We start from the raw sequence: 144,179 nt of genomic DNA, 5'->3' as shown, positions 1-144,179 counted from the left end.
CATAGAACGTGGTAGAAATTAGACATGTGAAGGACATGGACAATTAGGAAAGAGCTCCACGGGTGGGTTTCAGGCACTAAGGCAGTAAGAGGGATATTTTTCCTGGTTTCTTTTCAGTCTAAGTTTTCCAACAAAATGCAAAGCGAAGGGGGGAAATAAGGGATAGTGGTTATTAATTTGACACTTTAGTAGCAATCATGAAATAGATTGCAGCTACTTTAGTGTCCAGTAAATGAACAGGCAGAGTGAGAATAAAGATAGAGCAATGTGATCAAGATATTAGACAGTATGCTAAAAAAATTAACACCTAGAGGAATTTTTTTATAAGTTTCTCCTTTCCTGAGATTCAACATTGATGTGTTTTTCTCATTTAGGTTCACTAAGTAATGTTTATTATTAATTCAAATTCTCAATATTGAAGGGGAGATATTTCCCATATGGTTGACATGCTGCTCTGTAGGTTCATAAATTTGGAGGAGTTTTGATTAACACTGACAGGAAACCCTTTGAAAACATATGGCTGTATATACATCATGTCATTTTTAATAAGATGACACATCCTTCCTTGCTTTTCCCTAATAAGATGAGTTCAGTCGTATTTAAGAAACATAATAATACTCTGTTGATTTTTCTTTATGGGAGAGAAAAAAAATGAGTAAAAATAAACTATTTTGTTGTTGCAGCAGACGCTGAAAAGCATAGCAGATAGTTTGTGGGAATTAAAAAAAGAGTGCTATCTCCAAGCATTTTTTTATAGACCCAATTAACATGTTGTAAACTCGGAGTGTTTTTTGACACCCCACATTTTCTTCTGGCCCTGCGTTCCACCTGGATGACTGAGGAGCCATCTTTCTTGCTCCCTGAAGTCCTGACTTATCACCCCTTTCATACCATTTTGGCTCCAGAAATATTCTTGTCCTTGGTCGCTTACATTTTTAGATGAACAATTATCTTTGTTTCTTGGACTGATTCATTTCCATTTCCTCTGAAACCCATTGCAATAAATTCATTTTGAGAATTCTGACATGAGCTATTTGAAGTGTATTTCAAAATATAACAAATATGGAAAGCAAATTGGCAACTTCTAGCAAGAATCTTTTTAAAAAGTCTCTGCCTTTTGACCTAGTAATTCCTCTTTTAGAAATCCACCATAAGGAAGTAATTTAGTACGTGAAGAAAAAGTTATCGTCAAGGATGTTCATAATAGTATTATTTATTATTACAAAAAATCAAAAAATATAAATGGCCATAAAATGGAAGATGCTTAAATAAATGTTGAAGATCCATTACGACTCATGTATAGGCCACATGATAATAATAATAAAAAATCAAAGCTGAATTGCTGGAGCATCCAACCCTAGTACCCAGCAAAATGTGCACTGTTGGATTTTATAAAAGGCTAAAAATTCATCATCAGCAACTAAACAAGGAAAGGGGTATAAATTCATGTCATAAACTACCAAAGGTGAAGCTAAAGAAGGAAACAAATAAATCTGATGTGCCAGAACGAACCATGCTCCCATCCAGTCCTGAAGAAAGAGAACATGTTAATTAAATCCTGAGATGTCTCATTAATACCTTTCAATTTGAAGACAAGCTTGAGGGAACAAGGAGGTGACCTGGAGACAACTCATTTCAAATTGAATCCCTGACATTACCACATACGTGTCAGCAGGGGAGGGAAGGGGAGTTGGCAGTGCCTAACATTCCCACTGTGTCAGTTGGGGAAATAAGCTGAAGTATAGGATACTTAATAGGACCACAGAAGAAAGAACAGAGCTAAGTTTATCCTAGCAAGAGCTTCCTGCACCTCTTCATTTTACTCCTTGACACTGTCAGGCTGAGAAAAACAAAACAAAAAGAAAAAAGAAGAGTGCTCATAAACTCAGAGGAGAACACAAAGGGGGTCCAAATAGCTTGAAGGTTAGAAAGGGGGAAATTGCCCACATCATATCGTGCCAAAGACAAGGTCTGGGCAACCGTGCAAACATCCATTAGAAAAGAGAGGGTACAAATTTTCACCTATAACATGAATACATTCTGAGGATCTAATATAAAACATAGTGAGTATAGTTGATGGCACTGTATTATATAATCAAAATTTGCTGAGAGTAGAACTTAAATGTTCTCATCAAAAGGGAGGAGTAGGAAAAGGAGTAAGGAGGAGGAGGAGAAAAAGAAAAAAGAGAAAGAGAATGAAACAAGAGAACATCGATGAGAAATCCAGGCTAGAGGAAAACAATGTATTCCAAGTGATTATAGGTTTCATGCTATAGAACTTGGTAGAAAGTAAAGAGAATAAAACAGCAAAATGAGAATTTAAAAAGATAAATGAGGCTAGAAAGATTGGAGCAATAATTAAAACATTGAGAACTAAAACAGCAACATTAGAATAAATTAGAGTAGCAAGGAAAGAAATAAATGTAAATAAAAATTAAATTGCTGGAATGGAGAAAATCTGGAGATCATTCCTGTGAACTCAGAGGAAAAACCAAAGACAGTAAAGCAATTAGAAAGAAGATGGAAGATAATCCAACATAAGGATAATTGGTATCCCTGAAGTGATACTCCAAAAGAACAGAAAAAGATCTTTCAAGATGTGATAGTGAAAAACAAAAGTCTTTGAAAGAAAAAGCCAGATCGGCATTTTAAAAAGGCATACTAGGCTCTAGGGAAAAAAAGTTGGTGGGTGAGCCCACATGGAGATATGTGTGGTTAAAATAGAAAATTCAGGAATAAAGAAGTCTTCAAATGGTCAAGGAGGGAAAATAAGCCACCAGCCAAAGGGAACTATGAGGTTGGTCTCAGACCTGTTATAAATTATCAATGTCAGGAGATGATAAAGAATTTTTACAAGATTCTAAGGAAGAGAAAATAATTTTCTAAAATGTTAAACCAAAACAACTTATTATTTGACTATAAAGATCACAGACAAGTATTTTCAAACATGAAAAAAAAAATCAGTGAAATATAGCATCCATACCCCTTTCTGAGAAGAATTTCCAACAGAGTGAACTGGCCAACCAGGAGATTAATCAGTTATAGAATTTAGGTGCAGAGAAGCCAGGATTAAGAAGACTGGAGACAAATAATGACTCCAACAACATGGAGGCCACAATCCAGAGTGAGAATTGGATTGCAAGATACAATGTACCCATTACTAACCTGGAAAAAGTCTACAAAGCAATATAACCAATGATATTGAGAGGGTTGGAGAGAGAGATGAGAAGACATATAAAAGAACTAATATATAGTAGATGAATAATATGTTAATTAGAAGACCTAATAATGCCAAACACTTAATATTCTTTATAATACTCATTTTAATATTTAGAGCGTTCATTTAGGAAATAATAACTCTGGTAGTAAAGAAACATTAATCTGTGGTTTAACACTTATGTTTATTCAATTTCCTTTTTTCTGTTAAAAATAAGTTAAATTGATCTGTCATATGCTAAATCCAATATGATGTCCTAGGTCAGATGATAGAATGTAAAAAAACTGGTAAAACCCAAGTAAAATCTGGATGTTAGATAATAATAATGTCCCAATGTTGATTTTTTAGATGTGACAAACGTACCCATGGTAACATAAAATGTCAATATTAGAGGAGTTTGGGTGAGGGGTAGGTGGGAACTCCTTGATATTTTTGCTACTTAAATCTAAAATAATTCCACTTCCAATATAAAATGTTCCTTTAAAAATATGCATTATGTCCATATATCCTTTTATCTGTATCTTCATAAAGAATGAAGGTTAGGATAGTGTTATCAAAATTTAACACTGGCCATTTCTAAGTCCTTCAGGGTGATTTGCTGTTTTTTATTTGGTATACTTTCTCTATTGTTTGATTTTTTTAAAGGTTTTATTTATTTATTCATGAGAGACACACAAAGAGAGAGAGAGAGAGAGAGAGAGAGAGAGGCAGAGACACAGGCAGAGGGATAAGCAGGTTCCACGCAGGGAGCCTGACAGGGGACTCGATCCCAGGTCTCCAGGATCATGCCCTGGGTTGAAGGCAGCGCTAAACTGCTGAGCCACCCGGGCTGCCCTGTATTGTTTGATGTTAACAACATGAATATCACTTATATCACATCCAATATAATATTTCATGAAAAAAGGGATAAAAATAAACATAACAGTCACAGTTTTATTTTTAGAAGTATGTTTATGAAGAAATGACTAGAAGGAACTACCTTAAATTATTACTGAATTAGTAGCTTTTATTTTCCACTTTACATATTTTCGGTTTTTATAATGGTTTAAACAATGAATATATATTTATAATAACTGAAAAATAAACATTACAGTTTTACTGTTATTCAATGAAGTTGGAACTGGCAGTTGGCAAGTCAACTGGAAAAGTTAATTAAAGCAGTGAATCATAAAATGTGATACATACATACCTTAAAGATTTAATTTTAACTTAAAACATATGGATGTTCATTCACTTGCCACTCTTTTGATGTTGAGCCAAGGCTCTTTCTTTGTGTCGGGGTCTGCTGATCTGAGTTCCAAGCAGTCTTTCTTCAAAACCACCCATAATGCATCATCCAGAAGTTCCAGTTTTGGTTTCTGTAAGGTAGAAATGAGACATTTCAGGTACATGTAAAGCAATTCTTCTACATTTTTACTCTTCCCCATCTTCTATGTGTGTTTTAATATACCTTCTTTGATGGCAATTTATTGTAACAACTTGTCGTTGCCAAATCTTTCATCAGTTTACATAATAGTTATGCAAATAGTAAGCATGTAATATTTGCATAAACAGTTGCTAGCGTAACGAGCATAAACAGGCTTGGGAACACAAATGGCTGACTCTTGGTCATCACAACTGGTGGGAATAGCAGTGTGGGGGCTTAACAGAAAGTAGCTTTAGCCACAGGCACTCAATGTGCTGTGGGCATCAAGAGGGAGGCTTTACAGGGAAACCGAGACCCTTACCTCACCCACAGAGTTGATGAAATTGAGAAAGGCTATGAGAGCTTCTGTAGATAAAATGGCGAACTCTAATACAAGTCTTGCTACCTTAAGTGTAGCAGGAGGAGGCTGCCATCAGATTTCTTCTTGATCTTCTGTTCTCTCCATTTCTTACACTGGGGAGCAGTGATGCCCTCTTATGGTTCCTTCAACATAAGGTATAGATGAATGCCAAATAGGTCACTTGGGCCTTTACTAGTTGGCCCCACTCTGTAAGCTAGCAATGGTACTTCCATTGTACTGATGAGAAAGCAGTAAGAAGTGCCCAAGACCTCAGGCTGCTGATGGACAGATCCAGGACTCACACCTACATCGATGCTCTGACTGCAGGTGCACTGCTGTGACACTCTACCGCAGTGGCCGCCTTTAATGGTAGAGGGTTACTGGTTCAATAAAGATGGGAAAGTGCACAAAGTAGGTCCTTAAAAAAAATTGTCATTTTGCAGAGGCACCTGGGTGGCTCAGTGGGTTAAGCAGCCGACTCTTGATTTCAGCTCAGGTCATGATCTCAGGGTCCTAGGATTGAGCCCCATGGTGGCTCTGTGCTCAGCAGGAAGTCTTCTTGAGTCTCTCTCTCTCTTTCTCTCTCTTTGTGCCCCTCCCCCTTCCCCATTCATGCTCACACAATCTCTCTCTAAAATAAATAAATAAAATCTTTTTTTTTTAACAATTGTCATTTACATTGTCAATGTAGACCAGCATTGCTCCCATAATATCTGATGACATCTCCTTATCTGAAATACTGTGAGTGCTATGCCATATACCTCCAACCTATATATTTGGAATAACTCGTCTCCATCTTCCTATGTGGGACCTACCCCACAGGAATCCTGTTCTCCTTAAGACTATCCACATCCCTCCTATTCTTAATTTCACAAGCACTGTCTGTGGTTCCAATGTATATTATGATTCTGAAGATGTGTAGTGAGAATACCTGCCCCTCTGTTCAATATCATAGCAGCTACTCAAGGATTTTCCTAGAGTTGCAGCTCTGATCTCTTCTGCATCCCAAATCTTATCTCTTTACCCCCTTACCAGTTTTTATTGATTTTTCAAAGATGTCACTCTTAATATTCTCCTCCATAGTATTTCCTCTCTTTTAGGGCTATGCTCCTACAAGGGGTCGTCTAAATTTGATCTCCATTCCCTCACTTTGCCTTCTCTCATCGCCAGCATTGAAGATCACCAATGACCACCATTTTTCCAAGCCAGTGCTTTTCTAGTCTCTTCTTTTTTGATTTCTCAGGAGCAAACAGCTGACGCCTTTGACCACTCCTTCCGTCTTGAAATGCTTCCTTCTCCAAAACTCCACAGCATTGTATTTTCCAGGCTTTCCTCCCATCTCACCGAGCCCCCTTTGTCTCCTTCCCTGGCTTTTTTTCTGCTCAGTCTCTAGATGCCAAAGGACTCAAGGTTCTGTTCTATACTCTACATTGTTCTATGCTCTAAGTCCACTGGCTTTAAGTACTGTCTCTATACTAATGACTCTTACATTTATTTTCTCCTGCCCCCTCCTTTCCCCCGAGCTCCAGATGGAGACTGAATATCCCCACTTGAATGTGTAACAGGCATTCAAATGTAGCTAGACAAAATGAATTCTTGATTATTTCCAGTCGGAACTGACTCACTACCCCATGTCTTGCTCAGTAGGTAAATGACATCACAATTCACAAGCTGCTCAAGTGAAATATCTGGATGACATCCTTGATTTCTCTCTTTTCTTCACCCTCAATCATTAATTCACCAGCAAATTCCTTTAGCTCCACCTCTAAAACGTCAAATGAATCCCTGCCTCTTCCCAGAGCCAGAACTAACCATCATGCCCAGGTCAATGTCATTCTCTCCTGGTTTGGTTCATTTAAAGCCTAAAAGTAATGCACTGTATTATGGGCTGCCTTGACATTTGATGAAACCAGAAAGGCCGCAAATGGCATAGCCATGGTCCCCGTCCCAGCTCTGCTCCTGTGGATAAGATCTACCCAAACAACTTTCCTTATTGAGGGGATCAAGCAGTTCCTGCTTATTCCAAAGTAGCAGGTATCAGTACCCTCCAATTAGAATTATTCTAATTATTCCAATCACATCTTCCCACAGGAACTCCAGGGAACTATACCCTCTTGGTACTACAAACCTCCTGCCCCAGCCTTGTGAGGCTCCGCGCAGCATGTGGTGTCCTCTCGTCCCAGGCTGTGAGTACAGCGCCTCTGTTCAATATCATGGGTACATGAGATTACTAGACTTCTCTCCCATCTTTCCAGTGACTACTAGACTTCTCTCTCATCTGTCCAATGTTCAGTGTCATGCATCTGGCTATCTTGGTAACCCTACGGTAGGACTCCCTTCCTCACCAATGGTGCAAAAAAACACCTGGTTGTCACTGAAATCTCAGTTCAATATTTTCTTAGAGGTCTCCCTTGACTGCCCTGTGTCCCATTATCCTCTCCCATTTTCTGCAAGCCTCTCATCACAGTTGGGATTATCTTATTTAGCTAGTTAGTTCATGTTCAGTCTCTGGCACGTTCCACTAGAATGTGAGCTTCACACCCAACATCAGCAAATCCCTCAGATCCACTTTGAATGTATCCTGTGGGTAGACACTTCTTCCCAGCATCCCAGCCTTCATCTGAGCTCAAGTCACCCCACATCTCATCTGGATAATTGGCTCGCATCCTCTTTGCTCTCCCTGCCTCTACCCTTGCCCCTGTTCTACTCAGAGTATGCAGAGGGACCTTATAAAAGTATGAGTTATCTCATGCTGCTCCTCTATCCGACAGGCCCTCCCCCACTCCCTTGTGGCTCCCACCTTGCTCAGAGTTAATACCTGAGTCTTTATAACCATGTGCAAGTTCTGCTCTGGCCAGCCCTCATGCCTTCCCTGACCTCATCCCCTGCAATCTCCTCTTTATCACTGTGCTCCCTGCACCCTGGTCTGCTTGCTGCTTTACAGCTGTGTACTTTGCTTGTCCTGTTCCCCTACCTAGAAAACCCTTCCCCCAGATACCCACGTATGGGGCTTCCCACGTGATTCCACTCAAACGTTACCACATCAGAGAAGCCTATGGTTCCTACTCTCTTCACTCTCTGCCTTTATCTTTCTTGGCTTTATTACTCCTATTTTTGCCTCTTTGCTTATTCTCTGTCTACCTTGCTAGATTGTTGGGAGGAGTGGGGGTTCGCTCTGGCTCACTACTGTGCTTCCAGAGACTAGGGCCTTAATTAGGGGCTTGAAATATATTTGTTTAGTTAATAAGTGTGTATCTTGCTTACCATTGCACTCCTAGAGCCTCAAACTGCATGTGGCACACAGTAGTAATAATAATAACAATTTTAAAACAGCAAGGCTAACTAAAACTTACCTAGTACTTGCCACTTGATGCGCACTGTCCTCAGCCGTGGATATAGGCTATTATTTAAACCTCATGGCAACTCTATAGGGTAGGTACTCTTACTATCTCTATTCACGGATTAAGAAAGTAAAGTACAGACAGGCCAGGTAAGTTGCTCTGAATTATATATATAGTTAGGAGAACCATTAGAATTCACAACCAGATGGGCTAAATTCAGAGTGTGCACTATTAACCATAAATGAGCAACTTACAACATCAAAGTCAATAATCTCTCTCCTTGTGACATCATCCTTATGCCCATCAATGCACAAGGATAAGATTGTTGCCGTCTGCTCTATTTACTAGCAGGTAGCAGTAGATCACAGAAGGAGAAACCAATATTCACCAGTATTATACTGTATTAAAGTACTACCTCAAACATCAATAAAAACCATCCTATGACTTGAGGGAAAAATTAAACAAAGATTGTAGATTTTAGTTACTTACTTAACCCTCAGAAGGGTTAAAAGCCACTGATTTCCAAAAAGAAAACTTTGGTATCCTAATTTATGCGTATCTATCTATCAACTGTCAGTAGGAATGCAAAAGGTCACCTCAGACTGTACCAATAGGTGTTTCATAAGCTAAATGGTGATAAAGAATTAGATCAGCCAAAAAGCCAACCCAGAAATGGAAATGAATATACACTTTCAACGAGCCATTCCTCACAGGATATAAATTATAGCCACTCCAAGATATAGTAGGTGTTCACTCAAGTTTCTCCGTGGGCTTTCATAGCCCTGGACTATTATGTTTGAAGTAAAAGTTAATAAAAGTCCAGAAACAAATTTGAAAAGGTATTGGTACCAAGAGATTAATTCAAGGGTTTTTTTTTTATATGTTTTTGGGGGTTTTTGTGTTTTTTTGAAGAAAGTACCCTCTACCTTGAATGATTTTGGAATGAAAGAGGAGTGTCATTGCACATCTGGTCTTCAGGAATGCCCTGACACAGAGTAAGAGCCCAGCACTTTGCTCCACCACCTTCTCCCACGGGAGATGAAAAAAAAAAAAAAAAAAAAGCTGCACTCTGTTACTGGCTGTTGGCAGCAGGTAAAACACAGCTGAAGTGTCCCTTATACCACCAATGAGGCTCTGCAACCTGCAGTCCATCTGGAAAATCTATTTTTCAAACACAGTAGGGCACACCGAGGTAAGAGGCACAAAGCAACTCTTTTGACCTGAAAGGCCTGAAGAATATTAACAGATTTTGTCAACAGAGTCCAAATGCAGTGAGGAGTTGAGACAACTGCCCACATCATTTAGAGCCCACAGCAACAGCCCTCCTGGAATTCTGATAAGCACCCCCCCCCCACCGAAACCCAAAAAGCAAGGAGGAGAAAAAAATATCTTGACCAGCAGAATGGACACCATGTACGTCGGTCAACTTCACTAGAAACCCTAGGGAACAACAGCCTGGGCGATTCCTTGTCCAGGGACCTAAAGGTTACTAGAATCGCAGCTCTCAATGGCTGGGAGGAAGCCCAGTGGAGGTGGCTGAGGCTCCACAGGCATCTTCACCATGAGGTTGGTGACATTAAAATCGAACCAGGCCCAAAGAGTCACCTTATACCTTGGAGCCAGGCAGGTAACCCCAGCTAACAAATGAAGCTTCGGTGAGAGGCAAAGCTCAGCAATTTTCACTTCATTCTTTTCCAATATATAACAAATGTTCTGGGCTGACGTGACATTTAAACCTCACAATGTGCTCGAATGGGAACACGAATGCAGCACAGCAAGGATTTTCCAATGGGGGCTACGAAGGGGTTGGAGTTTTAGAGTCAAGTTGGCTTATAGTTACCTCATTACAGAAAGAAACCCCAATCACTATGCCTCCAGCCCAAAACCTGGCTAAGTTCAAGTCTGAGGAAATTCACGGGAGCCTTCAACGTGCAGAGTGGACGATCAAGAAAGGTCTAGGAAATGTTGTCCATGTTTAAAATGGATTAAAACAAATCCAGAGCTTGGTTTAGATGAGGGTGGGTGACTCTAAATTTAAAATCTGGTTGACATTTGGAAATTATTATCTGGCAGCGCAGAATTTAAATTCTACACTAATGAATAAGAGGGGACCTGGCTCAGCTGGCCTCCCCAGTGATCTGGAAATCTCCTCCTGTTCCCAGAGCATATGATTTGACAGGAGCCCCTGCCCTGTCATGTGGACCCTCAGACTGGAGCCAACTCCAGGAAAGCCCAGTTTGGCAGACGTGTATCATGCACTGTGCCACATCTCCCTCGCCCACCCGTTTCTAGTGCAGCTGTAGTGGAGAGTCACACACCTGTTGCATTGCAACGTCTCATGTCAAATGAGGCCACTGGAAGGCCACTCAGAGACAAGCAGGCACAATCCAGAAATATGGGAATCCTAATGTCCCCAGGATCAACGCTCAACCAATGGGAGATGGGAATCTGCCGATAAATGTCCCAGCTTCCCCCATCCACCAGTTTGGAAAAGTCTGTAGAAATTCTCAATTCTACATGGTTCTTTCAAGGGGCCCCAGCAGGACTTCCTAACTGCCCACAGCAGTATCAGCTCATTACTGCAACACATACTGACTTTCCTCCCTGTCTCATTTCCCTCTCCCCCACTTCTACCTTCTGGGGTCCCTCCCACCAAATAAACTACTTGTACTTCAGTCTGGTCTCAGGCTCTGCTTTTAAGGGAACCCGAAAAGAGTATCAGCCAAAAGAGGGCAAGTGGGAAAACACATGTGCGTGTACACATGCGTGCACACGGTCCCCCTAGACCTAGCAGTGTCTATCCCTGAAAGACACTTCTGTCATGTGAGCCAACAAATCCCCTTCCCTTTTACTGTTTTACTTAAGGCAGTTGGCATTAGTTTTTCACCACTTGCAGCTACAGAAGTCCCCCCAAAAAGACAAGCACTTGGACATCTCACACAAATAATTACAATGACACTTTTTCCACCAGCTCCTCAGTTGGCAAGACCTCCATATGCCTGGCACTTGGTTAGCATGATGCCTGGCACATAGTAGGCCTGAAGAGCATGCACCAAAGAAATGAAGCTCTATCGTGTTGTTTTACTTCGCTTCTTAGGAAAAGACAAGAGGAAGGCTTGGCATTTTTTACATATCAAATGGTGAGGGTTCCGGCCATGCTGTCTGTAGCCACCTCCCTAGGCCCCCAGCACCCTCCAGAAGTCCCCAGAGCTCTCCAGGATCCCACAAGTAAAAGATTAACACCTGGCACAGCAGGGCCTCCAGGACAGCATCTGTTCTCACTGGTCCTTTCTGGCCTTGCTGATTGTATAATATTTGGAATATTACCCTTGCATAAAGCCTAATATTTTCACTCCCCTGTGCTCTTTTAAAATTAATCCTTATAAAGCTCAAAAGAAATGCAGCACCAACTCCTCAACACAAAAGAAACGTTTTTCCCCCAGACCTACCACACTGCTAAAAATTCAGAGGAAACAGCTTTCTAGATCTTTTCTGCATGAATATTAATACTAGTACAATACGCCTGCAGATGTAGTCTTGGGCTTTTCATCTGGCCGCATGATTCACTAAGAAATCAACCAATCTGCAAAACTTTTCCCTCTTTCCTTAATACAGCTCCTCCTGTGAACTGCGATGTGCGATTCTTTCCAATTTTCTTTACCCCACAGCTGGTGCTGTTCAATGGATTTTTTTGGCACAGGAGAAACTCCCATCTGTGTCCCAAGTCCAAAATCATCAAGAAGTTTCAGAGTTTGTTTTTTTCATGCGTTTTCCTTCCTTAGTTGTTTTTAGTTTTCAGAGATGAGGTAGTTCTTCAACTTTAAGAGCCAAATCTAATCATTGGCTCTTTGGAGGCAACCCAGTATATTTCCTCCATTTGGTATAGAGAAATAGATGGCTTCCAAGTCGAGTGACTACAGCCGTACCCCGGGTGGAATTCTACAACAGGTGTGTCCCGGGATGGAAGAGAGCACATGGCATGTCCCAAGTGTGCCTACAGAAAGCCTGGAGAGAAATTGGGAAGAAGACTGCTCTTGCATATAATCATCCATAGTCAAGGTACAGGGAAAGGCAATATAAGACTAGCTGCATTTTAGAAATTTCAGTCGAGGAAAGAACTGGGTCCAGTCATCAGGGGCAGATGAACCAGCCGAGGAAAACATTCTGCAGGAGATTTTGCAGAAAGTGAGAAAAGAGGAGAGAAAGGAAATGGGAAGTCGGGGTGGTGTTGAAATGGGTCTCAATCTCAGAGGAGATTACTCCACATGCTCACTGGCTCTGTTTCTTCTCTACTATCATCCTTCCTCTTGGAAAGAACCTTTCTTCCCAGGACCCTCTAGTAGTTTCCTGCCCCTGCTGTAACAAACCCTGTCTCTGGTGGCTTAAAACAACCAAAATACCTTCTCTCCCAGTTCTGGAGACCAGGGGTCTGAAGTCAGCATCACTGGGCTAAAATCAAGGTGTCTGAGGGGCCACACCCTCCCCAGCAGCTCTCGGGAAGATCCCCTTCCCCTGACTTGCAGCTTCTGGTGGCTGCCAGCACCCCTTGGAGTCCACAGCCCTCCAGGCTCTGCCCCTGCTCCTCTGTAGTTGGAGCTCTCGCTCTGCCTCCCTTGCATTTGGGTCTCACTCAGGCAATCCAGGAGAATAGCCCCACTTCAACAGTCTTAATTTAATTTAATCACATCTGCAAAGTTTTTGCCATATAAAGTTACATTCACAGATTCTGGGGATTAGGATGGGAGCGTTTTGGGGGCAGGCATTCTTCAGCTTCCCGCAGACCAGATGGTGGCAGCCTGGGTGCCCCCATAACCTTGGGACTCCCTATTCTAGTACATGCCAGTGGTCTTCGCCTGCAGGTGTTAGAGACTCTACCTCTGGGTGCTCTCCCTCGCCCATCGTTGGGGGTTTAATGCCAGATAGAGGCTGGAGGATGAATTCCCCAACTTCCTCGCTCCTCAGATGGGAAAACTCGGAGTTCCTCTAAACTCTCATCTTTTTCAGTGAGATGGAGCACTAGTTGCCCCCGGAGTAATGCACCATATCTCACTTCCCCTCCCTGGGCCATGCTTCCTAGGATGGGCTCCCAAATAAACCTCTGCAGTCAAGTCAGGGTCAGCTTCTGGAAGAAACCAACTGAAGACACAGCTCATGTCCTGCATGGTGAGGCAACACCACTTCCAGGTGGCATGGGCTGCGCACCCCTCCTCGAAGGCCAGAGTCGGATTTCATTTACCTTCCTATCTCTGGCCCCCTGAGATGAATTGCTGGCAGGGCAAAAATCTGTCTTCACCAGTCATAACCCTGAGACCCTGCTCACCGCCTAGGCCTCTGTAGTCACAAGGCTGGGTCCCTTGGGCAGATGGGGCGGGGAGTGGATGCGGGAATCAAACCCCCTTCCAGCAATATCCGAAAAGGGTAACTGAGATATTAAGAATTCAGGGCGCTCTCCCCCAATTCCTTTCATGTTGGAGGATTTCGCTGTTCCTTCTGAATGCAGACCATGATAGTGTTAATCTCATATAAATAGGAAACAGCCCCAAAATGTATAATAATTGCATACATCACTCCTTTTGTCAACTTTTTGATTTAGCGCAACTTGCTGCAGAGCTGGGTTTTATTGTATTATGATACGACAGTAATCTTTTCCGAGGCTTTCACTTTATTTTGTTACATTTATCTAGCGCGCCAGATTCACACTCCCACAGTAACCATATGGGGAAAAGCCACAAAAGCTGTTAAGTACATTTAATTACTGTTTTGATGAGCTCATATTTTAATTATGTTTATTGATTCTGTGTATATTGAAATAGTTTTAGCATTTCCAGAAAAAAAAAGGAATCAATATGCAGCAATTACTGAGCATTTTATGATTGTGTGTGTAATTAAAACTTTCATAAACTATTTTTGAAGAACATTTCCCCCTTAATCCTACAGTGCTGATTAACTAGGTTTCTTACGGTGCTTAGGTAAGCTTTGGTTTTTCTTCCGTGTAGAAGGAAAATAGGGTTCAGTGCAAAATATGTTTACAGTCAAATATTTCTGACTTAAAATGTCTCCCTTCCAAAACAGCAGAATGCACATATTGTACCTCACACGATTTGCTACAACACCGCTAACAATGATAAAACACAAATTTAAACTTTCTAACAATTCCACGTTGCCAGCTCAAAGATTACTCCAACTGTCAGCCATACATATGTCGTTGCTAAGTGACAGATTAAAAAAAAGAAGAAAAAAAACCCCTCAACCCCTCAGAGTCTGCCTTTATCCTTGTCACATGCCATTCAACATTTTTGCGGGGTTTAGGGAGTTTTTACTTGAAAAAAATAAAACTGCCTAAGCCCCACATTTGCTTGGAGAACGAAATAAGTGCCATTTTCATCCTATACATTTTATTACTCTCAGTCTGGCCATGAGAAAAATGAAGCCAAAATGGGGAGTCGTCTCTGTACAAGGTGATGCCTGCCGTCTGTCCAGGAACAAATGGTTCCAGCTAGAACAATTCACCTGGGTCCCTGTTTCCAAAATCACTGTTGCCCAGCCACCGTCACAGGCATCGCCTGGGGCCTTTGGAAGGTCACAAGCTCTTGCACCCCATCCCAGGCCTCTGAACTGGGCTGTAGAGAGAGCCATCTGAATCTTAAATCCATTTCCAGGCTATTTTCAGGGGCATGAAGGTCTCTTAGCTCCTGGTGGCTGTTGGCAATCCTTGGCTCATCACTCCAGTCTCTGCCTCTGTTATCACACGACATTCTCCTCGTGTGTGTGCATCGTTGTGTCCAAACTTCGCTCATCTTCTGAGGACACCAGTGAAGGATCAGAGAACCCCCCTCCCATGACCTCTTCCTAACTCGATTGCACTTGCCAAGACCCTGTTTCCGAAGAGGGAAACTGTCACAATCAGAGATACCAGACGCAGGACTTGAACACATCTTTTGGGGGCTGCTATTCATCCCACAACAATGAGCAATGCGTACAGAGGGTTGTTTGATAAATGTGCCCCCTTCCATGCTTTTCAAGTCCCCAATATGCCATATTCTTTCTTTAGACTTAGCCAGTCCATCGAAAATCTGCAGCCCAGATCCTGTCGCTTTGGGTCCACGCAGAAATGCTTCCTGGGAGGCGGTTTGGTCACTTCCTATTGATCCTTGCTGAGGGGCGCTGGTGTCAAGGAGTGGCACACAGACAAGTGCCAGTCCTGGAACTGTGTGCTCACTGGTCCTCAAAGTGTGGATGCTGGGCTGGTCTCTCTGGATGCTGGTAGAGACAATTTACTCTACAGGACACTGTCAACATCACTCTGGCGCCCTTGAAGCTCTGTGGAAGAAATTTCTTCCACTGTGAAGTGCTAGTTAAGTCCTTCCCAGCTGGTATGTTTATTCCTCTTCAACAACTGACCGCGTCTTCCTTTTCTATCTGCCTATGGGGATCTTAATTAGCATAACAAGGTGGGCCCGGCAGGTAATTAAATGAAGATTATGAGTCTGTGGTAATGGAGGTAGAGGGGTAAGCTGTAGGGAGGGTGAGGGATGGAGGTGGTATTTGGCTGGAAAGCACACAACCTATCTCAAGGCAGTCATAGTTTAAATTTTTAAAAAATTATCATTATGAAATATATCAAGCATAGAAAAATAGAGGGGTGTAATGAACTCTCATATAGCCATCATTCAGGTTCATAACTTGTCAACCTTTTGCTGATCTTATTTACCTATCCTACTTTATTTATTTTTTTGTTTGCGTGATTTAAAGTAAATCTTGGCTATCTCAGGGTTTTACTGGTCCGTGAGCCATTGTCATGATCTACCAAGATTAACAATAATCCCTTCATGTCCTCTAATTCTTAATATACATTCAGACTTTCCAAACCCAAAGCCAAATTGGTTTTATAGTTGGACTGAACAAAGCCCATACATTGTATTTGTTAGTTATGCTCCTAAATCCTTTTGTGCTGTGACAGTCCTCTTGCCACTGATTTTGAACACTACATAGACATAACGCAACTTCAGTTGGCTTTGTCCCAAAGGCTGCCATTTTGCGATCTCCAATGTAATCTTGTAGAGCCCAGGTGTTTGCGTTCAATTTTTCTCCTGGGTATGATTTCCTGTTTTAATTTCTACTTATCCTGGTTCTGATTTTTAAATTTGACTTTTAGGTTACCAGGTTCATTTGTGTGAATGAATGTGTTTTTGCCATAAGCCCTCAAATCCTTGACGGGATGATTTGGGATATAAATGAGTTATATTAATAATTAAAATAAACTCAACCTTTTCTTTCTAAGTGTATTTGAGATAACCAAGTTCCCAGTAAGCCGAATCTCAGTGTTGGAAATTTAGAGATAGTAAGCAGATTCTGGAATTTGGCACTTGTGCCTGAATTCGGCAGTGTGTTTGATATAAAATTCGACTTGAAAGCAACAGAGTTGGGGTAAGGAGCCAAGATTTCACTGGGTTTTTACAGCATTTATCGAAGATCTTCATTTACTATGAAACAGGAAAAATAAAACAATGAAGTAAAAACAAAACGAAAAAGCAAAACAAGACTTTTCAGCAAAACTTCTCTGATATTTCTTATTTTGAGGACTGGGAAATCTCCAAGCTTACTTAGGACACATTTGCTAAAGGATTAACAACTGTCAGTGCACAGAAGGAAATTTTTCCTTATAAAAGATTTATCACCTTCCTTTTCTCAGGATTCATATGTAACATGTATATGGATGACAACCGCTCATGATGTGCTCGTAAGGGAAGAACAATTAACACATGCATTATTTTGACAACAAGTGTTCATTGGGCCCCTGCTGTGTACTCAGCATCATCCTAAATTTTATGGGGGATTTTAAAAAGTATGAGGCAGTTTCTGCCATCAAGGAATCAACAATCCTGATGAAGAGTGGAGGCTAGCACGTGGAGAGTTCTGGCTGCGGAGATGAGTGGTTAGCTAACAAGCAGCACTGAAGGACCTCTGGGAACACCCACCATGGTGTCTAGAGCCTCTTCTCCCTGTCTTTCCATCCCTGACGAGCTCAACAGCAGGGTCCTCCAGAAACCAGGACCTCCTCTCCTCACGAGGTCCAGTACTCCCTCCTATACAGGCATCTCGTGCAGAGTGAAGTTCAAACTCTTCCACTTGACAGTCAAAATCCTCCTCAGTTTTATGCTTATTTATCTTTCCAGCTTCATCTCCTAGTTCCTCCTTTCTGCCCTTAAAACGCAGAGGCATGTATGTGCACACACCTGCACACAGGGGCATGCACGCACACGAACACACAGAACACATACACACACACACACACACACACACACACACACATAAATTCCCTAAAATCCCTCCTCCAAGGATTCTCATGTTCCCCCCTTTCTGAGTAGAGGACCACTGTAGTATGAAAAACAAAACTGAGGAGGGCACTTGATGGGATGAGCACTGGGTGTTATACTGTATGTTGGCAAATTGAATTTAAATTATAAAAATGCAAAAAAAAAAAAAAAAAGAAAGAAAAAGAAAGAAAGAAAGAAAAAAAGAAAACAATCTTTGGAATCAAACAGTCCTGAATTTGAATTTCCACCACGCAGGGGCTGTGTGACTTCAAGTAATTCATTGAGATTCCCTCAACCTTAGTTTCCCTAAAGAATGAAGATAAAAACAATGTCCATCCATTCTCAAAGTTGATGAAATAGAACATTTGTACTGTATCTACCATGTGGCCACTTGCAGCCCTCAACTCGGTAGCCAATGTGATACTTCTGCACTAATTTTTATTGACCCCACCCACCCACCTCTCTAGGCGAAAGTCCAGGGGCATAGCTGGAAGAAGATTGAGGGAGGGTCCCAGGCCTGAGGAGACAGAACAGATGACCAAGTCAGCAACTCTGGAACAAGATGGAAGCTGAGGCATCAGACCGAGCACAGGGCCAGAAGCAGGATAACAAGGTGGGTGACTTACAGCATCAGCCCAGGTGCTGGTTTCCCCCTTTCCTGGCCTCCTGGCTCCTTCTTCTCCCTCTTCCTTCTCCTCCATCCCCGATGGGGCCGTTATAGTCTACCCAGAGCCACCTCCTCCTGCCCGTTAAACTGTGCTCACTTAGGTCTCCACTCAGGCTGTTGACAGCCACTGACTTTGCCACGTGACTCCAGCTCCTTCAAAGTCTGATTTCACAACAGAATGTTGTGATCCCAGTGGCATCTGTGAGGTACGACTGCCTGTGCGTAATCAGGCACAGACCAGTTCAGGGAGCATGTCAGGGATTCTGTTCCAAATTCTCTAAAAGTTTCCTGAATGCCATCAGCTTAAAGAGCAAAAGGCAACGACCCTGCAATGCTTAAGGTTTGAAATAGAGGGAGGGGATGACAGAGAACTCAACCAAAAAAATAGAATACTTGCTAAATAACTGCTCTGTGCTTAGAGATGAAATACTACCCCACTCCCCCCAGAATACACCCGTGGCTCCCATGTATCACTATGCATCCTAGACACAATAAATGGTATAGACGTATTGGGCAGCTCTCCTGTGACCTGGCTTCAAGAATCCTCTTCCTGGTGATGGCTAATACACTTAGGCTCCAATGCAAAGAGTCTTCTTTAGAGAAGATGAAAACCATGAGAAACAATACAGAAGAGTGCTGGCATATGAGCTTAGTGGGATGATGATGCCCAAATTTGGACCTGTAGCAGTAGAGTTAGTATTTGAAGTAGAAGAGAACCATGGAGAAGCACCTGGGTGGCTCAGTCAGCTGAACACCAGACTCTTGATTTCAGCTCGGGTCATGAGATCTAGCCTCGATTTGAGCCCTGTGTCAGGCTCTGCACTCAGTGGGGCATCTGCTTGAGTTTCTTTCTCTTCACCTCCCTCCACTACCCCCCACACCCTCTCTTTCCCTAATTTAAATAAATAAATCATTAAAAAGAAGAAGAAGAACCAGAGGAAGAATAAGAAGAACAAGAAAAAGGAGAAGAGAGCTGTGGATCTTCGTGTAGCTCTACTTTTTCTTGCTCCCTTTCTAAAGTCATTTTCATTCCACAGAGGGTCCAATCAGGGCCAAATTTGTCAAAGAGCCAACCAAATTTCTCCCCAACATACAAATGGCCAATGTCCTTCACATAAATCTGTTCTGATCATCAGAAATGGACCCAGGTTTCAGGGACTGTTTTCCTCTCATTAGAGAGTATTCTTCTGTAATAAACACATCCGCTGCCATTTACTGAGCACATAGTATATGCCAAGCCCAGTACTGAGAGCCTTACAACATTGGTAACGAAAAGATTGTGTTATAGTATTATATTATAATTATATTCAAGCAAGAACTGTTATTGTCAACATTTACAGAGGAGAAAGCCAAGCTCATGGAGGTTAAGTAAAGGACACACATAAGAAGAGGAGGAGTTGAGGATTCAAACTAAACTGTCAATTCCCTTGAAGCGGTTCACTCAAGAACATTCACTCTCTTACAGCTCACATGAGGCTTGCCTTCACCAGTTTGAACTTCCAGAAGCAATCCTGTGTATGTCCACCGATATGACATGTCAGGAAGACTTCAGGGCCATTAGGGACATAGAAGAACTCGGTCCCCTGGGAAGTTCTGGGAGTTCTGTGTGTCCTCAGAAGCAGGTCATTCTTGGTCACCTGTCTGGACTCCCGATCCAGCATCTTGCCACTCCTTCTGCCACTCATGACAATGTCATGGCTCACTGGGTGCCACTTGCCTCTGCCATTGACTTCCCTAACACCCAGCACTGCAGCTCCTGGGAATGTGTCCTGCACTCCCCTTGTGTTCTGATCCAAGTGTAAATCGGGCGGTATTAGTTTCTGAGTGCTGCTGAAACAAAGACTGGGGGGCTGAACCAACAGAAGTACTATCCGGAGTACATTTCCAGTTCTGGAGGCTGGCGGGCTGACGTCAAGGTATTGCCAGGATCGGTTTCTTCTGAGGCCTCTCTCCTTGACTTGTAGATGTCTTGTCTCCTTCTGGTGTCTTCATATGGTCTTCTCTGTATGTGTGTCTGTGTCCTAATCTCCTCTTCTTGTAAGGACACCAGTTATGGTGGAGTAGGGTTCATCCTAGTGACCTCATTTTAACTTCTTGCCTCTTTATTAAAGACCCCATTTCCAAATAAGGTCACATTCTGAGATACTGAGGGTTAGGATTTCAGCATATGAATTCTGGAGGAGCACAATTCAGTCCAGAACAAATGCTTTTCCCTTAATTTACACGATGGAGCTGCTACCATTTCACAACTTTTTAAAAAAAGACTTATTTATTTATTTGAGAGAGAGAGAGAGAAAGTGTAATTGGGGGGAGTGCAGAAAGAGAGAAGCAGACTCCCCACTGCGTATGAAGCCAGAGCCCATGGTGGGGCTCCATCTCATGACCCTGAGATCATGACCTAAGCTGAAATCAAGACTGAGTCACCCAGGTGCCCCATTTCACAACTTTTATTGTGACTTTACTAATGGCTTGGAGAAAACAGAAGAAAGCAACAGCTATAACCACTCCTGCATAAGAGCACCTCTCCTGTCTCACAAGTCTACATCAAATCCCCTGGCCACTTGAAAGACATTAGCTTGCTTAACTCCCAACCTGTCTACACTCAACAGCAACCACTCTCTTATACCATTAAGATAAAAATCACATCTGCACCTTAGTCCAGACCCAACTGGAAAAGCCCAGAGGGAGAAAGATATTTCTCTGTGTCTTTGGTCTGAGGCGATTCCTCTTCCAGGAGCAGCCTCTTGCAGAGTGACTGAAAGTATGAATATCCATTACCTGATGGGAAAAACACCCCTACCCCAGAAAATGGAGATCTTTTCTTGCAACTCCCAGCTGGACAGTTTTATTGGAACACAATAGTCCAGTATCAGTACATTTCCCAAGACTAGATGACTGACTCTTAAAAACACACATATGCTGGACATAGTGGCCGAAGTGGCTGGCTGTCCCCTAAAGATTTCTGTTCTCCCAACCTTAGTGCAGAGACATGTCCTAACCTGCCTCATACAAATGTAAGGCAAAATGACTGATTGTTACCAGTGGAATGAGAATGGAAGTAACATATCCCTTGGGGCCATGATGGTTAAGGTTTTGGAGCTTGGGTGTCTTCTCCATCTTTCCCCATTGAATGGTCAAACATGAAGTACTCCAAGGCCCTAGGTAAGGACAGAGTCACAAGATGGAAGGAGTCTAGGTCCCCGAATCATCATGCAGAATGTCACCTGCCAAACTGACAGTCGATTAAGTGACGGAATCATTACATAGGTAAAAAATCAACTTGAGTTGAGTTAAGGAGCTGAAATTCAGGGTTGTGTTAGTTGCAGCCACTACTGTGTGTGTGTGTGTGTTTTTTTTAAGATTTTATTTATTTATTCATGAGAAACACAGAGAGATTGAGAGAGAAGCAGGCTCCATGCAGGAAGCCCAACATGAGACTCAATCCTGGGCCCTGAGGATCCTGGGCCTTGAGGATCATGCCCTGGGCTAAAGGCAGCGCTAAACACTGAGCCACCCAGGCTGCCCCTATTGTGTATTTTAATGAACACAACCACCAACAGGACAATCTGGGTGGAACTTTGTCAGGTTGGATCGAGTTTCTTTCCTTGATCCTCCCCTCATCATGATGACCAGCCCTACATCCTTCATGTGGTTGTGCATATCCTCAGCCATGACAGACGGCAGGCTTCCCAGGATACCTGCATCTCCCCAAGAACAAGCATTCAGTTAAAGGAATACCCCCATCCTATGAAAAGCAACATGTCTCAGACAGATTTTACTAGACCAGTTGTAATCACCATTTAGTGCCTACCTCTGAGGGAAACTAGCCTGCCTATAGATTTCAATAATGGTTCCATTCTGTTTTGCTTTTCATCATTGCCTCCATTCTGTTTTGTTTTTCATCATTGCCATCAGTGTTTCAAAAATCTTGCTGCAGACTGGATGTTTGTGTCCCTACCCCCACCCCTCCAATCCCCGCCAACTCCCCTCTACCCTTTCCACCTCCCTACCCCTGCCCCACATTCATATGTTGAAGGCTTAAACCCCAATGTTATGTTTGGAGATGGGGCCTTTGGGATGTGATTAGGTTTAGATGAGGCCATGAGGGTGGGACCCCATGATGGGATGAGTGTCCTTATAAGAAGAGGAAGAGACCAGAGTTCTCTCTCTCTGCCATGTGAAAACAGCAAGACAGTGAGAGTTTGCAAGCCAGGAAGAGGGCTCTCACCAGGAACCTAATCTGTCAACACCTTGATCTTGGACTCCTCGGCCTCCAGACAGGCTGGTCTGTGAGAAATAAATGTCAGCTGTTGAAGCCACCCAGTCTACGGTATTTTGGTATATAGCCACCTGAGCTATCTAAGATGAATCTTAAGACACCATTTTGGCAGAACTCTGATTCATTCCGTTCTCAGGGATATGCTCATCTTGGTGGATTTCTGTCTCTACCAGTTGGTGAATGTACTAGTCTTCTGTGGCTGCTGTAAGCAATTGTCACAAATTTAGTGGCTTAAACAACACACCTTTATCATCTTACAGTACTGGAGTTCAGAGTCCTACAAGGATCTCATTGGGATAAAGCCAAGGTGTTAGCAGGGCTATGTTCCTTCTGGAGGCTCTGGGGAGAATCTATATCCTTGCCTTTTCCACCTTCTAGAGGCTGCCTGCATTCCTCGGTTTGTGGCCCCTTCTCCATCCTCAAAACCAGCAATGTTGGGCCAAGTCCTGCTCAGGCTTCATCTCTCTAGCTCTCTGTAACCAAGAAAGATTATCTGCTTTTAAGAACTCATATGGGTAGAGGGGGCCCAACTGGATAATCTGACATCATCTCCTCCTCTAAGGTCCTAAACTTTGATCACATCTGCAGAGTCCCTTCTGCCATGTGAGGTAAGATATCCACAGGTTATGAGGATTAGGACATGGACATCTCAAGGCTGTACCTGTCGTTTCTCCCGTGACTGTGAGGCTCTGCACACTCACATACTTTCCTAAGCCAGTGTGTAAAACTAAATGAAAACAAAACAAGAACTTCCTGCATCTGTCTCAAAAAATGTACTTCTTTCCATGAATCAGCATTTGTGCCTCTATGTTCCACAGAACTTCTAGTCTCATTTCAATGTTTGTGGTAGATGGAGGCCGAACCCATGGACCTTTAACAGCCTGCATCGTTTCTCCAGGAGGCATAGAGAGAACCAAGAAGTGTGCCCCGGAGAAAGGACAGCAGGTCCTAGGAAGTGAGCTTTGGGGCAACTTTCAGGATTGATGGCTGGGGCCCCAGGACCTCCCAGGCCTTCCCCAGTTTTCTCTTCCTCCAGAGTCTCTGATGTGTGCATTTCTGCTTCCATTCTCATCTTACTGCTCTGTTCTCTTTGTTACCCCCTCCTAGTTGCCTGCTGCTATGGAAACGCGTCCTTAGGGTCCTCTCTCCATCATCCTATTCTCATCCTTCACTTCTCAAGTCTTTCTTAAACTCACCTCATGCCATAGATTCCAATACTGTCCTCTGCATTCATCCCTTACATTTTTGTTTTCAGAATTACCCCTGGGATTTAGACATTCACTCATTTCAGGTGCCTGGCTCATCTGGGACATGATCCCTCTATAATTGTAATATGCCTGGGCTTGTGCTTTCGGTATGATTAATCAAGTTATGACCCCAGCAACACAGGCCTGTTCCAAACTTTTATAAGATGCCTGGGAGTTCCAGTGCTATTTGGGGGAAGATATAAATAGGAATTGTTCATTTAAAAGTCCTCCCAGGTGTTGAAAAGCAATCACCCAGTAACACCATGGTACAGTATTAATATTTTTTCCAGAAAGACTCTTTCTACTTGCAGATTTGCAGATTTTGTTCTTTGCAAAGCTGGATGGAAGCCTTCATATGCACATCAATCAACACTTATCTTTCAAACAGCCTTCTGGACCTGGGTCAGTGGAAAATTAATTTCATAATAGAACCACAGCTTTCTTCTTGGGAATTTGAGATGTTTGTTCATTGCCAAGAGCACAGGGCTATAAAAGATAGTCCCTCATGTAACAGATCCTACTTCATAAATGTGAGATCAGGGTAATCCTTGAGAGTTTGGGGAGACATTTCCAGAGCAGTGGGGCTAAGGGCCACCATGATATCTCTTTCTTAGGTGATTGCCCCAGGCAATGGCATAGCAACTTGGCAATGACTTAGCATCAATATTCATACTTGACCTCTGCCCATCCATTACTAGTTTCCCTTGTGAGAGTCCTTCTTTCAATATTTGTTGAGATCCTACTACATGCTCAAGATGGCCAATGTCTTGAGCATTTAGCCATCAGGTGCTGTGACCTTTCCCCTGGGATGTCCCCATGTCTCTACCTCTAGCCTTCCACCTTGTCTCCTTGGTTTGCTTTTCCAAGGGTTCTATCTGGCAAATTAAACCAGCAAGCTGCCACCTGTTACCCAAGTGACCACCCAGCAAACACTCACGGGATAAAAATTGGCCTAAAGTCTGATATTTCCCAATAGTCTGTCCAAGAAAATCAAAATTCCCGAAGGTAGTCCGTCCTGCCTACCCATCTAGTCTCACCTGCTCACAACACCTATCATAAGCACCCTGCTAAAACCGTAGGCTTAAGCAGTAAGAAAAACATACTGTTCCTTCATATACCACACACTTTTTCACCAACCTGGCCTTTGTGCATGTTATTTGCTTGACCTGCGATGCCCTTGCCCTCTTTTCTACCTTCTGTATTCTGGTCATCCTTCAAGACTAAGTTAAATATCACTTCTTCTGTCCATGTGGAAGAGGAAAAAGAGAAGTCAGTCATTAGTCAGAGTCCATCTCTGCCATTCCCTGGATGTATCTGGGCCCATTTCAATATGTTTCAGTCAGAAAGCTGGGCAGAGTGATCTGGCTCCTTTCTAGGATAGTGTCTTCATCTTTGATTATTTTCCAAGACCCCCTAATTCACCATCCCAACACTTCACTTCCACATTCCTTCTGCAAAACTATCCCTAAAAATCAAACCTCCTCCAGTACTCTTATTATGAGATCTTTGTATACACACACACACACACACACACATACACACACACACAGAAATAAAGTAAATGTTGATCAATGGCAAAATGATTGAATTCATAGTAGAACCATGGAATAATATACAATCATTAAAAAGAATGAGTTAGCTCTGTTACAAGTTGATTTAGAGAGACTTCTGGTTTGTATTGTTAAGTAAGAGCAAATAAAGCCACACAGTCACAAACAGAAAAATGCAAAAATACAAATATATCTTAGGGAAGAAACGAGCCTCCTAATCCTGGCTCCACAGGTTTGCATCGATCGTAAGAGCATCAAGAATGATGTAGAAGGTAGCACCTCAATGTTTACATTAACAGCTTGGGAGCAGGAGGCTGGGAAAAAAGAAACAAAGATTTAAGGATATTGGGGTTTATTTTAAAGCGCATAATATCCATTTACATAAAACAATATTTCTGGACATCTTTCTCTTCTATAAGAGATAAGTGAAAGTATGGCCACGAAAGCAGGAATGGTGGCTATCTCAGGGTGGCAACGTGCAAGCAGTTTACACTTTTCACCCTTTTCCTGTTCTGAACCGTTCACCTCGATTTCAATGAGCACACATTGGTTGTGTTCAGAGTAGCAGTGATACTAAAGCATAAGGGGCATCTCCTCTGTGTCCTAGTTGCTTTCCACCTAGTCACCTAGCATGGAGCCTCACAACTGATACAGTCTAACAGTGGAGCTATTACTACCCCCAGACTTCAAATGAGGGATGGAGGCACAGAATTACCCATTAACTTATCTGGACTTCACCGCCAGGCAAAATGCTAATGAGAAAGAGATACTGATGCCATCTTCTTGCTGGGAAAATGAAGGCCCCTCCTTCTTGATGCTTCCTCTGGCCTCACACCTTTCATGACCTACTTCTGTAGTCTATCTACTGGACTCTAAGTTGCCAGGGGGCAGGTTCATCCTTCCATCCAGGCCATGGGCACAGAGCCAGCGCCCAGGGAAACTTTACCTAAGTAGGTTTGCTAATCCCTATTCCCTCTTTCCAACAAAATGATGAAGCTGGGGAAAGTTTTTGAAAGAAAATATATCTTAGCGTATGAGAGCTCAAGTGCCTATGGATTGGGGAAAAAAAAAAAGACCCAACCGATTTCTAATATGTAGCCTATTAAAGTTATGACTGCATTTTAAATTGCATTGTGAAGACGGAATCCAAAGACCAGAGAAAACCATTAAGCCTTTATACAGAGTGAAAGTTGTTATTTTTTTTAAATGCATCTTCTGCATAATACATACCCCAAATTAGACCTGCCAGAGAAATGGACTTTTTTACAGTTACCATTCAAGCTGACTTCAAGGAAAGGCTGTCAGCCTGTGGTAGGCCTTGCTCAGAGGCTATGTTTCTCACTGCAGACTTCTAGCCCTGGGCTTGCGAGTCATAATTAACATGAAAACGAGCCTAAAATTATCACAGTTTATATGGCAGTAAATTAGTGGGAAAACTCCTGAGTGGCTTTACCACAAACATTAGATGGAACCATATTCTATTAGTCATTGAATAATGTGCCCATTAGAAAGACGCTTGGGATAAACTGGAATTTGTGGTGTTCGCATCATTTCATGAGTGGCAGCAAACTGAAACACAGAGGTCAACTTGCCAGTCCAGCCGCTTGGGAAGTCCCTCCAACATCGTGCTGGGACCTTCCACGGTGGGGGCTTCTGATGGCTCATCCTTAATCAATGACATCTACGAGAGCTTTCTTGTTCAGTAATGACTGGGAGATCACAGTTCAGGTTTTGAGTTCACCTTTGGTCAATTTTGTGTGTCCTCATTCTCTTCTTAAGAACTTGCATTCCTTACTATTTTTATATATTGGTTCAATTAAGAATTACTCCTAGTTCATGTCTTTTCTAGTTCCTTCTGTAGTACTCAGTGTTCTCCAGAGAAACAGAACCGATAGCATGTGTGTGAATGTATGTATTACAAATATAGGTATATATACATAAACATCTAATAAATATAAAAATAAATAAATGTATTACAAATAATGATTTATCATATATATTGTATTTTATATATACACACTCACACACAAAGAGAAATATATATATAAGTTTCTGTTTAAATTCCAGTTAGTTAACACAGAGTGTTGTATTAGTTTCACTTGTATGATATAGTGATTCAACACTTCCATGCATCACCCAGTGCTCATCACAAGTGCTCACCTTAGTCCTTGTCACCTATTTCATTCATCCCCACTCACCTCTGGTGACCATCAGTTTGTTTTCTATAATTAAGAGTCTGTTTCTGATTTATTGAGAAAGAGAGAAAGAGAGAGAGAGAGAGAGAGGAGAGAGAGAAATATTGATTTTAAAGAGTTAACACATAAAATTGCAGAGACTGGCAAATCCAAAACCCACAAGGTAAGCCAAAGGGCAGGAGACCTGGGAAAGAGTTGTACTTGGAGTCTGAAGGCTGTCTGCTGGCAGAAATCCCTTTTCCTCGGGAGACTTCAGTCTTTTTTTTCCTCTTCGACTGATTGGGTGAGGCCCACCCACACAGTGGAGCGTAATCTGCTGTATTCAAAGTCTGCTGATTTCAGTGTTAATCTCATCTACAAAATACCTCCATGGTAACATCTAGACCAGTGTCTGACCAAATACCTGGGCAGGTGGCTAAATTGACACAATTAACCAGCACATTCTCCATCCTTTTAGTCTCGGGTTTTGAAATCCTCACTATCGCTGAGATCTCCTCCCTCAGTCTCTACACCCAATCATCCACCCAGGATCACCCTGTCTGCATCATTTTCCTCTTCATTTTATTCTCATGGACACATCCAGAGCCAGGCTCCTCTTCACTTGTTCCTGGATTACAGCCACATCTACCCTCCCAGCTGTTCCCACTGTTGCCCTTCACCTTCCTGAAGCAGGCTCACCCCCCACCCCACCCCACCCCCATCCTCCTGCTCTGGCTTCCACACCGACTCTACTGACTGCATCATCCAGGCATCACCTCATCCTCTTTAAGTCCCCACAGCCCCTGGCCACACATGGCCCAATCCATCCTGCCAGCCCCTCTTACCAGTCTCCACTGTAGGAAGTGGCACTTCTGTGACATGAAGCCCTGTTACACTTAACATCAGGTCTGGGTTCACAAACACTCCGAAATACCTAAAGACAAAAGGGTGCTTACACGAGTGTGCTGTGGGCTGCAAGGGGCTGGGCATGGGTGCTCCTGTTGTTCACCCACCAGGGCTCTGCTTGAGTCTCTCCTGCCCTTTCATCTATGCCGTGAAGACCTTACTGATCTCTAGAGCTTTGCCCACTGATCCTTACCTTCTCTAACTTTCCCTGAGTTAGTTACCTTCATACCAGTAGTTCACCTTCATCTTTGTTGATTTGGCCTCCTCATATGTCTGTGTAGTGGGTCAAATAATGGGCCCCAAAGATCCTACAACCTAATCCCTGGAATCTGTAAGTGTTACCTTATTTGGGAAGGGGGTATTTGCAGATGTAATTTAAGGATCTTGAGGTGGGGAGACTACCTTCAATCATCCAGCTGGGCCCTAAATATGATCACAAATGCTCTTATAAGAGAGAGGCAGAGGGAGATCTGACACGTTGGAAAGGAGAAAGCCATGTGAAAACAGAACGGGGGGAGATCTGGGGATGCTGGCCTCAGACATTGGCATGACGTGGCCACAAGCCAAGGAACGCTGACAGCACTAGAAGGTAGAGGAGGAAGTGATTGTCCCCTCGATCCTCTGGAGGAGACATGGTCCTCCTGACACATTGATTTGGGCCCACGGATGCTGACTTTAGACTTCTGGCCTCCAGAACTGTGAGCGAATGAATTTCTATGGTTTCGTACCACCATGTTTGTGAAATTAGAGCAGCTGGAGGAAACTCATACTCCTATAAGGGCCTTGGGAGATTTCGTATAAGGCTGCGCAGTCATTAAAAATTTTCAACAAGATTTTGTAACCACATGAAAAATGTTCATGCCACAATGGCCTCTGAAAAGCAGAGTTAAAAATAAAAGTTGTTATTGTGAGCACACTACATAGAAAGAGAAAAGAGTCTGGAGAGAAAAGAGATAGTATTTGAGCTGAAGATGCTTCTCTCTACCTCCCCACCCCCTTCCCACGCCCCCAGAAAATCTATTACTTTCATCCTGGGAAACACTTTTTCTAAAAAGAAGGTGTTTCTGAAGCACTGCCCATTTCTTGGTTTTTGCGTTAGGCCAATCAAAGACTTTGGAGGCCTGGAGTTTAGCTGGGAGCCGTGCGTCAGATGCCAGAGGGAGCGTCCGTCTTGTTCACTGCTGTCCCCTCTGTGCCTGGGACAGTGAGCACCTGCACATCTGGACGCTCCGTCAGTGCCTGCTTGTCAACTGAGCAGGAGCAGCTGGCTGAGGGTTCAGGGCCGCGGGCACAGCACTCACTGGCTTTGAACAACAGGGCCGCTGAGGAGAAGGAGGCCTTGCATGGAGCTGGCCTGCAGATAGAAGGCATTCATGTTGGCAGGAGTAACCTAAATAGCAGGAAATGAACCTGAACAAGGAATGAGTGTGCGTGCAAACCTGTCACAAGAGGTAACGAGGATGACGGCCGCATCTTCCTACATTAGGCAAGTCAATGTGTTAGCCTGTCTGGCTGTTAGAACACCAGGCCATGGACTGAGGGCTTAGGAACAGCAGAAAGTTACTCCTCACAGTTGTGAAGGGCTGGGATGTCCAAGATCAAGGCCCTGGTAGGTTCGGTGTCCAGTGAGGGCCCACTTCCTAGTTCACAATGGCCATCTTCTCACTGTGTCCTCCCTCACATGGCGGGAGCAAGGGAGCTCCCTGGAACCCTTTCTAAGAGGGCACTAATCCCATTCATGTGGGTTCCACCCTCATGGCCTAATCACCTCCCACAGGCTTCACCTCCAAACACCATCACATGGGGGATTCGGTTTCAACATATACATTTTGGAGGAGCGTAAACATTTAGTCCATACCAGTGAGGGAAAATGAGTTTGGAGGGGGCAGAGGGATTCCTTCTCAGCTACTGAAAATTCATCCGAGTGCTGGAGGCAGTGTGTGTGGAAAGGTATCCACGTCCCTCCACGTCCTTCAGCTCTATCTCTGAAAACCAATGAATAAGTGCCCAAGGAGTGAGTGGAGGGTAAATCAAAGGACCAGGATTAATGAAAGGCTAGAGGGCCAACGTCCTGGGAGGTGTTTTATAGAACACAAGAGGGTAATGAACCTGTCTGTCTGTTCCCCAGCGCCTGTCTGTCTGTTCCCCAGCGCCCAGGACTGGGAAGTCACTCTGCAAATATTTATTAAATCTGCGAATGGGTAAAAGCCCAGGAAGCCAGGGCAGCAATGGGAGGGGGTATACATACTCCCCTGGCCTCCTCCCGAGCCTCCAGGGCACAAACAACAGCACAACTTGGAGAAGCCAGAGATAGAAGGGGAGGAAATGCCAGGAGACGGAGAACGCAGTGGCAGAGGGCTGGGCCCCACGTCCCCCTCCACCTCCTCCTCCTGGGGGAGGAAAACACTTGCCTCAAGGGTATTACAGAAGCAAGAGGGCAGAGCTCTATCGTGGATATGCCCAACCCCTAACTCTTCCATCTACTAAGAAATCAAAGACATTAAAGCAAACAAACCCCCCACCCACCCCAATGTCCATGTAGATAGATACCTGGGCACACAATGGCTACACATGGCCCAAAAAAAAAAAAAAAAAAATCTGTTTCCCCAACCTCAGTAGACTTTAGCTCAAAGCTTGATAGCATCCTCAGAAAACTCCTAGCAGAGTGGGAAAGGGCTGTGGGCTGGCAGGAACCTAGAGGTCACTTCCAGAGCGCCGAAATCTGTGACACCATGCTGTGATGCACTAGGCCACAGGCCTAACTGCCTCTGTTGTTATTGGCGTGTGTGTGTGTATCTGTGTGTGTGTGCACAGGTGTGCACATGTGCATTTCTTTGCCCCCAGTGAATACACTATCAGCAGAGCTGAATGACTATTCATGTCGCCCAGAGGTCATTTTTCCTCCCAAGAAACTTGGAGCAGGTCAGAGAAGGGAAGGGAAAGAGGAGCGTCTCTGGCGCTAGGGAGAAATCAGAGAGGATCGGTGGTTTCACTCAGTGTGGCCTGCGGAGGGGTCTCCTCTCCCAGGGCAACCTGATAGTGAAGCAGAACCTCTGTCTATCGATGTACTAAATTGATGGCAATGTAAAGAATCCTCCCGGACACAAAAGTACACTTGTTTTCAGATTAATGTATCCTGAATGTAAGCTTTTCAGCCCCTGCTCGGAAGGAGTTAACGCGCGCCTGCATCGGGCAGAGGCAGGGCCTTGGCAGTATTACTTTTTTAAAGTATTTGCTTGCCGAGGTGACCTGACCACTTGCTCATTAAGACACTGAAGGACTGTTCTTGCTTAACGTCTCATGATACAAATTCACAAGGATCCTTGGGAGTCTGTTCAAATTGGTGGCGACAGAGAGACAGGCGGGAATGCACGCTGGCCGGGCAGGACATGCTCCCCCTGGCAAAATCTAAAGGCATCATTACAGGGCCCCCATTTCCTCCTTCCACTTGCTACAGAGCATCTCAGTTACCTGCTGTTAAGCATCTTGGCCTTATCTTTGTGTAACCAATGCCTGTCGCTCTTTTCATAAACGACTAACAGGAATTCAGGGTATTGTGTTGAATTTTAATGGCTTATTTTGTTTCTCGTGTGTTGGTTTCCTCAAAGTCCCCAGCATAGATTCCCCTCTCCTGCTCTTGTAAAAATGAGACCGGGAATCCTCACCTCTGAGGATGTTGAGAATCAGCACCTTTCTAACAGATAGGAGGCTCAGTGGTATGAGATTCAGAAGGAAAAACTTGGACAGAAACTAATATTTTAGATGCTTTGGAATTAAGATACGGACTTTGCTTAAAGTCATAAAGCGAACATGACCAGAGAGTGTCTGGTCTATGTTCACACCACTGTACCCCATCTACTCAGATAGGGTGCAGTGGTGTGAGCCTCTCTCTTGGCAAATGGTGAGCACCACTTGATTGACTTCCCACAAATAACAAAATAAGTACATACTTTTTATTAAAGCCATCCAAGCACGTGAACATTGGTGGAGTACGGATGTAACTTACGGAAGTATGTGAGCTGAAGACTATCCCTCCTTCCTCTTTCCTCCTTCCTTCCTTCCTTCCTTGCTTCTTTATTTCTTAGAAACTAACTTCAGAATTTTGTCTTTGGATTTCTGTAATTTCCTAGATTTGGGGTCAAGAAAAAAGATTCCTCATCCAATGATGTTCCTCACCCAAGTCAAACATGAGGTGAGTCATGCTGCGGTTCCCATGGACAAGTTTCCCTTTTGCCAAGATCACCAGGACGGATTGTGCTGTTTATAACATACGTGGAGCACACTCCCCACGCCCCAACAGAATGTAGTCTCATCTCAAGTATAAATTCCTTCAATTTTTAGAGAAGCCTTATTGTTCTGACTTTGAAAGCAAGAAAGGGAAGTAGAATTAGCTCTTCCAAATGAAATTGTTGGAGGTCTTTCTATAGTTGGAGTACACTATACAATTAAGGGTCTTAGGTGATAAGCCTTTTTTTTTTTGCATTTATTGCACATCATTTTTTTCTTTTTCTTTCTTTTCTTTCTTTCTTTTTTTTTTTATTTTTGCTATGCAAGCTAGAATGTCATTTTAACACATGCATACATGTTTTTGTTGCTCCAAACCTTGTTTAGATAATTGATATTTTGGACAAACATAAATCTTTTTTTGAGAAACATCTGTTTCATTCATATAACAAATAATTATTAGGGGCATTTAATTTTCAGGCCCCATTAATAATTCTTTCTCTTTCCATGAAGTTGCAGTGAGTCGGTAACCATCACACGGAAGTATCAAAGAAAGGAAGGGTTGGTTACCTGGACTATGGTAGAATCAGTGCTCTCCCCCGGCCTCAGTCCAAGAACCACTTCACATGCCATACTAGCTAGTATTCCCTAATTAGACTTTGTGACCTAGCTTTGGACCAAGTTTGGTTAGAAATAATATCAAATGCATGATCCACAAAAGAAAAAAAATAGATAAATTGGACTTGACCAAAATTAAGAACTTTACCTCCACAGAATACCTTCTCAGGAAGAAAATGATAAGCCTCAGACTAGAATAAAGTATTTGCACATCATGACTCTGACAAAGGACCTGTATCCAGAATATATAAAGAACACTATGAATTCCACAGTAAGAAAACATACAACCCAGTTAGAAAATGGGCAAGACTTGAACAGACCCTCACCACAGAAGATGTGGATTGCAAACGAGCAAATGCAAAGATGTTCAACATCATTAGCCATTACGGTTATGCAAATGGAAGGTACCCTGCACACCTCTTAGAATCGCTAAAATAAAGAATACGAACAATAGCAAGTGCTGGTGAGCATGCGGAGCAACTAGATCTGTCACCCATTGCTGGTGGGAATGTAAATACTACAGCCAGGCAGTTTCCGACAGACATACACACTATACATGCACATATACAACCTAGCAGTGCACTCCTGGGTATTTATTCAAGAGAAATGAAAGTGTATGTCCAGACTTAAACCTGTACACGAATGTTAATAGAAGCTTTATTTATAATAGCCCCAAACTGGAAACAACCTAAACATCCTTCAACAGGTGAATGGAGGAGCAATTGTAGAACATCCATACCAAGGAATATTATTCAGTAAGAGAAGGGGTCAAATTATTGACACATGCAAACAACTTGGATGGATCTCTTGAAGGGCTCAATGCAAAAAGCCATTGTCAAAGGATTGCAGACTATATGATCTCATTTATAAAACACTCTCAGTGCTGTAAAACTGTAGTGATGGAGAACAGGGCAGTGGTTGCCAGGGGTTAGAGCTGGGCAAGGGTATAGCTATTAAAAGATAACATGAGGGTTTTTTTTTTTTTTTTAGGTGAGAAAATAATTGTCTCCTGACTGTGTCAGTAATTACTGAATCTACAATTTCATAAAACTACACACACACACACACACACACACAATGTTCATGTAAAGACTCTCGAAATCATAGTAAGATTTTCACCTGGATTCAGGATTTGTACCGACGTCAATTCCTGCTTTTGACAATTTACTGTGGTTACATCCAGTACTATCATGGAGGCTACCATTAGGGACACTGGGTGAAGAATATGCAGGAATTCTCAGCACTAATTTTCCATATGTGTATGAGTCTTCACTATTTCAGGATAAAAAGCTATATTAGCAGTAGCACACAAATACCTCTAAAATTACGATTTTGTGAAGTGCTGCAAAGGAGACATAATGTGATGTTATGAAAGTCGCAATGGGGGGATTGAGGGATTGTAAAGGTCAGGAAAGGCTTGAAAATGAGCCGAGATCTAAAGGAAGGGTAGAGGTTAATGAGGTGAAGAGGGCTGGGAGATTGAATCTGACTCCCTTGACTTAGGAAAAGTTCAATAAGGTAGGAAAATAGTTCTTTCTGTGAACCCCCAAAGCTGTAAAGCATAGGAAAATAGGCAAAAGCAGGGACTGCCAAGTGGGCTGGGAAAGAAATGCAGGGGGAGGGAGGACATACCCCAACAAGTCAGGTCAGGAGCCCTTGGAGCCAGAGCCAAAATCACTGCAGGGCTATGAGTTACATGCTAACTCCCGTGATCCCAACTACTGAGGAAGGGATTTCCCATCCACAAGTGTTTGTGGCAGGTAAAGGGGGAACCGGGTGAGTGTATGCGCCTGACAGCTCCTTTTGACTTTGTGGAGTATTTGGGAAGCAACAGAAATAAAAGTCAGACTCCTTCCCTTCTTCATATGTCTCCCCTCTCCCAGACCACCACCCCTCAGACTAAGCCATCCACCCAGGGGGTCTCAAGAGCTGAACCAGATCCAAGCCCTAACTTCCCCATCCAGGAAATCACTTCACCCCTTTGGACTCCAGCCTTCTCATCCATAAAGTGAACTTAGACCAAATGACCTCTCTGCCGACTCAGCTCTTGGCATTTGGTGATTCTGGTCTCTGACTTTTTGACTCTTATATTCCAATTTTGCTTTTATTTTTGCCTAACAGCTCACCGAAATGAGTGCCTAGCTACAAACTCAGGAAGCTGTCATGTCTATATTACAGAAGGATGTTTCCTTTTAAAGTCACTCTTTTGCTTGAGAGAGTTCAGTGGCGATCCAGAGCTCAGATACCAGACCCAGACTACGTCTCTGGGTCCCTGGAAATTATCTCGTTAGGTCAAATACAAAGAACCGTTTCACTCAGTAAGTTCCAATGAAAATGAGAAACTGGATATACTATTATATAGCCTTCCAACTAAGGGAGAATTTAAATTTTCTCTTAATAGTTATTGACTGAGCTAATATTTATACATTTAATAAAAGTTTCAACATTTTAGTTAAAACGCTATTTTTACAGTAGTTCTCTGATCAGAGAGATTTAAATTATGTTCATTAGTGATGTCATGTTCAATGACTGAAGCCATAACATTGGAGTGAACTCAATTGACGGGCAGAAATATATTTGCTTAACAAAAAAGGAAAGAGTAAGACAAAGGCAGACATGAATGGAAAGGGATTTTTTTTCTTTTGAAAGGCTGACATTTTTCTATTGATCTTCCTTCAAAGCAAATTATTACTTACCTTCCTACCCAGCCTAATAAAATAATCACAAATATTTTGAATGGCTGCATTGAGAGGTGGATTTAGAACATTCGGATCGCACAATGGCCAGATCTAGGGGTGCAGAATGGCTACGTATGGTCTCATTTTTAACCCTCGACCAACCAAAACATAGGTGTTTATCTTTAAGCGTGGGGAGCAGAAGCATCTAATTGATCCCACTTGGAAGACAGACGGTGAATAATGGGCCATTATATTTTGACGAGACACACAATTGCCTTGAACTTGTCAGGAGTTCAGGTGTGGGGATCCAGCTACCTGGGGCCGTGGCTGGAATGTGATGGTTTGCGAGCTCCTGATCACGCATCTGCCTGCCGCAGCCCTTGTAGGGCCCGGCTCCATTTCACGGGAATAACTCACCTATTCATGAACAATGAGGTTCAAATTGTACTTTTCTTTAACACAACATTAACTCTCAAAGAGCTGGAAATTCAGCACTCGGTTCTGTGAGCTTAGATTGCAAATCAGTCACTGAGAACATTATATGAGCAGTAATCCCATTAAATATATCATCTTGCAAATATCTAAATCCAGTTAATTAACTTGTATTGCAAAAGAGCTCGGAGATATAGTTTTCAGAGAGCAACCATACATTTTAGGGCCCTAATTATATTTAAAGCAAATTCCGGGCTGTACTTTTTATACAAAATAGGTGGAAAACTGCCTTGAAAAGGAAAACCAGATTGATGGAGGGCTACATTTAAGAGATTTGAGCAGAAAAGATATTCAAACATCTCAAAAATTAACTGCTTTCTTACATAAACTTTTGACTTGCATTGTAGGAAGCTTTTTTAATAAAAGGATTAAACAAAGTCTGCCATTTTAATTAAAATTCATAGCAATACAATGTCATCTTTACAATGGTTGTAGAAATTAACTAGCTCATAGATTTAGCTAGCCTTCAGAGCCCATAATAATTCGACTTTAGCATGATACCAAAACCCACAAAATGTATATACTTTAAAATATTCATGGCAGGGACTTAAAAACAAATAAATAAATGAAGAAGAAGAGGAGAGGGAGGAGAGAAAGGAGGAGAATTATTTCGCCTGATGAAAATCCCATTATTGGGACACCTGGGTGGCTCAGTGGTTGAGCATCTGCCTTCAGCTCAGGGTGTGATCCCGGGGTCCTGGGATCGAGGCCCGCATCGGGATAAATAAATAAAATCTTTTTAAAAATCCTATTATTGAGTTAGAAATATATGACAATTATTTTTAGATTTTTTTCCAGTGGTCAATAATTATCTGGCATATGTATGCAGTTACAACACTGTCTGAGATATATACACGTACAGTATTTTTTTGCATAAAATTTGCGTAGAGTGTGTGTATATGCGTCCTCTGATGACACTCGCCTCCCTTGATACATTGTACTAACCCCATACCACTCACCACAGTGAATCTTCAGTGATATTTGTCATTAAAATAAATTACCCCAATATATGCTTTTCATTACGCTTCATGAAACATCCACACCCTCTAAGTGTGAAATTTGAGAACGACTTATTTTGAAATAGTTTAAATTGCGGTCTCCCTAGGCCATTGTTCAATACAGACATGTATGTTTGCGATTCTCAAAAGAATAACAATGAAGTGTAAGAATACTTTCAATATAAATAGTGCCTTTCTTCCAAATAGTTCAAATTCTCATCCGATGTGTAAATCCATTTTTATGTATACATAATATATAGAACAAAATGTTTTTTGAAATCTCAGCCCCAGTTGAAGGCTGGGGGCAGGCAGAGGATTTAAGAGATGTCAACAGGGTCGGATTTATTCATCCAAAAATCCATGACCCCATTTGGGCCATCGCAATTTATCATCCTGAAGAATAAAGTCCAAAAATATTCAGAGAGTCTTCCAAATACTATCATTCTCACTATCCAAAAGGTCCCAGTTATTAGGAAAATGTATCTTTTCAGGTACTTTTTTTTTATTTTTATTTTTAATTTTTATTTATTTATGATAGTCACACAGAGAGAGAGAGAGAGAGGCAGAGATACAGGCAGAGGGAGAAGCAGGCTCCATGCACCAGGAGCCTGACGTGGGATTCAATCCCGGGTCTCCAGGATCGCGCCCTGGGCCAAAGGCAGGCGCCAAACCGCTGCGCCACCCAGGGATCCCTCTTTTCAGGTACTTATACCAAAACAGTCAGGAAGAGCTTGTTGTATTCAAAGCAGACTTAAAAAACAAAGCATTTCATTTCCTGATCAGCCTTCTTTAGGCATTTTGCAACTGGAATGTACAGGAAGGGCTTACTTAGCATTTAACCTCAGAAATAAGGAGTCAGTTGGTGAGTTCCTTCATCATAACACAGGCAGGAACTTGTGCTAGACTCGGCATTTCAGGGAAGAGACTCACTTTAGGAAAACTTTTTTACACGACCCACCTCGTAACTACACATTTGGCGATGTACCTGAATTATCTTTTATTTCCCCGAACAGTTCTGTGAGATAGGTACGATTACCAACCTCCACTTTACAGGTGGGGAACCTAGGCTTGGAGATTTGTCATCTTTGCAAGGTCAAAGGTCTAGCGAGTGGACAGCCTGAGATTCCAATCCAGGCCCATCCAGCTCCAAAGCCCATACCTGCCTCCCTCTGGGTTACACCCCTCCACGGACAGATACATCACCCCCTCCCCTTAAATGCTGGAGCCTCCAATTTTGCTTTTGTAAACAAACGCTAGAATTAGGAATCCATCCTGAAGTAACTTTGTTTGGTCCTGTAGTACCCACTGGTGGGTGGAAGGCGGGTGGTTAGATCGCTGTTACTTCCCACGATAAACGTGTCTATGGGCTGAGCTGGAGTGGAACTTTGAACACAGAAGCACGGGAATGCCGCCTGTGATACGAGGTGGGGGGTAGTTGGGGGTACCAAGAGTCTCTCACTGATGTGTTTCCCCACCATGATGTATGTAGTGCCTGGTTTGTTTGTTTTTAAGATTTTATTTATTTATTCATGAGAGACATAGAGAGAGAGGCAGAGCCATAGGCAGAGGGAGACGCAGGCTCCATGCAGGAAGCCCAATGTAGGGCTCCATCCCAGGACCCCGGGATCACGACCTGAGCCAAAGGCAGATGCTCAACCGCTGAGTCACCCAGGCACCCTGTAGTGCATGTTTTGACACCGTTCATGGGCAACGTGGGAAGAAAGGGCCAAGACAAATGGAAAACTCTTTGGGGTCAACGTTGAGGACTCCCTGTGTTGCATCTGGTGAAGGGGTTAAACATCTCCTGGGCCCCCCTGCTTTCACTGTCTCCTGGATCATGTTGTCTAAAGGCAAGGCTCCCCAAACCACAGCCAACCGAATACGTATCCTAATGACAGTATAATTAGAAGTATCATTGTGGTAATGATTCTTTTCATCTGGGGCACAGGCTGCACAGAAAAGGCCCCTCATTCAGCTCATCCCACCTGCCTCCATCCTTTCGCCTCTCCCGGCTCCCCGCCCTCCCCAGCACCTCCCAGGTCAGTAGCACAGGGTTAATGCCAGGTGTTTGACAAGTCCTCAGACTCAGAGCTCATCAAACTAATTAAAGAGAAACACATCCAAATTCTAGTGAATTATTTTACTTTAAAAAATGCGTCCCATTCATCTGGCTTGGTGGGTTTGATTAATGAAGATGACAAAGGAGCTCTTGTTCCTGCAATCCACAACCACTTGGTTCGGGTTCAGTGGGTCCAGGGAGAGGCATCCAGGCCTAAATCTGGTCTTTCTTTCCTACTTAAAAATCCAAAGGGGAGCGAAGTTTCTGATTTTATCAGGCCCGCCAAAGCAGGAAAGACAAAAACATCTTGATCCACTAACTTAACGTAGCCAGGATTTATTTGTTTAACTTAAATACCCCTTAGAAGCCTTTTTCGTTGTTTATTTGTCACACATAGAATAATCCAAGACATTAGGAAAACATTAGATTCATCAGTACATTTTAATACTCCTGAAACTAATAAACCCTAGAAGGATGCTCTTCAGAGAAAGCATCCCAGTGCCTACCTCAGACCCCCATCCCAGGATTCTCCTGTGGTGTCCCCTCCCCCTGAGTAAAGCCCCTCTGGTGGGAGACTTCATGAACAAAGACATGTTAGGATCTGAATTTGGGAGAGGAAAATGCAGTTTTTGATTCTTAATGGGAGTGATTTGTTTTAATCAAAGGATTTTTAATTCTTATGGATAATTAAGCATCCAAAGTACATCTTGGATAGAGTTGTTTGCTGCATTAGCAAGATATGTCTGCATAATTAACTAAGTAAAGCATTTGAAGATAAATTTGAGCATTTAGATTAAATTTAGATTAAAATGCATATGCTCCTGCCAGGTTAAAAATAAAATCCAACAGACAACTCTACTAATAAATTCAATATATTAAACAAAGCATAGATATTTAAGATGTAGCTTTTAATAACGTTAACCAAATTCATCATGAGATTATGGCTTTAAAACTCATAAGCCATAAATACCCTCTCCAAGTCTCCAAATCCTAAAATGCCAAATTATCCAATCCAGTATCTACCCATTTGGTATTGAGACATTAAGTGACATTTTAGGATTATCTTTAAAATAATTATTTAGGCATTTGAACATCATTTTTAATTCCATCATTTATTTGAACCTAAAATTTAACTGAGAGACATTTACCTTCAGCCAGTTCCTCTTAAAATTTTGAATATATTTCTAGCAACGTAAATGTATTGCTGATTACAACTGCTTAATGAAAAACATCTTTTCCCTTCTATTTTCAGGCTGAATGTAAATCCGGTCTCGTCAATACCATCTCGCCAGCTTTGAGTAACACCGAAAATTCCTTTTACCTGAGAAATAACTTCACACCTGTGACATTCAATAGTTTCCAAATTTAAAATTTTCTTATGTCATCAGGTGATTCTCTTATGTATCTGAAAAGGAAGGAAACTCAACAAATAGATTAAAGGGAGACATTTGGGACAGTGTTTCCTAAGAGTTTTAAGGAATATTAATGCTGTAGGATGTTAATAGGTATTGTGCAAAAAAAAAAAGCGTTGTTTTGCTTTAACCATTATTATACACATCTAAAATATTACAGAAAGCTAAAAGGAGTAAAAGAGCTTTAAAAAGCATTCTCCAGGTTAAAGAGGCTAAGCAGCTTCCTTCTCTACAGGACTTCTCAGGACCTTTGATATCAGGCACAGTTTTTAAGAGACTCGAAAATGCATCGTGTTCTAAATTTCTTTGCAGCATCTTGCATATTCGGTATCCCTCTAACTTAACTGAGAAATGATAGTTTATGGAAAGTTTAGAGGTTCTATGGTTTCCATTTAGAACTCTACCTGAAAAAGCAGGGAAGTTGGTGCCAAAGAAGTTTGTAAAAAGAAGGATACGCGGGAAAATCATAGTTTAAGGAATTCATCAACAAACACAACAAGATTCACACTACAAAGTTTACAAAAGAGTTTGGAAGCAGATTATCTTTCAGTTGATTTAAATAAGCCACCTTGTTCTAATTCACTAACCCCTCCTTTCTCGGATGGACTCAGAGTATCCTTCAAACCAGGAAAGGATTTGAAGCTGGCAAGCAAATAATCCAAGTGAAGAAAGGTCTTGTTTCTTTTTAATCCTACCATTACCTTATAAAGACCCTGAAAAAGTGAAATGTGGCAAGTGAGATTTTTTTTTCAATTTAATGTGTGCACTGAAAGTAGGATTGTTGACAGTAAGTCAGCTAGAGGGTTTAGCAAAAACTGTTCTGAAATTCTCCTTTGATTCTTGCTCCGCAGTATAGAATCCAATCAATGCAAATGTCAAGTCCTGTGTTGCGTCTCTCTGCTTCCTTTTAATGTTAAGAATTGGATTTTGGAAGTCATGGGTTTTCACATGTTAATGTTGAAATGGAATTCGTTTGTGAGCATGTTGTTAGACGCAATAAGAAAACTATTATCTAAAGGCAGTTGTAAACCTTTAAAATTTTTTTCCTTTTATCATGACTTTGTTTCACTCCTTGCTAGAATCCTAGCAAGCACAAACCCAACTGAACCCAGGCTCATAAAGAAATTACTAATATCAGAAAAACAAAACAAAACAAAACCTTATCGTTCATGCTTATTTCCATACCCAAATGGTTCATTATTATTTTTTTTTCCAGAGTCTTCGTTTACCACCTAGGGAACAAAATCCCAACTATAGATTTAAAATGACAGATTTTGTGGGTTTTACTTTTCAGAGATGATGTCATTTGTGGGGAATTGTTGGGTAAACCATACACTCTTTTCAGAAACCTGCAATTACCTCTCTGAATAAAGAGATCAATGTCATGTTTCTAGAAATAATGGCTAATGATATGTCTCCCGAAAGGAAGTGGCGTTATTAATTACCTCACTGTGAACACACAGTTTATAGACAGCTCTGAGGGCCACTCGCCCAATTAAGTATAATGACTAAAGCTTCGGTTAGTCCATCTGTAGGGCCTTCTAGATTAACAAGCCTGCAGCTTTACAAGACTTGCAAGGCTGATACTCTCCACAAGGAGAGCTCAGATGCAGTACCTGGGCTGCTAAGAGATTTGGTATTATTGCAACAGCAGGAAGGGGAAACCCAAACTCTTGTTTGCAGCCACCCTGCTTTGTTCCCGTGTGAGCTGAGATACAACCCCTCCTCTCAGTGCCCACGGCGACGTGCATAATTCATATTACGCATCTAAGTATATATTGAAGTATGCATAAATATATCTGAACTGTTAATATTATATTCATGAACTCAGGTATAAATTATGTGAGTGTGAATGTACACAATTTAAAATGTTCTATATATATACTTACATGTAGACTGTAAAACTGTATGTAATATACAGTAATATATACATAATTATATCATAAATTTATGTATATAATATAAAGGTAATTAGATAACCTGCATAGTTATATACTGACATAATAGAGTACATAAAAATGTATTAATACCCATTCAGATATACAGTGAGAAGGACACTTCATAACCCAAGGCAGCCAAGGTTGGAAGCTGGAATTTATCTCAGTCATTAATAAAGACCTTGAATATTTTAAATAATGTATGACAAAATATATATATATATATATATAATGCATACATATATACACACATCTACTTATTATTATTATTACTATTATTATTAAGTGTTCCTAGTCTTTTCAAGTAGCAACAAAGGCTGATTATGGAGCCCTTAATACAGATCCATGTTTTGAAATTAGTTTGTCTTTTCAAAAGACATACTGTCTCTTCCCCGACAGCATCAATATAATTTATCACAGGTTTGTTGGCTCCCTTGTTTTTTTCCTGAAGCGTCTGCAGGAAAGATCTGAGGAATGATGTGCAACCTTTGGGGATGGGTTTTCAAATCTAAGAGGATAGGACACCTGAACCCAGAAGCCAGGCCCCACTCCCTGGCCTCCAATGACCGCAGGCAAGGGCCAGAATCCCTCTCTGACAAGGGTTGCACCTGGACTCTGCATTTTGGCTGCATTTTGACCCTCAAGCACTGAGGCTTCCTCGGCTGCCCCCAGCTACCCAGCCCCTGATTTATGACTTCCCCAATGCATCAGGCCCTCCCCACCCCAACCTGGAGATAATACCACCTCCTCCCCAGGGCTTGGCTGGATTAGGAAGTCCTCTTTACAAGTCTCTTTGAAATCCTGCAGTGAAAAAATAGGGGGCTGGTCCAATGTCTGGAGGCTTCCTGAGTGAGCCCAGAATAGCCAGTGCCCTGTCCTCACCCACAGAGGGGAACATCTGCTCCTCCAGCTGTTGCTTCACAGGAGGTCATTCCGAAGGTCAGAAAACATGACAGCTCCCCCAAGACAGGTGGCCGTGCAGAGCTCTGGTCACTCCCCACAGTGAAGGACCAGGCACAGGGGAGGGCGGCCGCAGTCACAGCTCTCAGTGGATGAACACCGGACGCCGGAGCCTGCCAATGTTTGGGTTTGGTTAAGTTTGTAAGCATCACCCCTTCTGTATCTTTCTTTCTCCCTTCATTTGTTCACTAATATTGACAGAGCACCAGCCCTGGGCATTATCACCAGCTTGAAGAAATGATGAGACAAGACTGGAGCCCCACCTTCACCACCTGCTAACAGTGCCTTGAATGTGTTTCTCAACCTCCAGGAGCCTCAGTTTACCCACCAGAACTCTATTCTCTATGTCAAAGGGTAGTCCCAGAGATGAAGGGAGATAATAAAATACTATATATGAAGTGCCTGACAATTTGCTTAATCCAGTTGAGAAACTCAGTAAACGCACATTCGCTTACTCCTGCTCCCAAAGGCTGCTCAAAGCCCTGTGCCTATTTGTGTCTAAGCGACATCGTGCTATGCAGCTCAGATACCACTGAGCTCAGGAAATGCCCGACCCTTCACGGCTCTCACCTGGGCCAGAGCGATGCTTTCCTCATGGGTGGGTAGGCAGCTGGTGTGTGTCACGTGTGCTGTTCACTCCAACTCACGTGCCAGAGAAACCCTGAAACTTTCCCTAGGCTGCTTTACCAATGCCTGTGCTTTCATTGTAGAACACATGGATTTAAATGATGCTCCCTTAGGTCTGAACATGCAGAGCATGAACATGAAATTTCACTCCTATGGAAAACACTTGTCTATGTGCTCCAGGAAAAATGGACAAAACAGTCATGGCAATGTTGCTTATGGGGCAAAAATTAAAAACAACTGTAATCTCCAAAATGGTAGAATTGATATAAGCACTGATATAGTTATTTGAAGGAATACTATACAGCCACGAAGAGTAATGGCATGTACCCATATGTTTAAACCCTAGAACCGTAAAATCGAGTGAATAAAAGCATGTCACGGAATATAAAGGGTCTGGCTCCATTTAAATATAGGCCAAAACATGCAAAATAAAAGTACACACATATGTATATTTTTGGGAATGTATGCATGAATGGCTCAACAAAATTCAGGAGAGTGATTATCTCTGGAGGGAGAGACCAGGACAAGATCAGGATAGGGATAGTCAGGAATGGGTGCAGTTGGGACGAAGGGAGAGTTTCCCATGTGTTGGGTGGTGGATTCCCAGGTATTAATTTCATAGTTTTTTTCTAGTCCATACATGTGTCATATGTACTCATATGTATGCTATATTTCATAATAAAATATTTAAATGTTTCCTACTATAGTTGATTCTTGGGAACCAAGAATTTCCTAGGAGAAAAAAAAATTTATGAAGACATAAACACCAAGGATGCTCATTACAGTATAATGTATAAAAACAAAAAGGAACCAACTAGAACATTCCAATATGGAAAGAGCTAAATAAATTAGCAAAATCATTTTTTGGAGTCTTTGGCCTTGGATTATAAGACTGGAAGGCTAATAAAGCTGCCACCTTCCTAAATACTACGCCTAAGACAGGCTGAACTGGAAATTAAGAGGGGGGGATTCCTCCTACTGTTTGGGCTATTTATTGACCAAAGATAACAAAAATGTTATTCCTGCCTTGATCTTCTGGGCACAAGAGCACAATGATGAGTAACACTGACCTCACATTTTCTAAAAATATGAGAAATTACTAGCAGAGACTTTTTAAAAGTCTTTCTTGAAGAACTTACATAAGCAAGAAAACAGACTTTGAATCAAGAGTCTTAATAAAGAAATATGATGGCTGCACCTCCTACCAGGATGCAGGGCGAGCAGCAAGCCCTAAGCCAGAGACTAAGTCAGTAACTGGCATTGTGCTAGAATTTTCCTTCCCTTTCTTCCACACACATCACCCCCCTGGGCATTAGAGGGTCCAGCGGTGATTCTCCAGGACACTGCCCTCCATGGAGTCCTTGGTTTTTTTCATAGCTACATTGTCTTCCAGTGGCCGTCGAGGTCCCCCAGACTCTACAGGCCTTCATTTTAAGTCTCATTGGTTCAAGCATCTTTAGGTCACTCTGCAATGATCACCAAGGCTTTATTTCAACGGTCAAGTTCACCCTTGCATTTTATCCTACCCCTTCCCCCAACACCACCACTTGATGGTCTGGACTGTCTCGGACTCAGAGAATATCACTCTTGGGCCACAGAAGCCATGAGCAGCAGGAAGCAAGCTTTGTACTGGAGGTAAGCGAGGCCAGGCCCCCAGAGTTGGGCTCTGATGAAGAAAATGCCACATTGGCTCATCTCACATTTACTTACTCACTCACTCAGCAGATACTGACGGAGCCCCTACTATGTGCCAAGCACCTTGCTGGTTGCCAGTACATGGTGGTGAGCAAGACCAACACAGTCTCTGATTTCGGCAAGCTTACGGTCTAGGAAGGAAGGCCGAATAAAAGCAGAGAAGCAAGGCAGCAAATAAAAATTCTACTTTCTATGGCCCAGACCTTGCTGGATAGAAGCAATCACGAAGTTGAAAGAATAATCAAATCGAGGAGCAGCAGACTTTACACAGGGGAGAGAGAAAGCCACTCAATGGGCGTCCTTTGAGTAAGAAGGATGAAAAGACAACTGTGGAGAAAGGGGAAGCTTCCTCCCAGAATTGGAAAGAGAGAGTGCAAGCGCCTGCAGAAGGACAAGTGGTCGTCATGTGGGACACTCCAAGCAAAGCCCTGTGGGGTAGAGGGCAGGGAGTGAGGCCAGAATGGCAGGTGAACATGGGCCAGATCACACAGCCCCCCCTGCATATTGTGCAACATCTGCTTGCTCAGCACTTAGGTCCAAGCTCCACGTCGGCCTCCTCCTCCTGTTCTTGCCAGGTGACCCGGGCCACCACCAGAGGACAGCTTCTCTGTTCAGACTCAGAGGGGGCTCACCATCCTGTCCTTTCCAGGCTCTGGTGTAGGAGGCGTGTGTCCAGAGCCTGGCTGACTTCCCATCTGATGGGGACCGCCTCCTGAGGGGCTCTTTCTGCACACTCCCAGACCAAGGGCACCCCATTTCATCCCAGAAATACTAGTTGGGGATCTGATACCCCGGGAAGGTGGGTAGATGGGCTCATCCCCATGGTCAGCAGTCCCCCAAGCTCCTAACTGCTCACCATAAATTCCCCCTTATGGGAACTGAGTCATCAGAAAGCATGCAATAATCTTGCTCTTTATAAAACCCAAAGGAGGCCCCGTCCAACTGTTGATCCATCTGGCCAGCTGAGGATTAGCTAACTCTGAGAATGCAGAGAGCTGTGAACAGAGGGAAATGAAGGGGTCTGTCTGGCTCACAGGGCAGATGGAGAAAGCAATGCTTTTCCAATCATACACAGACCCTCCTGCTCTCCGGCCCTGTGGCTAAAATCCAACAGCTGACTAGGGCTGAAGGTGCATGGATAAGGGGCATCTAAAGCTAAAAGTCCTCCACAAGAAGCTAAGAAGTACCTAACAGCGGCTTCAACTTTCCTACTATGTTTTTTTCGTTATAAAAAATATATATCACGCTATGAAATAAAACGTAGAAGTTTTAAAACCACCTGTGATTTCATTATCCCAACATAAATATTTTCCTCTTTATATAGTAGTTACTTCTAGTCTTTGCCCTTAAACTCTTTTACATAGTTGCAGTCCTATGTGCACATACTTGTGTTTTTAAATTTTACACTCTATCATAAACACTTTTCCATATTCCTCCCAGCCTTTATAGTTCACATTTTAATAACTGCATTATTATATTACCAAGTAAATGCACTGTAGCTTTTTTAAGCAATACCTTTCATTTGGACATTTATGCGATTCTTAGTATTTTACTATTATGGATAACCCTGCAGTTGATATTTTCATACATATAACTTTTGTCTTTCAAATTTGGTCGGAAATTTGATATTATTAAATTTTTAAATACATGTGTTCATGCATATGTCACCATCTCTCTTTTTCAACTGCGTATTATTTTTCCCAGAGACACTTCTAAATGCAAGCAACGTAGTGTGAAGCAGCCTCTTGGTGAAAAATTGTCTCTCATCGTGACTTGTGAGGCTAAAGATACAGATGTTGCTTTGGCATACCTCCCGTTCAAACTCATCTGGGATGTCCTGTGCTTGTTCTTTGTGGAAACGAATTTGGGGCAGCAGGTCTTCTACACAGACTCAGTTCTTGAAATAAGCTTTCCCTTCTTAGATCCACCTTCTCTCCTTATGGGGATTCAGAGAATGAGGAATTCACCCCTCCCTTGGGAGAGTAGGAAGGGGCCAGTCCTTAGACAACAATGGCTGGTCACCTGGGAGGGAGCTCTGACCCCGGAAGAGCGACAGGTAGTGCAAGTCAGAGGTCCCTCCAGCAAGCCTGCAGCTTCTGCTTCCCAGGGAACACTTTCTCAATCTGCTGAGTTGGAAGCATTCACCCCTTCCTGGGCTTCAGACAATGATGAGCAAATTTCCTAACTTCTAAATCTGTGTTTCACCAACCCTTAGCATTTGAAAACAAGGGCACCAAAGACAGAAGCATTCTCTCCATGGGTTGCTCAGAAAAGAAATTTTCTCTGAAGATTCTTTTTTTCTTTTGAAGGAAAGTTTTAAAAAGGAGGTGGGGAGGGGGTTAAGAGGGAAAAAGTGCTATGCTCCAAATTTCCCCTTTGACAACTCTGTTGAGATTACCTAACACGATTTCTAGCTCTCCTGAACAAATTGGGGAAGAAGTTGCAGCTGTGGGAACTTTGATAAATCGCAAGAATGACATTTCTGAGAGTGACATTTGTCAATCTATCCATAACTATCAGTGGAGAATTCATGTTACTATAAAATTTTTTAAAATGCCAAAGAATTCACTTCTTTACTGTCAAATTGAGATTTGATGGAAGAAACAGTCAGGCAATTAATTATATTTAGGAACCATGCATCTTGGCTTTGAAGTTAAATGTATTTCCCTGTGGCTTTATATTGAGAACAGCTTTTATTAAATTCAATTACTTTTCCCTCTGGTCTGCTCCATAAAGGTGCACTCGTAGAGAAGGATGGCCCTTAACAGAATTATTTCCACTGGAAAAGATGATGATCAGGTGGTGTTGGTCACTAAATGGGGCCGGTCCTTTATAAGCAAAATAACAGATGATAGGGTGTGTTTCTGGTGGTCTTCAAGTTTTACCACTTTCTTCTCAGCCAGCAAAGCAAAGAACAGACAAAAAAATGGAAGGATCTCATTATTTTATCTTTCATGTTGCCTCCTTCTTGCCAATATGGCCACTAAAGCTTTTGCCTTTCCCAGAACTAACCAACTCCACTCATCTCTGAACCCTCAGACCATAAGACTCCTCTCAAGATGTTCCCAGAGTTATAGATCATTAGCATTAGGAAGAACCTGGAAGAAATGTTCTGGAAAACCGATTGGAATAAAAGTCCTCAATCCAGATCCACCTCTGTGGTCACATGAGACTGGATCATTTCGGTCCCATGAACCTTATTTTCTTCCTCCAACCAGCAGGCATAATGACATCCCATATGGCCGTTATGAGGATCAAACGGGATGGTGAGATAATAAACAAGTGATAATTGCAAAGCATTGGCACGATTGTTAATAATAATTTATGAACTAGCAAGTTTCTGTTTCAATCATTTAAAATAATCTGCAGCTTTGTTTAATAATTTTCTTGTTTAAGTGCACTCAGTTTCATCTTACTACATGTACAGGATGTTTTTCTCTCCCTGAACCACACAAGCAAAGATGTTTTTAAAATCTAATGTATTGGGCAGCCCGGGTGGCTCAGCAGTTTAGCGCCGCCTTCAGCCCAGGGTGTGATCCTGGAGACCCCGGATCCAGTCCTGTCAGGCTCCCAGCATGGAGCCTGCTTCTCCCTCCGCCTGTGTCTCTGCCAATCTCTGTGTGTCTCCCATGAATAAATAAATAAAATATTTTAAAATAATAATATTTTTAAAAATCTAATGTATTATTTGGTTAAAAAGTGACTGCAAAAGTTGAGTGTGTCGTTGGCCAATCAGGTGGCAGCTCTCAACAAGGGCATTTTCTAACCAAAAGCATAATGTATTTCTGTAATAAAATGACCAATTTTACAGGTCCCAGGCATTGCTTTAAAAATGGTTGCATTATGATCAAAAGCCTTAGTGCCACCTGGGACCAATAAGCGGGCTGTTTCCTATAGAAACATCACCTACGTGAGCCCCAGTTCTACAGTTCGGGCTTCGTGAAATTAAGAAGCATGAAAAACACAAGGCAAACCCTAAAAGCCTGCAGAAGAATTATTCTGGACAAAATTCAATATTTCAGGGAGGTAATTTTCCTCCTAAGTATGTTCCCCCCCTCCCCAGTATTACGGGTAGGTAATCTCCCCACAACTTTGTCAAGGTCACAGCTACAATCAGTGTGCCTTCTACCAGCAACACACTCCCAAAGCTGACTTTGAAAGTTCAGCAGCCAAATCTACCAGAAGTGGCTTGCCACTGTGGCCTGGCTAGTTGCCACTGGATTTGCTTGTTCAGAGTCGTGCTGTCCTCTCTGACTTTTCATCATCAGTTCTGTCGGGAACATGAGTCTAAGCAGTATCCTTTGCATCAGGCATATCACTACTGCCACTCAGGGAAAACCTTCTTAATGTTCTTAATGACAGAAGACCATTAAACTGCCACACCAAGACTTCAAGTGGATGGAATATCTCTTCTGGCCCTTTCTTTGGGCATGCTGGGCTGGGCTATTCAGTGGACATCAAAAGAAATGAAAAACTTAGACATCCAAGTGTGTTGACGTCACAGCACAGTGACTAAGTCACTGAAAAGTCCAATGAGTGGTATAGACTAGGCATACAAGTGGGGTGTAGAAGATGGTTCTGGGCTTAATGGGCTTGGAGTACAGTATGACCGACACAGAAGGATAAGCAGCAACACAAGGTGGCGGATCATTGTTAGCAAATGATCACGTTGATTGTCTGCAATCTGCAATGAGTTTATCTAGGATCCCTGGGAAAGACAAGAAATCTGCTGGCTCATAAGCCACGTTAGGCAAGGACCATATCCAGTCTTGTTAACTTATTTGTCCATAGGGAGAACCATAGAGCCTGGTATGTATTACATGCTCAATAAATGCTTTATAAATAAAAGTATAAACAAACTATGGATGTTTGTGATGTTAGGAGGAGGCCTCCAATAAGATGATGGGGTATGTACTCCCTCCCAACTCTAGCCATCAAAATCTACTCAGGAAGGAAACTTGCTTCTGGAAACTAAGAAGGGTGTCATTTCCTTACCAAATACTTCAAGGTCTCTTTCACATAGAGATTCCTAATCAGATGGGATTAACAGAGAATGAAAAGCCAAACTCCTAATTCCACTTCTTATGAGAAAGCACTGTGACCAGGAAGGAATTTCATGAGCCTTAAAATGTCCCCATTGACATTCCCCAGTTTGAAGTTCAAAGGCTTACCTTGGGGCAGAAATTAGGACCAGTAGGGTGCCTTCATGGGTTCAGCCTCAGTGAGAAGGCTGAAGCACTCCCTGAAGGCTGCTGGGCTGGAAGATAACCTGGGAAGAGGACTCTGGAGGAAAATTCTCTCCCTAATTCACATTTACTGCAAAAAAAAAAAAAAAAAACCTTGAGAATTTTCATATTAATGAAGATTCGAGATGACCCTGAATCTATAAAACTAAAACAGCAATCATTAGTAATCAGCTGAGATAAGGGAAGAATAGGGATTTTTTTTAAGATTTTATTTATATATTCATGAGAGACACAGAGGCAGAGAGAGAGAAGCAGGTTCCCTGCAAAGAGACTTGATCCTAGAACCCCAGAATCACTACCTGAGCCCAACGCAGATGCTCAACCACTGAGTCACCCAGGCGTCCCAAGTACGGGACATTTAAAACATAGTTGCCACATAACTTTGATAGAAGCAGTGAACAATAAACTCAGTAATATAAGAATTCAAATTAGCAACACAGAATAAAAACTTGAACAGTTCTACCAGAAGCCAGATGAAAATTTTAACCTAAGATAATTTGATTTAGTTTCTGCTATCTCAAACAATAGATTCATAACAAAGTCACCTACAATAAACCCCCCCCCAAAAAAACAAAAAAACAACTGCAGCTGTGAATTTGTCTATTTCTCCTTTTAGGTCTGTCAACATTTTCCTTATATATTTTAAAACTGTTATTAGGTGCGTACAAATTAAGGATCATTAAGCTTTCAATTGAATCGAATCTTTAGCGTTAAAAAATGTGCTTTTAAAATCTCTAATATAGGGATCCCTGGGTGGTGCTGCGGTTTAGCGCCTGCCTTTGGCCCAGGGCGCGATCCTGGAGACCCGGGATCGAATCCCACGTCGGGCTCCCAGTGCATGGAGCCTGCTTCTCCCTCTGCCTGTGTGTCTGCCTCTCTCTCTCTCTCTCTCTCTGTGACTATCATAAATAAATTTTAAAAAAAATCTCTAATATGCTTTACTTTTATTATGTACTGAGTGTTTTACTCCCCTCAAAATTCAAATATTGAAGCCCTAACCCCCAGTGTGATGATATTTGGAAATGGGGCCTTTGGGAGGTAATTATGGTTAGATGAAGTCCTGAGGGTGTGGTCTTCATGACTGAATTGGTGCCCTTATAAGAAGAGCTTGTTCTCTCCCTGCAGGTGCGCTCACCAAGGAAAGGCCATGTGAGGCCGGAGAGGGAAGGGGGCCATCCACAAGCCCGGATGAGAGTCCTCACCAGGAAATGACCATGATCTTCAGACTTCTGGTCCCACAACTATGAGAAAACAAAATTCTGTTGTTGGATCCACCCAGTCAGTAGTATTTTATTATGTATCTTGAGCTAAGACAACATACTTTGTCTGATACTAATATAGTCATGCTACCTCCACTTAGCTTTTTGTTTTCTGTTTTCATCCTTTTACTTCTAATCCATTTGTGTCCTTATATTTAAAATGTATCTCTAGTAAACAGCATAGGGTTGTTCTTATTTAAGTCCAAGTTTTGATTTTTTTATCTTTTAATTGGACTGTTTAGTTCATTTATATCAAATGTGGGTACAGATATGTGACCTTTTTATTCTTTGTTTCCTTCTTCCTCCTTTCCTGGTTTCCTTGAGATTAACAAGGTTTATGTTCTTATTCTTATTCTTATTATGATATCTTCCCTCTGTTAGCGGTGTATTTTCTTACATAAATTTTCAAGCATAAGGATAAATTAAAAGAATTCTAGCCCGAACATACAAATGCCCATGATGTAGATTCTACATTATTTTATTGTATTCATTTTCTCGTAACTATCCATCCTCTATTCATTCAGCAATTCATTTCATTTTTAAAAGGATTTAAGTAAGTTACAACCATTGATACACTTTACTCCAAATCACTTAAGAATATACAAAAATAATAGAATTCAATATTTGTTTAGGTTTTTGAGATAAGATGTATATATGGCTAAATGAACATATCTTAAATGTCCCATTCAATGAGTCTTGATGAATGCAGGCACCTGTATAACTCAAAACTCTATCAAGAAAGAAAATATTCTTATCCAGAATGTTCTCTTATGACTCTTACCCTTCTTGGTCAATCCCCACTCTCACCTCTGAGGAGACAAACACTATTCTAATTTGTTTCTACAATAGATTAGTTTTTGTCTGTCTTAGAATTTCATATAAATTGAAGTATAAAATATATACTTTTTTGTATCAGGATTCTTTCACTCAGTATACTGGTTTTGAGATTTAACTCTGTCCTTGCTTCTATCAAGAGTATGTTACTTTTTCATGACTTAGTAGTATTTCATTATATGAATATATCCTCTAATAGCTTTATAGTGATATACATATGACATTGAATACCTCTAATTGGGATCCCTGGGTGGCGCAGCAGTTTAGCGCCTGCCTTTGGCCCAAGGCGCGATCCTGGAGACCTGGGATCAAATCCCACGTCGGGCTCCCGGTGCATGGAGCCTGCTTCTCCCTCTGCCTATGTCTCTGCCTCTCTCTCTCTCTGTGTGACTATCATAAATAAAAAAAAATGAATACCTCTAATTAAATATTAACTACATCATTAAAATAATAGTACATATATACTGTGTACATGGTGCCATACATATAATGTAGCATTGTTATTTTAATGGTTACAGTGAACATTTTAAAAAGTCAATTCATTTATCTTGAGGTAAATATAGATTCACGTGTAGTTCTAAGAAATAATATGAAAAGACACATTTACCCTTTACCCAGTTTCCCCAATGGCAATATCTTGCAAACCTATATTATGCTGTAGCAAGTGCAATTACCAGGTTATTTACACTAATAGAGTCAAGATACGCATCATCTCCATCATAGCAAGGATCCCTCATATTATACTTTTTTAAAAGATTTTATTTATTTATTTGAGAAAGAGAGAGAGAGAGAGAGAATAAGCAGGAGGAGGGGCAAAGGGAGAGGGAGAAGGAAGCTCCCCGCTGAGCCGTCAGCTCAGGACCCTGAGATCATGACCTGAGCCACATGCAGATACTTAACCAATTGAGCCACTCAGATGCCCCTCATATTACACTTTTATAGTCATATCCACTTCTCCTTTGCTCCCCCCCTTAATCCCTGGCAGCCACTAATTTGTTGTCTAATTTCTATAATTAGGTCATTGAAGGATGTTCTATAAATGTAATCATGCAGCATGTCACCTTTTGAAGTTGGATGTTTTCACTAAGCATAATTATCTGAAGATTTATACAGGTTTTTGTATCAATGACTCATTTATTTTTATGGCCGACCAGTAGTCTACAGTGTAGGTGTATCACCATTTGTTTAACCTTTCACCTGTTAGACAACAGCAGGGTTGTTTCTAGTTCTTTTCCAGAAGTTACAAATAAAGCTACTATAAGCATTCGTGTATAGCTTTTTGTATTAACATAGTTGTTGTTGTTGTTGTTGTTGTTTTTATTTCTCTTATTTATCCTAGAACTCCCAAACCAAAGACTTGAGATGAACTCATTGAACCAACTTGGGTCACATGCCTTCCTTAGAACCTGTCGCTGGGGGAAGAGTACAAGAAGATCAACGTAGGTGCGATTTGGCTTAAACCAGGTCAGGAGCTTCACCTCAGGGTAAGGGGCTGGGACCACCTTCCCTGAAATCACAGGAAATCCAAATAGAAACATGGGTTGTCACGAGGGTTGAAACCTGGAGATTTTACCAAGGTAATATCCGTCAGTGAGAATTCTATGCAGGGAGAAATTCTCGTTTCTGGGGAGGGTCCACCCTCAACATACGTTTTCTCCAAACTTCTGAACATGATTTTTGAGATCATATGGCCACCATTCCCGCCTTGTTCCTCTTCTCCTGTGCCCCATGACTACACCCTTCAGCACACACTAACTGGTCCTGATCCTCAGTTCCTGTTCATGACTTGTGTTCAGTGGCCCATCGGGGTGAACCTGCTTCCCCTTCACACACTCTATTCTTTTCCACTCTGTGATTGCACACATTCCATCTTCTGCAGGGGCAGATTATTCCAGAGGGCCACCAGTCACTTCCTCTTGAATATCAAAGTAAACTCCCCTTTTTGTCATTGTAAAGGTTTAGAGAAAGAAGTGAGAAGGAATGGGGAAGACTGACTGCCACCATCAGCAGCTCTACCAAGTGCCTTGGCTCTGGGGAATAACAGGTCCAGTCGTCTCGGGGCAACAGCTCAAACTTACCTAACTGCAGTTTAGTGTCCATTCCTCCTGCCTCCCACCAACCGTGTCCCTTCCGTAGCACTAGCTCGTATTCACAAAGGCATCTTGCCCTCATGAACTCTTCTGAATGTTTCCCTTATATCACTCATTTAATTCTCACAACAACCTTATGAGTCCATTAAAAAGATCAAGAAACCGAGGCTCTGGGATATTCAGTGACTGCTCAAGGCCCCATAGCCAGTAAGCGTCAGAATCAGCATTCAAACCCAGGCAACATGACTCCAGGGTGCATGTTCTTAACCACCGTGCTGACTTCTCCATCATTCAGAATCATCATGGCTCATCGCTTGCACCCCATGTTTTTGGGCTAACCAATACATTCCCTCAGTTCCATAATATGTTATAAAAGAAGACAACAAGGACAACAGTCACAGGCCGCATACCGCGTTTGTTGGGCTGTGTGCTAAGTGTGTAAAATATAAAGTTGCTTGTGTTATGCAACAATCAATAACATGTTCAAGGTCACACAGCTATTTAGTAGGGAAAGCCTGGGCTTGAACCCAGGTCTCTTGATGCCAGATCCCATAACCTTAGCCACTGGCCTCTTGACGGGTTGTGGTTTAGTCTCTTGGTCAGGCTTAAGTCAAGGAGAACTGAGTTTCTCTCTCAGGAAGCCTTTCATTGCCTATGACCTCAGGAGTTCTTAGCACCAAGGCAGGGGTACTGGGGGCTCGACATTTTCCCAAAACTGACGCACCAGATGGCTGGTTTCTTTTTAGTCCAGCGTGTAGATGGCACCCCTGAACCACAAGACTAGCTCGATTCTGATCTGTGTAATAGGAGACCGTGATAACCTGGCTTTACAGAAGAAAGACAACATCCACATTATAGACAGTATGAGACAAGATGTGACACATCACACAGGGTACAAACCAATGGGGCCCAAGCAAGATGCCAAACGAGGAACATTTTCGGTTCAGATACAATATTGCCATCACAGAGCGGCAGGAATCAGAAATGCCAGAATTAAGGAAGTGCCGTGTCAAAGATGATTAGGTGGGCAACATTCATGAGCCATGAAGCTCCGTGGATGACTCAGTGGTGGGGGTCATTGGGTGTCTCATGGCTGGCGTAACCTAAGCCTCCTGATTGTGAACTCTTGACTCCTTTCCCTTCCATAGCACCTCCTCACTGTTCCTCCCAGTCCTTCCCATCTCAGGAGTGGCCCCACTGTCTACCTAGACCCTCCATTCAAAACAATGTATTCTCTAGATTTTCCTCTCCCCACCCCCAACTGCTTTCTGCATCCAATATATGAGCAAATATGGTCAATTATGTCCGCAAAATATATCTCAGATCTACTTATCTCATCTCCCCTCCATCCAAACAGCTCTTTCCCTGGATAACCGTAATATCTATCTCACTTTCTGCCTCACTTCGCCTCTGGTCCCCTCCAAGCTCTTCTTCATGCTGCAGCCAGGATTATAATTTTAACACTTAAATTTGATCTATCATCCCCATTTCATGCTTAACATGTTTCAAAGGCTTTGTAATGTATTTCAAATAAAATTTACCCTCCTTACCAGGACATAGAGAGCCTCATATGATCTGGCCTTTTTTTTTTTTTTTTAATCTGGCCTTTCAAATAAAATTTACCCTCCTTGCCAGGACATAGAAAGCCTCATATGATCTGGCCTCTATCCACACCTCCAACCCAATCAGGGACCCACTCCCCCACTCTGCCCCTGGATCATGCCCAGCTCTCACTCTTGGGATTTCAACTCCACTCTCTTTTATCCTTCAGTTCTCAGTTCAAGCCTGGGTGGCTCAGTGGTTGAGCATTTGCCTTTGGCCCAGGTGGTGATCCCTAGGTCCTGGGATAGAGTCCTGCATCGGGCTCCCTGCTCCATGGGGAGCTTGCTTCTCCCTCTGCCTCTCTCTGTGTGTCTTTCATAAATAAATAAATTTGAAAAACAAAACAAAAAATAATATCACCTCTTCAGAGGGCCCCTCCTCAACTAGCAGCTTGTTAGATAAAATACAGGACACCCAGTTAAATCTGAATATCAGATAAATAACAAATGTAACACATATTTCTTAGCATAAGTCAATCCCAAACATTGTGTAGGATATAATTCTGCCAAAAATGTATTCATCATTTATTTGAAATTTAGATTTAACTGGGAGTCCCATATTTTTATTTGCTAATCTGGCAACTCTATCAACAACCCACATAGTTCCCCCAAGTTATTCGCAACCATAGTTCCCTATTCATTTTCTCCATTTGCTCACCGTAATTTTAAATTATGTGCCGTACATTTGTCTCTTTGGTTTTTTTTTTTTTTTATGATAGTCACACACACAGAGAGAGAGAGAGAGAGAGAGAGAAGCAGAGACACAGGCAGAGGGAGAAGCAGGCTCCATGCACCGGGAGCCCGACGTGGGATTCGATCCGGGGTCTCCAGGATCGCGCCCTGGGCCAAAGGCAGGCGCCAAACCGCTGCGCCACCCAGGGATCCCCGTACATTTGTCTCTTAATGTCTGTGTCTCCCCTCAGACTTATGTTCCTCAAGGGCAGGGCCGATGTTCCTTTTATTCATCAGTTTATACTAAATAATTAGCACAGTGCCTAGCATATAATAGAAGCTCAATAAATATTCAATGAATGAACAAACGGGTATTATTTTAGCAGAAAGTTGGTAAATTCCTTTTCTTTAAATCTCTTCCCAGGCAAAGAGGCAAGTTTTCACCTTGTTGAAAATACACTTGACAGACCAAAGCAGTGGAGTATGTAATCATAATCCATTTAGTGCAGTAATTAGATTTTAATGTGACTCAATTCAGCTGATGGTGCATCCCAGAGACTACTAGGTGTTGAGTAAAGTTAATGCGACTTTGACACCTTTCCAAATGGTGAAACCACAGGGAAGAATAAAATGGGAGGGAAAGAGGATACAGAGCTGCCTAAGGGGAGGCCCACAAGAGCCAGAAGTTCAGGTCAGAAGTTCAGAAAGAAAGAAAAGTAAAGGGGCTCCTGGAGGGCTCAGTGGTTGACCATCTGCCTTCGGCTCAGGTGGTGATCCCGGGGTTCCTGGCATCAGGTCCCGCATCGGGCTCCCTGCTCTTCAGGGAGCCTGCTTCCCCCTCTGCCTATGCCTCTCTCGCCCTCTCTCTTTAATGTTAATGTCTGATGCCAGTAAGACAAAACAAAGTAATCCCAGGCCAAGCTTAAAACACTGGAACCAAAGCAAAAATTACAGAGAAACTTTGGAAAAGCACAAAGTCATGCAAAAAAAAAAAAAAAAAAAAAAAGGCAAAAGGCAAATAAATAAGAAAACCTGCACTAGAGTCCTAATAAATGAATAAATGTCACCTGTCACATCCAGAGAAGGGGCCAGTGAACAAGGATTGCTAAAATATGGAGAAGATAATCTAGGCAAAGAGTTTTTTCAGAATTTGATTTGCTTGCTTATTTTTAAAAGGAAGGTGAGCACAGATGTTCAGTTGCCAGGAGTGGCTGGCTGGGGCCTGTTTGCATATGCACAAATAAAAATAAAGAAAACTCGCTAAATCCCTGGCCTATTTTACTGTAGCTTTGAAGACTGGGCAAAAGCTATGCTGTCACAGAATGAGGACGGCATAGAATTTATGCGTCAGATGCTTGGAGATTTGTTGTTGAAATGTTCTTATAGTTCTCGGATGGTTGTAGGGTTGTTTCCCTGCTCCAGAGATGGAGTCCCTGTAACCCACACAGGGGTCTAGCTCGTAGGTGTTTACAACACACATTACAGGGGAGCATGGGTGGCTCAGTCCCTTAGGTGTCTGCCTTGAGCTCAGGTCATGATCTTAGCGTCCTGGGATCCAGCCCCGCATGTCACATCAGGCTCCCTGCTCAGCAGGGGGGGTCTGCTTCTCCCTTTCCCTCTGCCCCTTCCCTCCACTCCTGCTCTCTCACACTCTCTCTGTCTCAAATAAATGAAAAAAATCTTTCAAACACACACATTACAATGTGGTTCATCTTGCCCCACCCTCCTCACGCAGGTCGGATAGTCAGACTTCATGTTTTCACCACCTTTGATGAGGTCTTTGGGCGACTTGGCTTCATTGGAAAGCAACCAAAGTCATTGCTTTGTGGGCCATCTGGAAAAAGAGTCCCTATCCTTGTAGTGATTTTTCAAAATGGGGTATTCCCTAGGAAAGTATGGAGCAAAGCCGAACCCTACTGTCCCTTCAAGCCACACCCTTCTCCCCTCTCCTCCCTGGGAATACTCAGGTGAGACCCCCAACAGGAGATCAAGAATGACTTTGAGACACAAATGTAGTTACCATGGCAACCTAGGGATCCAAGGTGGGTGTGATCTCCTCTCTGAATGGCTGCCTTTTTGAATCTCCAGCAAACGTTAAGACTCTCCCCACCCAAAGCACTGAATGAAAAGACTTGTCAAACTCTCATCTGCCCTGGGGCCTTTGCACATGCTGTTCCAGCTGCCCCATCACTAGACAGAGTCTTCCTACCTTTAGGATTCCACATAGAGGTTCACCACCTCAGGGAAGCCCTCCCAGACTCCTCGTCTGAAGTAGATTCCCTGACTTTACTGACTCCCAGAGGTCCACTCTTCTTCTCAAACTTAACACTTGTAATCATGTACCACATTGACTGTGTGTTCAATGTCAACCCCCAAATCGCCTGACCTGGAAATCCCATGAGATCAAGGACCACATCCTTATCTTCAACAGCAGATTCTCAGAGTCCAGCAGTATGGCCTGGTACACGTTATCATATTTATTCCTTTTAATCTTAAGAAATCAAAATAGAATATTACGGATTGCTACAGTCCTATTGCCCCCGCACACCCCTCCTCAGCCCCACTCTCCTTTGTTCCTCTCAGAAGGCTGTGCCTTATAAAATATACTCATAAAAAATACACTGGGTTGTTTTGCATATTCTTTTCAATAATCATAAATATTCTTTTCAACGGTCATAAATGCTACCATACTATACATGCCATTCTGCAGCATGTTTTGGCACTGAGTGATGTATTTTTTAGATGTATTCAATTGGCTATTGCCCTGGGGAAAAAAAAAAAGCAAAATGATATAGCTTGGGAATTCTCCTAAACTTTCATTTTTTAATTCACATGTCCCATCTCAACAGAGATTATTTCTAATTTCCTGTTTCCTTAATTCCCCTTCCCCACTTCTGGACTTGGCTTAAAGTGATCACATTCAGTCCCACAACTTCATACACCATACTCCTGGTGATGATGCCCACCTGGTTGTCCTTCAACCTTGGCCTCTCCCTGGAAGTCCACACTCGCATCCCCCTGGTGCTTTAACCCCAACGCCTGGCTGTCCAGCAGTCACCTGAAACATCTCATGGTGCAAAAGGAGATTCTTGAATTTCCCCCCAAGTCTGATGCTGTCCCAGTGTCCCTCATTTCAGCGAAAGGCCCAAACCTGCTCTATCACTTTAACCAACATTTTAGGAATCATCCCTGTTCCTCCCTTTCCTTCACTTGGTCTGGGGCAACAACCCCGGAGAGGGTGTGGTAGGAGAGTGAGGGAGGGCAGCTGGTGTCAGCACCGCGTCACAACCCAGGCGGGAGGTAGAACAGAAGTGGTCTGGTTTAGCACATAACCTGAGGCAGGTGACCTCACCCTCAGCCGACAATGCAGGGGGGTGAGGGCTGGGGTGATGGGGACATGGCATGCTTGTTCCGATGGGGCATCTTCCAGGCACATCTGGGGATTGCTACCATCAGCCCAAGCTTGCTGGATCTTCTAAGAGTAGCTGAAGACCTGCACTTCAAATGTTGGCAACTAATCAAAACCATTTATATATACTGCAAGAGCCAAAGAAGACATGACATCTCTATGTACTGCTTTGGCCCATGTGTCACCACCTTGCAATCCTGTGTGTATGTGTGAGTGTGTATTATATTTGGGAGAGGGACAGTACTTGAAATGCAGAGATATGGGTTCATCATACCCAGTTCGTAATACACCATTATTCCATGCACTATCATTCTATGCATAGCCCCCTTTTCTGTATTTTAATTATTTATTTATTCTTCATGCCCTACACCCATCACCCACCTCCACCACATGCAACCACTCCAATTCACTAGTGTCTTTTGTTTGTAAAATGCAAACTGTTATCTGTACGCAAGTATTGTCAACCGACAGAAAAGGTGCTGTCACATAGCTCTCACTCTGTATCTGGCATTTTTTGGTCAGGACCAAATTTTTTCAAGTCAATCCATCTTGCTGTGTAGATATCAACTCTGTTATTTAGAATTACTGCACAGCATCCAGGATAGACTCCACCCTGTTTTACCTGCCCAACACTCCCCAGTTGCTTCCAGGATCCCCTATGAAAAATAAGACTGCAATGAAACCATCCTCTACTGGTCCTGTAGGCACCTGCATGAGCATGTGCTTGGGATGTACCTTGAAAGGCAGACCTGGTGAATGATGAGGTATGCGGGCTTACCTACCCAGCCCGGCCAGCAGGGTGGGATTATGCTTGTGTTGCTGTGTCCCCACCAACTTCCTTCTTCTCAGCCTAATGGAAAGTGGTATCTCATGGCTCTATTGGTCCAAAGAGTATTTCTAGAATTAACACAGTCCTTTTGGGGATTGGGGGGTGGAGCTGGAAAGACTTTTATATCTCTTTGTGTTCATCCTCAGACCTGGGTGATTCTCCCCACTTGACGTCGATTCTATTATGCACCAAAAAGCTTATAACTCATAAATTCTAACCTCCACCTACTGGCAAGGAGGGAAGGATGAGGACTGTTCTTCTTATCATCGTATCCCTCCATTTAGTCAGCTCATTATGCTAATCAGTAGCATATACTTCTTGGATGGGAACAATAACCCCTACTTGTGACTAGGATGTTTCATCAATTGAAAAAAAAAAAAAAAGAATGTTACTTAAATAGAAATCCAAAGCATAGACTAGAAAGTGACCTTTTCCTTTCTTTTTTTTTTTAGATTTTATTTATTTATTCATGAGAGACACACACAGAGAGAGAGGCAGAGACACAGAGAGGGAGAAGCAGGCTCCAATGTGGGACTCGATCCCAGGACCCCAGGGATCACGACCCGAGTCAAAAGCAGATACTCAGCCCCTGACCCACCCAGGTGCCCAAAAGTAAACTTCTTCAAACGACTTCTAGAAGAAGTCCCAGGATGAGATGCAATATACTCCGGACACAGAGAAGTTAGTCTTTAATAACAGAATAATATGATTATCTGGTCCAGAGTCTTGACTGATGTTGCCTTGTCATTACAGAAATTATTTTCTGCCTTTTCTTATGGCATAATGTAATCCCCCAGTACTTAGGTGCTTGAAAAATTTTTCCCCTGAAGCGGCGGGAGTGATTATCATGAATGATAAGTAAATTTGTCAGCATTAGCGCACCGAAGTAGCTCCCATCAGCCTACTCCGAGACTTGCCCGGAGGCTGGCAGGGCGCTGTGGGCGCCGGCTGCGGCTCCGGAGATGGGCTGTTGGGTGGGTGCTGTGTTTTGTTTTCCGTTCTGACATCGCAAGAATATTAGAAGTAATTTAATGTTTGCTAAAATATTGAAAATCCTTTTAATTGAATAAATTTACTGAAAAGCTTCATAGATTTAAATGGTCTTACGAGTCATTTACTAGAAAAGATTGATTTCTTTAAGAGGATCCAGCTGTAACTTGCCTTGAGCATTGTACAAATTCTTTAGGGGGAGCGGATGGCTTTTTTTTTCTTGTCAGTCTAGTTGAAAATGATACTCGATAGTTCTATTTATCAGTGGGGAAAACTTGTTTAAACACATTCAGAATGCTGCTCCTGTTTTTCTTGAATCTAATCCTTCTGTTTCCCTCGTTAAGAAGGTTTAAATATAAACACAATCAAATTTGTTCTGTATGAGCTGTTAAAACCCAACAGTAATACAAAGAGGACCAAAATAGCTCTGCCATAATTCATATTAGAAACATAATGCTATTTATTTATAGGACAGAATGATAACACCCGAAGAGATCAGAAGAAGAGTGAGGAAGAATGCTGTTCACAATTAAAATTAATAAAATTGAATTTCATAATCCTAGACTGCAGCTTGCTCAGGACAGGGACCAAGGCTTAGCCTTCTTTAAAGACTCAGTCCCTGGGAATGAGGCAGGCTCCTTGTAGGTAAGGGTTGATTGACTTATTGGAGTTGTAGGGGCCACAATAAATAACACCCCTTTCTTCCTAACCTTAGACAGAGGAGGAATCGGTCAATGGGAGACAAAAATACCAGCTGTGTTAAAGATAAAACTAAAAGCATCATGCACCCAGAATGGGCTTCTTGATCCTTCATTCTGAAGTGGATCGAGCTGGCCACTCAGTCACAGTCAGCTCCGGCCAACTAGAGGTTCCCCCTACAGATGGGGGGCTCACCCAGGAGCTCACTATTTGACTGAGATGCCCCAGAATGCACACCTGGGGACAGCCTGCCGCAGAGTCAAAGATGCTCACCTCCCTTCCAACCCTCACCTGTCAGGTAAGCCACGCCCCCTCCTGGCCCCCAGAAGCTGGAAGGTTCCAAATGCTTTTCCTTTCTGGAAGCAGAGCAGGAATCGCTGCCTCTCTATGGAGCCATACAGCCGTGGAAGTGACTGTTTAGTAGAATGGGGGGTGGTAGTGATGGGGGGGTGTCAAATGATAGGTTTGATGATTCTATATGGGCTTCACGGTGGCTAGATTTCTCAACTTGACTCACTGTGGCGACCAGGGGATAACCTTTTCCAAAGTTCACGTTTTGCCCCTTTGCTTTTCTGGAAGACCTACATGAGTTCCTGTCTTCACTTACCAAAACGAGATTTTCACTTTTGCAAAAAGAAAGGGTAGCGGGTGGGGGAAGTGAAAACAGCATTGCGGGGTCTGCGGGAGGGGAGCTGGGTGGGGTAGCAGCACCCCCCAGCTCCTCACCCCCGAGCCACACTCAGCATCTCAGCATCAGGCCCCTGGAGCTCTCAGTGTCACCGAGCACCTGTGCTTTATCTGGATCTGTCTCGTGCGTCCGTTAGCAAGATGTGTCCCAAGGTATCCGGAAAGCCCAGGCTTTTTATTTGGGGGTCTGGAAATGCTCACATTATTTTTCGTGCAAATTAATGCTAATTATTTCTTCCCTTTCAGCTTATGAAAGGTTTCAGCGGAGCACTCAGCTTTTGAATAGCGGAGGGAAACCTGTGTTCCTCCAAGTAACTCGAAAGTTCAGGTCCTTGCTTAGATGCACCTGTGGGATCTGCCTTCTATTTAGATTAAATTACGTAGGTGTCAAAGGAATTGCTTGATCATACTTTTATTTCTACGTTTCTATTTTCCCTCTGTTCTCCGACATGATTTGGTGGACTCTTTTTGTAACTTGTTGCTGGGGAAACTCACTAATTCTAAGCTTAGGCAACTATTTGAATCGGGACACTGTTCTTTAATGACCTTAATTGGCTGGAAAGGAAAATCCTTGTTATAGTGCTTTCTGTTCTGTTTTGGGTCTTAGAATTTCCGGATGTGTGACAAATATTAAACAAACGATCACTTTGATTTGGGGTTTCGGGCTCAGATCAAAGTTACCATCATCAAACACTCAGGGAGAGGTGATGAAACCAGGCAGGCCGGGTGGTGGAGAATGCAGCCGCGCAGGCGCGGGCATCCAGTGGCGTTTGCGGAGAGGCTCCTCTGGGACTCAGATCAATGAGGAAGACCCCTCGGTGTTGATTCACTGCCCTGCTGGCCCATGCTCAGGCCTTAGCGTGTCATGCGGTCCGTTTTCTGTCATCCTCACCCTGGGTTCTGATCAGGTTTGGCTTCTCCGAACAGAGCTATCAGAATTATGAAAAACACAAAGGCCCCTCAGTGTTTAAAAGGCATTTTCTAGAAGAATGCAAAAAACTTCAGCCCAACCTATTTCACAGTCACGGAGCTTTGGGGCTGGAGGAGGCCCTGCAGGTCATCAAATCCACCAGGCTTCACCCCACTCCCTCGGTTTACAACCAGAGAAAGAGACACAAACGAGTTTGGCAACTTGAACAAAATTACAAAGCTCTTCGCTGACTAGGTCAGGACCAGTACTCCCTTTTTCAGATCCTCCAACTATCTTTGTTCATCTCTGTTTCTCAAATGTTGGAAACTCGAAGGAAGAATATCCAAGAGACGAGAGAAGAAGGCAGTGTCAATGCCACCTAGCTACCTGTATTTTGTGTGTAGTGTGGATTTGATGAAGTATTTAAGGCTGAATCTATGTCACAGATAGCATGTTCTAGCCCGACTGCCCCTTGGTTCCCACAATTTTCCAGTTTTCATTTCTCTTCTTGGTATATTTTATACTACAGTCCCTATACTCATAGTCCAACCCATTGGCCAGATCACAGCTCCGATCTGGGAAATCTAGGTGAGACTTATCCATGCCTTGCTTCCTTCCTTTGGTGGACCCAGTATGAAAATTCTCAAATTGGCCTCAACTGTTTGAGATTTATTTGCATCTGGTGTTATTTGGGAGGTCTCGGGGATTCCAGGAGAATGATAGGAAAGGTTTTGGCATTAAATTTCAAAGTGTGAAAGTTAAAAGGTTAAACAAGGGCGAGAAAGGGCAGGAGGGCCCCCAGGAAGGAAGAAGCGATGGCACCTTTCTTGCCACACAGGCTCCTGACAAGTGGTAACACAAACCCAGACATGCCCTAGCTAGGGAAAACAGCTGCTGATGATTGAAAACACCTACCAGGGCACCCATGTTTGGAAGCTGCGTCTTCCAAAAAGGCATGGAGCACTCTCAACTGGGCCTTCCTGGTTTTGGAAAAGGCCAAGAGCAATTTATATCACAACTGTGAGCCGGACACCTGGCCCCAGCTAAGGGGAAGGGAGGGCAGGAAAGGCCAATGATGCCGATGAGAAATTCATGACAGCCCCAGAGGGGAAAAAGGAAAAGAAAAAAAAAAACAACACAAAAACCCACCCAAAGAGGCCCAGGAAGGAAGACTGCCAGGTGGCACCACTTCAGTTTAATTAGACAAAGGCTGCAGGGGTGGGGTGAGGTCTGAAAGCAGAGACACCTGGGGAGCGACAGAGAAGGGGGGTCAGGGCAAAGGTTGAGAAAAACAAGCCACCTGGGACCCTGATGGAAACACTCCCCGCCAGGAGAAGGTGTAAGGAGGCAGGTCAAGGAGGCTGGCAGGAATGGAGGCTACACAAGGGGGGCAGGCACTGCCCATGAGCTGTCAGAAGAGGTCAAATGGACCAGGCTGATAGGGACCTAAGAGACTGTCCTCCCCTTGGAGGAATAGGGTAACTGACAAAGTCGGAGGGTCAACAGAAAGCAAGGGAATCTAACCTGAAAAGAAAGAATTCTTCTTCTTGTTTATTATTTTATTTTTTATTACAATTTACTACTACTGCAATTAAATACTATTATTCCTACTTAATATCACTTAATAGGGCTAAAATTTTAATTTTATTACTATTTAACTACCATAATATTATTTTTGCTCTGTTTACTAACAGTAGGATTATATGAGTCACATCAGATTTTTTCCCCTATTTTTTCATTTGAAAATTTCAAACTTTCTTAAAAGAGTTGAAAGGAATATACGGTCTACGCCCATCTACCTTTCACCTTGATTTACAAATTGTTGCCGTGTTGCTACATTTGCTTTAGCTCTCTGGCCCTGTGTACTTTAGCCATTTTAAAACAAGTTGCAAGCACCAAAACCTAAACACTTTAATAGGCCCCTCACCAAAACCTAAACACTTTAATAGGCCCCTTACCTAATAAAAAAGCCATTTTAGTACATAACCATCAAAACACCTGAGAAAATTAACTTTACTAATAGTTCATATTCAATTTTCTCAATTGCCTTCCAAATACCTTTTTTTTTTTTTTTTTTGCTTTCCCCCCCTCCCCCAATCCAGATCCAATATCCGAGTGATACATTTGGTCGTGTCTCTTAAACTATTTTAATTTGGAGCAATCCTTTTTCATTCACTGTTTTTCATGACTTTGAAGATTTCACAGACAACTGATTAGAATGTACTATTTCTGGACTTATCTGGTTAGTTTCTCATTATTAGATCAAAATTAAGTATCTTTGGCCAGTATACTGCCAAGGAGGTAGCTATTTTTCCTAGAAGGAAAACATGCCTTCCCTACATCTCACCTACATGTGAAAGAAAAGATTCACATCAGAGTGACATTAAGCCTGATCATTTCTTTAGTTTATTTTGATGTCATGGTTTCTCTCATAAATGTCTTGGTCACAAACCAGATCCTTAAATAGTCATTAAACACCCAGTTCTGAACTGAACTCTGAATTTGGTGCTAAGATTGAAGGAAAAAAAAAAGTGCAGCAATCTGGTAAAGAAACAATTTGAGAACTTCACTGTCCAATTCATACAGAAAATTTAAAAAGAAATTCCTGGGTTGATTTCTGCCGGAAATTTACCCTAAGAAACATGATGGGCAGCACCTTTCCTGTGGTTCTCCAGCAGAGGCAGCATCAATCCTCATGAAGAGACTGGGTCACAGGGACTCTGCTCTCGGGAGAAGGGCCCCATGTGTTCTGGATGCCAGATGTGAGAGTGGGAAAGCTGACAGTTTTGAAAATGGAGGAGCCTGACTCCTATTCTTGGCCAGATGGTGAACCACTCACCTCAGCAGAGCAGTGGTTTGCTTGAGGCTCTCCCGGTATTATTTTTCAAATACAGACCCCCGAATTACATAAAAAAGTGGCTCAAGTCTATAATCAGATAATAGTCAAATATTCCTGAAGTTGATCAAAAGATATATCCTATTTAATTCTGAAAATGACATACAGATATGATGAAAAATTAAAACAGGCCAAAAGGGGTTTATGAAAAGTGAATCTGTCTCCTTTGCAAATCCTCAGTCCTATTCTTCCTAAGTAACCACCATCTCATACGTTCTTCCAGGAATGTTCCTGCAAACACACATCCCCATACATATTTTAATAAGATGATTGGAGCTCTGTATATTTTTCTGTTGCCTTTCCCTTCTCCCTCAGCAGTGTACCTTGAATATTTTGTGTATCAACTTATACACAGATCTCTTGCTTTTTAATTGCTGCATAGTATTCCATTAGATACCAAAAATGTTTGATTTACATTTCCGGTGACCCATTTCCGGTTTTTTGTTAACATCAGCAATGCTGCAGTTAGCATCCTGTCAAGCACATATTTGTATATGTTCCAGAATATTTGTGAGATAAATTTCTAGAAAAAAAAATTATTGGATCAGTAAAAGGATGCATTGAAGAAATTAAGATACCTGTGAAATTACCCTCCGAAGGGCTTGTCTCCAGTTACATTGCAAATGACCTGAGTACCCACGTTCCCTTCTCCTGGCAAGCCAGTGTGTTTGTTAATCCTGCCGAGTAGTCTGCTAGGTGAAACAAGGCATCTTCTTTGTTTTGTTCTAATTTGTATGTGTTTATAAGGACATTTGGGTTTTTTCTTCTGCCCGTTTTCCTAATGGTTTACCTTTCTCTTACAGGTGTGGTGTGGCACCGCTTTGTGTGATAGAGGAGGTAGACCTTATTTGTCATGTGTGGGGCAGTCTTTTGCCATTTTGCCATTTGCCTTTGACTTTGTTTATGGTACTTTGTTGTTCAAATGCTTTAAAAGGTTTTATGTCATCAAATATGTTTTCCTTTATAGAATTTAGGTTTTGTGACTTGAACAGAAAGGCCTTTCCTGCTCTGATACTAAGAAATAAAAGAAAAATGGGGCAAAGACTCCCACGCTTTTTTTGGTGCCTCTAATATTGTATGTTTAAAATTTTAAACCATATAGAATTTATTTTGGTATAAAGAGTGAGGTTTGGATTTGAATTTGTATTTTTTCCAGATGGCATTCAGTTGTTCTATTTATTGATTGGCCCAGCTTTTTCCCATTGCTTTGATGTTTGGTTTTCATCTTTTGGAGGTAATTATTCTCAATAAAAAGGCCAAATCAGACATCATTAGATTCTGGGTATGAAAATTTTTCAGTTAGTTTATTCAGTTTAGAAGCTACTGAAAACAATTCCTTTATATACAACTCTTAATCCATTTGGCAGTTTGGTACTCACTTTTCACCAAATGAAAGAAATCATGCATCATAAATGTTGATGAAGTTTTCTTTTTCTTATTTTCTTCTCTCTTTTTAAAAGAGTTTTAGAGAGAGAGCATTGGGGTGGGGTGATAAAGGGAGAGGGAGAGAGAGAGAATCTTAAGCAGGCTCCATGCCCAGTGCAGAGCCTGACTCAGGGCTTGATCTCACGACCCTGAGTTCATGACCTGAGCCAAAATCAAAAGTTGTACACTTAACTCACTGAGTCACCCAGGCACCCATTAATGAAGTTTTCTTAAATAAAATATATTTTCTTCATCTTTCATTTCTAAATGATATGGTTGCAATTCCAAATGGAGAATTATAGTAAGTTTTTGGCAATGCAGAAAAGAATAATAATTGGGGCTTCTGGGTGGCTCAGCTGGTTAAGCATCCAAAACTTGATTTCAGCTCAGGTCATGATCTTAGGGTCATGACCTCAGGGTGACAGGATCGAGCCCCACATTGGGCTCCTTGCTCAGTGGGGATGCTACATATGGATTCTCTTTCCCTTTGCACCCCAGCCTGTGCTCTCTCTCCCTCTCAAATACATAAATAAATCTTTTTAGAAAAAGAAAGAAAAGGATAACAATAATCCATTTATATCATTACCTCTAATCATTCAAGAATTGTCTCTATACTGGAGATAATTCAGTGTTTCTTCTTCTTCTTCTTCTTTTTTTTTTTTCTTAACTTTGCTTGGAAACATCTTCCAGGTTTCAACTATATTTGGTCAAAATTAAACTCATGAATTACCTAAGAGAGTCATGGAAGGATTGCATGTGAGCTCATCATTACTTCTTTGTAATACTGGATACATTTCTCATTAACTATTGTGTAGTCTCAGTATCACCAGATGACATAAATATCTACTTCACAAGAAGATAACAAGTAATTGGTTATTCCAACTTGAGTAGACCTTAAAAGACTCAAAATGCCCCTTAAAAATGGGGTGGGGAAGAGGAAAACATAGACTTCCTGAACCCTTGGTAGACATCACTGATTGATTATGGCACTGTTTGTACATTTTGCTCAACTCTGTATCATTTGTGTTTTGAACAGCACTTTATATATAGCAGGTATTTAATTTGTTGAGTGGAAGGAAAGAAGATGGATGGATGTGGGTTAGAGGAGGCTTTGCTGACATCTACAACTAGCAGTAAATGTTTATTGATCAATTAACACTGGAGATGAAATCTATATACCCTGTTTCACTGAGGCTTTATTCTGTACTCATTTTTCCAGACTATCCAATGAAAGATAGGTACGTTACATAAAACACTTTAGTTAAAAAAGCCTACCTTGCTTATTGTCCTCATGAAGATGATATATTTTTGCATCATGATGCAATTAAGTAAACTGTTTTTACATCTAGAATTTCCATAAGACTGCTAAGCAAAAGTGGATTGATGTACACCCTGTTTCAATTAGGAACCACTCAAGGCTTCTTTCTTTCTCATTAATTACAAATATAAGCCATATTAGAATGGGAGCTCCTCCCTTCATCAAGACAATGAAAAGTGTTTTTATAATAACCATGGTTGCAATATTTTAAAGTGCAGATAATTAAAATCTCAGCATGCTGCCATCCAAACCACATACAACAATAAAAGTAAAACCTTGCATCGAATTTCAAAGAGCCAGCTATGAAACTCCTCCCTGCCCCTTTCTCTAACGAGCATCTAGTGAGGACCTGGAATGCAACGTGTGACCTATCAGCGGTGGCGAAGCAAAGGTGAGCAGCTATTTTGTTCTGTTCAGTTTGCATACAGATGAGCAGGGCGCGCAAGTAAACAAATACCTACAGTAGGACATGGCAAGCCTTCACTAAAATACTGAAGAAGTTGATTAAGCATGCTTATTAAATTTTGATAGGCTGCCTGTAATTTGAGATGAATTTATTTCTGCCTACTCTGAGTTTCCCCTGGGCAATGTTTTGATAGCAATCATTTCTCCTCCAGACCCAACTCCTACCACCTACCAAAAACCCCTACTTTCATTCATTTCAGAGCAGGCTCCCTTATAAGATAAAATCACTACTTATAATTTCATAACAGATATTTGTAATAACTATATGGATCTTGGTAAAAATAATTTGATCACTTAGGGGCGCCTGGGTAGCTCAGGGGTTGAGCGTCTGGATGACTCCGGCTCAGGTCATGATTCCAGGGTCCTGGGATTGAGCCCTACATGGGGCTCCCTGCTAAGCAGGGAGTCTGCTTCTCCCTTTCCCTCTGTGATCTCTCTTGCTCTCACTCATTCAAATAAATAAATAAAAATCCTTAAAAGATAATAATTTGACCACTCATTCAACAAATATTTATTGAGTACCAACTATATATCAGGCACTGCGTTAGCTGTCAATGCCGGGGCTCTGATGACTAGAGGCTTCAACTCCTTGCCGGGAATTCTTTGTATATTTTTATAATATTTTTAAAAACATAACTATTAGACTCCAAAACAAGGACAAATAAATGTGTGGGTTGAGGGTTCGCTGGAGATCAGCAGAGATCAGATGCGGCAATTTGTGTGGAGCAGAACAAGCCAGGATTGGAAGAAATGTACTCATCTGATATAAATGTATTCATGATAACTCATTCCACGAAAGATCTGAGGGGATTTACAAAGATACATATAATTCAAAATGATGAAGCAAATGAGTCAGGACAAAGAAATAAGGATATAAATATAATAAAGATAAGAGTAGGTTTACCATTGAAAAATGCAAACTGAAATTCATGCAGCCACTAGGGAATGCCAAACACTAGTGATTGCCAAACTGAAGAGTAACTTTGGGGAAATGTGTTCAATTCAATGATTCACTATGCAAATCGGAGGACCTCAGTGCAGAGACAACAGAGAGACATTTACAAAGTGATTGGCCAGTTTGTGAGGATCAACAGACGAGAGAGACTCAAACTATCTTAGGTGGATAATAATAATAAATACCTAGGGAGTCTGTAATAACATTGAAAGAGTAAGGATCAGACAAAAGGTTGAAGTAACATGCTTAATATTATAAAATAGTGAGATTTTTGCAATAGTGAATTGGAAATTCCATTGCTGTGATCTTAATCGGACTTTTGACAGGAGATGCGCTTTGGGAGTTTTGAGGGATGCCCACGAGTGAGGTCACTCCTGTCGCTGGAGACCAGTAAATAACAGGCACTAAAAAACTGGTTTAATTCCAAGGGAGTGTGGTTTAGGCAACAAAGCTCAAGAGTTGAAAACAGTTAGAGATGGCACTGCTGGAGGGAAAGTCCCAGGATGAAGGTTTACAATCAGCTAGATACTCCCTAGGTCTGGTGGGAGCCAAACTTCATCTCATGTGTATACCATTCTTGCACATTCTTAGAGGAGGCATCATAAAGGCGTCTAGGCCATAATGGCTCCTCAAGTGGTGTTACCCCGAAGTCACAACAAGCCTCCCAGGAATGGTCAAGTCTTAGAATCACTCCTGGCTAAAATAAAAGGTGGCTGGTGTAGGAATCCAGCTGTCTCCATGCAGCTGAGTGACTTAGGACACCTCTGTTTCCAACCTTTCACACAAGGTCTGCTGCTCTGGAGGACTTGCCCATGGTGCCAATCTGCTGCCATCTTCCACCAATTTGGAGAAAAGAAATAAACACATAGCCTCAACCTGCAATGGTATTAAGAGAGCCTGGCAGACCTAGGATTCCACCCTGCCAGCTCAGTGTTTCCAAGACCATCCAATTAAACCTGATGCTCCCCGCAAACCCTTTGTCCAGGCATGACCCTAAGCTCCCCCCGCTGTCCCAGTCCCGGTCTCCCTCTTGGCCTGCTGCACAAAGCATTATGCTTACCATGGACCCCATGCAGTCCCTCTGCAAGCCCTCCTCACACCTAATGAAGAGCTCATATAAGCACAGCTCCAAGTAGTATGAATTCCAATGTTTTCATTTAAAATCTATTCACTTAAAGTCAAAATGACATCTTAATGCCACTCAGCAGAGCAATTTGCCCAGAATAAGAAGTGGGCTGCATTTTTGGAAAGACTTACTGCTAGATTTCAGTCCACATTTTTTTTTTAATTAAAATACATGGATTGTCCTCACAAACTCTTCCTGAATATTTCATGTGTTTTGTGCTTTACTTGCTGTACATATCTTCATAGCATGTGTATTATTCAAATATTCCCAACAGATGGTCTCAAGTGCTACATATTATATAGCATTAAGTGAATAGCTTGGTAAACAAATGAGTCAAGGATTAAAATATTTTACAGCTTATAAATCATGGAAGATGTTCGATAACAGTACATTAATAAAAAAATCTTTAAATGTAAACATAAAAACATTAAATGCCACTATTGGATCAGTCCACTGTTTACGGCAAATGAATTTTTTTTCTTAAAACAGGTGGTCATCTTGTCCAGTCTCAGATTAGACTCTAAATTAATCTGAGGCCGGCAACTAGTTTACCTGTGGCCTGGCCTCCCCACCCACCTTCCATGGCTCTCTTGCCATTTCCCCCTCATTAAAGCCCCTTTCATAACTAGGAAAGGAAAGGAAATGTGTAGGCCAGTTCTGGTACTCTTCGGATTAACTTCAGCAGAATTTTGCTGAAAGAGGTTCAAACTACAGGTTCAAGTTGAGGATTCTGAACTGGCTGAGACTTGAATGCCCTGAACTCTCGGTTCCCCTTCCACAATCGGCTAAGCAGGTGTTTGGCACTGATATCTCTATGGAGAAAAGGAATAGAAATATAAAAACCCCAACCCAACAACTTTTGCCAGTGTTCAGATGTCTCTGGATCCATTTTACGCAGTTAATGTTCTAGTTGTTATTCCACCGAGGAATAAAAACCAATAAAACGCTCTCCTGCTAGTTGCTCTCCCTCCTACCCCCTTACTTTAGATAATGTTACTTGAACCCAATCACTTGGCGTCTCTAGTAACTGATGCAGGATCTTGCAAGACTTTTCAATTTCATTCTAGATTTTCCTGGAAATGAGAACTCAACCCCGTTCTGATGGTGAAAATAATATAAGCTTTCATAACTCTTTGACAAAATGGTTATAACCAGCAAAGTTACCAAGGTGCCTATTAAATAGCACCTCTCACCTACAGTCATAAGCTGGCTGTGCTTGTGCTATTAAGGTTCACTACCCAATTTCACACACAGAGTCAGACTTTATTTTACCAGTCAGTATGCAACTGTGTTCTCGGATTCTTCTCTACACTAGTATCTTTGACTTCAGGTGAAGGCAGAGAAGGATGCTGCCCTCCTTGACCAAATGTGGAACAGCCAAGTCACAACAAAAGGAAGATGCTCTGGCATTTTTGCACGGAGGCCCATATTCTCAGTCACGATCTCAAATCTTAACAGCACAAACCAAAACGTCAGATCAATGAATCCATATTTTTACAATGTATCTACTTTGCATGATGCATTGTGCTTATCTTCCGAACATTCTACTATATGAAGTGTCATCGAGTACGATACTTGTGGGATCCCTGGGTGGCTCAGTGGTTTAGTGCCGCCTTTGGTCCAGGATGTGATCCTGGAGTCCCAGGATTGAGTCCCACATAGGGCTCCCTGCATGGAGCCTGCTTCTCTCTCTGCCTATGTTTCTGCCTCTCTCTCTCTCTCTCTGTCTCTCATGAGTAAATAAATAAAATCTTAAAAAAAAAAAAAAAGTATGACCCTTGAAGACTAAATTTCTTTAAAATACAAAATGTTCATCTCACCAGAAAACTAAAAAAAATAAAAATAAAAATAAGAATAAAAACCAACAAACAAAACCCCCCAAGATTCACAAATTCAGGATTGGCAAGGAAAGTCACAATAAGTTTTTTAAAAAAATTCTCTACAATAAACCACCAAAAAAAAAAAAAAAAAGTTAGGGGCTCTATCTTAATGGTTCTCAAATTTGAAAGTGAATTTGGAATACATGGAGGGCTTATTAAAAGAGCATTCTGGGTCCTACCCCCAGAGCTTCCAATTTAGTCATTCTGGAAAGGGCTTGAGAATGTGCATTCTGACAAATTCTCAGATGACAGGGGCATTGATGCTTTAGGAACAACACTGTAAGAACCAGTGATCTATACTATTCACCTTTCCTGATCTGGCTGGAGTCAAAAAGTTTAGTAGGATTTATTTATTATTTTTTAGTACGGTAAAATTTTAAATGGCTAATGTACAAAATCAAGCAAACCATGGAACTGACAGCCGTCATATTTTCATTGAAATGTGAATTTTCTATCCTAAAAAAAGCCCATGAAAACACATCAAGTCAATATAAAATAAGTATTACCAGAAATGGTCACATACCATATGACCTTAACACAGCACAGTATTAGGTGCATAACTGATCTCTGGGACACTAAGGTTTTTGGCTTTTTGCTTTGTTTTGTTTTTTTGTTTTCTGGGGGGTTTTGGTTGTCTTCTGTTTGTTTTGGTTGTTTCTTAAATAATTTTTAATGCCATATAGTTTTGTAGGTGTTTTAAAGATATTTATTTGACAGAGTGAGTGAGCTAGTGAGCACATGCAAGGGGAGGGGCAGAGACAGGCAGAGGCAGAGGGAGAAGCAGGCTCTCCAATGAGCAGGGAGCCCGACACAGGGCTCCATCCCAGGACCCTGGAGTTTACGACCTAAGCCGAAGTCAGATTCTTAACTGACTGAGCCACCCAGGTGCCCCAGGTTTTTTTGGGGGGGCGGGCGGGCGGGGAGGATGGGACACTAAGAGTTTCAACACAATTTCTGCCAAAAGGCAAGACCATCATAAATACGATATTGAAAATACATAATTACCACAAAAAGGGTACATAGCAGATCTGAGCTGACATTCTATAAAACGCTCTAGACACTAAAGCAGTGGCCCTCTGACTAACTTGGGCTTATCTGTACTGTTTCCTTCTTAAGCAACTGTACATTGGGCCCAGGGGCAGTCTTGGTTCTTTATTGTAGTAAGAAGATTTAATGAGACCCACCCATTTAGTAACTTTTTAAAAGTACAAAACAATGTTGTTAGCAAGAGACACAAGGTTCCACAGCAGAGCTCTAGAATTTATTCATCTAGCATCACTGAAACTTTATGCCCATTGAATACTTAACCCTGCAAGAGTCCTGAGCTGGGGTTCTTAACATCTCATGCATACCCCACACGCCCCTTGGCCAACCCAGTTTTTGATTAAACACAAAATCATTTGTGCGGCGGGTAAGAACACCAGTCTGAATCGCTCTGATGACTTGATGGCACATGAGAAACAGTGACTAGGGATGAGGTCATACACTGGTGGCCCTCAGCTTTTTTGTTAAAAAAGTGAATTAGTTGCTAACATTTGGAAATCGTATTTCACACAGAAATCTGTTTTCCTTTTCTCTAGGGAGATCAGGGTTAGCAACCCTGGCCTCACATTCATTTCCATGTGGGCACATAAGCTGGAGCTGAACAGCTGCCGTCCCCTTTTAGAGGGAGAAGTGGGCTCTCCAGATCTGTAATCCCTACTCTGCTACACCTGGCCTGCCTGGTTACGCACCATACTTACCTGGCTCTGTTGACTCTGGAGTCTGCTATCCCTGCAGTAAGGCTGTTGCACAAGTAGGAAGTTTCCTGGAAACTGCAAATGACCTGTAGACTTGGTCTCCTATACTCTCCTGTCACTTGCCCCATCGTAACAGAACGCAAGTAATGTTATAATGGTGAGATCTTTACTTTTTTTTTTTTTTGAAGATTTTATTTATTCATGAGAGACATAGAGGCAGAGATACAGGCAGAGGGAGAAGCAGGCTCCCTGAGGGGAGCCCAATGCGGCACTGGGTCCCAGGACCCTGGGATCGTGACCTGAGCCAAAGGCAGATGCTCAACCGCTGAGCCTCTAGGCGCCCCTACTCTGTTCTAATCCATTAGAAAAAAATCGTTTGCAAACTTTGGTACTAATGTTAGTAACAAACTGGACCACATCTCACATTTGACTGCAATACACTTATCACGGAAAACCTTTGATAGAGAAATTTGATTCTGTGCTTCCGAGTGTAAATTCTGCTTCCGGGTATGTCTAACAAATGAAAATTTCACAAATTTTAGGGTATAAGGAGTAAAACAAGAGAATCAAGCATTTCTAGTTCACATAATTATAGGTTCTTCAAAATGTTGCTGGTATCCCTGTACGAGCATAAAAATGTAAAAGCATGACATTCATGTTAGCATGTAAGATTATGTGGGGGGAAAATGTAGAATGCTAGGCGTCCAGGTCACAAGAGATTACCCTGACAAACTAAACAAACATTCCTGAGTCGGGCCTTGCATCACAACAGATCTTATGGGGGAAATGGCCACTTTAATAATAACACGTCCCTATTCCCAAATTACCCCACATATCTGTGTCTCAGTAGACTAAGGAAACATAAATGTGGGGGAGAGGCAGAAAGGGGAAAAATCTAGAGAACAGGAAGACGTTCTGGCCTGCAGAGAAAGCTCTTGCTCCAAGTGTATATGATTTATGTCCCCAACTGCTACATATGGATCACATCTCCCGATGTGGATCATACAACTGCCTGAGACTCTGCCATCCAGATCCACTCCCGAGCCTCTCCACACTGGCCTCCTGCAGCCAGCACCTTGATGGACAGGTGTACCCGGGGACGGCTGGGCTGAGAGGGCGGAGGGGGTGAGGGCTGAGCGACTCCTGCATGAGTGGGACAAGAAACGGTGAGAAGTGCTACAGGTTTGCCAATTCTAGAGTTTCACAAGCAGATTTTTTCATTAGTTGTCTTAAATGTCCTCTGAATGCCTAAGTGGTCCTCACAGGGTGGTTGTGAGATGTAAATGAAATAATGCATAAATAGAAAACATTCTGGCTTGACTTTAGCCTCTACCCAAATACTCAAATGTCATTTTCTACCCCAACCAAAGCTCCAGCCCTCGGAAGGGGTGTCTTACACATGGAGGGCGTTCACATCTCTGTCGAAGCATGTCCACTCCCAAAGGCCTGGAAACCACTCTCTGAACGACTTTTCGAAACTACTTTCACAGGGAAGTGAGTCTGCAGGTCTTACGATACACCGGCTGCAATACATCAAAGAAGAGGCATCCTACATATTTTTCAAAGACAAGCAGGACTCATGTACAAATGCGTGCATCGTGCAGTCTTATCTGCAACAAGAAATCACCGACAACTGAATTAAGATTAAACACTTTAATCAACTATAATAAATTGATAGTTATATATTATATAAAAATTCTGATTCATGCATCAGATTACATAAATTATACAACCGTCACATTATGCAATGCTTACAGACTTTTGGGTTCGTACCTGCAAAAATGTATACAAGTTACCAGAGCATTTTACTTAATAGGATGTAATACTCTTCAGTTATAAATAATGCTTATTATCTTTCAAGTACCTGCTAAATATATATACACTTCTAGATCTGCAGCATTTTTTTTTTGTACCTCAAAATACAAACCACCTGGAAGCTTCAAAGATTAACAGGTCCAATGTATCATTTTTTACAGACTTCCATTCCATTGTAAGAGTGGAAATTTTCGACACAGAAAATAAATGAAATAAAATGTCAACTCTAGTTTAATGCTTGAAAGCTTCTACACTTCTTATTAAATACATCAGAAAACCCTTCATATGCAGATTAATTAGTTAAGGTGCTACCTATTGCATATTAAATACTTCCAATGATTGCATCTGGATTATTAAAGTTATAAATCTGTGAAAACGGGGGCTTTCGATGTGTGCTGACAGACCCTTACATCTCCATGAACCAGCGGCACTGTGGTCCTTTACCTCTTACTTCAAAAGGATCGAGTGAATGAGCATGCTTTATACTTCACTTACACACACACATACATACACGCGCGCACGCGCGCGCGCACACACAACACCTACCATATCTATAAGACGTATGAGTACATGGACATCAAAAAGTTTCTGCTTGAATTACAAATCCAAAGTAGTTTGCTTCTCCTAAAAGGCTACAGAGGAAAATAAAAGCTCTAGTGTAACAATTACTAGATACATTAAAGACAGCAGGTTTTTTTTGTTTTTAAGATTCTCTTTGCTCAAGAATAAGCACCCTTGTGGGGGTGGTAGGTGGTGGTGGAGGGGTTGTGAGGGTGGAGGAGTAGGTGAAGGGAAGATGTGAGGAAAGCAAGTCTGTCACTAATGAGCTGAGTTTTACTTAGGTTTCCATTCATGAAATCCTTTTAAATACAAGGCAACATTTTCACAGCTGGAAAATTACAACAAAATCTTCATTTACTGCCAAAAGCAATAGATGTAGTTATGCCTAATCTAAGGATAATACTACATTCATGGGAGAATGGCAAAACTAGGTTCAATGCACAATATAGCAGCAAAAAGCAATACTCAAACATTTTTCATGAATGGGTGACAAGTCACTTTATATACAATTCTAAGATATAACCCTGGTATTTGGTAAATGAAACTCGAAGCCTAAGTGGTAGGACAGTATATTCAATACTCTCAAAGCCAAATTTTAGAACTGGAAGGGGAAATGGTTGTAAAACAATACTGTTTTGAAAATAATAGCAGAAATACTTTAATCAGTAACAGAGATAGGTTAGCTTAAGATAGGTTCAGGATAAATATTGATTCTGTGATTTAAAAAAATTCTCTTAGAATGGGAATATTCTTCAGCATGCATTTTTTTAAGCCTAAAAGCAAAATGTTTTAAGTCTACTGTGCTGTGTGCATTATTTAATGAGTGCATGTCTTTTATTTCTATTTCTAAACTACTAACAAAATATGCCATTAGAATATCTGAAAGTTACATTTTGGAGAAATTAACTGAAGGTGATTTTTTTGGCTTTTTTTCCCCCTATAATGCTAGAAACTAAAATTACTCTGTTTGCACTTCTGTCCAAATACAGGAAACACAGACATGTGTACTTGAGAATTCATTTTTACTTTTTGGTTTGAGTGTTTTATGTGGACCAATTATGAAAACATGTAATACGTTTGACTCTAGGTCACGAGCGGAAGTTCATAAACATTGCAGAACATTTTCAGGCAGTGACAAGTGCAGATTCAGATTTCAGTACAATTCTTGTCTCAGATTGAAAGATAAAAATATTGATTCAGTTATAACCAAATCATTCACGTCTGATAAATCTAATCCTTAACAGTTTCATCCTGGTGTGGAGCCTCTCCTTAGAAATGAATTTCCTCATAAAAAGAATAGTAGTATTTGAACAATACTTTATAACGAATTCTATTTACATAAAACATATCCCCAATACAAAACTGACATCTTGGTTCATTTTATAAAGAACAAATTTGGCCGAAGCATATTAAAATATCTCCAGATAATCTGTCATAATACTGAAAACGCATGGATATTAGTATTTTAAAAAGTATAAGAAGAGTTTCAGTTATACCAACAGAAAAAAAGTGCTAAGAATTTTGTAATATTTAATAACATACTAACTAAAAATGGCACCCTGTTAGAAAATAATAATTACTAAGACCTCAAATGAGAAAATAGCATTCTAAACCAGATTTTGAGGTTTACTACAGAAATTTATAAATGGAAAAAAAAAAGTTGGTAAAAGATATTTTTCCTTCTCCACTTCATTTAAAAAAATTATTCAATTTTTTGTATTTAGGAAAAGTTCTCAGAATTTCAAAATGTATGCTCTCATAGGAAAACTAAAGAAACTCAGAAAATACAAACGAGCAATTTTAGCTCATGAATATACACTTGGCCAAGTATTATCTGATTCAAAATATTAAAATGAGCAAAACTATTCTATCTGCTTTGTACTGAATTTTCAATAAAGTCTTTGTGGAGAAAAATATTAGACAAAAATGCAGTTCATTAAAAGCCTGGAGGATACATGTCTCCATATACAGGTGAATTTTTCCATTTAAAACCAGAGACACGGATTCAGGGTTTCATAGTAAGTATTTTAGATTTTTAAGGGAAAAAATAGATGATGAGTAATATTTTCGTACCATTTTTTTCACTTTACATTCCAGGCTAATTCAGTACAAATATATCAAGATAATTCACGCAAGTGCCTGATATTTTGGGGGTGTGGATTTTATAAAAAGAGCGTACATATAATTTTGCAATAAACCAATTCTTAAGGGTGGCCAAAGAATAGTAGATAGTGCCATGCGAGTGAAGTTCTGTTCCAAGAACTCACTCCTCCTTCAGTGACTCTTATTTTGGTTCAAGACCCAAATGCAACCATCTGTTCTATTATTTACGTAACTTGAAACCAAGCCGAATTCTTCATTCCTAAAATTTGCCCATTGCTTTGGGTTATCAGGCATCAGACGATCACCTACTTTTTTCCCCTTAGAATTACTTTCAGATCTAACTTCCTAATATTTTCTTTGCTAGGGATTTAAGGGCATTCAGAATCTCAACAAAACAGACTACATGAGCTTCTCTCCTACTTACACAGAATTCAAGTATTAAGATAAAAAATCACTCAAGAAATTCGTACTCTTGTGACACTAGTCAAGTTTCCTATAATATGTCATGCTTTGAAAAAAAAAAAAAAAACAAAACCCAAAACCCTTTGGATCATTCCTTTGAGAAAAAGAGCAAACATCTGATGCTGGAATAATATATAGGAGCAGCTCATTTTGAAACGAAGATTTGCCAAGTCAAGAGTGATCTGAAGCAGCTTCCCTATAACAAACTGTGCTAGTAGCAATGATGATTTGTTCTGCATCGATAGAGCACACATAGATTTTCAAATTAAGAAACTGGTATCCTAATTTTAGAGGCAATCAGTTGTTTTTAAATGTTCTAAAAACACATGTATCTATGAGGTATATGCATGTATTTTATATACAAAGATACATGAACATATATATTCATGTACATATATATGCATATAAAATATGAACTTTTTTTTTTAGTGTTATACTGAACGGTATTCCTGCAGCTAATTATGTCTACAAACGGACTTCTGAGAAACCAGCCACAGCATCAATTCTGCTTTATGAGCTCTATTCCTGAGGAATAATAAGTCACATCCTTCTGAAGCTGTCCCTAGGCCTACGGCAGGTTAGTAGCCCAGTGCCAGCACCTAAGTGAATCCTAAAGAACTGCTTATTCATTGGGAATCTTGCCTGTTTTCACTTTAAATGTTTAAATTGTTTAGCTCACTTCAGAGGTCACTCTTGATGGTCCCTGCTAATATTTACAGGTAAAATAACTTTTTGCAATGGAGTGGAGTATGTAATGAAGCCTGATAATGTAGTTTCTTGCAGTGCCAAGATTTTCTGCTTTCTTTTGCTCTTTCTTCTTTCCTTTTTGCCCCTCATCACACATGTCGTACAACTGGCTTATTAACTGTTGGCGAACTTGCCAGCCTTCCTGGATGGTTCGTATGGCACTCTGAGGATACTGGGTGTTTCCTCCATGACCCTGACGAGGAGATTGTCGATGTAGTCCTCGAGTTCCCGGATGTGCGTGTCTTTCCTCCTGAGGAGCTCCTTGTGCTTCACGAGCTCCTGTAGGACCTCCTCATAGGTCAGACCACGGTACCCTGCAGTGGCATCAAAAGGGTTGCTGTCCTGGAGCAGGAGAAAGATGGGTCATTTTAGGAGACAGAACATGGCAGTGGGGGGCAAGTTAAGAATGATTTTGAACTTCAACTTTTGATTTTTCAAATTATGATCAAGTTTCTTCTGTCCCCTTGCCTAGAACCAAGACGACAGTTCACACCATGGCTGGCCAGTCCTGAGGCAAGAACTAGGGCAGGTGCACCATAGCCTTGACTGTAATTCTAAATCCTTCTAGAACCATGTTTTACATTGTGGACAATGTCCTCATATATGAAATTGACTATATCATTTAGGACTAAGTGAAGAGATAAACTGTTATGTAACACATATAATTAAAAGAGGTAAAAGACTAAAGATCTCTAAGAGTCTACAATTGGAAAAACTCTAGGAAGCTACTGAGAACTATACATTTGGACAATGGCTTAGCCCTCATGGAACTGCTGCTGACGGACTATGGTTTAATGTTATGACTCTGGCTTTTGACTGAAGATGATTTCAAGAAGCAGTGGTGTCAAGTGTGCTTCTCCACTTTACCATGATATGTTCAAAGCATTCAAGATTAAATCAATGAGCAGCCTTGTAAGAAGCCCCATGGGTGTAGCTTCTGTTATAATTTAGAGGCAAACAAAGCTTTTTCTCCCGAGTAACCAGTCTAATTCCTCCTCCTAAGTGCTAATACCTATATAACTTATTTCCCTTTTTGCCCTGGTCATTAGGAAACTCAGAATTCACCTACAATCATGTTAAGTAAACTCAGGATTAGTATATCTGCATTCTCTCCTTTCAGTTATCTACTTATTTTGCTAAGCTTATTCTATCGAATATCCTTTCTTACACAAAAATAATAAACTAAATGGAAAAAGACATTAAAGCAATTCATTTTTATTACAAATCAGTCTAATATTAAAAGAAAAAATATCTGCCAGAAATTTAATCAAAACAGCACTGGAACATCATCTACGGTGTATAGGATTTAGAGTTTTCATTATATGAGACAGAACACACAAATATTAAGGAGCAACCTTTATGCCTTTTTATATATAGTTCTATCTTTAAAACTCAACAACTTAGAAATGGTTTTTATCACTTTCTTTCAAAACTTTTGCATCTGGCTTTAAAGAAAATAAACCCTAACACTGAGGAAATTGGTCTTGCTCTTAAGGAATAATTGTAGGTAATCTATTTCATGGAGGATGGTGAACAGGGACTAGGAGGTGAATGCAGAAAGGCCTTTCTCTCTCTCTCTTTTTTTTTTTCATTGGATTAAATTTGTCTTTATGCATTTTCAGGATCTACTTATTTGACATGCATCTAGTGCTCAGCGGGGAAAGCCAAAGTGTCACCTTTTACAGGTGCCTTGACTTTGCCATCCAGAGAAACACCTGAAGTACAGATATCAGTTTGATGTTTACGTTCCCAAAGTCATTCCCTTCCCTAGGAAAAGGGAAAAATTCAGGAATGATAATTGCCCCAATCCCATGGAATCTCTCATGTTCTATAAAGAAGATAGAGCTCACTCTAGGTCTTCAGGGACTCTGCCGAGAAGAAGTGGCTGACGGGCATCCCAAGCAGTGGGCTCTGCTTGTTTAAAGGAGGAAAGAGGGTTGAAGGCACAGAGGAGTCAGAAGCAGGTGATCAGGGCAGAATGGTGGCTGGAGAGCAAGGTTCAGGGCATCGTCTGGGGAGGCTGAGATGGGAGGTTTCAACAGACCCTCAAGGATACTGGAGGCTATTGTTAAAGGACTTTCAGACTTACTGCAACAGGAAATAGGAAGCCACTGATGGTTTCTAAACAGGGGCAGGTTGGGACTGGGGTGAAGTTCTAGGAAAATTAAAAGGGCAGCAGTAGGTAGGATCATTTGGAGGGGCTGAGAGTCGTTGTCAAGCTACTGAAACATTAAAGACAAGTTAGTAAAAGCCTCCACCAGATTAACAGGATGAAGAGAGGGGATGCCAACGGAAAGTGAGCTTACATTCTATATGATTTAAAACAACTCATTTTAGTATTAGAAACTGGGAACAGATGCAACTTTAGCAGCTGTATTATCTTTGTCCCTCAAAAGCATTTAAGAATATTGCTTTATCACAACTCTGGACACAAGTGTTGGTTTACATTTTCTTCTCTTTCAATCTTTCATAATAGTAAGAGTATATACACACACATACACACGCACACACAATTCACGTATTTACTAATTTATTTAATTGGTCATGAGCAGTTTAGAGATATAAAACTTACAATTTCCTAGCCACATTCTTATTAAACATTTATTATATTAAGCAGATTTCTGTAGAAAAGATAAGACACAGTATTGAGGTAAGTACATTTTTAAAATTTATTAAAAATCAGCTAAACTTTCTTACTGTAACCTAAGTAATTCTGCATAGATTTGAGACAGATACCGGTCCAGGCCTCACTTCCCTTATCTGATAAATGAGATGTTCTCCACGGTTCCTTTCAACTCTAAAATTTCCTGGTCTACAAAGTAATTTTTTTTTCTGAACTGCATTTTAGAAAAGTAGTAACATCCAACTAATACGATTTCATTTATCTAATAAAATGTGTACGAAAAAATAGGTGTTCTTGTGTGAATTGCTGGGGTTAATGAAATCGAACTAAATGGGCTTCATTACTGACTAGTTGACTGTTTTATGTGTTTTCTTCGTTTAACATAGTAACACTAACTCTCTCTAATCTTAATCAAATTACACATATATGAACTGATTTCTCCAAACTAATTAAATGATGATACAGTTAGCAAATAATTTATATTGTTATATTTAACACCACACCAGTACTACCAGATAATGTGATTGAAGCCTTTTTAAAAAAAAACATTCATTGCTGTAAAGACAATGAGGATGAAAGACGTGTGGAAAAATTCTTATTCTGACATATGCAGTTTACATTATTGCTATGATACGAATCAATCTAACAATTTAATCTCTCAAAATAATTAATTATCATCCCAGGATACTGTTCAATGCTTTAAAGCCATAATCTAGAGTAGAGAAGCCATTATTTGGCTTATATTTCCCTTCACAACCATGTAATACTTATATACAGAGAGATTTCCTGGAAATACATTTCTGACCTTTCCAGTACATTTTCCATTTGTCCTTTTATGTGAAAAATTTCCCCCAAATTTCTGCATCAAGTTTCTAGGCAGGAAAACATCTTAGAAACACATGTACTATAAACTATATTCTGGAAAAGAATATAAAATAATTAAAAACAGTTTTGTGCTTAGTTCCAGGTTTTATCTCATATTTGAAAAGCAATTATTTAATCCTTCTAATTTTAGGCGTAAGATTCTCCAACTGACTGACATACTCAATACATATATACATATGTACCACCCCTTCTACTGTTGATATAGTTCCAAATAAACTAATAAAGATTAATATTAATCCACAGAATAGGAAATTAAACCATTTTCTGGTCACAAAAATTATTTTGCTTGAAGAGGAAAACTCTCAGGCAAATACAAAAATCACTTCTTTTTCCAAAAGATACTTCTAATACTGTTCTTGGAAGAACTTCTGAAATTGAGAAACCTCCAAACTGGTAGAGACTCAAATGACCTACAGTGGGACTCCGGAGGACTCGGTATTTACTCCCCTGGCACTCTGCACAGATAGCACATGTGTTTTTAAGATGTCTTGAATTTCAATGTAAATTTGTTTTCTCTCTTCTCCTTTCACAACCAATCCTTTGTCATTCCGGACCGAACCTCGGCTAAAAATTGCCATACACAGATATCAGAAAATAGGGAGTAGGTGAGAGATCGGTTAGAATTATTACATGAAGTTTCCTAATTTTCAAGAACAGAGTTGTACAGAAGACTTCAGAGAATCACTACTGATCTATTTTTACTTCACACATAGCCTAGCCTTTTAAACCAGGAAATGTATATTTTTTGCGATATTTAAATTTCAACAAAAGCAAATTATCAGGATTCAAAATAACTGGAGATTTAAAGACAGGTTGTCCTGGTAACCAAATCTTGGTGGGGTACTAACTGACATCCAAGGCAGCTAGAGGAGAGAGAGAGAGATAAGATGAAGGCTTGGCATTCTCTGATCATCTCATTATTGTTCTAATGAGGAACTTTGCTCTGGGAATATCATCTCAGCTACTTTCACATCTTTTGTCCTACTGCCTTCATCTCCCTTTCAGTTCTTAATTAGGCCTTAAAGAGCTCGCACTGCCCTTTCAACTGGCTACTGCTCCTGTTTAAACACTGTGCTTTCACAGACAGGTGTTGGCATTAGCATGTAAGACATACAAACTTAATTACAAAATACTACGTCCAGAAGGGGAAAAAAATAACTTGGTGGATGGCTATTATTGGAGAACTTAATGTAAATTACTTCAAACATCTTATAATCTTCAACATAAAAATTGCTCAAATACTTTTCCTCAGTAACGCTCTGTAGAAGGGATGAGCTTTCTCCTCTTAATTGTATCCTGCAGTAAATTAACAACACCTAGTAATCCTTTCACTGTCATTTAGAATAGTTAGTATTCCAGAGAAAAATAATCACACATCAAGGATTCTTTTATCACCTTTAAATCCCTTAACTAAAACAATTTTCACATTTTATTTCTTTTAAGAATTCTAAGGATGCTTTTACAGCAATAAATTACAAGATTGGGAAAAGTACATTTACAAGCACAGAGAAATTGTAATTAAGGTGACTTCATAAACAATGGCTGCACATTAGATCGATTTTTTGATGTTGCATTTTGTTTGAGATTAAGTAACCGCCTGATAGAATTCATTTTACTATCTGATCAAAGGCTGACTTCATATATTCTGACATTTCTCGCCAGACTGCCATATTCTAAAGACTTGAGTATTTATGAAACATCAAAACTTATAAATCATTTACATAAAACAGCAAAAACGCAGTACAAAGTCCTCTGCTTCTATAATGTTTTCTACAATTTTAAGTACAAATAACTACATTTAGAAAGGTTTATACACCATTCCACAGTGACTTCTAGGCATATCACATCATAGAAAAATTGATATGTTATTGCTTTAAAAGATTCTTATTCTACATCTGGATCACACACACTTTAGGGACAGATGGTTCAAACAGCAACCACCAGCCTCTTGGAATAAAGGCTCTATTTCTGTTATTCAGTGAGAAGTCAGTTTTCTACCAAGAACATGTGCCCATATTTTTGTAAAGTAACTTACTCTCTAGGTTTTATGCATTTAGAATTGACTGTGGACGCAGTGGAACTCTGAACAATCAAACCTGGACTTCAAATAATAATAAAATGAAGTTGAGATATCTGAATAGTCCTTGCAAAATCTGTGAGTTAATGTAGTTGGTCGCTTCCAAGTCTGTTAATATATTTGGTTTTGTTCTAAGAAGGTAAGTGTCCTAAAGGCTCTTTCAAAGCCTCTCCTGGTTAACTAGATCTCTTGCCAGGATGCTTTTCCCATTGTTGGATGTTAACAAGGCAGTTTTATTCTTTGATTTTTGCCACAACAACAACAAAAAAGGTTCATTTTCTCCACATGCTCTTATTTCATAATTATAATGTTGACCTTGACACACAACTTTCACATTAATTTTAAAAGTCTGTAAACAAAATATGTGGATTCTAAATTGGCTTCAATTAGAACTATAATATTTGCTTGAATTTCTATAGATTATAGAGTTGCACACCCTATCGTATATAGAGACAAAGTTGGAATTTTGCTTTTCTTTCTCACCCACACTACCACATTAAACTACAATCCAAAGGTAACTCGGGGATTCAGGATGAAGGTCTTTTTAAAAATGTATGCCAGAAGGAAGGCCAGCTTGTGGCTTCTTTTCTGAAATGCACTAGCCCCTCGGCAACTTACCGGGATTTTCCTGAGGTCCTCATTGCTTGTCGGATTCATATGAAAACTAAGGAACAAAGGACAGACACAAATGTTAAAAGTGTATCGCACAGTCCACGTGGTTGAGGAAACATAAAAACAGAACTTTTCTAACCAACACAACTTTTAAAGTCCTAAATCACATGGATGAATGAAACTTAATCCAGGATGCAGGAGAAAAACAATACTCACTCAACCTTCTAAAGCATCTACAATTTTAAACTCTAAAGGAAAGCCCTCTGGTTATTATCAGAACTGAAGAACTGTACCTCTAAATAAAGGGTTTCTGAAGATCTTTAAATGTAAGTGATTTTACCCTGCAAGATAGTTTACAAAACTGAATTTTATCACGTTATATACATGCACTCACTCACCTTAGACCCTTCGGATATATAGACTGTGGAGAATCCAATAAATTTAAGTCGGAAAGACTGCAGAATACCAGTTAAAGCAATCTTTTTTTTAAAAAAAGTATACAGGTATTAGAAAAATTAACTTTTAAACACAATCCTATCAATGAGAATGAATTCAGAATTGTATGAACTATTGCTGCCATTAATGTGATTTCTAAGAAAGTGGTCTCCAAAGATTTAAATATCCAAATGGTCTAAAATACAATGGATTTCTTCCATGCAGAGAGTCAGAGAACATCACAGCCGAATGCTATAATCGTTTCCTTCTTTGAAACATGCCCATTAGGAAGGGACTGCAACCAAAAAGAGGCTAAACTTCAAAGTCATCTGATGAGTAAATATTTCATCATTGCCATTCAAGTTTAACTTTTACCCGGCACTTAAGAGTACTGGTCATTAGAGCCTCGACAAAGCATTACTGTCCTAGGAACCTTTTTGTCCCCCTCCCCTCCAAAAAAGACTTAACTGTAAAATGGACAGTTTTTTCATTATCTGTGCTTTTTCAGCCTAATAATTGAATCTTTTGAAAAAAATTCACTTTTATGATGTTTGACGGTGTGCCTACAAAGTCCAAACACCAACTATAACAGCTCAACAATCTCTACTCCTGTCCCAAGCTGTAAAACCACACACGTTCATGTACCTGCACAAGAGAATGCCCCACGTGTCCAACGTTTCATTTGTTATGACTAAGATTTGTAGTATGAGCGTCCTGAACTGACTGCTGACTTTTGCTAGCTAGAACTCTGTGGATAAATTATTTCAGGAGAGCTGGGTGACACAGAAGAGGAGATGAAAACATGTTTTAAACACCCACAGATGAACACCGCATCAGCAGGCTGATGCAGCTGACCCATTTCCTCATTCACGGTCTTTATGGTGTTCTATATGGTTCCAGGCTAGAGTCAGTGTACCAGCCCTTAGGAGCCCGACAAAAGAGCGGCTTAAAAGAAATTAACAAAAATAAAATCCAGAAAGCCATGATCACATGGCACACCTCGGCCTGGAGTGCCATTGAAGCAGCTGCTAACATTTGTGGTCCCTGTCCTCCTTGATTTCCAGTCCAAGGCAGTCATCATCAGGTTAGTCCGCAGGGCCTAACCTCTCCTGGCTATCATCTCCTGGCCCATTGTTTTCTAACAGTCAAGAAGGACATCCTGCTGCATGTCTCTCCATCCAAATGACAACATGATTTATACTCAGGTCTGCAGTACACCAACCACAGTGGTTCAAGGAGAAAAGTGACTCACAGGCCCCCAGGGCCAACGGGCGTGAATTCAAATCCAGACTCTGCCCTAATCTTGCTGTGTGACCCTGAGCAAGTCACTTAACTTTGTGTCATCTGTCAAATGGGGATGGCAACACTCCCTGCCTATGAGACTACTGTAAGATGAAATGAGTCAACAACATGTAAAACATTTAGCACAGTGACTAACAGAACATGTTCAGTAAATTATTTTATTTAAGAAACATTTACATAGCACTTAGACTGTGCCAGATACTATTCTGAGCACTTTACCAAAATTAACCCATTTAATCTTGATCACCCATAAGGTAGGTAGGATTTTTCATTTTCAGAGTAAGGAAACGAGTCACAGAGAGGTTTGGTAGCTTGAGTGTGGCCATACAGTCAGGAAGAGGTGGGGGAAGGTGTCTGGCTCTAGAATCTGCCCTCCTACCTGTGACACACAGCCCCTTGGCCTGCTCTCTGCACACAGATCTTAGTGAGCCCTGGCTGTACTGCTGAAGCCCTGAACAGACAGGACACATGGATTACTCAGAAAATAAAATGCCATCTCATTCTGAGGTGCACATGCAGAGCTGCACCCCTGGAAGGAGGAGAGCATACTCAAGAGTCTAATTTTTAGATCACATGGAAGAAGGCAATGTCCCATCATAGCAGTTAGCTAAGGATGGCCAAAGTCAAGGAAAAAGTAGGATTTAAAATTATATGAAGGGTAGGTTTGGCAGAGAAGGAGGGCTCTGCAAATAGACACGTGGCCTGGGGCTTCGAGACAGCAGGGCCATTGTAGGACACCGAAGAGACTAGAACATGAGGTCATGGGTGGGAAGCAGCCCTTAAAGGCTCTTGATGCAAAACTTGATGTAAAAGATGGGACTCTTGGACCCGATCCCTCAGAGCAGTGGGCAAGTTTCTGACCAACTTAATCTTCTTTTACAAATGCTATTTAGACAATCCATGTCTGGTAGTATAACCCATACCCATTAACAATTGACAGTAATGATCACTGGATGAGTATCATCAACAATATGATGACTGTGTAAATATCATTCTACGTCTCAGGAAGAAATTAGTGACCTGACAAACAGAAATGCCAGCGTTATATTTATCATAATGAAGATTTTTAGAAAACAGACGCCAAGGACACAGAGTTTATCAAAATCACAAAACTACCAATATGTAACATACAGTAGCTTTAGCCTCTGGAAATAAAGAGCAGCTCAGTGACAGCCTGAAAAATGTCTGCAAAGTCTCAAGAATGCTGAAACCACAAAGGTTGCACACTGGAAGGGGAAAGGGTGTCGTGCGCGGCAAGCCCCAGCTCCCCCCATTATCACTGCCAGCAGAGCACAGAGCAGAGCAGAGAGAGGGCTCTTGCTCAGGGCATTGTCTGCAATCTAAAGGCACAGCCCCTCCCTTGTGGTCGGCTTTATTTTCACACACTGACGTGTCAAACACAGGACACAGTCAGTCATTCATGGCTGCCTTTTTTGATCTGTCCTGAAGGGGGGAAAAAGAGTTAACTGAACTGGATTGAATTAGCTTGGTGAAAAAATAAAATGTCTCTATTTATCGAAGTGTGGCACCAATTTGTGTTATCTTTCTCTTTGGACTGCTGTCCTCCTGTCAGACAAGATATCGAATAATACAGTCTGACTGCTCAACTAAGTTGTTGACAGGTTAAGGGAAATGGTGTTTTTAATCAGGTGTAAGATAAACTTGGACATGCTCCTACTGAAAAAGTCTATATACAAACTTTAACTTTATGATTAAAAAAAAATTAGTTTGAGAAATCAAAACTGAAAGAGTTTGGGGGTGACAGAGAACTTTAAAGCAAACTTTAAACGGATGAAAATATTTTAAATTCCTACTTTCAAAAATATCTTAAGCTAAGAAGGTATTTTACCTTAACGTTCTAAAGTTTGTAAGAAGAAGCTGATTTTTTACAACATATTTCCCAAATTTTCAAGAATTTTTTTCCAAGTAAACTCTAATTTATAAGTTTGAAGTGAATACCACTCAAATATATTTCAAGGAATCATTAGTATCTCTTACATAACATCATTTATTAATTTTGAAATTAAAATAAATACCGAGTAAAGAAATAACTGGGGAGGACTTGAAACTGTCCTAACATATCTGCTTTGGACCAGCCTTCCACAGATAGGCCAGAAAGGCCAAACAATCTTTACAACCTCCAAATCATTCAAACACTTGGCAGCAATCATTTTCTTCTTCACCCTTCCTTTTCTCTAACAAATACATTCTTTTGGAACAAGAATATCTAAGAGTAGAGACTGTTGAGAATTAAAAATGTATAAAGTGCTTGTCAAGAAAAAAAAAAACCCACAGAAGAACAAAGATCTATTAAATCTGATTAACTGAGTGTAAAACAATGCAAACTGTAAATTCCTGACTCTAGGACCTTAAATCTTTCAGTAAGAAGTCATGTAACAACGCTTGAAGCTCTTCTGGAGGCATTTAAAAACAAGTATTATTTCATCTTCCATAATATCCCTTTCCAAGCCCCATCATTGCTGAAATTATGAAGCTAAATACATTTCTGGCCTACACCTTGATCCATTTTTGTATTCAAGAAGTGAATTCAAGTTATTTGCAATATCCAGGAGGTGGATTTCCAGCCCCACCTGGCTGGAAGGGGACAAAGAAGGGGGTGGGTAGTAGAGGAGTAACTTTCTCAAACAACATTCAATTTCTTATTGTGTATGGGAAGTAAGTATAACTTCAGACTATCACAGAAGAACTTCTAAGATCATTTTCAAAGCATACCATCCTATTGATTTCCCTGTTTAACTGTGAGAGTAGGCACTAGAGACCCAGGCCTTCACTTTGGTGACGAATGTAGTTGGGAGAAGACAACATAACATAAAACTTTGCAATGAATCTGAAAAAAGGAAAAGAAAAAAATACCCCACTTACTGTGAAGAAAGTGTATAATTCTTTATCATTACAAATAATAATGATAGTATGCCTTATTGCAAATGATATTTTATTGACTTTAGCTGTGGTACCAGGCACCTTTCAGAGCACTTTACATGTTAACTTACTTAATTCTTGTAACGTGCTGTTTTTACTTCCATTTACAGAAGGGGAAAGATGCACAGAGAGGTTAAGCAGCTTACTCAAGGTAACACAGTTATTAAGTGGCAGGGTCAAGATTCAAGGAAAGACAGCCAAACTCCACAGTCCAAGCTCTTTAGCCAGGAACTGTGCTTCTTCCCCGCACCCTCCAACGTGTTCTGAACTCTTCAGCTGTGCCGTGAGCTCAGAGAGGGTTTGCTTCAGCAGTCCAGGAAAATTTCCTGAGGTTTCTCCCAATCAGAAGTGATTAAGAGAAGTCCAAGGCAATCGTAAAGAGGCAGAACACAGGCTGAAAAGCAAGAGGTTTGGAAATAACCAAGCCCACTGTTCTGTTCCACAGGCCCCTCCCTGCGCCCTCGGAGGCTGATGTCTGCAGAGTGCTTCATCTGGGCTGCTTTGCCCAGTGGCTTCCGGTTACTCTCTGGCCCTGGGAGGCACCTGCAAGAGACAGGGGATAGAAGGAAGGGGAGGTAGGGTATTTATCGCCCCCACTCCCGGTTCATGTCACTGCTGCCGCAGGCCCTCCCTGCTGTGCTACAGGTTTAAGCAGTAGCTTCTCTATAAACAGCCACAGATGAGCTACAGCTGTCCCTTCACACCTAATACAGCAGTCCCTTCCAGACACTGCTGGCTCCTGGTGCAATACCTTCCCTCTGCGCCATCCTTAACCCCAGGCACCCCTCTGGAAATGGTCTCTCACTAAACGTTCTTCAATTATCCGTTTTGAGCGTGTCATTTGTTTCCTGCTGGGATGCTATAACCGATACAAGAATATACAATAAATGCCATAAACTATTAACTTCATAATATAAAGTGGTTAACGACAAAGGTTTATCCTATTTATCTGTTAAAAAGAAAGAAGAAAGAGAGAGCCAAAGAAAAACAATATCCCACAATTATTCATATGAATTATCTACACTTCCCTTTGCCCTTCATTTTCTGGCTTTTGCTCTATCACTACTTATTTTAACACTCCTTTCTTTCTTCCAAGAATATACACCGTCTTCTACTTTGTAAATGATAATTCACATTTACATGCTGGCCACAAAAAAAGTTCCTGGCCTTCATTTAACAACACTTTTCACATTCATAGAGCTAGAGTACTTTATGTTCAAATGATTTTCAATTCAGAATTACATTATTAAAGACTGATTGCTCTTGCAGTTTGGAAATGGCGTAATGGCTTAAAGTGACTTGAATTTGAATAATACCACCTCATATTTATATACTACCTTACATCCCAAACAGAATTTCTCTAGATATAGTTCCAAAGAGTGGGATATGGCTACTCTCGGTCAGATCCATTCAATCAAAAATCCCATCTGATCAATTTCATCTTCTGATTCCCCCACTTTTCACCTGCTTTTTGGACCCACTACCAGCCCAACTGTTCCCTCATTTATTGTGTTTACTCACCTCTCCCACCAGAGCATGTTCACTGCCTCTTACCCCTCCTACAATTGCCCCATTTTTATCTTGCCAATTTCTAGTCCTTCCTGAGGAACCCCTGCTGACTCTGTTACTCACTCACCTCCTGTAATCTGAAACACATCCCCCATCACCAGTACTCACTGCTGCTTTTATAAAGGTCACCAACAAACTATTTTTACCAAAGGCAACAGCCTCATTCTCTTTAACCCTTCAGCTCCATCTGATACCAGTGACTTGTTCTTTCTTTTTAAGACTCTCTTTTGAGATACCTAGTAGCCGAGATTTTCTATGTTTCCAATTACTCCTTTTCCTTGTCATCTTCCTCTTCTCACTCCTATGAGAGAGACACTGGATATTTCTTAAGGTTCTGCTTTCAGACCTCTTTGTACTCTACCCTGGTGATTTCACATTCTCCCTCCAGTGCCCCTGCCACCACAATACAGTGTGACTGCTGGTGTGACTGCTCAGTCTTTTATCTTCCACTACAGCTGTATTATCCTTTGAATACCACCTTTACAAATGTCTGTTTAAAGTCCTGGATTGGATATCTTACCTGTACCTCAAGGTAAACATGTCCCAAACCAATCATCATCTTGACTTTTGTATCAGTTCTGTCTGATTTTCCAATTTCTGGCATAACCAAGTCTCCTGGTCACCCAAGGTGAAGCCTCAGGAATGCCCTGGACTCCAGCCTTCGGCTTGAAAGCTACTGCCTCATAAGTAAGCTGCCAGATTCTCCCCATTCAGCTTCTGAACATGAATCTTTTTTCCTTGCTACTCAAGGTCACTGCTACCTTTCTGATCACAAGACCATATCCCTCCAGCTCAGGCTATTGCGAACAGCCTCTTACCAGTCTCGGCCAGTCCTTCTTTGTCCAATACAGCCTAAGCAACATGGCTGGGTAGGACACACTAAAGCTCAAATCTAACCTTGTTACTCACCTGTCAAAACACTTGTGGCCTTCAACTTCCTCCTGAACAACAAATTTCTTAGCGTGGCTTTCAAAACCTATTGGATTGGGCTCAAATGATCTTTCCAAACTTACTGCCCATCACCTAGTACCCAGGTACAACCAACTTGCTCTAAATTTCATATTTTTAATAAAGAAATAAGAGATGCCACCTACTTCAAAAAATTAGGATTGAAAGAAGGTTAAAAGAAATGAATTTGAAATGTTTATGACAAAGTGCTATTCAAATATAAGGTAAGTAAACCTACACACAGGACCTTATATCTTTTATAAAAGTTAACTCAAGATTGGTCACAGGCCTAAATGTAAGACATAAAACTGTGAAACTCCTAGAAGATAACATAGGAGGAAATCCAGAGGACCTTGGGTATGGTAAATACCTTTTTAGGTACAAAACCAAGGGCATGATCCATGAAAGAACAAACTGATAAGCTGAACTTAATTAAAAGTTTCTGCTCTGTGAAAGGCATTAAGAGAATGAAAAGATAAGCCACAGGCCGGGAGACAATATTTGCAAAGACATCTGATAAAGGATTATTATCCAAAATATACAAAGAACTCTTAAAACTCAACAATAAGAAAACAAGCGACCCCATGGAAAAATAGGCCCCAAATCTCAAGAGGCAACTTCACAAAAGAAGTGACAGATGACAATAAATATATGACCATAACATCATACATTGGGGAAGTGTAAATTAAAATAACAACGAGATATTGGAATGGCCAAAATCCAGATCACTGACAACACAAATGCCAATGAAGATTTGAAGCACCAAGAACTCTCATTTATTGCTGGTGGAAGTGGAAAATGGTATAGTCACTTTGGAAGTTTGTGGTTTCTTACAAAACTAAATATATTCGGGTTTTTCTTTTTTAAGATTTGAGAGTGTGAGAGAGAGAGAGACAGAGACAGAGAGAGCTCAAAGGGGGAAGGACAGAGGGAGAGAATCTTATGCAGACTCCATGCTGTAATCTCATGACCCTGAGATCATGACCTGAGCCAAAACCAAAGGCCAGGTGCTTAACCAACTGCACTACCCAGCCAACCCACTAAACATACTCTTACAATTCAATCCATGCACAATTACAATTACACTCCGTGGTATTTACCCAAAAGTGTTGAAAATTATGTCCAGACAAAAACCTGCACACAGAAGCTTTATTCATAATTGCCAAAGCCTGGAAGTAACCAAAATGCTCTTCAGTAGGCGAATGGATAAATAACCTATAGTACATACAAACAATGGAATACTACTCAGTGCTAAAGAAGAAATGAGTTATCAAGCCATGAAAAAACATGGAGGAACTTTAGGTACACATTACTAAGTGAAAGAAGCCAATCTGAAAAGGAGGGCTACTAACTGTAAGTTTCTAATTATTGGACATTCTGGAAAAGGCAGAAACTATGGAAATAGTAAAAAGATAAGTGGTTTCCAGGGTTCGGGGGAAGGTAGCGGTCAACAGAGCACAAGGGACTTTTAGGGAACTGAAATATTTTATACGATTGTGTAAAGGTAGATACATGTCACTAAACATCTGTCCACCAAACCCACAGAATATACAACACCAAGAGTCAACCCTAATATAAACTAGGGACTTTGCATAATTATGCTGTGTCATCCTAAGTCCATCAATTGTAATAAATGTACCATTCTAGTGGCAGAGGCTATCCATGTGTGGGGGTAGGACACATACTGGAACTTTTTTCTTTTGCTCAATTTTGCTGTAACCTAAACTGCTGTAAAACAAAAACAAAAACAACAAAAAAACAAAAAAAAAACATTTTTTTTTTTAAATTTGCCTTTTGTGCATTTATCTTAATTCCTGGATTCCCTGCCCCTTCTGCTATAAATTACTTGAATAAAAGAATGATATTTCATTAATCTTTTCAATCCTGGCATCTGACCCAGTATCTACAGCATGGCAGATGCTTAACAAATCTATATCGAATAGATCAATAGTCAGTGCTTAATGAAAATTTCTAAGAACTGAGCTAGTAGTTGGCTGAATAAAACGATGGTAGGTCAACATAAGTTTTAACAAGAAGATATCAAGTCCTCAAAGAGCAGAAGAAATCATTTTTCTGAGTAACAAAGATTAATTATATCTAGACCTGATGGTATATTAATGGAATATTTTTCAGTTCTTTTTAAGACAGAAAGAATTATTCTGATACTTAAAACTGTTACTATGAATTGAAATTGGTGACACGCAATAAAATCAATTCAACTAGCCAGTTTATCCAGTTTACCAACCAGGTCCATCAGTTTAGGTGTTTGACCACAATACAGATTAATTTGAGATTTTTCTGGTAAATCCTGAAAACATGTATTCCACAAAAGCTCTATGTTAAAGGAGTTTAAAGAAATGTTCTTTAATGATATTCTTTATAAAAGCTCTAAACAATAAAGTGTCCAAAAAGAGATTCCACTAACACAACCTGTAGCATATTTCAGTTGTATTACATGTGCAAAAGGGCTTAAGAGACAAGGTATAACTCAATATTGCTTTTTCCTTCTTTTTAGGAAAAGAAAAAAAAAATCAGCACCAAATCAAATTAATGATATTATAGATTAAAATACTACATTATCTCTCCTGGGACTGGGCACACTCACTGAATACCTGAATGGCAAAACAAAACCTAATGCATAAATGTCTATGGGGATTAACTGTAATTTACTCATTAATATTCTCACAGGATGTCTTTCATGAGATCTCATAGGCAAGACAATTAAAAACTGTGGTCAATGACACCAGAGATCATGGACAGCAAATTCAGAGCAAGCTGCTTTTCAATCATGAATAGTAATGAATATGTCATCGAAGAAGTCCTAAAACTTGAGGATTTAAAGAGATCTATGAAATTAAGGAGTATTTCAAGAATCTCATATTCACTACAGTTTAACTTACCATTTTCTCCTGGTGAAGAAATGAAAATTATTTTAAGTACATTTCCAAATTTCCAAACATATGGCTTGTGTGATTAGCCTTTTCCTGGGAGAGGCTGAGGGCTGAGGATTATCTGGGCACAGGGAACTTCTCCATGAGGGGCAAGCCAGGCAGGTTGGGCCTCGGTCCCTCTGGCCTAGCAAAGGAGGTCAGGGAGCCCATAACACCCTAGGCCAAGAGCACCCCAAGCTGGCTCTGTACCTGCGACAAAGTCAAGTTCTAGAAAGGAAGCCACTAGTGCCCTTTGGTCACCGGGAAGGCCATGGATGTTCAAGAGCAGCTTGCAAGGAGGCCCCAGGCCAGAAAGCATCTACTTCCCCTGCTGAGCCTTCAAGGAGAGACTTCATAGGCAGTCAGATTTATGGAGGCCCTCCATTAGGTGACACAAACCCCAGACTCCTGTGCATACGTGCATACTCTTTGGAAGCAGAGCTACTAGGATGACTGGGAGATTTCTAACCACTCTACACCGTCAGCTGAGATGCCTAGCCTTCAAATCTATTCTTGGTGATCAAGAGCTGGTTTCACAGAGCTATGAAATTATAAAATTTTGCTGGAAAATAATATATTGTTTTACATAAAAATACACTCCCTAGCCCCTCCAAAAGTAGATGAATATAGTGATTTTATTGGAAATTGCACATTATACTGCATCCCTCAGCCAGCTTTTTCTCAATGGTTCTTTGTTTAAAAAAAAAAAAATAACATTGTAAACACAGGCATCCACTGATTTTTTTTTACAGTGTACCTTGTAATATTTGCAAATTTCTGCTGCCACAGTAACCTCCCCATTGTCCTGTTCCTACGAGCTATATAAATAAAATTACTTTTCACTGCACACAGTTTTTATTCTGAATCTAACACTCACACTTAGAAAGAAGCTCTCACTGGCATCTTTCTCACTCATTCTGTGAGTGTTTCTTCCTATTCAGGCCCATATTATATATGCATTAGCCAAGTCACTGTTCTCTGGGTGTCCCCAAAATTGGTTTTCCGTCGCATCACTCATAGGCCCAAATATCTTTATACTTATTATAGAATTAGGTGCAAATGCTTCATTCTGGCATGCTAAGTTCCCATTAACAAGGTACCATCTCCACTACTACCTCCGACCCTAACAATTTCAGGTAGGCTGGGTCCCTGATAGCCACTTAAAACACTCATTTTTAATGCACTGCCTGGTCTCATTTTAATCTCCATTCATAAAAGCCCTTTCCTCTCTCCATAGATCCATCCTTTGAGATTGGGCCAATTGTACCTTTTCCATGACACCTAGACTGTCTGACCTTACCTATTTAATCACCTGGCATTTTTAGTTCTCTGAGCAGTTAGTCACCCATTAGGGCAATCAGTTACATATTTTGTATCTACCTGCCTTTGATCGAAAGAGATGTTGCCTGATGCATCTTTGTTTCACAATATTAACAGAATTCTTTTTTTTTTTTTTTATTAACAGAATTCTTACACAAGACAGGAGAGTAATGTTCATCCCCTATTATCAAGTTCTAAAACGAACATTTTTTTTTTTAGCATGTCGCCCTAATACATACTGTCTCCTCACAGTCGAAAGACAAAAGGCACAAAAAAAGTGACATTATAAGACCCTACCTGTCCTTATTATTCCATAAAATAAACTGATGGCAGTACAAAAATACCTTACATTTAAATTTTGGTTATATCTTCTCTTAAGTGAGGAATATTTTTTAAAACTGGAACGACAGAACATTAAAGATGCAATTAATATTATTTCAGGAATATTAGAGAACCTTGAGTTCAGAGACTCCTCTAGCAGAATCTTACATTCTTGGTGAAAATCAGAGAGAAAAGAAGACACTCTCCCTTAACAAAGAAATGAAAGAGCCCACCTTCACATCTTGCTTAGAAGGGATACACTAGGGTCTGTGTGAATTTCCTAAGGCAGGGACAGACCCTTTTTCCAAAGAGGACTCTGGAATGTTCTCAAGGGTTTTCCATAAGCAGCATTTATCCTTCTTATAATAACAGTTTGAACAATTTAATCTAAGCTCAGCTACATGAGTTTAGAAAATATTCACCATGATTTAAGGTAAAGCCAAAGCTTAGCTGTCTACCCTGCGCTGTCCTTACCAGTGCTACGCAAGAATTTCTGAACACAGGATTTTATAGCAATATTGATTATAATACCTTTCCCTTGTAAAGCAATAAAACATATTTTCTACTTAATACAGGGAATATTTTACTTAAACTCAATGTGGTTTAGTTTATTTTATCAAAGATTATTACTGAACATACATCTTGAAAGAAAATAGGAAAGCTATCAAGTTTATTGCTTTCTGCCAAATGTACACATCCTCTACTGGTCAGCAAGAAACATGAGCTCCTAAATTCTATTTTAAGATTTAAGTTGAGAATACATTATTACTTGGAAATAATTTCATTTAACTTATTTAAAGCAATTATTGCAGGTTCTTTAGGTGCTGTCCAATAAGATCATAATGAGAGCTACCATTTCCAGGTTCACCCTGTGGCAAACCACCCTCAGCACTCTATGCACAACACTATTTAATCTCTTCTGTAACACCAAGGTTGCCAAGGTTGTTATCCCATTCTCAGTTTAAAAAAATGAGGCTTAGAAAGGTTAAATAAGGTCATACATCTAGCTATTCAAGACTCAAATCCAGACCTGAATCCTAAATTTGAATTTTTCATACCTATCCTGTATTTCCTTTAGAATATTCTACTATTACTATATCTACATTCTCAATGTTATATTGTAACATCTCTGAGTGGAAGAAGGTAATCAAATATATATTCTGAAACAAATATTAAATTATGTTCAGTATGATTTCCATTTTTAACTTATTTGGGGCATTTAATTTCTTTGAAAATGAAAAAAACTGCATGAAACAAAATATATTGTATATCTCTAGTCAACAAAATATGTGATTAACCTGAACACCCCCATTCCCATTCCAGGATCCATAACAAAGAGGTCATTATACTTAAGGCAGAGCCGCTGCAGGGCACTCACTAATTGGCTCCCTGGTAGCCTAAAGGAGCAAACATACTTCCTCAGGAACCTATCAGGCATAGAGTATACCTAGCTCCAAGACTCCAACTAAAAAAGAGATGACAGAATTACGAAGTAGTGAGTAAAGAGCTTACCAAATAGTGAGTGAAGATACAAGAGTACATAGTCGTTATTTATAAAATATTCCTTCAAAATGCATCTTGCAATTTTTTAAAATAAGCTTTCTTGCTATTTACTGAAATAACTGTACATTCACTCCCCAACTTATAATTTCTTATAATTTCTAAAATTACCAAATTTCTAAGGTTAAAATACATACATTTTTACCTATGTGTGATACATTGTATTTAATATACGCTTATATATTACATTTTAATATTTATATTACAATTATGTTATATATCAATACTATATTTAATACCTCAAATCAAAGAGCACTAATTTATCCTTAAAAATATAAGTTGAAGGAGACAAATGTCAAATGTCTGGATCCCAATATTCTTAGAAACTAGCTAAATGTGTAAAAGGAAAATCATTTCATAATCAAATTAGCTGCTTTACTTTCTATTGCCAGCAGCTATTTAGAACATCTCTGCCACAGGTACCACTACTACCACCTATTAAAATATAGAAACAGTACCTGTATTTCGAAAGTTAAAGCTTTATTGCTATGGCAAAAAGTAACCACAGGTGATGGAGTCATAGCGGCCCAAAAGGAAGTGTTCTAAACAGAAAAGTAGTGTTCACAGAAGTAGGGCTAAATATAAAAGAAACAGAAGTTATTCTCCTGTGAGAAACTAACAAAAGGGGTCCAACAGGGACAAGATTTGGTAAAGCCAAAACCGCTGGAGAGAAATACATGTAGTAATTATAATTCTAAGGTGAACACACTTTAAATGCATTAAACCCATAAGCAATTACAGAAATTTGCACTGTTGTGTTCAAAGAAGCCAAGTGTGGTTCAGTATTCAGAAATAAACTCTCAAGAACTGTAGTTAGTGTGCTGATATTAACTTGCTTGTCTTCAACAACTCAAAACACATAATTTCTATCTCTAAAAAAAGCTCTAAAATGAACAGATAGCACCTCATTAAAACAAACAAACTCAGAAGTCTCCATCAAGACTGAAATGCCAACTTTGATTCAAAGACAACACACCTGACATTGCTGTAATATGGATCTTCCTTGACTCACAATGGGGTTACATCTCAATAAACCCACTGAAAATGGAAAATACTCTAAATGAAAATGCATTTAATACCCCTAACCTACCAGACATCATTGCTTAGCCCAACCTATCTTAAATGTGCTCAGAACAGTTACTATTAGCCTACAGTTGGGCAAAATCACCTAACACAAAGCCTATTTTATGGTGTTTCTCCTGTAATTTATTGCATACTGTACTGAAAGTGAAAAACAAGATGGCTGAATGGGTGCAGAATGGTTGTAAGTTGTGTGCCCTAGTGATCGCCTGGCTGACTGTAAGCTGCAGGTGCTGGTGCCCAGCCTCACAAGGGAGAATCCAACGGCATATTCCAGGCCTGGGAAAAGGTCAAAATTCAAAATTCTGAAGTATGGTTTCTACCAAATGCATATCAACTTACCATCATAAAGTTGAAAATTCCTAAGTTGAAACATCCTAAGTTGGGGACCGTCTGTACAGCCTTTACAATTCTCTGTTTCATCAAATTTAAGACTCCAATTAAAGACCATCATTGGAAAAATCCTCCTCGTTTCTTCTCCTTTACCAATCCCCCACCATCCCGACCTCCACATATAAAAGGAACACATCTCCAAGATGTTCCCTTCTTTCCCATCCTCACTCCCAGGTGACTTCCATCAACTCTCACCTTCACAATCATACTAACTTTCTGACTCATTTTCCTGCCCCAAGTCCTCCCCCTTCCCATTCCAAACTCCACCAGACTCCCTCATGCTACAGGGTTAGTTAATCTGATCAAATCACAATGTAACTTAAAAAATCTTCATGGTTCCCCAATGTCTCTACAAAGCCCAGTCCTTAGCGTGGAATGGAGACCTAATATCTACATACCTGTTTCTATGAACTCTAAAAGGAGGAGTAAATATTCCAAAAATAATGCAAATCAAAGTGTCATTTGATTATCGGATCTAAAATTCAGAAAAAATCATCTGGAAGGAGGAGGCAACGGAATGGATGAGGAGGCATGCAAGGGCTTTCTTTTTATTCTTAATCTTCCAAGTATAACATGTTTATAATAAAGGTCTGCTGATTGCGGGAGTTTTTCTGAACCAAAATTCAATTCATACCCCCAACAATTTCAAGTTTATGTAGGAAATAACTATACCAAATGTCTGAAATCAAGAATCAGGTCTTCAGCTAGAAAGTATCGTAAGAGCATGAGTGAAGCGGTACATATCATGTAAAAACTACACTGGTGATGAACAGCCTCCTCTCTGGCCTAGATTCTGACAGCTTTAAAGGGGATAAAGAAAGTAAGGTCAACTTGGAACAGGCAATTTTAGCCAAAAGGCCACCGGTGAAAACAGAACAAATGTCTACAATAATTCTGAAACATGTAATTTATGTCTTTCCAATGTACTGTTCTCAAAATACACATGTTCATTAATGGCAATTAACACAAATTATTAACCTACATGTAACAAGCTTGTTGGTTTGACAATGAAATAATCCTCTCAAATTCTACCTTAAAAGTTAAAATTTACATATTGATTTGCACTGGAGTCACTGGAATATTATCTTAATGCTTCCCTATCAGAAACCTCAGGACTTACATACTCTATCTTGTATTTGATCATATCATAACAACCTGTTCTCTTTAACTATTGGACTCGCCGCGTTATCCAATGTCCAGTGCCTAAGAGCTCGTTAATTACCTAAACTATATCTCCATAGGTCTTGTTAATTACCCGTCTCCTGTCTCAGAGGACCTTGTTAATAACTTGTACAGTCTCTCTAAAGAGGTCCTAACAACACATTAAAATTAAAGATGCTTTTCTTTTAGCACCTGTCAAGTGCTGTAAATTGAGAAATTTTCACATCAGTTTATTAGCCTACAGTAGTTTTTGTGGATTTTTTTGGCTGGTTTTCTTCTCTCACAAAATCTCTCTATATCTCAATCTCTCAGCTCAAAATAATAACAACAACTTAGCAAAGTTTTGTCTTTTTTTGTTACAGAGCCTTTTTTGTTTTCAATTTTGAAGTCTATAAATATCAATTTGCATTAGTGAGTTAGCAAAAGGATGGCATGGATGGTATCTGCAAATTAACCCATTGGGAGATGTACCAATTAATGAGAGCTATTATAATGAGTATTAGGATGACAAAGGGTAAAAAAGTTTCAAGTAGTATCTGGGGAGTTTAGCATAAAAGTTCTAGTTAGTGTTAAGGGAACTAATCATATTGCATATTTCATGTTCCTAGTCACTGTTTCATTGGATACATTCTGCAAATCCCGGGATACTAATGGATTAATGGGTCTAAAAATCATCTCAAAAGTTTTTGTTTTCTGTCTTTAAATGAGGCCACAAATTTTCAGCTGTGTAAAGATTTATAGCCTGCCATGGATGAGAGGCAAAATTATCTTTACTATTAGACAAAAATAAGAACAAAAATAAATACTGCTATTAAAGTAAACCTTATACATGTTAAGGTTTATTATGCCAAAAACTGAGCTATAAACTCACATGGGGGGGCGGGGGGGTGAAAAGGTCCATACTGAGCGTTACAAAAATGAAGGTTTTAAAACTATGAATAGGATCATTTCTTTTGGAACATTTGTTTAACTTTTAAAAATCAAAATATAGGCCTATAGTAAATAGTCTGTCTTTTTTTCGTGGACATGTTATATAACTTCATAATAACAACTACATGCTTATAAGCCTATGGTGCTTTGTGATTTGTGAAAATTAGGCACACGTTTAAACATACATTCTAGGTAACCAATTTTTTTGTAGCTTCTGAGAAAGGTATGATACAACCATAGACAGGAATTGATGAGTTAAGGAAAGAAAAGAAAGGAGAAAGGGAGAAAGGGAAGTAGGTTAACCTGATCCCAAAAGTAAAAGGCACACGGTCATGCAAAATTTTAAGATATTAGTGACAGACAGGAGTTCTTGATCTTAGGCACTACTTCTGTACTGTCCTAAAAACTGTTTCACCAGCTAAGCAACAAACAGGTTTTTCCTCAGTAAGTACAGTAAATGGAAATATATGCATATATGCTCTAATAAAAGCAATATAGCAGGAATGATATCATAAGATAAACCATTAAGTTAACACAGAACAACTAAGAATTTGCTGTATGGTATTCACAACGACAAGAAGGCAGAAAATAACGAAGGGAAAGCATGTTCTCTGTATGAGTCACAAATAGATGAATATTCCCAAATCAAAATTTTCTGGTAAAAATATCTCCCATAAGTTCTTACTCTCCAATGAGCTTCCTTTTTAAAATCAAACAGCAGCTCTCCATACGGAGTATGCTTATATTTTTTACTCTATTTTTTTTTACATTTCAGAATAAGACACACAACCAACTTTCTCCTGTGTTAATGAATTCCCTTGACTGGGTGGACTTCCTCAATAATAAACTTTCTCAGGGAGCCTCAGAAGAACATACATCACAAAGTTTCTCTTCAAGTTATGATAGGTAGCAAATAAACACAAGCATATTTTGTAAGTGTTGTTCATCACTACTGATGTCTGGGTTTTACCTGAACTCTGAGAAACAATTCATCCACAGATGCCATAAATATTAAATAGTCAGACATTTCTGCTGGTACTTCAATACCTACTATAATTTAGATGTTTCTTAGCCATTCAGCCAAATCTCATACTCCTCTCCATATTCCTGTTTTAGTATGGCTGACCTCCCAACTAAGCCCTCCACCTGAGTTAGGGCCCTGGAAGCAAAGCTAGTGTGACCAAGTCATCTATTCAACTAGGAATTTACCAACAGAACTCCTGATTCCTATTCATCAATTAGTACTTTACTGAACTCTTATGAAATACATGCTATAATTTAATTTAGATCAGTAATTTTTAGACCTGACTGAGAACAGTGGGAAGTTCTAAAAATGCTGATTTTCATTTCAAGGCCCATTCACACTAAAGATTCTAATTCAGTCTGCAATATGACCGAACAAATTGTAGTTGAAAAAAAATCCTCAGGAGCCTCGGATGATCAACACTGAGGATATGCACTGATCTAGGTGCTGTGGAGCACCCACAAAAGAAGATTCAGCATAGCTATTAAGAAGCTTAGATAGCTTAGTAAAGAAGACTAAGACCCAGACACAATAGATATCCTAGAGCAGTTATGTTCTATATCAGCAGAAATCCAAAGGGAAACACCATGTTATTAATCAAGAAAGAATTAAAGAGTATTTAGCCTCAAGGATAGGCTAAGCATGCTCAGAGGAGTTTAGAGAGCATTCCAGGACTGAGCCAAAGGATGGTCACAGCAAGGCTTAAAGGGCCTGAAAAGAGAGAGGTAAGGAAATTAAATTACCTAGAACTGAGAGATAAGGAATAGTAAAAGAAAAGTTGGAGAAGTAAGAAAAGCCCAAAATACAGTAAGTACATTGAAAGTTAGAAGAGTTTGGATTTGGTGTTACAAATCAGGGGTTCTTAACGCTTTCAAACTAGGCTTTTTAAACAGACTAAAGTTACCATGGCCCCAGGGCCCTAAATACCAAGTAATAATAACGCTAAATGTTACGATAAATAAATGCAAAAACCACAGTTCACTTAATACTCTCAGAGAGTCTCGTTCAGGTAAGGTTTAATTGGTTATGCTTGGTTAGGTGGTCTTCCACATGCATTCAGGGACCCGGGCTGCCCATCTTCTGGCTCGGCCCTTCTCAAGAATCTCTATTCAGCCAGCCCGAGACTCAGCAAAATATTTCAGTCAACCCTGCAGGCCATGCAGTCTCTACTGCTGTAGCACTAAAGTAGACACAAACCAGTGTCTAGTCTGGTTAGACTAGGCTGTAATGGCTGTTTGCATCAGCAGTTACATAATTTTCCAAAAACAAAAAAAACCTGAGTGCATGTTATACCATTTTTTAAAAAAACATTTTTATTCATTTATTTGAGAGAGAGAGAGAGAGCACGAGCAGGGGTGTGCTCCGCTGACACATTATTTACAAAAACAGGCAGCAAGCCAGTCCCGGGACCCTAGTCTTGTTTGTCAACCCCTGGCCTAAGGTACTGAGGAAGAGAGGCAATATAGATGACTGTATAGGATGTCTTCATGGGCCAGACCTGGACGTGTAGATATCTCTTTCACTAACTCTTCAATAAACCACAACTTCATCACCTGTCCCCATCTGGCTAAGGGTCTGGCTGTGTTTCTGTTTTTAAAAAAGGGCACCTTGTTTGCTGAACACATTTCCACTTTCCACTTTTCACTAGAAGACTAGCCTAGTGTTAAAGAAGAAATGACTGTGAACAAATGATTAAAAATGGTATAACAGGGGGCAAGCCCCAGTGGCTCAGAAGTTTAGCGCAGGCTTCAGCCCAGGGCATGATCCTGGAGACCCGGGATCGAGTCCCACGTCGGGCTCCCTGCATGGAGCCTGCTTCTCCCTCTGCCTGTGTCTCTGCCTCCCCCCTTCTCTCTTTGTGTCTCTCATGAATAAATAAATAAATAAAATCTTAAAAAAAAAAAAAGGTATAACAGGGGCACCTGAGGGGCTCAGTCATTTAAGTATCTGCCTTCGGCTCAGGTCATGATCCCAGAGTTCTGGGATCCAGCCCCACATCAGGCCCCCTGCTCAGTGGGGAGTCTGCTTCTCTCTCTCTCCCTCTGCCCTTAACCCCTGCTCGTGCTCTCTCTCTCTCTCAAATAAATGAATAAAAATGTTTTTTAAAAAAATGGTATAACATGCACTCAGGTTTTTTTTTTTTTGTTTTTGGAAAATTATGTAACTGCTGATGCAAACAAGCATTACTTTACAAAATCTGGGGTTAACCACACAACACATTGGTAGATACGGATGACACCAAACTACCTGTGATTTATAATTAAAAAGCAAGGTTAGCCGCAATTTTAAAACGCAAACAACTCGATACTGATCATAAATTGATGAAACATTTTCTGAAAATGGCAAGAATTCCAACAACACTTGCCGGCGCATGTGCAGTAGGAGTTCTGCAGCATGCCAAGCGTGAGACAGTATCCAGACTTCTTAGCACTGGCGGAGACCACAAACACAGTGCGGTGTACTCACCACACCCAACTCCGTTTCTTCTGGGTCCACTGCTGAACCAGATTTTTTCACTGGCCGCACTGAGGCGGGGACATGATGAACTCTGGCCAAGGGAACATCTGCAGAAGTGATGCACGCCACGGCCAGGCCCGGCACATAAAGCCATGCCACATGTGACCCCCCTCCTCACTCTCTTCCCTCACGGCGTAGCCCTGGAGGCCATGGGGTAAATGGTGGCACCGCGAGAAGGAAGAAGCCTGGTTCCGGAATAACGGCGTGGAGCTGTATGACCCAATGGAGCGAAACACCCCCTTCCCACCTCCCTGTCATTGTGAATCAGGTGGCGACAGCAAGGAGCAGCTTTCACTGTGATAAGCCACTGAGATCTGGGGTTGTCTATTACAGTTGATAAGCTACTTAACACAGAGTTCTTAAGAAACTCCAGAAATGTGCTATTTAGGGTCTGAACGCTACATTTCAGGAGCCCTTGACACTGATTTAGATTTTGAATAATGCTTTGTTGTACATAAACAATGCACATATTTTGCCTTTGTGGGTCTGTTTTCACTGTACCAGATCTTCACAGCCCACGCCGGGCTAGAAGAGGAGCCTCAAGGAATAAAATCACATTTTAGGAAATCGGTCTGCTATCTTGTGTTCACAGATTCAAAAATGGTTTTCTCTAACACCTACTACGTACCAAGCATCGGGCTGGAGATTCAGGGTGGAGAGCTGAATGAAATGGAGGTACAGCCCTCAAGATGTTGGTGATGGTGGGAGGGAGACCAGAGACTGGTCTATTACTGAACAACGGGATGCCCATGCAAAGCAAGACTTCCGTGTAAGAAAAGGCTGCTCCAAAGGGATCCAGCAGCTCTCTCAACAAGAGCAGGCAAGGCTTCAGAGAAGAGGGGCAGGTAAGGAGGAGACTGTGACTTAGTAAGTACAAGCCAAAGTGTTTCAAAGAATCCCATTCTTTTTGTCGGGTGATCCAACAAAAAGCTGAATTCGTTTCCGCTATTGGTTTTATGCAAGACTATTACAGGACCTATTCCAAGAACGGAAGCAGAACATGGTATTTTTTTTGTGTGGTTTACAAGGTGATTTCCTCAGGTGGATTTTACTTTTTTTTTTTTTTAATGAAGAAATAAAAACTCTGCCTTCTAAGAAAGTGTTCCTTAGTGCTGTCAAGCTTTTTGGAATAAAGAAAATTCTCTGGGCTTAATCACACCCTATCCACTTGCAGGGCAACATCACGGTCCCCCTGCACCTGTGACCACAGGTGAGCCAGCTCACTCACAAAGAACACGATCCGGTTCCACGGCTACGGCATCCACCCTTTACTCTGGCCAGTGTTCTCAGAGCCATCAGTGACAAGAGTCCGGGAGACCCTGAAGAGATCTGTTTAGCAGTACTGGAAAAAAAAAACAATCTGTGGCACACATCCTAGTGACAGGAGTCTAGAGCTTCCAAAGTGCATTTGGCTTAGATGTGAATGGGAGAAACCTAAAATGTCTCCAATGATCCCCAGGGGCTGATGTAAGGACAAGAAACAGGAGCATATGGCTACACAGAAACAAAATGACCTCCACTGCATCCCCCCAAACTCCACTCAAGATAAAGCTGCTTTCCAGAGGTTTTGAACTGAACTCTCTTCCTAGATCTACTTATAGGTGATCCTTCTATTTTACACTCTAAATAAGAGCGACCCTTTAATTGCAAATGCATTTACCACATAGTTTGTGACACACAGAGGAAAGGTAACTTTCCAGGAAACTACAGATGTAGTCGTCCTCATAGCTGGCCTCCCGAAGAACACGACGAAGAGAAAGGCTTAAAATTTAAAAATCTTCCATTTACCAAGAAATAGCTCTCATTTTGATAGAAACAGCATTTGTACTGATGTCACCCAAACACAGCCTAAATCTGGCAAAATGCCACACTCACTTTTAAAACCCGTGGCAATCCATGTAAACAGCCCCAGTATAGGGCAATTAAAGATTTGAGGATACTTATTTTTCTACATGCTGCCATCATTTAAAAACATTATTTTCCTGCCACTGCCCATTTTTCTTGCTTTTGACTCTAAAATTATTTAAATTATGCAATCTCTTAAGTTATCTCAGACAGTTGTTTTTAATTATCTTCTTCAAAAAAAAAAAGTTTAGCGAAAGGGAGAAAAAGCAAATATATTTCAATTTACCACTGTAACTTAGGACTTAAGACAGTATGTGTAATACACTATGTGAGATACCAAAATAAAATATTTGAGAATACCATAATGAAACTATGGACTCTTCAGTAAAATATTAATACCACACGATAAGAATGTATTCTTTTTGAGTATAGCTGATAAAGAAAACTGAACAATACTTTTTAAAGCCACAGTAAGTATTTATTGCTAAAAAAAAAAAAAATGAAAGAGACACACGTTTCCCTCGGAAATGTTAAATGCATACTTTAACACATCATTAGAAAATGAGAAGATAGGTAGGAAAGTACCGTCTAAAAGGGTGCTTGTTAATACTATACTTTTTGTTTGCAATGGGACAAAACAAAGCACTGTTTTTGAATAAAATACTACATGACAGTATATAAAACACAGTAAACAGCCACCATTCACGGGTTCCCTATTTGGGCCCTGGCTTTATACCATGTACTTGATTTATAATTTATCATCACCCAATCCTACCAAGTAGGTATTCTTTTCCTTGTTTCAAAGATGGAGAAGATGAGGTTTGTAGAGGTCACAGAGCTACTGAGCCAGGATTCCCACTCTGGTTGGTATTTATACATTATAGCCTTGAGGAAAAACTTCTACATTCCATGGCAAACACTCTACCATGCTAACCTATAACTGCTTAGGATTCCAATACATTCATCTTATTCTTTGATTAAGTTTTCTTTAATCAGCTTTTCCACTGTTCACTTCTGCAAAATCCATAATCTCATTTAAAGGAATAGAGTTCCCACTTGGACGAAGGAAGAAGTACCATTATATACAAAACTGAGAACTCAGATTTTGAAAATCTAATCTTTATCATGATAGTGATTATTCCTATGACCAGAAATCATCATACAGCTACTCTTTGATATATTTATAGCACCCAAAGGGTCACAAAATTCCAATAAACATTCACAAATAGAAGTGACTTCTAAATAGCCATTTGATGAGGCTAGTTAACACCGACGATGAAAACCATTAATACTTAACATAAGCCAGTATTTCTTAAAGAACAGCCCATAGGCTACTATTGGCCCACTAATCCTCCCCAGAGAGCCTGTGAACTAATCCCTGGAAAATAGTATCTAGAAACCCAACGTATCACCTAAATTTCTGGCCTGAATTAAGACCCAGTGGTGATTCACTCTTAACCACTCTCATCAAAAGCTATGCCATTCTCTTCCTAAGTTTCAGTGAGTTTCTGGCTCACATAGAAATAGACTAGGGTAGGGATTATGAATCTTTTATCCTTCTAAGATAAAAAGTTCAATTCCAAAGATGTATGTAGCATTGCCTGGCTCCATAATTAATTATAAAAATAAGATAAGAATTGTGTTCAAGTCAAATAAAAGGAATTTAAAACATTCAAGTATTTAAAAGGGTATTTGATACTTTCAAGTGTAGTTTTTTTCAAAATAGCACAACTTCCCCCATGAGGCTTACCTTGAAGATGGCATTATATTTGAAGCCCTGAATTTTGTTGTAAACGGATTAGTTGACTCATAATCAAAATAGTCCTGCCGATTTTCACTAAATGCGTTAGGTGATTTCAAGTCACAAGGGCTATCAGATCCCCCATTGTTAAGTTTATCAGATCTTCGGCTATCTTTTTTTCCAGTCACTCTTTCAAACAAGCTAACTTTCTCTCTTTTCTCTCTTTTATTTTCTTTTCTTACTTCAACTGATTTTGAAAATAAATTCATGCTGCTGTCCCATGATTCACTGCTTTCTTCAAATGGATTTTTCTTCCTTGGCAGTGTTGCAAATTTTTGGGGTAATGAAGCAGTCACATTTGTAAATGGGTCATTTTGTCTTCCGAAAGACGATTCACCTTCATCCACACTGCTGTCAGGTTGGTTCATTTTAGAAGTATCAAAGCTTAATGTTCTTCTGTGTGGAGATTTGAGACTTCCTGCAAACAATTTTGTAGTTAGTACATAATCAGTGACACATTACATCACACTACTTGACACATTCTGTGTGCACACTGCTGCTTTTAGAATGAGAGCAATTAGCTATTTAAAGATATTAACCTTTAAAATAATCAAGGAAAACAATCTTAAAATGGTGAAGTATAGCAGTCTCAAGTAGGTAAGCTAATAATAATTAGCATATTGCTAGACAATCAGTAATTTACTCAGCTCAGAAAAAAACAATCACATAAACCATAATGTCAAAACTAGAGGTTCTGGTGGGCAAGATGGTGCTATAAATTCTCAAAGACTTTTTTCATCATTAGCATTAAATATACTTTGCTACTTCTGAACATACAAGATTTTTTTTCTAGGAACTTTCTGATTAAATGGAGTATTTATTTATGCTTCAGGCTTTCAGGACCAAAGAAACAGCAGTAAAAAAAAAAAAAAGATGCCAGGCCATGAAAAGCAACTGGGACTCATTTTTGTTATCATGTAATAATATAAACACAATGCTGAATGCAGACAAGTTCTGCCTTTAATAAACTTACCAATTTTGAGTATATTCGACACTCAATAAAGAGCTAAGCTTAGAAACTACCTAGAAATTGCAATTTTTATTTTCTAACTTTATAAGCTAGACTTTAAAAATTAAAAGGGTAGTTCGGATCACTAAGGATACAATGAGAAAGTGTCACTTACCACTTTCCGGAACCACTCCAAAGGAATCTACATGCCGACCAAGAAGATGTGTTTGACCAATGGTGCCAGACTTCAGTTTCTCAGAAGATATGTGGGTCCCAGTTAAGTCAGACATTGAATGTGCTGAAGAGAGTCGCTGAGGACCCAGAAGGAAAGGCTTTTTTGGTTTGGATTTCATCTGTATTTCACCACTTGAAAAGTCAGTATTGGCATCGGGTATGTGAGAACTTGGAATGATTGCAGAAGACGTATCAGAAAATGTCCCATCATTTTTTCTACCTTTCATCTTATCTTTTAATTTTGCAAAAGGAGATCTTGTTTTGTCTTTCATTGATAAGTCAAACATACTTGCTGTCATATTGTTCCGCATGAATTGAATATTGACCTTTATCTCACCCCTGTTTTTGGCTCTTTTTCCTTGTTTGGATTCTAATCTAAACCACCTTAAAGAGAAGGAAAAAACTGGGTTGTAACACACACTGCAGAGAGGATACAGGCTTGTTATGTACAAATAGCTTTTTAGGTTAAGCTATGAACCATCAAAGCGATGGAAGCATGATAGCTATTATGCATCCATCTGACTTTAAGTGTTGCTAGTGGCCTAAGAACATTTGTTAATGTCAAAGGACTGAGGCAGAGACTATGAAATAATTCATCAATACAAACTCCTCTTGAGCACTATAAAATAATCACATTTTTAATAATTAAATATTTAGCCCCAACCCCAAAATATTTCTTCTGTAAAAGCTACTGGAAGAATTTTGTTAATATCGGAGCGTGTTGCATTACAGTGTGCTAACTGTGAAAATGACATAAGATGTGATTTAGATTCATGTCAAGCGGGCCAAAGCCTTCTCCTGAATAAAATAGGAAAAATGAGTAAAACATAGGAAGTGACAAATAGTAGTGAACCCTGTAAAGTTTTTGAAGGAAAAAGAAACCTTAAATGCTTCCTGTTAGAATCTACTTGCTTCATTTATCATTGCTACTGTACCAATACCAAAGAGAAATTATTCTAATTGGAGCCAAATCTTATGCTTTTTGTCAGTTCGCTGAATTGCACCGTCCGTTGTCAAATGATGTTACAGTAGTCCCCCTTATCCACGGTTTCGCTTTCCACGGCTTCAGTTACCAGCAGTCAACTGCGTTCTGGAAGCAGACGATCCTCTGTCTGACACAGCCTCAGAAGGTCAGTTAGCAGCCTGATGCTATGTCACAAAGCCTACGTCATTCACCTCACTTCATCTCAATACGGAGGCATTTTATCATCTCACATCATCACCAGAAGGGTGAGTACAGGACAGTAAGACATTTTAAGAACGAGATCATATTCGCATTACTTTTATTACAGTATATAACTGTTCTATTGTATTATTAATCTCTTACTGTGCCAAATTTATAAATTAAACTTTATCATAGGTATGTAAATGTAAAGGAAAACATAGTATATCTAGGATTGGGTGCCAGCCAGTTTCAGGCTAGATCCCACTGGGGGCCTTGGAACTTATTCCCTGTGGATAAGAGGGGGCTACTGTATAAGAAGTAAAGTTTATTTTGGTTTGTTCTGTGGTGTTTTTTATCTATGAGAAAGTCTCCAGTGGTCAGTGTTACAAGTGGTCATTTTACAGAGAAAATAGCTTAAAAAAAAATTGCAAAATCAAGCCTCGAAGAGAGTTTCTATAGTATTTCCACATTTTTTTTAACAATGAAGCATAACCTGCAAATAGGTTACATTTATACTTAAATATAGCTCTAATCAAGTGTAACAAACTTTCTTAGCTACAAAGGAACTCTGATCTAATTTTACATTAGTACTTTCTCTCCTGTTACCAAGAAGATATGCCAGAAGAAGCTCATGTTTACTATACATCAGGTGGAAGACTGGTTCACCATTCTTTCCAGGCAGGAGAGAAAATTGGCACATACCATATGTACAATCTTAGAAAGTAAAACACACAAGAGAAATATCTTCTTCATTAATCTGAAGCAATTCAATCAATTATGATCTAGTTGCATTAAAAAAAGTAATTTTTAAAAATAAAATGTTTTATAATAAAAAGCATTACCCCAAGACCCTACACTGAGAAAAGCTTTTGAAGCAAATGGTGAAATCTGAACACACAGGGACTAGAAATAGAAATAAGAAAGGACAGCAATCAACTCTGTGGAATAGAGAACCTTGAACAATACAAAATTTAGCACTCAAAAAGCCTGGAAATGAAACAAGGTCAGACACCCTGTTATTAATTCCCAATTCTAGAAAATAAAGCCATTCTCAATGGGGGGAGAAATGCTTCTGATGGATGGTACACGGGAAATGTTCTGTAACATCTCAGGCTTTACACAAAGTAAATGAGTACACTTTGTAGGAAGTGTACCAAAAACAAAAAAACTTAGGCCTAGAGGACTTCCATGTATACAACAAATCAAAGCAAATCTGAGGAAAAATAAATAAATCAATAACCAATAGATGGAAGGAGGTGAGAGGAATCAAAACTCACCGAATTTCAGAAATAAGACCAAATCAATGATCTACTTTAACATCCATGTTTCATAGATGAGGGAACTGGGGCACAAAGGCTAAGTAACACCCCAATGTCAGATTAAAGCCAATAAGGAAAATACCCAAGCTGATGAATAACATCTGCATGAAAATAGAAGTTCTTTCCTATTTGATGAACCACATATGTTAATAAGGTTAAAGGCAGGGCTGGCCATGTGTTAGGGGACCCTGTGTTTAATCAGGCGGCAGTGACAACCAAGGAGGAAGGCAATGCAGGTTTTCTACTGCTAAAGGGTAAGCTCCTTGAAGGCAATTTGCCTTGCATTCAATAAATGTTTACTGGATAATTTTTTTCTAAAACTATACTCTTACCGTAACCAAGCTAAAACTGTGTGTGTGTTTCACCATTTTGTTTTATGGTAGGGAACACTAAAGACTCATCAGGTAAGCTTAAAAGAATCAAGCAAGTCAGTATTTGAATACAAACTCTAAATACAGGAGAGTTTCCATCCCCCCACTCCCAGAAAAAAAAAAATGCAAAGAACTTTTAACAAATGTATAAAACTTAAAACTTAGGCATGACAAACTACGTTAGCTGCTTTGTTTTGAAAGTGAGGTAATGGGGAAGTCTTAATGAGACCTTCAAGAATCATTCCAGAGATAGCACTCATTTTCCCAGGCTTCAAAAAGATAAAATGAAGACACAGCATTTGGGGCTTAGTGGATTAATGCTGATTTTTTTTTTTCACCTCTGGAGTGCTGTTTTTAAACTGTATATGGCCTCTGTTCAATTTTTAGTGGGCACAGGTCCATGTTCAAAAACCACCACACATGTGGGAACTATTCCCAAGCAATTGGTGCTGTGTGGTCAGAAACGGGACAAGATTGGCAGGAAGGGTGCCAGAGGCCAGGACACAGGTGCACTGCAGAAACTCGCACAAAAGTCCTAAAATCTGCATGTGCTTGAGTCATACCTAACTCTAGGGACTCTGATTGTTATTACTTTTCATGAGCATTAAAAAAAAAAAATCACCCATTCCTGTTGTAAAAAAAAAAAAAAAATCAATAGATATTACATAACAGCATGAACGATTTTACCGTTCTATTATTAAACACTGCATTATTTCCTTAAATCTCATGCCAGAACCAACCCAGACACCCATAAAAGTGGGAGATACAGAAGTTCTCTTTCCATGCCCCACTCAAAATGTTATGACTCGGGCCCTTTCCCTCTCCTTAAAAGAAAAAAAGAAGAACGGCATTTAATTTTAAATTATAAAAATAAGTAAAATAATAGTTTTAGCCATCACACTTCTTTGCCTATCATGACACAATTGGAAGACAAGCTGTAAATACTTGTCTTCAGTGTCAAGAGTATAAAATGTCACACCCAGCAGTTTCATGGGACTTCTAAATCAGCTGGTAGCCTTCATCACTCATACTGGTTTTCTAAAAAGCACTTGGGGATATGCCGACAAGGCTCAGCACTGTGCAGAATATTAAATATCTTTCTTGCAATACACCGGTGGCCCAAGTTCATCTTGTACTGTACCACATGCACAGCTGTGCTGGAAAAGGAAGCTATTAAATATATTAAAAAACTAGAAATATTACCAATAAAGATATCTCGTCAAATATGTGGTCCTCATTTATCCACAAAGAAAATGGGATTTAATAACATCTGAAAATCACTCTGCATGCAATAACATCACAAGCCCTGTTGAGAACATTTAAAAGCATTTTCCTCCTGAAAGTTCTAATCAATTTTATTTAGTAGCCAATAGAGAATTTCTGTAGGGAGACCACGATAGGAGAGTTACTTATGGCCAAATTTATTGTAATTCGGATGTTGCCAAAGATAAGGAGTAAAGCAAGAAGGAATTTTTAAAGCTCACTTCATCCTCTGAATCTCTGGATTCACAGTTGGGCCTACTTTGGCTCGGAAAATTTAGATTTCATAGGAGGCCTGTAATAGGTCACTCATTAACATAAAAAGTACCAAAAAAGGCAGCATAACATTTGCAGTTACAATATACTAGAAAGTCTACCTTCAAAACACTTTAAATATCATAGGGTAAGTTTCATCCAAAATTGGTGATCTGAACAAACTGCTTGGTGATCATCTATCTTTCAGCTTCAACCTAATGAAAAACTCCTCAGAGGAAATTTTGTAGGTAACAAATACCATTTTGTAGGTATCAAACACTTATCAAAAACCATCAATATACATTCAATTTTACATTTTTTTAAAACTTTTCTCTCCTTTTTCTTAAAATACTGTTATCTCCTGAGTAAATATTTACCATTTTTCCTCTTGCATTCCTAGTACTTATCTGTCTATCCCTTTACCCTTCACGTACTAAATCTTACATCAAGTCCTGATTTAAAAAAAAAAAAAAAAGTAATAAAAATAAAAACTCCAATCAAGAGAAGCTTGCAGGAAGATGTACAGAGAATAGTAAGGCGCACTTGTTGTAAAAACGTAATAAGAAATGGACATGAACTTCAAGAAAGTTACCATTATCAAAAGTTTTCAAAAGGGCAAATAAATTTCGGGCATGTGGGAAACACCAAAGCTGCTTTGGACACTTGAAGCCCTCTTACAAACTCAACCTATATTTTTCTCTCATTAATTCCGTTAATTTCAAGGTTCTCTCAGATCAGGTTGAAGGAAGGGTGAGTATATCTGTATCTCTGAAAACACGTAATTTTCCGACTTGAGACATAACATCCAAGTGTTAATTTATATCATCCTTTTTTAAATGACAACGTATCTCTCCTGAGCTTGAAAGTCAGAGGTAAAAGGACGTGTTTGCAGTGAAGACGCCCCTGAATCACTTCATCACAAGAACTCCATCACACTATCCTCAACACGCGGGCTCTACAGAACTATTTCCGAAGTAATACACTAACTCCAATAGGTTGTGAATTCACAGAAAAAATGTCAGCGTGCATTCAAGGTTGCGAATGTTTGTACACACTTAAATTTTTTTTTTCTTTCAACAGCTCTCGACTCCATCGAGATGTACTGACCCTGAAAGATGGCTGAGCTAAAACACCGGCCAGCTTGTTTCTGAAGCTGAAACGAAATCCTGACCTCTAAATTTGGTAATAGACCTTTAGACAACTTCAAAATTCAACATGAGACCTTATATTGACAGATTTAATTCTCCATTTCCTGGCAAACTGTAGTGTTTCACGATCACAGCAACTCACACAAGTTTTAGGTGGTCAGCACTGTGATCAAGTCCTCTTACGAGCGGTGAAAACCATGTCAGTTTGCTTAAAATTCAGTGCAAAATACTCAATTATTTAACATGTTTACCTTAACCAGAAATGCGAGAGTAATGGATCATTACTGCCTCCATTAAAAAAAAAAAAAATATATATATATATATATATATATATTTCTTCACAAGGGCTATTTTTTACTCCAGATTCGTGCAACCATGGTGCTTACAACTAGGTCATATTTCAATCCAAAAAAAAAAAAAAAAAAAAGAGAGAGAGAGAGAGAGAATGCCCCAAGTAATTTCCAAGAACAGAAAATCCGTAAATAAGATAATCTCCCCCAAATTCAAAATAAATTACATAACTTACTCTGTTTTCCTTCTTTGTTTGTCCTCAAAGATGTCATTGAGATTGATTGCCACCTGCCCTAAAAACTTATCCAGACCCACCAGGGACCTGTGCATAACTATGAGGAAAAGGATGTATTTCTCGGGATTCCCCTGCATTAGCAATCCAGGGAGCTCGAAGGAGGCCTCCTCCTTCCAGACAGGCTCAAGGGTTTTCTCAGCTACAGAGGTGGAGTACTTTTCCTTGCCCAGCTGAATTATAGTGTATGTGTCATTGGTGCCACTTTTGCCTTTTGGCTTAAGATCTTTGGCTTGGAGCACTGTGACCTGCACGTGGGTAGGAAACCACTTTTGGGCTTGCTCGGACAGCATCATTCTGGGTCTCTGGGGGGGTCTGCGGTGGTGGTGGCTTCCCTCGGCGCCCGAGCCCTCCGCGCAGGCAGCGCCCCTCCCGCAGGGAGAGCCTAATCCCTGAATCACTGCATCCTCCGGCACCCGGCGGCGGCGGGCGAGCTCACGGCTGCCCGCCTGGCCCGGGGCTCGCGGCGCGGCGCCTCGCTGGGGCGGCCCGGGGGCGCGGCTGCGCTGGGGGGGCCCTCTCCGCTGCAGGCGCCCGGGGGCCCAGCATGCCCGCCGGGCCGGGCCGGGCCGGGCCGGGCCGGGCCGGGCCGAGCCGCCCGCGCCTCCGCGCCGCCCCCCGCGCCCCCGCGCGCCGCCCGCTGCGGGGACCGGCCCCGGGCGGCGGCTGCGGGCGGCTCCCGGGCCTGCGGCGGCTCAGGCCTGGCCGCCGGGGCCCGCGCGGGGCCGCCCCCCGGCCCGCTCCCCCGCTCCCCCGCCGCCGCGCCGCCCCCGCCTCCTCCGCGCCTCCCGCCTGCCCGCGCCGCTCGGCGGGCCCGGCCCGGCTCCTCCTTCCGACCCCGGTAATACGAACCGCCGGCGGCTCGCGCGGCCCGGCTGCCTCTAGCAAACCTCTCCCTCCTCCTCCTCCTCCTCCTCCTCCTCCCCCTCGCCTCGGCTCCTCCTCTCGGGCGGGGGCGGGGCGGGTCGCCCGGCCGCGGAGCTGGACGGGGAGGGCAGGGGACGCGGCCGCCCCAGCGACGGCGGGCCGCGGGCTGTCAGGGCGGCGGACGCCGGGCTCAGCCTCGCGGGGCCCGCGGCTCCCAACCCCCGGCGGGCGGCGGCGGCGGCGGCGGCGGCGGCACTTCCGGGTTGGCCGCCTCCATGTTGAACTCGGGGACGCGAGGGGCGGGGCCGGGCGGGGTCAGGGGTCAGCGCCTCCCTGGTTGCCGTGGCGACCGGCGGCGCGCGGCGCGAGCTCCGGGGCCCGGGGCTGGGTGCGCCTCCTCGGCGCGGCGCCCGGCTCCCAGGACGGGGCGGGGCGGCCTGCACCGGGGGCGCGGGGGGTGGTTGCCACCCGGGCCCGCCCGATCTGGGGAGGGATGCCCGGGTTGCGTCTTTGGAAAGCGTGTGGGCCGCCTGCGCCTGGCACCGAGCACCGAGCGGTGGGTGTCGGATAGATGGTGGCTGGCGCGGCGCATCAGCCCTCTCCATCGACCGAAAGCGCCCGTTTCCCCAACCCCTTATCCGCTCTCCTCTAATTCACTGGGAAGACGTCCTCCACCTCCCATGGAAGAAGAGGGGGAAAGCAGATGAAAGGTTCCAGAACCAACACAGGAACCAATAAAGATCGGGAGAGACACTGAGGCTAGAGTCAGAAGAGCTGACCGCCCCCCCCCCCATGTCTGCCATCATCAGCCTGTGTGACCTTGGACAAGTCTTCTCCCCTCCCCGAGCCTCAGCTTCCTCGGGGGCTAGGACACCCCCTGGGCGCTCACTGTGTAGACTATCCACCTTTTGAAGCCGAACCCAGAGAGGACTCTCCTTCACCAAGGGCTGCGGACGGCTGTCTCACCTGTGCCTGTGGGCAAAACCTGGTGGACACACGCGCCGTAGGAATGCAAGGGGCGTTTTAGGAGAAGCCAATACTGGGGCGCCCGGGTGGCTCAGGGGTTGAGCGTCTGCCTTGGGCTCAGGGCATGATCCTGGAGTCCTGGGATCGAGTCCCACGTTGGGCTCCTTGCATGGAGCCTGCTTCTCCTTCTGCACGTGTCTCTGCCTCTCTCTTTCTGTGTGTCTCTCATGAATAAATAAATAAAATCTAAAAAAAAAAAAAAAAGAGAGAGAGAGAGAGAGAAGGCAATACTGAGCTTTTTCGGACTAGCCAGATCTAGTGGGGCTGATGAGTCGGAGCCTTGCTGGATGCTCTGCCTCTGCCAGAGATTCAGTGTGTGGCCTGTGATGGGCACTTACCTGAGGCAAGGAACTGAGATTCTGGGAGCCTCCATCTCTTTGTCCATAAATTGCAGATAAAATGGCTACTGTTGGCTTTTTATTTTATTTTATCACGACTAAAATAGTTTGGAGGAGTATTCTGAGATACTGTACATTTTCTGGCACCGAGTCTCCTTTCGCCCCTCTCTTTCCCCATTACAAGAGACATTTGTATACTACCTTTATTGTATTTTTTTCTGTCCGTGTCTTATCTTCCCAAGGAAATTTTTTTTTAAGATTTTATTTATTTATTCATGAGAGACAGAGAGGGAGAGAGAGAGGCAGAGACATAGGCAGAGGCAGAGGGAGAAGCAGGCTCCATGCAGGGAGCCTGATGTAGGACTGGATCCTGGGACTCCAGGATCACACCCTGGGCGGAAGGTGGGCGCTAAACCGCTGAGCCACCCAGGGATCCCCCTTCCCAAGGAAATTCTAAATTCTTTAGACTGCCTTGTGTATCGTGGATCATTCCTTCACAGTGCCTAGCATCCAGTAGGTACTTGATTTATTGAATGACTGAATGCATCTTCTCCCTTATAGGAAGAATTTTGAAAGTGAAACAATATGATAGATGTGTGTACACTTTTCCAACTAAAAATGGCCATAAAAGTAAGCTGGTGTATAATTTTTTGTCCACTTAAGGACATTATGTACTCCGTGTTCCTCAGTGTCCCGTGTTTGCAGGATACCAGCACTGAAAACAAACAGGGGTCTTTTCACATAATATTTTTTGAATGGAGTTAGGTGAAGGCCCACTATATTTGTGTCAGAAGAGTAGCCATTGAAGAATCTTAGCGGGGGAGGGGAGACCTTATGTGTTATTTTAGTCTTGTGGAAGAAGGGACTTTCCTCACACTAAAAGACAACACCAGGAATCTCAAGGACAACCCAAATTCTAGCACATTCTTTCGGGAACCCACTGACACTTGCTAGTGTCTATAGATTTCCTTTCATGTATTGGGAATTCTCAGTTTTTTAGTACTACTTGCACACGTGGCTGGTGTAAGTTCTACATGAAGTAGTCACTCCAAAATGAGACCCTGGATTAGTTTGCCACCAGACTCTTCAGGGAGACAAATGAGAGATGAATCTGAAATGATACTGAGCTAGACACCATCTAGAATGAAAAGACCTGATTTTAGGTCATTCTAAGAAAAGCATACCATAAATATGTTAAAATTTTTTTTTGCCATCTCTGAGCCAGTGTATGAAAAAGCCATGTGTGGAAAATAAAACAAAATCATCATCGTACTGTGAATATATAGCATCTGGATCCCAGAGTGGGCAGTTGTCAACTTTAAAGAAAAATATTCTTAGGGATTTTTAAAGAGTGCACTGAATAGTCAATGGTGGAATTTCAAGCAGGATCTCCAGCGAGAAATAATTTGACACCTGAAAGTTACAAAAACAAAATGAAACATGATAAAAACAAATTTAAGTTTAGAATTTTTACCATTGCATTTTTAAAGTCTTCATGTCTCTATTAAAAGTTGTAATTAAATAAACAATAGGCAATTAATTATAATAGTGGATGTGTGTTTCTAAAGAGCTTAAATTGTTTGGTAAGCTTTATTAATGATTATAAACTTGTTTACAAGTATCATTTCACTCATCTCTGAAATATAGTCATCTCTAGGGTGGAAGTTGGCAGCAGTAGTTCACAGCAACACAATAACATACTCCAACACAATTCAGGGAATACTCCAAAGGCAAGAGCTAAACAATTAGAATTGCTAACATCTCTTCCTGTAGCACCCACATTTCTTTTGAGTTTTCCCAAAACCTAGCTAGAGCCAAAATTGTTTAGATTTTACTATCTGGCAAGATCAGAAGTTATGACCTAATGTGCGTAAGCCAGAATAAGAAAATAGCATATTTTTGTCCCAGGGAAGTAAATAACAGCAACAAAAATGAGCTAAATAGAAGCAAGAATTACATTGTAAAAGTGAAGCAATTTCCTATAGGTAAGTGTTTTTTTTTCTTTTTTGATTATTTATTTAAAAAGTAAAAACATGTCAGTTGGATCAAATATGTGGTTGGCTCAGAGAGAGAAATAATGACAGTTATATAAGATCTGGGATCAAAGTGGTTCTGCAGAATGTTTATTGTCTTACAGTTTACAAAATTCTTCTTATTAATTTTTACATATTCAGTAATTTAAAAGGGGGAGAAGGATTGCATACATAAAGACAACACACCAAAGTTGAAGTCATTTTTATTATTATTATTATCCTATGACTAATGATATGTGCAGAAATGTTTGGTATTGGGAAACCAAATACCAGCACTTGGGAAAATAAGATCTTAAAGGAGTAAAATGCTGAAAGTTCTCATTTTAAACTGTTACAATGCCTGTTGCAACGAATAAGAACAATTTGACCAGAAAGTAAAAATGGTCAATATTTATTCTCCAAAAGTGGAAGATTTCACTAGTTGAAAATATTGAGTAAGTGCTACATGTCTAAGTCAAGTCCCATAAGGAGACTTATTCCAAGCACTATAAAAGATTTTTCCCTTTGGGCATCAGTATCACTAAACTCGCACCTTGTGAATTGATTGTAGGACAATTATAATGCTCTTAGTGTTTAAATAACCCACTAGGTCACTCCCATATACATTATATAACAGATATTATTTTCCATTTGGAGGTTCAAAGATACAAGGGCAACCAGAAGCTTTCCCAAAATATCATCACAATCTTCAGACTTCAAATACACACACACACACACACACACACAAACACTTGAGATATATATATATATATACAAAATTTATATATCCCAAAAAATATATTTTATCAAAAATATACAAAACTTACATACATATGGCAAAACTCCAGTTATATTGAAGATACATACATAGATTAATCTTCACATAACCAGTCAAAAAAATAAAATAAAAGAGTATTTGGCAAATTGATTTGAAATTATAATCACAATAAGCTAGTATTTGGGGGAGGGAGATGATCGTTTTGTTTTCATCATTGGGTGGCTTGATTTGTCTTCTGAAATTGGGCAGTGTATGGACACAGTTTGTGGTGCCTGAGAAGCAGTGTGGTGTGTAGTATAAAGAGCTCAAGTCAGCAATGTGGGTCTTAATCCCAAGTCTGCCTATTACTAGCTACATATCTTTAGGGAAGTAATTTCCTTTTCTTGGACCTCTGTTTTTTCATCTGTAAAATAAGAGTGTATAATAGGAACCACTAAAGCATTCTATAATATTTAATAATTCTAAGTAGTACGTCCACAATACAAAGAAGCAAATTGCATTTTAATTTAATTGAATTTGGTCAATATACTAAAGCAGATTCTCTTTCTATGTAACTTATTAATAAAGGATCCTCTAAGAGAAAAAAAATCTAACAAATGTCTTGAGAGTTCTCCCAAATGAAAATGATCATCACAGAAAGGAAGTAAATATAACTTTTATTAATAGACTCTACATGAAAAAAATTGATACTAACAGCTCAAGATTTGGAAGAAATGACATGTAAGCGTACTCGGTTTTGGAAAGACTGAAACTTTTCACTTGTAGTAATAAACGTAACTTCTATTCATACTATTTGTAGCTCTTTCAAGCTATGAAGACATGCCGACTGAGGAAGATAGGAGTTTATGGACCAGAATAGATATTTGCACATCAGAATGTTTTGTGTGGATGTCTTTTAATTTCCTCCTCATGCAATCATACTATTATGTTGTGCAATTTTTGTTCCCTTGACAAAATTTACTCATATTAATGCACAAAGCATGAATTGATTTACTTTAACTGTTATATGGTGAATGACCCCCATTTGCTCTTTTTCTTTCCAAAGGATGTTTAAATTGTTTCTGATTTTTTCCTATCAGAAACAATGCTGCATGTCTATGCATGTCTCTTATGCGCATGTGCAGGGAATTGTTTTGTTTTTGTTTTTTGTAACCATGCCTCTTTTTGACAACAGACACCGAAATTATTAGGAGTTTGTGAATGATAGTGTGGAAAACCCATGGGCCTGAGCATTAGATCTGTCCTGAGTCTCCAACTGAGGAGTTGTTATCCTAATAAGTCATAATCTTTCTGTGCCACTGAGGTCCCTTCCATCTTCAGAATTCTCAAAGTTCTTTATAAGTATTACATGCATTATATATATAATATATATTATAGAATATAATTATAGATTATATAATGTATATATTTTATATATAATATATATTATTATATATGTACATATGCACTATATAATGTATATGATATATATTACATAATATGATATACTGTATATCATAAATTATATATAATATATGCCACATAATATCCAGTAACTCATATTAATTTATATATACTATTTACTATCATTTTATACTATATATACTATTTATGCTATTTTACTTTATACTACATATGCTATTAACATATATAACATATATGATATGTATAATTTATAGTATATTCTTTTAGGTTATATCATATATATTAATTTATATATGATTACTTCCTCTCTATATATTTAAATATATAATAAAATAAATTTACTTATGTATGAAATTTCCGAAGAGCAAAGATTATTGTTAATGGATAAAAGTTTTGTGAAACTTAGATATTTATCTTTAAGTTTCAATTGTCTCATCACCATGAACCTTTCTGAAATCTCCTAGAATAGTGCAACTTGTATAGACTTATGTAAAGGTTAACAGAGACTGGATAATTTTGAATATTACTGAAAGTAATATTTCCCAGAGTTACATATCAGAGTTATGAAAATTCATCACCTTTGTACTGTGTAAACATGTTAGCATTTTTTCAAGTTCAGTTAAAATCCAAGATGGAGGATTATTTTTTAACGAAAAATAAGGGATTTGAATTATAATATTTCTGGAACTAATGTATGTGCTCATTTGGAGCTCATTAAACTAATAGGCAGCTGGCAGAAACATTTGGTGGTTAGGTTTTTTTTTCCCCTCTATAAAATCCAGTACTCTAGTAGTCTCTCCCTTTCTACTTATTTAATTTATGCTAAACCAAGCAAAAGACATTAAAAGTGTTTGATATATATATTTTATATTTTATATATATATATATATGTATATCATATAGTGTGTGTGTGTGTGTGTGAGAGAGAGAGAGAGAGAGAGAGACAAAGCCTGGCTGGGTGGAATGAGGGGTTGCATTTTGAGGGATAGATCTAACTCTTTTTGTTCTAGGGTCAGATTTTATACTATCTCTGGCAAGCAGTTTTCAACCAGCCTGAACAATGTTCTAGTCCATCTGAATATCTGATAATAAAGATAGTTTTGGCTTAGAACTGGGTGCTTATCTTTTACCTAGCCTGATTTAGGTCACCTTCAGAGCACTTACAGGTTATGATACGGAAAAGGACTGTTATAAGACTGTATCATAATCATTTTCAAGTTATCGGAATCATTAATGATACATAGTTAAGCATAGGACCTAGCTTGGCAATGTAGACTTAAAAGAAATACCTGCGTCCAGGAAGTTAAGTAGTACAATAGAACACTGAACTGAGAGAAGTCATTTGACTCAAACAACTGTTTTCTATGACCTTGAGCAACTTAAATTCTTCCTCAATAGAATAGCGACTGTAAATTTCTTTTATCACCAAACTTGGATCTAGGTTTACGCAGAGTGTCTTCCCAATAGACTGACATCATTGAGCCACTGTGTTTTACTGTGGTTGTTTATCAGGCATAAGCCAGAGTTTAAGGTATTTACATTGTGTAATTTGTGCCTATAACTCTGCTCTTGTAACCTGAGGCCTTAAAAAAATTGAGGAAGTTAAGAAAAAAAAAAAAAAAACACTCCCATCCAAGTATGAAGTGCATTGTGTGAATTTCTAAGTTAAAGTTTTGCCTAAGTCATCTTTGTAATTTTGAGGGGTTTTGTTTTCCCTTTCTAGATGCACTTGGACATTGGAAAGGGATGGAGCAAACTGGCTTCGTACAAGTGAAGTCTGATGCATTAGGCATTTCAACAATCAAGGGCTGTCAACGTTTTCTAGGGCAAGATTTTTCTCCAAAGTTCTTGGGATATAGACATTTGTTTAACTTTCCTTGAGTGCTTAGCCCAGGACAGGTTTTGTCCCTTGGACACTAACTACCAGTGTGACATGGGGCAAATTATGTCAACTCTCTAAATTTAGGTTTGTCTGTAAAATTGGTTGTCAGGAGGATTAAATGAAGGGTCAGGTACAGCTCAGGGAGGGCCTGGTACATAGGAAGTGCTCAAAAGATGTTTGTTGCTGTTGGGTTGATGGTGCAACTCCACTTCTCTTTGCAACTGCTTTCCTCATATCTGAAAACAAAGACCAGACAACAGTTGTTCTAAGCTGTTCTTCACCAACTAATTCAGGATCTGAGGCTGCAGCAGATGCCCTTCCTTGCCCAGCAGGCAAGAGTCAGTGAATGGAGACCCTTAGTTACTCCTGTCTTAAGCCAAATACAACATTGTTAGACGCTTTTTCCAACCAAAAATGGAAATAAAATAACCCCTTAATAAGACTTCAAACCGTCATTTAAAATTTAATAATGATTCATTAAACTATGATTTTAACATCTCCATAAGAATTAATCTGATTTCTGAGTTGCAGAAAAATAAGGACTCCTTAAATTATACAGCTTCCATCTCTACAAGTAACTGAATTAGAAACTTAAGCAATAGATCGTATACCAGATAACATTTTAATATACTAGGTTTTCACATTAAATTGTGAAACAATGAGTTTAAAATGAATTTAAATGAATTTAAAAACAATAATATGACATCCTTTGATACACCTAGTAACACATATTTGGCTACTAATCCATGTTTTCTGATTTCTTTGTACCGATACTCTAATTTGAAGCATGCTATCTCTTTTAATAAAAACAATAGCTAACATTTGCTGATTGCTCACCTTATGCTAAATGCCTTAACATCACAATCCCATTTAATTTCAAAGAGGTAACACTACAGTCAACACAAACATTACCACTATGTTTTCCTAACCCGTCACAAAGAATGAAGGGAGTCTGTGTGGTGAACTCTCCTCTTTAGGCATTGCTCACACCAGGATGAGGGAGGAAACTTGGAAACCAAATCCTTCATATCCTTTGATCAACTCTCATACTTAGACTGGCTTTAAGCATTATTATAATATCCTTGACGCAATCCCAGAGCCTAGCACTGCTTTAGTGAAAGCACAGACAAGCAAAAGACAATTGATCTATTTCACAACTCATAGCATCTTCTGTGAAGCAGCAGCTGGACATCCATAAACTGCAGAGGGACTGAGGTGCATTAGTGAACACATTGAGGAAAAAAAATCACTTTTTACGTTACGAAATTCTCCTACTTTCATAATCAAAAGACAAAATGTTAACAGTCTCTTGTGGAAAAATACTGGATTTTCATTCAGGAGTACAAAACTCACACACCATCTGAACCTACCAATTACATTTATTGGACATTTGCTGAAGAGTAAAACACACTAATGTATGTAAAAGCATTTTGTTAAACTGTAAAGAATTTTGTAAATATAAGATTTCATCATAATTTTTAGGTGTATATCTAAATATATACCTCTTAGCATTTACACATTGTCTTAGCATCAAAAATTGCTTAAAATGATTAAGAGTTGAACAGATTTAAAAACAAGAAAATTCTACTTTGCCATCATACAAACCATGTTAAATTTAATCAACTTTACAAGGTACTGAAAATAAGAACTTGTTAGCTAAGTGGATAAATACATGTGATGGATCAAAGCTGGTTGACCATTGCAGAAAAGATTACATTGTATTGACAGATTAAATTCAAATTTATGAAATTCACAATTTATGAAATTTGTGAAATGAAAAGCCTACTTCCTTCTTGGAAAAACACACTTTCACAAGCTCATGTGGCTGCAAGTTTGATAATATGTTGATAATAACTGATGTATTTTTTCATTCCCAGTATTACCCAGGCCCCTGTGACTTTCCTTCCAGTTTCAGGCAGCATCAAGCAGAGCCAGACTTACTGCTCCTCCAGGGTCCATTACTTTGCCATCTCAAAGTACCCAGGAGGGGAAGAGGTATAAAAACCAAAGTTCATGAAGTAAAGGAAGGATTTTGGAAGGAATGCAATTGATGAAAGATGTCACTGGTCAGAGAGAAGAAAAAAAAGGGACTGGGAGAGAAGATCAAGTTTGTTGCATATTTTTAAATGTCTCCAAGACCTTTCCCTTCTCTCCTTGTTGGCATGGGAACTGGGCCAATTGTTGATTGAGCCTCCAGACCAATTTGAGCATCAAAAGGAGTCATCAGTTGTATCTTATTTGCTAGGAGGGCTCTTGAAGGTGAGCAAGGTCCAAGAGCATGACGCCCTTCTCCACCCCAGTGCCTTGCACTATGCTGACTTGGAGCAGCAACAGTGGTAGTAGACTAGCAGGGCAGTGAGGCTCTAGGCAGAGAAGACTGGAGGCAACTCCCCAAGCCTCCTGTTTAATATGAAGTACCAAAAAACCTCTGAGAATTTTATCTTTCCCAGAAAGGTGTGAAAATGACTAAGAAACCACTGATAGACCTAAATGATTCTCCAAGCCAGAATCTGGAAGATCTGGAGCACAGAGTCAAAGACCAACGACCCACTCTGATGGGACCCACACATGTCTGTACACAAGGGGAGACCAGTGGGAATAGATGCCAACAGACGTGGACTCACCCTGGCTTCTCCCCTGGGATCTCCACTTCCATTTAGCCCTAAGGATTTCAGTTCTGTCCCAGGGAAAAAGATAGGGAGGCAGAAATTCTTGCCTTACTGAGTGTAAAACCTGAAATGACTGAATATATCCAGTTAGGATGTTTTCTGGGTGAATTTTGACAGGAGCAGAAGTAGGAGAATCCAAATAGAGATTAAGTTGGTCCTCAGGGAAATAGTTACATATCTTGCATATCACCTGAGTGTGTGGCCTGAAATACTACACTTGCTAGAAGGGATAACCCATTGTAAAAAAAGTGAGAGAATTGCCCGTAGATGTGAGGGGCCCCTCTATGGTGTTATGAGATGATGCGGGATCTCCTTTTCTACCAGCTTACATCAGGACTAAATGTTAAAGCATATTAATACATATGAAATATATTACAAATGTACTATCCTAAGGTGATATCTCTAATGAACTTGATCTTAAAAATCACCTGCAGGTAGACTGGGCAACCTCTCACCAGTAGACAGGAAAAAGATCAGGGCTGATCCCCTGAAATGGATAGTGTGGGGTAGCTTCTTGCAAAGCTAATGTAAATTTGGGGTGCATTGATGGAAATCTAGGCCATAAAGATGCCCCAACACTCTCCTGCCCTCTCCTGTCCTGGTATAGTGATTGTCCATCTGTACTTTCATCTTAGGGCAGTTCTAAGCATGGTAATTGGACTCATCCCTTCTTGTGTTATCAAGATTTTGTATCTGCCATTATCTCTTCTCCCTCCTGCTTCCTCAATGGTTTTCTTCCCTGCTGGACCAAGTCTCATCCACATATATAGTCTCTAATATTTCTCATATTAAAACAATGGCTCAGTTGTCCCGACATCTGCTCCAGCTACCACCCCACTTTTCCATTTCTTTTCAGGGAAAAATTTCCTGAAAGACTTGTCCATACCTCATCTCTCTTTCTCCCATTTTCTCTTGGACATGCTCCAATCGGATTTTTGTCTTGGCCATTCTACACTTCCATGTTGTCTGGGTCAATTTTCAGTCGTCTTCCTTGGCTGATTAGCAGCATGTGATCCAGTTAATCACATATCTTTCATCCACTGGGTACTGTTAACGTCAAGTTTATAAAGCAAAGACATCCTAGAAGAACACCAAGGTTCAGAGAGATGCTTATTCTGTTGTAGCATTTGGAGTGTTGTAGCATAATGCCACTGTGACATGTGATGGTGGGTAATGAAAACATGAACCAGCTTACCCCACTCCTTTGGTGTATTTTTAAAATCATGATTAAAATATGTTTTATATTCATCCACTGCCTTACCATAAAGTTTATTAAATAACGTGGACCAGCTGATTCTCTAGAAAGCGTGATCAATGAAGAGAACTCTAATATGATAGCTCTAACAAAGATTGGGGCTTGGACTTCAGTCATAGATATTTGGGTCCTGGGGCCTTTCTCTGCCTTGGTAAGATAGACCGATCAATCTATCTACCTATCAATCCATCTATATGAACTTACAATGTTATATATATAATATATTGTATATAACATATATGTGATTACTAATATATTTAGTATTATATATTATAAACAATATTATATTATAAATATAAAATATGCAATCACATAATATATTACATACTTATATTATTTATAAGCTATGTATGAGATATATATAATTAGAATGTATAAATTTATACTGTGTATATAGTTTATAGATTTTGGGGGGCTACACAAACCTGACATTCTTACCAGTTAATTTGCTTAGAATGATTTTCCTACATTGATATATGTGGAGCAAAATTAGAGATAGGGAATAGAGATATGGATATTGAGGTCTAGGAGCCAATTCTCAGCTTGGTGTCCTGGAGATTGGAGCTGGAGCTGGGGACATTTGGGATTCTCAGCGGCAGGGTTTATAGCTTGCACCTGTAATCCACTACAGATGCACCCTTTGGGTCAGACTCTCTTCTGCTTCTGGCTGTGCTGTTAACTACCCACTCCTACACTGGACTCTATGTTTTGTCATACCCTGGACTCTGTGTTTTGTCCATGTCTAATGGCTCTCACATCTTCCTTATCTGAATGCTCCTTCTCCTAGCCAAGAGGGAGTCTTGTTAACCCAGCTCAGCTTTTCTTGAGGCAGGCCACATCATAGCAGCTCCTCCTCCATCACCCTTGGTAGGCTGGGTGGAAGGAGAGAGCTGGGGACTTGTGGGCTGCATGGGATTTCCAGTCTATTAGGGATGTGGGCGGGGCCAATTCACTTGGACCTGGCTGCTGGTAGGCCTATAGGATTGTTGACATACAAAACATCTTAAAACGTAGACCTTGAAGACTTTCGGTGTGGTTCAAATTTCAGGGTCAAGCTCCATTTAGGAGCAAAAATACATTCAACTTCTAAGCTTAAATTAAATAAGGTGTTCAAAATCGCTGAATGTAAGCTCTTATAACATAGATGTTGTATGATAGAAGCACATATGACTCCAAGGATTTCTTTCTATATTCTATTAATGTTTGTAGATTTTTTTCTTTCAATTGTTGGCCTAATAATGACTGCAAATTATAATTGCTAATATTCTCTAGAGTAGAAGGCTTTCAAATCACCTTCCAGCATTAATACCTTTTAGAAAAAAAAAGCAAGTTGCTTTTGGAATTTCCTGGATTCTTCTGTTTGTCATGCAAATATTCAGTTCTGCTCTTTTTATGATAATATGAAATAAAGTAGTTTCTCATAGTAACATTGTAAATCATTTGCTTTCTATTACATGCAGCTGGTTTTGTTACTGTAATGATTTTCTATGAGTGCATATTGCAGAACGCATAAGATGCAATGTGATATTCCTTTACTCAGAATTTATATGCAATTATTGTTTGTCCAGAAATAATGAGACAATTTAGAAATATAGTAATTTATTGTAATACATTTCTTTTTAATAGGAATCTACATTGAGGGGGAAAAATCCAAATTTCTAAAAAATGACATGCCATCTCTTTTTGTTATATAGACTAGAGTTTTCATCTCACTGAAAATTCAATATCAAAATTAAAAACAGCTGAGGTAGTTACTCGGGTGCCTTCCTTCAGCTTATTCAAAAGAATATAGGATGAACGGTAAGAATTAAGTAAACCGCAAATTATTTTGGAGTGTCTGGTTTGTATTATAAATAAATTTTTCACTGCTGGTTGTTTTTTCAAAAATATTGACTGTATTTTTGATATTCATTCCTGTGATCTAATGTAAACTATGTCCTACCAATTTAATGTATTGTTTGTTCATGATTACATTTTTTATTACACTCATATGCTATAAATATTTCTCACTCTGCTCTTTTGGATCTTTCCCAAATAGCCATAGTGTTTAAGACATGTCATGGAAAATGTTATTAAGAGAACTATCCCCCTTTCATGTTGGCACGTACTAATTTCACACCTTGAATAGAGTCTAACCATATCAACAATGAAATATCTATTTTTCAAGAAACTGAACTGAAGAGCATTTATTAAGGGGCAACAACAAAAAAGTCACAACTGAGTGTCACTCTGGTATCAAAATTTTCTTTCTTATCGATCTGAACTAGAATTTTAAAATACTTGTTGGTAAATTTGCATTAGTTTATATTTTGATGAAATCAAAGTTGGTTAGTTTTTGGTTTTGAAGTATAGAATGCTTGTGAACCTTGCCTTATATTTTTGAAATTGGTGAAGTAATACAATATTTATAGATTTCATTCTTAATTACAAAGGTAATATTACCAACACAATGCACTGTGTAAAATAGGAAAGAAAGATTACCAGTCACTGTCTACAGGCCACATATTTTAAAAGTGTGTTTAATCTCAGAACAATGTTCTATTTTATTCTCATTACCTACAAAGGAGCGCAGTGTTTCCTTTCCACAAAGTGGGAAGAATGGGGAGAAAATACACCAAAGTTTTTAAAGCTAGGAACTGATGGAGAGGAAGATCCTCTTTCGGTGGAACATCAACGATAGAGGGGACAGTATGATGCTGACTCTGCTCAAAGAAAGCCATGCGTACTATCTGCACAAGGGCCACCATGTTGCTGGACATAGAAACATATGGAACCAGCCAGAGCAGCAAAGGACAGTGAACCTCTCCACACTGCTGACTAGTGACCACTTACCCACAAAGATCCTCCCTCTTCACAGAGGCGTTACATCTTCAAACAAGGTAAGGTCATCTCAAACCACATGTCCCCTCCCTTTTTTGTTCCACCACCACTTAAAGAGAAAGCCAAGCTGCCTCCTCAAGTCCCTTGAACCATTCACCTGGGGTGAGGTAAGCCTTAGTAATGCATTGTGAAGAGGACATAAACTGGTTTGTAAGCCAGACCTTAATTCCAGAGTGGCCCATTATGAAACCTGCTAAAGATATTGTCAAGGAATGCACTGACCATTAATATCTTTTAAAACTACCAGAAAAAGCAACTGGTCAAGCCAAGAGAAATTTATTAGATCTATTGCAATAAGTCAATACGACCTTGACATGGTCTCAGTGGTGCTTCAAAGTGGGAAAATTGGGAAAGTGATTAGAGTCTGAGCTGGTGATATTGAAGGGAGTGTTGCAAGGCAGGAGTAGAGGTCACTGGGGGAGATTGGGCGGTCTGTGCCATAATGGCTCTGGGGAAGTGCAAAGCAAGTCTAAGGTTTTAAAGGGAATCTTGTTGAGCAAGTTGCTAGGCTTAATCAGTAAGCTATTTACAGTTCTACAGTCTTATCTTCCAGAATGAGTCTATAGTCTTATCTTACAGAACAATTGTTTTCTGGATCAAACAGACAAATTATTTTGCATATTACCATTGCAAACAGATTTTTCGCTGGAAAGCTTTTCTCCTATATTCAAAATCATAAACTTACACACACACACACACACACACACACACACACATGGTGTCTCAACTGCATCAGAAATAAAGATAAAACTACATAAAGACCAACTGGCATTGCAGCTCCAAAACCTAGAGTGGATGTTGTTACCCAAGTGTTAATCAAAGATGGTTGTTCCGGGCCCTGCCCTAAGAGAGGAGGACAACAACTTGTGTAATAGTGAAGGGGGTTCTCTATATATGCTTAAAAAAAAATAGAAAAGAAATTCATCTCTCATATCACAGAGAATGGAGTGGAGACAGAAAAGGAAGGGGAGGGTGTTTGTTTCCCGAGAATTCTTTGGAAAATATGGCCTTTCAATATTTCCTTACCTGCCCCTCATCACCTCCACATACCACCTTCAGGTTGACCTCCTTTCGTTCTCTAGGGTTCCCACAAAGACTCATGTAACTTGATTTTTCACCTGGATTAAAATGTTAGTAATTGGAGACCTTATGAAAAGTTATTTCCTAAGGGCCCCACATTCATCTAGAGACAGCCAGAACTACAACCATTTTGATGAAAATTACTTGCTTTCCATCAGCTTTTGAATTGTTAAAAGATGGAGGAAACATGCACAAGGTGGCCAGTGGTCATTGAGTGCTTTCAGTGGTCTGCTTTGAAGCTTAGTGAAACAGACAGATTCTATTGTCAACATTTGGATGGTGATCATGGACTGCTTTTCCTTTGAGGAGGTGGCAAGGTAGAGATGGCTCTTTACCGCCATGGATGGGTGCATCTGCCCAGTTAAAAACTTCAAAAAGGGATCCCTGGGTGGCGCAGCGGTTTGGCGCCTGCCTTTGGCCCAGGGCGCGATCCTGGAGACCCGGGATCGAATCCCACATCGGGCTCCCGGTGCATGGGGCCTGCTTCTTCCTCCACCTGTGTCTCTGCCTCTCTCTCTCTCTCTGTGACTATCATAAATAAATAAAAATTAAAAAAAAAATAAATAAAATAAAAAAGGTCTTTAAAAAAAAAAAAAAAAGAATGAGGTATGTGTATTTCACACTCCAAGAAAGTCACTTGTAGTTTTTCAGGTGTGCATCCACTAGCAGAGCAGAATGAAAAGCTAGATAATTATTTTGGATACAAACACTTTGATTTGAAATTATCTAGATGATGCATGTGTTGAGTTTTTGTGGTGACTTTGAATGATTTAGGAACCAGCTTTAGCTTCCATTCTCCTAGGTGAGTGGTTTCCGATGTCAAGCATCCGGGGTGTTGAGAAAATAGCCAGTTTTATATGAGGACAATTTTCAAGCTTTTGAGGTGGCAGCAGGGCCTGGCTCTTTTTTCCTCCTCTCTTCCTTGGTCCTTACATTGTCCACCTGCCTCTACTTCCTACGCAAACTCACTGTTTTGCTGTTCAGAGTTCAGAATGCTTTGAGTTGTGTAGACAAAACATTTCCTTGTTTGATAAAGAAATTTCCATTCTTATGCAAGGTCACATTCAAGTGACTGCCTACAGTGTTATTATAGTTTCTTCCTTACATATTTACCTCCTCTGGAGCTTCTCGTTTTAAACCATAACCTTTTCACAAAAAATAAACTGAAATCACTTGTTTTGGGTGGGCTTCAAGTGAGGGCTTATTATTGCAAGACCCTATACAAAGTCACCTGAATGTCCCAATTTCTTTTCAGGCTGAGATTGTCTAAATACAGAAGCTCTGCAGAGACATTTTGGCTCTAAGCATTTGACAGCTGGGAAGGAACGAATATCTCAGTTCTGAAGAATGTCACCTATTTGGTTTTATCTCTATTTGGTTTTCAGGGAGTTGGCTTCCATCTTGATAATAGCTCTTGCCCTTCTTTGTGACCTAACCTCCTGGTACCCACTCCCTTTGTCTTCTTATTTTGACCTCATCCACTCAGGCTACACAGACCTCCAGCAGAGGCCAGGAGGCCAGCCATACCCCACCGCAGGCAGCTGCCCCTCCTGGTACCCAACGCCTCTAGCCAAGGCCCAGCTAACCGAGAACAGACACTTCTACTCGGTTAGCATCTTCCCTCAGGGAGCCAGAGTGGAGTTCAAGTAGGTTAAAGCATTACATTTGTAAATTTGTAAAGGATCAAGTTGTGAAAAGAAGGGCAATCTTGTTCTTTGAGACTTTATTAGGCAGTAAATGCAATATGATACATTTATAGGAGCGAAGACCCAGATTTTCTGAACCTCGCTGAGCCAGGGAGATGTGTTTTATTTCATAGAGTTTATGGAATGACTGTAGCATAGGTACATTTTTACAAGGCCCTACATTGACTTAAGGTAATCATAAAGTAAAAATGGGCAATGAGTACGTTCAAGTATAATTTATATACATATTTACCCAATCAAATCCAAAGACCCAAAGCCATATGTTTCTAATTTTAGGTTTAATTTTTAAGCTCTTTAGTCGCTTTTTTGATGTAAAAAGAAAAGTTGGATTTGCTTTTTTTTTTAATGTTGCTTGTGTCATAATACAATATACCAACTATGCCAATAAATACTCATATCAGCAAAAAGTGACATGAGGCCATGTTAAAAAATTCTTCACTGTGACAAAATAAATCAGAATTATATGGCAAACCTCTTGCAGCTTGTTATCATTTTGCTAAGAAAATAGAGCTACTGAATCTTTTCTATGTGGAAGCCAAACATAGGCAAGAAAGATTTTTCAGATGATGCCAAAATTCTAATTTTGATATAGTTCTTCTATTGATCTTGTTATTTCTCTTATTGTAATCTCATTTTTCTGCCATCCTACTCTTGTTATTTCATGGCTTATGAGAAATAAGCCCTCTGAGGGACAAAGGTACAAATTTGAGGACTGGCAACAGGGCAATACAAACTATTTAGGAAAGGCAAAGCATATGAATGGTGGACTAGAACACAGAAAATTGTTAGTTAGGTAGACAGATAGGTCAATCACCAAGTAGATACTAGAACTTCCCCTTTAATTTTACATTTCTTGCTTGTGTTTATCACATGCCAGGAAATCAGCTGACTCAGCAAGAAGTTTGCCAAGGAAGGACAAAAATAAATTTAGGTGGTTGGTTTTTAAGATAGTTATTATTTTTTTCATTATTGGGGGTGGCTTTTTTTCCCATTTAGAATGGCAAAGAGAAAGGTGGTACTGCTTCATTTATTTTTGTTCTCAATGCACATGAACCAAACAAATCAAGTTCACAAACCAACGCATAAGAATCTGTCTGGTCATCCTCCTACTCCTACATCCCACTCAAAGGTGCGGGTGGTTGAGAGTCGGATGTACATTCTTTGGGCTCCCTTTCCATGTCTTTCACACATATATGCACATACCTCTGCATATCTTTACATACACATGAGAGTATAACCTATATATTGTTCTTTAGTTTTTTTTCACTCCCTATGTCATGGAACCTTTTTTAAAAGTACTCACAAATCAACATCTTCCTTTTTATTGGCTGCATAGAATTTCATGATGTGAATCTATCATGTTCAGTTCCTTATAATAGTACATTGAAGCTATTTCTGTTATAAATTCTACAATGAATATTCTGTTATAAAATTCTACAATGAATATTCTGTGTATTACTTTTTTAAAAGTGGGAGTGTTTCTTTAGGATAGTTTCCCAGAAATTAAATTGCTGGGTGAAATAATAAGGCTTTTTAAAATTTTATAGGTTTCCATAAATGGCCTTCCATAAAGCTTATCTTTTCACTAAATATGTGAGTATTCATTTTCTCATATCCTGAGAAGTTCTTGAGACTACAAATCTTCTTTTGTTTTATCTTTCCAATTGTGTGAATGAACATTCATATTTTATTATTATTTTGATCACTTATTTACTTATTTACAAGAACAGCTGAGCATTTATATCTTTATTTACTATATACGTTCTTTGAGAATCGCATGTTTTGTCTATTTTTCCTTGGGGTGTTTGCTTTTCCTTTAGTGTTTTGTTGAAGCTTTTCCTGTATTTATTTTGGATATTAATTCTCTCTCTATTAAACATGTTGCAAATACTTTCTCTCAGTTTACTGCCTTTTTTTTGCTGTTGTTGGTTTTTTAGATTTCTGAATTCTGAGTATGTGAAAAACTGCTAGCAGGGCTGCACCTAGGTGACTCAGTTTGTGAAGTAAGATTTCAGCTCAGGTTAGATCATGATCTCAGGATCATGGTCATGGGTTCAAGCTCCCCTCTCCCCCTATCTGGCTCCATGCTCAGTGGGGAACCCGCTCAAGACTTTTTCTCCTTCACCTTCTGCCCCTACCCCCTCTCTAAAAAAAAAAAAACAAACAAATCTTAAAAAAAGCAAAAGAAAAATTGCTAGCATGTAAACATTTCAAGAAATCATTTAGCTAACATATTTATTCAGTTCCATTTATTATTTAATAATTTTTAAAATGTAAATTTGAATTTAATTTACCATACTGAGTTTACAAAAGGTGCCTTTAAAGTTTTTTCACTTTAACTGTTTTTCTCTCTGTGAAAAGCACTGTTCCCCATTATCTCTTTCACCTAAGTGATGTCTATTTTTGGCATATAAAAAGATATCTGAAATATGAGAAGTTGATTTTAGCAGCTGTGGTAGATAGACCCTAAGAATACCCCCCAATGAACCCCACCCTCTGTCATTCACATCCTTATATAATCCACTCCCTTCTAGTATACACAGGAGCTATGACGTGCTTCTCACCATTAGAGTATAACAAAAGTGATGGGATGTCACTCTCATGGTTGTATCACACTATAGAGGACTCTTTTTCCCAGCTCTTACTTTCATGCTGCTCTGGAGGGAATAGCTGCCATGCTGCGAACTACCTGTAGAGAAGTCCATGCTGTAGCCTCTAGAAACTGAGAATCTCTTCCAGAAAATGAACTTTCCCACAACCTGAATAAGCATGGAAGTAGATTCTTCCTCAATTGAGTCTTCAGATGAGAATCTGTCAGCCAATACTGTAATTGTGGCCTGGTAGGTTCTTGGAAGGAGATCCAGGCAAGTTATGCCCAGATAATCATAGAAACTTTAAGATAATAAGCATGTATTGTGATAAGCTGCTATGTTTGTAGTAGTTTACTAGGCAGCAATACATAACTAGTATAGTACCCACATTTGAAATCTACCTAGACATCTTTAAGGAAAAAAGTAGTAAGCACTAGAGAACTGAGTTACCAGTCCTCTGACACAATAAATAACCATAGTAGAAAGATGTACTGCAGGGTATAATACTTACATTGGAAATGAGCACTGGGTGTTATTCTGTATGTTGGCAAATTGAACACCAGTAAAAAATGAATTTATTATTTTTTTTTTAAAAAGGAAATGGTTATGCTTTTCTAGCCCTTAAATGTAGTTTCAAGATTGTACTATTACAGAATTATAGAGCAGACCTTAGAAATGTTGGGGTGGGGGGCTGCTAGACTAAGCTTTAAAACTGCTAGAAATATATTAGATAAAATGCCAGCTCAATTAATAATGAGTCTGACAATTGGAATTTCACCTGTGTAGACGTTAAGACAAATACAGCCACCACACTGGAGCTTTCAAACTCGCAATGATTAGTGTGTTTTGTGAACATAGCTGTTAAGTGACAATAGGGAGTGAGAAAATAAAACCTTCTGTTCAATGGAAGAATTTTTGACTTCCTCCATTCACCAACCTTTCTCTGCTACCCCCTCCTCCCATCCCCTAGTTCTTGCAGTGGTAACTTCTGTGATTTGTCTTTCCTTTCACATGCTCCTTCCTTTTCTTCCTTTTTTCTTTTGCTCATCATTTATATAAATCCATGTATTGACATACTGATTTTCTTTTAATTTACTGGCTTTAAGGATTCAGCTTTAAAAAAATCTACTACCAAATAATTCTTTATAGCCAGAGTCAATATTTTTTCTCAGATTCAACATGTAAAGAAGTGTCGTGGCTAACATGCTTAAAGGTACAGAGATAAATGATTTCATTCCCTTCGGGCTGGAAGGACCTCTGAGACATGTGTTCTGGTTCTTGTCCAAGCCCCTCTAAACTTCCTCGAGTTTAGTGCATGTTTATTTTAATCCTGACAGGCTTTGCCTTTTTCTAGCCTTTACCCTTGTCGAACTTGATATGAGGCTCCCTTTCTATTGAAAGGTCTAGCCAATGAATTTCATGCCACTTGACATCTCAGTTCTCACCTTTTCCAGCGTTGAGTGCGTTTATAGGTGTCAGAATAAATTTCCAGCTCATTTTTCAAACTTTGCACAACACTTTTCACTTTCTACCTCACATTATTATTATTTCTGCACCTGTCTTATCTTGACTTTTTGGAAGGCAGAACCCCAGAATGCCTAAAACTGTGCTTTGCAAGTAAGAAGCCCTAAATAAACCACTGGGTGAGTGAACAATTGAAGGAATAGAATTTGAAAATGCTTTAAAGACATTTAATCCAGTTGGATCTCACAGATTGGTGAAATAAAAAGGAAAAACATGGGAAAGAGGGTGACTTAGAATTGCCAGTTTTTAATTTTGCCAAGAGCTTTAAATAAACAATTATCTACTATCATCATTATTTCATAAACCATAGTTTAAAAACAAAATAGGCTCTAAAAATAAAGTTCAACAGTGACCAACAAAATTTGAAGGACATAATTTTGGGATTAAAAAATTGATCCTCACTCAAAATGTATACATCAGATCTAAAACTACTTGTGGGCTTTATGCTCCTTTTCTCACTTATAAATGCAGCAAACCTTCATACTGTCCTGGCACAGTCTGTGTACTTTAGAAATCACCAGGCTAGTCTACCCTTCCACTCAATTCAAACATCCTCTTTAAGCCACTTTGAAGATCTGCTTGTTGTACATCCAGCCCTCAGAGAGCCTCCTGACTCATGCTTGTGATTAGTGACAGGTGGGAAAGAGGATCACAGCAGGAGGCCCCCAAAATCTGTGCCTATCTCTCTGGCATTTAGAGAAAAGCAGAAGAAGGCAGGACTTTTTCTTCTGCACTGTAATATATATTAAGACAAGGTGCTGTTGAAAACTGAGATTTTTTTTTCTACATTCTTTGTTGTTTTATTTTTCCATTTTTGGAAGAGGGTAACAGCTTTCATAGAGTGAGCCAGTGTCTTTGAGATAGTTTTCTACTAGTATTACCAACTAAGCCCCAAACTTGAAAACTACTCAGGTAAGTTTAGAAAGAATCCATTACATATTTCAACTTTTTATTTTGCAATAATTTAAGATACAAAAATAAACACAGAAAGATGTATAAATAGTGCAGAAATTTCCCAAATAGCCCTAGCTTTCCACAATGATAATGTCTTTTATAACCATAATACCTTATGAAACTGACAGTGCAATTAAACTACAAGCCTTATTAAGATTTTATCAGTTTTAGCATGCATAGCATTATGAAATGCACAGTATTATGAAATTTATCATACGTATAGATTCACGTAATGACCACCACCATCCAATACAGAACTGTTCCATCACCACAAAGAAACACTCAGGGCTACCCCTTCACATTATACACTTTAAATTATTTATTTTATTAGCAGAGTGATCATAACTATGTTCCTTTAAACTCAGAGCAAACAGATGGAATTTTCTGGGAATTGGAGTTGAAGGGTACACCTTGAGCTACAGAGAGCTTGTGTAATGTTTGGGGCTTCCCATGACAACCTCTATTGCCCTTTCTACCCTTAGATTTATCCAAGGCATATGCAGTGAATCAAAGATACTGAGTACTAGTTGGGAAAGAAGTCAGCCAATCCCAGAGGCCACGCTATAAGCAGAGACAAATTGTGCTGGAACCTTTAGATAGGACCTGTTACAGGCTGTTCCAAGTCCTAAAACATAAATGATTTGAGTAAATATTTATTTAGAAGGGAGATAAGTCAATGAAGGACTCCAAAGGTTAAGTTTTATTAATTCATAGCAAATCTGCCACTGGATTAGTCTTAAACTAAAAATTCTTGACTAAATAGATTTATTAATT

General features: G+C 40.3%; 1 protein-coding gene across 2 annotated transcripts; it reads right to left on the bottom strand.

Moving 5' to 3' along the window:
* Positions 1-78,832: 78,832 nt before the first annotated feature.
* Positions 78,833-120,995, bottom strand: RAB11FIP2 (RAB11 family interacting protein 2). Of its 2 annotated transcripts, XM_041743862.1 has the most exons (5): positions 120,383-120,995; positions 114,280-114,722; positions 113,105-113,573; positions 89,086-89,131; positions 78,833-83,224 (listed from the first exon to the last, which is right to left on the bottom strand). In XM_041743862.1, the coding sequence occupies exons 1-5, from the start codon at positions 120,733-120,735 to the stop codon at positions 82,997-82,999; spliced, it is 1,539 nt and encodes a 512-aa protein (XP_041599796.1). In that variant the 5' UTR covers positions 120,736-120,995; the 3' UTR covers positions 78,833-82,996. The 2 variants fall into 2 exon arrangements, with proteins under 2 accessions (XP_041599796.1, XP_041599797.1); XM_041743863.1 differs by lacking the exons at positions 78,833-83,224; positions 89,086-89,131 and adding an exon at positions 93,834-94,299.
* Positions 120,996-144,179: the final 23,184 nt, after the last annotated feature.

Source organism: Vulpes lagopus, chromosome 2, assembly GCF_018345385.1.
Source record: "Vulpes lagopus strain Blue_001 chromosome 2, ASM1834538v1, whole genome shotgun sequence".
Lineage (NCBI taxonomy): Eukaryota > Metazoa > Chordata > Mammalia > Carnivora > Canidae > Vulpes > Vulpes lagopus.
Note: the sequence above shows the minus strand (reverse complement) of the source record. Positions and strands in the feature narration are given on the sequence as shown.

Bases quoted from the DNA above. Each gene is read 5' to 3' on its own strand.
- RAB11FIP2 (XM_041743862.1), bottom strand. From the start codon at position 120,735: ATGATGCTGTCCGAGCAAGCCCAAAAGTGGTTTCCTACCCACGTGCAG. The intron at 114,723-120,382 runs GTAAGTTATGTA...CTTCTCTTTAAG, and splicing joins AAACAAAGAAGGAAAACAGA to GTGGTTTAGATTAGAATCCA. The intron at 89,132-113,104 runs GTAAGCCTCATG...TTTGTTCCTTAG, and splicing joins AATATAATGCCATCTTCAAG to TTTTCATATGAATCCGACAA.